General features: G+C 45.3%; 2 protein-coding genes across 3 annotated transcripts; both read left to right on the top strand.

Moving 5' to 3' along the window:
* The first annotated feature begins 23,329 nt into the window (after positions 1-23,329).
* Positions 23,330-94,729, top strand: LOC144823157 (uncharacterized). Of its 2 annotated transcripts, none has more exons than XM_078681427.1 (2): positions 23,330-23,542; positions 91,290-94,729. In XM_078681427.1, the coding sequence occupies exon 2, from the start codon at positions 91,419-91,421 to the stop codon at positions 93,138-93,140; it is 1,722 nt and encodes a 573-aa protein (XP_078537553.1). In that variant the 5' UTR covers positions 23,330-23,542; positions 91,290-91,418; the 3' UTR covers positions 93,141-94,729. The 2 variants fall into 2 exon arrangements, with proteins under 2 accessions (XP_078537553.1, XP_078537552.1); XM_078681426.1 differs by lacking the exon at positions 23,330-23,542 and adding an exon at positions 23,906-24,719.
* On the top strand, positions 72,000-75,416 carry LOC144825312 (t-SNARE domain-containing protein 1-like). Its single transcript, XM_078684128.1, has 3 exons — positions 72,000-72,601; positions 72,893-72,997; positions 75,397-75,416. The coding sequence occupies exons 1-3, from the start codon at positions 72,178-72,180 to the stop codon at positions 75,414-75,416; spliced, it is 549 nt and encodes a 182-aa protein (XP_078540254.1). The 5' UTR covers positions 72,000-72,177.
* Positions 94,730-144,179: the final 49,450 nt, after the last annotated feature.

The following is a 144,179-nucleotide window of genomic DNA, read 5'->3' as shown; positions in this document are numbered from 1 at the left end:
CCTACTCTCTAGGGTTACCTTCTCCCTGAACAAGGCCCTTTCAGCCTCTAGCTTGGCGTGCTCCAACCTGAGCTGTTCCATCGCTAGCTGATGCTCCCGCTCTTCCCTCCTATCCAACCACTCCTCTGGGGACAGGACAAGGGATGGGGCGCTGGTACTGACACTGGACCCAGCAAGGGACTCCCTATCTATGGGGCCCTCACCATCTGCTGGTGCCCATTCACTGTCATCCTCATTCACTTCACATTCATCAGGGCTCCCCACAGACTCACCACCCTCATGGTGTGCGGCCCGGGCCCTATCTCTCTCACTGTGCTCAAGATCCCACTGACCCTTTTGCCATTGGATCAGGCTGTCCCTAAGCTGGGACTGAGTATCCGACTCACTCACCTCCATGCCTCCCTCTTCACAGAATCTGACCAGCTCTGACCTACTGTACCTAAAAAGACAACAGAGATCAAAAACAGGCTCCATTTTGGCGGACGTTCTCAAGAAGAGTTTGACACAGGGAACCTGGGGGTCTGAGCTTACACAGGAGTACACAATTACAAAATTCAGCAAGATTCCTATCTCAGAGAACTTGCACTCCTCTGTCCAGTGTAACACACCACTCATTCACACACACCCTCCCCTCGGACCGGTAAGGCAGTTTCTACCACCCCTGATTTCTCAACCTGACCATAAGTGACACAGGTACCAAACTCTGGAAGCAGGGCGGGGAACAAATGTACTGGACAGAATACAAAATGACACCTTTCAGGAGAAGCAATACTGATCTTCCCTAAAAAACAATAATCCCCAAAATGTGGTTATCTAAAATTGCAGAGTTTTGTAGTGTGGCCTGTCGCCACTGTGGTACAGCGCAAACACAAATCCTTATCCTCACCGCTTGCCGCCAATGTTAGAAACGGGATCTCTGGCTGGCCAAGGCTTGCGCCAACTTCAGTCAGAGACCACCACTTCCAAGTCAGGGCAAGGGAGTCACACACCAAGGCAACCCCTGCTCACCCTCTAGGTAACGTGGCGCGAGCAGCAAGGCTAAACTTGGAGGCGGTATGAGTTAAGTATTCGCGCACGCACCCCAGCGACAACACCCTAGGCCCACCACAAAGGAAACTCCACACAAGGTTATATAAAAATAGCCTTTGTATTATAGTAAAAACACATTAGATAACACACAACTTTACAATGTGCCAACAGGCACGGGCAAGATTTACAAGGGATTATGTACAGGACAGGGCCACCTGGACCACTGTCAGGGGTATGCACTTTTTAGAAATAATACTTGTAGGTATAACACTTAGCACATAAACATATAATGACTGTAACACAGAAATAGTAAATGTAGCATACAACCAGTAACTACTGGTAAAGGGAAAATACCTCCTACGCCACCCTAAACACTGTAGGGAAATCACGCAGGGAACTAGGACCTTATCATCAGGACCTATGGAAGGAAAACCATCACCTAAGCAAGTCACATTTAGCAAAGGGAAGGAAACCTAAACTAATCACCTAAGCAGGTCACTTTTAGCAAAGGCAATAACACATCAACATTCCTCTAAGCAGGTCACTTTTAGCAAAGGGGAATAAAATATAAAGAATCACCTAAGCAGGTCACTTTTAGCAAAGGTGATAAAACAAACAATTGCACATGAAACATTAAAACACATTCAGAGGTGCAGGTAGAACATTTGCGCAGAAATCACATAAGCAGTAAATCATAAATTGCGCAGGGTGCATGTAGCACAACACTAGAAATGTCCCTCAGGCCAACTGGCCTCGCAAGGGCTGGGATGCCCTGAGTCCAAATGTCAGGGAAGGCTGCGCAGGCAGCCAAGAACACAAAGCCTAAACGTAGCAACTGTCCACTAAGTGCTGGACAGTTGTAAATAACAGCTTTGTGGGCTCAAGAACAATGGTGAGGGGGCCAAACACAGTGTGGGAGCCTCGGGGCTCTAACCAACGAACTGTGCCCCCCAAGAGCCTCTCAGGGCTCTGTGAAGTAAGGGCACCTCGAGCCTCTCAGGGCTCGCAAATCAAATGTGGCACCGTAGAGCTCAGCGCTCTAAAACAATGAAAATGCCCCCTCGAGCCTCGGGGCTCGTAAATACAATTAGGGCGGTGAGCCTCGCAGGGGCTCGGAAACGGGAATGCCCTGAGCCTCTCAGGCTCGAAGAACAACTGCGGGGCCCTGGAACCTCGTGGCTCCTGATTATCAATGCGGGTGTCGTTGGAGCGGCCCTCTGCCAACTGGGGCCGCTCGGGAACAAAGAGGAAAGCCCCCGCACTCACCGGGTCTCCTGGGGCGGATGCGTCTCCTCGGCTGGTTGGCGCGGGGCTCTCCTTCACTCGGGGAGCCTCGAGGACGGGGCCGGCTGCTCCTCTCGCGCTCCCGCCTGGACCCGTCTCCGCTGCACGCCGCCTGACTTCCGCTGGGGCCGCCAATGGCAGCGCGGCCCTGGGGGTCAGGAGGCGGGACTTCCGGGTCGCGATAGGCAGCGGCCCGGCAACGGTTTCCAACGCTCCGGGGCTGCGGCGGTGATCACGGGGCAATGCCGGGTGGGCTCCAGCTTTAATTAATAAAATAACAGCGGGGCAATGCCGGGTGGGCACCGGCGTCCAAAATTAAATATAAAGCGAGGTAGGCACTCGCTATGCCAAAAAGCGGCAAAATAAAACGGGCAGATGCCGGGTGGGCACCGGCTGCACACAAAGCGCTCTCCAGCGCTTCAGGGACAAAATAAAGCGCTCAAAGCGCTAGGGACCAAATAAAGCGCTCTCAAGCGCTAGGCAAGGGATTCCAGCGCTCCCCAGCGCTGAAGGACAGAGAGCAGCGCTCTCTAAGCACAAAGTCTCTTAGGCAGGCAGGGGGGCAAGGCAGGGCCAGAGCCAGCTCACTGGGTCTCCAGGCAGGGAGACAAGCCAAGTGGCGGTCCTCTTGGCCCCAGCAGCAGCAACAGCCCCCTCTGGCAAGGATCCAAAAGTAGAACAAATTGTAAGGGGACACAGCCTCTCTTATACTGTGAAATCCTTTGTTTCAGGGTGCAGGGTGGGGGGAAACCAGTTGCAGCTGGCTTGGGAGTACCCTTGATGGCCCAACCACCCCTTTCATTCACTGGGGAGGCTAGGGTCATTAGACACACCACAGGGGGGCGGAGCCAGCATTGTGTGGGGGAAAAACCCAGCCCATCCAGGACCCAGGTGCACTCCTCCCACACATCACTCATGCTGATCTCACACTCACCACCGGGCAGACCCATCCAGACTTCCTGGAGCCTGGCATGCCAGCCAGCTCCAGCCAATCACGCTCCAGCACCCTCACTGCACACATACATCAATGTCCAGAAGTAGCACTTCCCTTCTAGACACATACAAGCCGCACATACCATCGCGCAGCATTCATCCTCACGAGTTCACACATACCAAACTCGAGCCTGCACTCCCCATACATCAGGAACTAACATGGACACACACATTCCCCATGCATTCCTATGGGAGGGCAGGCCAGCCATACTACACGCACGCACTTTCACTCTGGAACACAGGGAAAAAGTGCGCAGAGACCCAAAAATCACTAACTCTGGGTCACAAACAAAAGCAAAAAGATTAGGGGTGAACCTGCCCTAAGGCCCAAGTCCAACACAACCCCCTTCCAGCCAAAACGCAGGGCAGACCAATCACCACCGTGATTGACTTCCCTGCTTGGGGCGATAAAACACGGACGCGGGCCCACAACTGCAGGGACACCCTCCTGTTTTACGCCACGGTGAACCCCTAGGGTTCCTTCTAAAACTACTGTAGGGACTAACTGGGGTACCCCACTGATACTCTCCAGCTGCCTTCGGCCAGGACCAGGCCCTAGGCCACCCAGGTGCCACTGGACCCTGCCTACTCACAAAGTGGGGGGTAGTAACCCCTGGCACATAATAGCCATGCTCCACTCTTCCTGTCTGCAAGACAGGGCTAGACTGCCACTGGTTCTCCAGCCTAGGGTCTACAACCTCAGGTGGACCAGGAGTCTCAGGGAAGGCTCTCCTCCCCCTACCTCTTCTCCTAGGGTTCCTCCTCCTCCTGCGAGGGGTCCCCTCTAAACAACATTCTCCCAACCTAGGGTTTAACCCCTCAGGTTGCACCGGGGTCAGAGGTGGGCTCTCCCACCCTCTGCACCCCCTTCCAGAGTCCTGCTCCCTCACAACCGGGGCGGTACTTCTGGAAAAAGAACTGGTCAGGACACTGATTACAGTAGTCCCACCCTTCAGGTCAGGCTGATCCTGAACCTGGCCTTCCAACCTCCGGTCTAGAACCTTTGGTGGAACCAATGCCTGGCACTCCAGGACTTCTGGGGACTCACATACTATTCCCCAATCACTCCTTTCGCTGGACTCCTGTACCCTCCCCACTGGAGCGGTACTGCCAGACTCTAGAACCATAGAAGCTCCGCTTACAGATGCTCCAGGTCCTCTACACACTAGGAGATCTCCCTCAAGTGAACTAACAGGCAAGCTTAGGTTCCCATCCTGGTGTTCCCTAAAGAAACCATCCAGGCTCTGTGACAGGGCTTCGGGCATCTGGGGACTCTCGGTCACACACTCACTCCCGCTCCACTGAGACAGGCAGTCAGCCCCTACACCCTCCTCACTAACCTGGGACCTAGCTGGGCTACTCTCACCCTCCTCCACCACGCTGGGCTGGAGGACACCTGACCCACTATTGTTGGAATCACTCACTAGTGACTCTAAAGAACCTCTCGCACTGTCCCAGCGCTCTGCTTCCTCTGCGAGGGTGTCTGGATCAGTCAACCCATATTCCAACAGGTGTTGGCGCAACCCTGGCAAACAACTATTGAGCACCTGCTCTCTTAGAACCAGATCAAATAGCTTGGTAAACTCAGTTCCCATGTGAACCTCTAGCCAATCAGACAGTGCATCTTGACATTCATCCACAAACTCTTCCCAAGACTGGTGAGACAGTTTCCTAAGGTTCCTGAATCTCAACCTTAACTCCTCTTCTGGGGAAACAGGACCACACTCGGGAAACTGGGAGTGGGACTGTCTACACTAACACTTAAATAGCTGCCACCACTGGATTCAACCCTCCCTGGGGAATCCAGAAAATCAAAATTGCACTCAGGGGATAACCTACTCTCTAGGGTTACCTTCTCCCTGAACAAGGCCCTTTCAGCCTCTAGCTTGGCGTGCTCCAACCTGAGCTGTTCCATCGCTAGCTGATGCTCCCGCTCTTCCCTCCTATCCAACCACTTCTCTGGGGACAGGACAAGGGATGGGGCGCTGGTACTGACACTGGACCCAGCAAGGGACTCCCTATCTATGGGGTCCTCACCATCTGCTGGTGCCCATTCACTGTCATCCTCATTCACTTCACATTCTTCAGGGCTCCCCACAGACTCACCACCCTCATGGTGTGCGGCCCGGGCCCTATCTCTCTCACTGTGCTCAAGATCCCACTGACTCTTTTGCCATTGGATCAGGCTGTCCCTAAGCTGGGACTGAGTATCCGACTCACTCACCTCCATGCCTCCCTCTTCACAGAATCTGACCAGCTCTGACCTACTGTACCTAAAAAGACAACAGAGATCAAAAACAGGCTCCATTTTGGCGGACGTTCTCAAGAAGAGTTTGACACAGGGAACCTGGGGGTCTGAGCTTACACAGGAGTACACAATTACAAAATTCAGCAAGATTCCTATCTCAGAGAACTTGCACTCCTCTGTCCAGTGTAACACACCACTCATTCACACACACCCTCCCCTCGGACCGGTAAGGCAGTTTCTACCACCCCTGATTTCTCAACCTGACCATAAGTGACACAGGTACCAAACTCTGGAAGCAGGGCGGGGAACAAATGTACTGGACAGAATACAAAATGACACCTTTCAGGAGAAGCAATACTGATCTTCCCTAAAAAACAATAATCCCCAAAATGTGGTTATCTAAAATTGCAGAGTTTTGTAGTGTGGCCTGTCGCCACTGTGGTACAGCGCAAACACAAATCCTTATCCTCACCGCTTGCCGCCAATGTTAGAAAAGGGATCTCTGGCTGGCCAAGGCTTGCGCCAACGTCAGTCAGAGACCACCACTTCCAAGTCAGGGCAAGGGAGTCACACACCAAGGCAACCCCTGCTCACCCTCTAGGTAACGTGGCGCGAGCAGCAAGGCTAAACTTGGAGGCGGTATGAGTTAAGTATTCGCGCACGCACCCCAGCGACAACACCCTAGGCCCACCACAAAGGAAACTCCACACAAGGTTATATAAAAATAGCCTTTGTATTATAGTAAAAACACATTGGATAACACACAACTTTACAATGTGCCAACAGGCACGGGCAAGATTTACAAGGGATTATGTACAGGACAGGGCCACCTGGACCACTGTCAGGGGTATGCACTTTTTAGAAATAATACTTGTAGGTATAACACTTAGCACATAAACATATAATGACTGTAACACAGAAATAGTAAATGTAGCATACAACCAGTAACTACTGGTAAAGGGAAAATACCTCCTACGCCACCCTAAACACTGTAGGGAAATCACGCAGGGAACTAGGACCTTATCATCAGGACCTATGGAAGGAAAACCATCACCTAAGCAAGTCACATTTAGCAAAGGGAAGGAAACCTAAACTAATCACCTAAGCAGGTCACTTTTAGCAAAGGCAATAACACATCAACATTCCTCTAAGCAGGTCACTTTTAGCAAAGGGGAATAAAACATAAAGAATCACCTAAGCAGGTCACTTTTAGCAAAGGTGATAAAACAAACAATTGCACATGAAACATTAAAACACATTCAGAGGTGCAGGTAGAACATTTGCGCAGAAATCACATAAGCAGTAAATCATAAATTGCGCAGGGTGCATGTAGCACAACACTAGAAATGTCCCTCAGGCCAACTGGCCTCGCAAGGGCTGGGATGCCCTGAGTCCAAATATCAGGGAAGGCTGCGCAGGCAGCCAAGAACACAAAGCCTAAACGTAGCAACTGTCCACTAAGTGCTGGACAGTTGCAAATAACAGCTGAGCAACGTTGGAGCCTTGTGGGCTCAAGAACAATGGTGAGGGGGCCAAACACAGTGTGGGAGCCTCGGGGCTCTAACCAACGAACTGTGCCCCCCAAGAGCCTCTCAGGGCTCTGTGAAGTAAGGGCACCTCGAGCCTCTCAGGGCTCGCAAATCAAATGTGGCACCGTAGAGCTCAGCGCTCTAAAACAATGAAAATGCCCCCTCGAGCCTCGGGGCTCGTAAATACAATTAGGGCGGTGAGCCTCGCAGGGGCTCGGAAACGGGAATGCCCTGAGCCTCTCAGGCTCGAAGAACAACTGCGGGGCCCTGGAACCTCGTGGCTCCTGATTATCAATGCGGGTGTCGTTGGAGCGGCCCTCTGCCAACTGGGGCCGCTCGGGAACAAAGAGGAAAGCCCCCGCACTCACCGGGTCTCCTGGGGCAGATGCGTCTCCTCGGCTGGTCGGCGCGGGGCTCTCCTTCACTCGGGGAGCCTCGAGGACGGGTCCGGCTGCTCCTCTCGCGCTCCCGCCTGGACCCGTCTCCGCTGCACGCCGCCTGACTTCCGCTGGGGCCGCCAATGGCAGCGCGGCCCAGGGGGTCAGGAGGCGGGACTTCCGGGTCGCGATAGGCAGCGGCCCGGCAACGGTTTCCAACGCTCCGGGGCTGCGGCGGTGATCACGGGGCAATGCCGGGTGGGCTCCGGCTTTAATTAATAAAATAACAGCGGGGCAATGCCGGGTGGGCACCGGCGTCCAAAATTAAATATAAAGCGAGGTAGGCACTCGCTATGCCAAAAAGCGGCAAAATAAAACGGGCAGATGCCGGGTGGGCACCGGCTGCACACAAAGCGCTCCCCAGCGCTTCAGGGACAAAATAAAGCGCTCACAGCGCTAGGGACCAAATAAAGCGCTCTCAAGCGCTAGGCAAGGGATTCCAGCGCTCCCCAGCGCTGAAGGACAGAGAGCAGCGCTCTCTAAGCACAAAGTCTCTTAGGCAGGCAGGGGGGCAAGGCAGGGCCAGAGCCAGCTCACTGGGTCTCCAGGCAGGGAGACAAGCCAAGTGGCGGTCCTCTTGGCCCCAGCAGCAGCAACAGCCCCCTCTGGCAAGGATCCAAAAGTAGAACAAATTGTAAGGGGACACAGCCCCTTCTTATACTGTGAAATCCTTTGTTTCAGGGTGCAGGGTGGGGGGAAACCAGTTGCAGCTGGCTTGGGAGTACCCTTGAAGGCCCAACCACCCCTTTCATTCACTGGGGAGGCTAGGGTCATTAGACACACCACAGGGGGGCGGAGCCAGCATTGTGTGGGGAAAAAACCAGCCCATCCAGGACCCAGGTGCACTCCTCCCACACATCAATCATGCTGATCTCACACTCACCACCGGGCAGACCCATCCAGACTTCCTGGAGCCTGGCATGCCAGCCAGCTCCAGCCAATCACGCTCCAGCACCCTCACTGCACACATACATCAATGTCCAGAAGTAGCACTTCCCTTCTAGACACATACAAGCCGCACATACCATCGTGCAGCATTCATCCTCACGAGTTCACACATACCAAACTCGAGCCTGCACTCCCCATACATCAGGAACTAACATGGACACACACATTCCCCATGCATTCCTATGGGAGGGCAGGCCAGCCATACTACACGCACGCACTTTCACTCTGGGACACAGGGAAAAAGTGCGCAGAGACCCAAAAATCACTAACTCTGGGTCACAAACAAAAGCAAAAAGATTAGGGGTGAACCTGCCCTAAGGCCCAAGTCCAACAAGCCCCTATTACATAAACTCCGGAATGCGGTGGGTCACAAGAGAATTGTAATGGGGCATGGCACACATATCATCTCTGCATATGCGAATGAACTAATATATTTCAAAAACTTGGATGAGGATTCGGAACCCATCCCCTCTATCTTTGAAACGTTCCAGAGATTCTGAGGCCTCTCGATCAATGAAAACAAATCCTATGCCTATTTTTTCATGGATAACACACGTTGCGGTTCCCTATGCTTTGGAAAGTGGAAATTTCAGATAGCACTTGATACTTTCAGGGATCTAGGAATCCAAATATATAGGGACACAATAGACCTGCTTAATGGTAAGTTAAACCGTGCTATAACCGCGCTCAAACCCCAAATAAGATTCTGGACTTCCCTGCTCATATAGGTGGCTGGCAAGGTGACTATTGCCAAAATTAGTAATGCTCCCTAGGATGTTATATTATTTTGCTAACTTGCCCATAATTGTCCCAGCACAGCTATTTAAATTGTTGACCTTCTTATTAATTGAATTGATCTGGGGAACTGGCCGTAGGCGTATTGGAATTACGAAAATGCAATTGGGCACACAACAAGAGGGGATGGGAGCCCCGGATCTGAAGGCGTATTCTTATGCAAGCCAACTGCAGTGGCTGGCACACTGGGTGGCAGGCCGTAATCTTCAGGAGATAGATATGACTAGCCAGGCATGGGAAAGAGGAGACTTACATACACTCTATTTGCCCAATAGCAAGATCCCTCTGACGGTGCATCTTCAGGAGATAGATATGACTAGCCAGGCATGGGAAAGAGGAGACTTACATACACTCTTACTGCCCAATAGCAAGATCCCTCTGACGGCGCCCCACTTATTGCAAATTGCGTTGTTGTACTGGAGAAGTGCTTTGAGATTCACCAAAACGATGGCCCCATATGCCCCTACAATTCCCTTTATGGGAATTCCCTCCCAGTCGGGTACTGTTACTAGTCGACGATTGTTGGCTTGGGTAGACGCGGGAGTGAAAACGATTGGCATTTTCTTTTTAGATGGTACCCTAATGTCCCATGACGTCTTTGTTCAAGAACATGGAGTGCCGCCTACATTCTTCCTTTTACATGCTATTATTTCTCAATACATACGCACCACTTGGGCCCCGGGGGGACTAGAACCAGAAATGCACGCCCTGATCACTATGCAATATTTAATGGGGAATGGGAGTCGCCTGATGAAGTGGCTTTATAGAGGGATTCGTACGATAGCAGCATTGCCGCTTCAACATCTCCGCAGCAAATGGGGCAGGGATGTGGGGCGCGCGCTTACTGATAAAGAGTGGGACGCCATGTTGGGATACCCGAAAAAGTTATCTAGAAATCCTAAATTCAAATTTATACAGCTTATGCTCTTACACAGGCCTTATTTGACTCCACGCAGACTGAGTTCCATGTTTCCAGAAGTAGCGGATAGTTGCCCCCGCCGTCATTCACCGGATGCGGGTCTGATACATATGCTATGGAGCTGCCCAATACTACGACACTATTAGGCGTCTGTAAGTATGATACAGAAGGATATTGCCCCAATACGGAACAATGACTTGATGGAGTACTGTCTATTAGGGTTGGGTACCAAAGGGAGGAAAGGAAACCACCTGATTAACAAATTTTCTAATCTTGCCCTTTTACTAGCTAAGCGCAACATTACCATGCGTTGAAAGATCTCTAAAACACCATTGTTACAGGAATGGCACAATGAAATGGTTAGATGGGGCAGGGCGGAGGGTGCTGAGCTGCAGAAAGAACATCACAGGGGATTGCGTAAAAAGCCAATTTCTATGGACTGGAATATGTGGTTAGAAGAATTTGTTGCTCTTGATATGCAGAGGTACACTTATACGTACAAGGGTTGAGGCAAAAAGACCTGCACCTGTTGTAATCTGTGACTTTGAAGTATAGCGATGGTGCTCAAGAAACCAAGGAACACAACCCTGTCTGTTCCTTTAAGGGCAAGGCCCAAAATACAAAACATGAAGTGTGGAATCAGCACCCATCAAAAAGTCTCTTCCATAGTCTTTAGTGTCCTTCAGTTAATTAGTCAAATTCATTCCAAATGAACAGGTCCGAACTTGAATATAGTTCGCTTTCACTTCTTTATTGTAGTATTCAACAGTAGAAAAAACGATCCAATATCACAGCAGATTTTTTCTTTTTTTAGCCTCTTTTTTAGCCAACGCGTTTCGTCTCATGAATGAGACTTCTTCAGGGCTTATAAAGCTGTCTTTGTGAGACTAATACAAACAGGAAAGTTCCATAGTTCAAGCAAAATTTAAATGATCAGAAAAATGGCATGGCAGCCTGAGAAACTCGATCAGCAAACGTAGTGGTTGCTACAAAGGGTCTCTGGAGCCATATTAAAGAATCAGCGCCTCTCTATCAGTAGACCAGTAGCCCCTGCCTTGGCAGTTTACGAGGGGAAAGCTTTAGCCTCGGCAGTTTATGGCTCCGAACTGTGGGGTGCCGAGAATACAAAGGCATTAGTAATTGCAGAGAACAAATTTATGAGAGACATAGTTTCACTTTCTCCCTCGACCCCTTTGAAACCACTATTCCTTGATATGGGTAAAAGATCAATTTCAGAAATAGTTCAACTCCGTCCCTTGCTATTCAGGGTGCGCCTAAGAAGGACCCTTGAACTAGCAAAATATGCTCTAGTGTTAGACGAGTTAATTATTATGAATGTATCCAACAAAATAAAGTGGCTTAACAATCTAAAGAAGATGGTGGAGTCTATAGGTTTGGCTGAGTCTTGGGCCTCACAGTCCCCTCCCACCAAACAAATTGTTAAAAAATTATACTGGGATTGGGTAGAGGCTAAGGACCTCAATAATACAAGCTGGGGACCTTTGACGAATAACTTTCTTGAACATAAACCTTCCTGAAAGTTAGAACCCTTCCTGGACTTAATCCAGACTCCTCGAGATAGAACTTTGTTCCTGAAACTAAGATATGGTACCCTCCCCATCAAAAAATTTACGGAAGGGTGGAAGGTTAGGAGGGTGCAAGACTTAAATTGCCCAGGTTGTCCATGTCCGGAAGAATCCCTTGGCCACTTTTTGTTTGCATGTAATGCCTATAAGCAGGTTAGAGCAAAATGGTTGAAACCAGTGTGTAGGGAGTTGGGAGTTAGGGATCATAGATCAGCTCTGCGCATTATTTTAACCAACACTACCTCTATGTACATTGTTTGTGGGGTCTCTAAATATTTGGCTAGTGCTTGGCTTATCCGGTCAAGGCTGCTACCCAATGTCTGATCAGATCCACTCCAAGAATGTTTTTTAACTCTATGAAGACCCCCCTTTTATTTTATCTCAAATTGTTTGTAGTGATGATTTTTTTAATGAAATTGTAGTAATACTTGGTAAATTGTCTTATGTATTTTTATGTCTGTACTTTTATGATATATATTTATCGAATGATTGCACTTCTAACAGGGCACAGTTCCTTTGTGTTCCACTTTGCCACTGAGATCATTTTTCTTTTCTCCTAGTAGCTCATTAATGTTCTTGCTTCGTTCATAGGCAAGCATAGGAAACTAATCAAAAATCCATTAAAATCAGGCTCCGTTTGTATCATTGGCCAATGTTTGTGGATGATTTTCTTGAATCCTGAGCTTCTGGTGGAAACTTTCGATACTAGGACTACTTTGTTGGATTTGACTGGCTTTTTGTTAAGAGTTAATATTTGGTTTCGAGGTTTGTTGGATTATCTTGACACAGCTCTGTTTAGTACTTCAGAAGGGTAACCTCTGTTTTCAAATCATTTGGTTATGTTAAGCATGTTCACTCCCAGTTTGTCCAGATTGGAAACCATTATTTTCACTCTTAACAGTTGGGAGTATGGTAGATGTACTTTGAGTGAATTCTGATGGAAGCTGTTGAAATGTAACACATTGTTTTGATCCGTTTATTTCCTGTGCATGTTGGTCTCCAATTTATGATTTACTGTGGATACCTATACATCCAGGATACTGACACTCACTACTGATATCGTAGGTGAACCCAATACAATCATTGATGTTGTTCAAAGTTTCTATGGCTGAATTTAGTTCATTACTGGTGCCTTTCCACAGTATGAAAATGTTGTTGCTATATCTTTAGGAAGTGATGAGTTTACTTTTCCATGAGTAGTTGGACAGGATAGGATCAATTTCAAATGTATGCAACAGGAGGTTTGCATAGCTTAGGACTGCACGGATAGACGGAGACCAAATAGGTGAACTGAGGGTTAGGACCTTTGACTCACATTTGACTACAAGGCTGCCTACACTGCTATCCTTGAGATACCAGTTACTCCCCCGAATTGGGCGGAATTTTTATTGTATTCTGAAGGGAGATAAGTATTCCCCCTTTTTACTGCGCACGAAAGTTACAGCTATCTGTTCCGTCAACCACAATATATAGAGTGAATCACTGTCAACGCCAGGGAGGGAACCATTTGAGCCCTGATGGAAGCCCTGCACCCTTCAGGACAATTTTTTGGGCAGAAACATGTTTACAGTTTATTAGGGTCATAGGACCATTATTTCAAAAAAGACCAGTTTTTACTATTTTTTATTTCTACTACGTCCCCGCTAATAAAAGGGAACCAGGGGAACGTAGTAGGATTTTTATCTTTTAGTCCCCCTGGCCTACATCTCCTAAGAGCTACCTGAAATATGGTTGAGCCCACCCAGACCTTTAGGAGTCAGGGTAAACCCGATGATGAAGCATGACGCCAATAGGGTGTGTAATGGTTAAATAACAAAAGGATCTGTTGCCCAATCTGCGCTGCTCGCCAAGTAAGGATTTTTTTATTTCTAGAGCGCAGTTCTGGATGGATACTTGTAAGATAGTAGATTTCTAGTTGGGAAGAGGTATCCAGTCCTTGACCTTCTTGCCCCTTAAGTATCGGTGGGCCACCTTCCATGGACACTTCTTTGGTTACAATCACATAAAACACCCACTGAAAGGCACTAAGATCAAAATACATGCAACAGCCAGCTGTGATTCGAAGAACATACTCTACCTGTTGAAATGCCTGCGTGGCTTGGTTTATGTGGGGGAAAAAGCATAATCACAGCATTTAAAAACTACTCTATATGATACTGGAAACCATCGATCTTAACGATGGGAGAGACAACCGGAAGTACCTTCTGCAACATGATCAAAAGACAGCATGCACTGGGGCCACATGGTTTAACTGACCGTATCGAATATAGTTGTTTTAATACATGGAAGCGCCAGGTACCCCATGTCATTAGACTTCCATTACTTTGTACTTAAGGAACTTGTGTTTTGGTTTTTTAAACTGAAGCTGTTGCTTTTAGTTTTTTCCCCACTTTTTCTTTACTTACCATATTATTTATGGACAATTGTTATCTATTTGATTAACAGTTTGACATTCGTCATACACTTCCAATATGGCGGTTGTACATCGTAAACACATGCATGTCCATTTCTGTCTATGCATGCTTTTACCCTTCGAGGAAACATGCCTGCCAATAATGGCAACGAAGCAGAGCACGAGTTTTGAATGCACGTCCTCCCGTAAGTCTGATTAATTCTACATTTCTAATTAAGACCATTGCATGCTTACAGATATTTCATAGGCATGGTTTCACCCATGAGTTCATGCTGCGGTCACTGTCAAAATATGCTTGCGTAATGTTTTCGTATGACATGAAAGGGCACAACTAAGTGCCAGTCTTTGGACTACTAGGGTTTACAATGAACCGGAGAGCATAACTCACTCAAGCATGTCACCCGTTTCACCCACCGATGAGATTCAGAGTTGCACTATTTTTGGTTTACACTCGGTGGAGCCTACTTTTCAGCGTCAGTATAATTGATTCACAAAGCATTTTACCCATGTCACCTGTCTTATTCACCGGTGATATTTACAGCTTCACATGCACCCATTTTACAAACACTTGTCGGCATCAAAATGTTTTAGTATCAGCGTTAGATTCTATTGTAAGGTAGAAGATAACCAGGAAGTTTTTCCTCATTTTGCACCAGGATATTGCCAGTTCTCTTGCTTTTTTCCCCCTTTTGCCGTATCTCTAAGTTTCAGATAGAAGTAATCATGTTAAAACAACCAATATGTCATTTTGATAGCACTGATAAAGCTTTTTGTATATTTTAGGACATCGCCCCTGAAGAAGGGTACCTTCTGGTCCCGAAATGCATTGGGCATCGCATCTTCATACAATCAACTTATATTGATATATGAACATTTTTGTATTATTCTTTCTTAAAGGTTTAGGAATATGTAAATATTGTATTTGTTATGTATTCTCTCACAATTTATTGTCAGACATACTGATCTACATCTAATATATGCGTATATCAGGACACACGAATATTCTGTATCTATGTTTATATCTTGGAAGTATGTGCTCTGATTGAAAAATTAAAAAAGAGTAAATGAAATCCTCACATTGTTTATTGTTTGTATAAAGTGATTAGTAGTTTTTATGAAACATTGTTGGAAAACTTTATGTTTTCAAGTAGGAACAGTGCTCACTACAAGTAGATCCTCTCTACTTAGTCACCCTATTCACTTTTTGTGCTAGCCAACACAAGCATGTAGTGAAGTACCCTTGGATTAGATAGGAATAAGTTCTGTTTAAATTTGATAACTGAGTGCTCCTCTCATCGTTTCGAGTTATTTTCACTTTGGCCTTTCGGAGGTAGCACCACAACACTTGAATATTAGTACTTATTAGGTATCACTGTAGAAGACATGGCATCCTTTGATAGCATCACGCACATCACTGAAAATAGAGCCAACACTCTAGCATAGACAGCAGAAGAAGCCACAGATATATATGCCCTGATTAATGAAATCAAATTAGTAGACACTAAAGGGGGTTCCACAATACAACGTCTTAAACAATTGGAATACCTCACGAGGAGGCAGCTTAACCAACGTCTCCACGCATCGACGCTAGTCCAATACCACCGAGCAAAAAGAATACCGAGGGGATTAAGGATTGCTCTGAGGCCCATGTTATTTAGATTTCATCTGAACCCACAATTTATGGACAAATGGTTTTCCATATTGAACAAATGCTTTCTAGATCTCATCCTGTTAATAATAGAAGAACTATCACGTACTATTAAGGATCTGGATGAGGAAATTTTCAATCTGAAAAGAGATTTAGAACCTGCATTTGATCCAACAATTTGGCAAACCACATTGGAAGATTTAAATGTAAAACTTGATCGTTACAACCGTGAACTTCAGGAAGGGAAGATAAGAAAGTATCGTCGAGATAACATAGATTATAAATTAAACGAAGTCTATACGTGAGCAGAGATCTATGCCAAGAGACGATTCATTCCACACAAAACAATGACTTCCAGTGAAGAAAGTATCACCACTGAACAAGACATTTCGGCGTCCCGACAACCTTTATCAAAATCCGCAATATCATCAACATCCTTAACAACCATAGCCCCTAATGTGCAAGCAGCTGCCAACACCACAACGGGTTCTTTTTTATTACAGGCCCCGACGGGAGGGCAACCACCACCACTTCAGACAGTAGAAATATCACAAAGACAGTTAAGCGTCCCACCAGGAGAGGACAAGGGAAGGTCACTACGCAGTGGGAAAAATCTACCCTTATCATAAACATTTCTTCGTCCGAGTTATCTAAGAAGCAGATTATGACTCTTAACAAAGGTATGTCCTTTGTACCCACGAATGACACCACAGCATTGGAAACCAATGTGGCATTTTTCAAATTTATGCGGAAACTTAGACTTCGACACTATTTCAGGAATGTTATGGAATGTGAATTGGACCAAGATTTATCCCTGGAGGAGGTCAAGTTCAAACCTAAAAGTAAATACATGGCTCCGACATCCCATAAAATTCTTGACTTTTTTGAGGACACTGTCAAAAGAGATTTATCTAAGATAAGATATACATCAATGAAAAATAAGAACTTCACAGTCCATGACTACCATACTGTGCAATCGATCACTCAGAATTCAAAACTAACTTTAAAACCAGCAGACAAGGGCGGTGCCCTGGTTATCATGGATACAGAATACTATGATAAGAAAGTAAATGAACATGTGCAAGATCAACACACTTATCTACGACTTGAGAATGACCCCACTAATGTTTTACAGAAGGGTCTATCAGAACTGCTACAAGAAGCTTGTACGCTGGGATTATCTCTGAGAGTCAAAAAATTTTTCTCACAACACAAAATCCAAGAAGACCATCTCTCTACATGACACCCAAGATTCATAAACATCCTATAGACCCTCCTTTTCGACCGATTGTATCAGGGTGCAGTTCTATTTTTGACCCCATCGGGAAGTATCTAGATCATTTTCTACAAGAATTTGTACAAGCATGGTGTACTTATATTAAGGACACCACCCACTTCTTGACCAAGTTGGAATCGATTCAAGAATATTTCAGGGATGATTGGATACTTTGTACTATTGACGTCACTGCACTATATACATCCATTAATCACCAAGAAGGATTGGAAGCAGTAGAATGGGCACTGTTACAGATGAAGTTATGCCAAGACAAGAGTCTTTTTATTTTAAAATTGCTACATTTTTGTCTACATAACAGCTATTTCCAGTGGCAAGATCAATTTTTTGGGCAAATGACCGGCACCAGCATGGGATTCTCTGGGGCTCCAGCCTATGCTAACATCTTTATGTCACTTTTTGAGCATGAACACATCTTAATGAACCAACAGTGGAACCAAGGGCTAGTAATGTATGGTTGTTACATTGACGACATTTTTCTAATATGGTCCAAAACACAGACAGAACTTGAAGGGCTGATTGTTGATCTTAATAACAAGAATCCTAGGATTCAGTTCACTCATAATATAAGTTTGAGTGCAGTTCACTACTTAGATGTGCTTGTCACCAAGGATCAGGTTAACAAAAAACTCATAACAGACATCTATACAAAGCCCACAGACAGAAATAATACGTTGATGTATACCAGTTTCCATCCACAAAGTCTAATCACTAACTTACCATACTCTCATTTTTTGAGAATAAAAAGAATCTGTGCGACGAAAGCAATATTTGACAATCAGATTCAAGCCCATTGAAGCAGATTTGAGGAACGTGGGTATCCTCCTGTAATACTTGATCAATGCATTGACAGACTAGCTATCCATGATCGTCAATCACTACTGAGTCCGGCTATCAAAGCACGTAGACACGAATTTACATTTGTGTCTAAATTCTCTACATCAGCTAATAAAATCAAACGCATTATTCTCAAAAGATGGGAATTACTCCAAAATGATAGTGAGTTCAAAGGTATTTTTCTTGAAAAACCCATATTCGCTTACACGAGAGGCCGAAATTTGATGGATATTATTCGGACACCTAGGAACCCACAAACTCAAACTGACTTTAAGGGAACGATGAAATGTCAGAATTGCGTACATTGCAACAACATCATCACTGGCAACATCTTAACCCATCCAATGACAGGTAAAAAAATCAAGTTAAAGCACACATCTGATTGTAACAGTACCAACTTAGTCTATTGCCTCAAATGCCCGTGTGGCAAATTTTAAGTGGGCAACACTGAACGGAAACTAAAAATTAGGCTTACAGAGCACAAGAGCAACATTAGAACTAAAAACAAAAGTACCCCTATAGCTACCCACTGGGATGAAAGTCACCATAACATAGCTCAACTACGTGCGCAGATAATAGAGATAGTACAGAAAAAGGAGGGCCAAGATAACTATGCTCGCCTATTACAGCGTAAAAACTATTGGATAGATTTTCTATGTACAACTATCCCTAATGGCCTTAATGATCGTGTAGACCTTGGTTGTTTTTTATGATCTAGTTAGGTTTACAGATCCTCATGCAACCTCTGAATTTTACCATCTCCTCAGAATGTATATTTCCTTTTCACTAGCAACATATATGTCTCCACAACATGTTTGTAGGAAGGTTCCTTCGAGTTTTTGATTGCTGTTTATCATTTGATGTTTCTGTAATGTTGTTGATTACATATTATTTATTTATTTACAAAAGTGATGTAGTTAGACCTTATGTCACTATTTACCAGTATGTTTATTTGCATTATTAGACTCTCATAATTTGTTTTCAGTAAGGTTTGTTACAGGATTAGCTCTTGATAATTGTTTATCATCTAACGTTTCTGTACTGTTGGTGATTACATATACAAGTGACGTTGATGTATTCTATGTTATTATCTATTTTTATGTATAGTTGTATAATTAGGATTGTACTAGGTCATCAAATTGGTCAGTATATATACATATGAATTTGTACTCAATACGTAGTATCACTTACTAGCATGTAACATCATTTCTCCATTATAATTCTGCATTCTTGGTAATTTCATCCATTCATGATACACGTTATTGCTGCGGAGATGTTTTATAAGCTATAACATCCTTACATGTCTAGGTCGAGAACAATTCTGCCCACTATACATCCAAGGGCGTAGGATTATGTTAAGTAGTGTCTTAACATAGTGGTCGACATACGTTATTTTCTCTTTTGGATCCCCACCATTTGCTTTAAACATCGTAGGACCCGTTAATTCGTAGGGTTACACATATCTGTGTATTATCTACACATTTATGCAAGACAAGCTCCGTCCATTTATCTATACACAGTTCCGAGTGAAACAATAAAGTTTCGAGCCATATAATAATAATTTTTAAAAAATTTTATGGGGACTACATTTCCTTCCATTCCCGGGATATCGGGAACTCTTTATATAGCTGTGTGGTATCCTACCGCGTTCAACTGAGATTTTGCAGCAGGAACACATTATATCGGATGAGCGCTACATCGCGCTACGGAGGTAAATGAGCCAGACCCCAGTTCCCTTTCTTTAGTTTTATCTGAAAGCAGTAGCCCACTTGTAATGATAGATATTTTTGCATATATTTTTAGCGGCCAGATCCTCGTGTTCATCCAGCAGACTCTCCTTACGAGTGGATTTTTACCACGCCACTACTACATTTCTTCACATAGCAGCGGAGGGAAAGGAGATCTACCACATTATCGTACTTATATATTTTTTCGAGTGTAAGTGTACCGCAGTTTTTTCTTTGTAAATTATCTCAGAACAGGAGTGTACTGAAAATGATAGATACTTTTATGTGTTTTTTAGTGGTCAGACTCTTCCCAACACCCACAGTCTTCGTTCACGAAAAATGTTGGGTTACATTATCACGTCCTTCATCGTGACGGACGTAAACCAGTCAGAGTTTATTACCTATCTAGTAGCAACTCTGTGATAGCGTTTACGCAACCATAGGCTATTCTTATGTTTTCTAGTGGTTTGCTCCTTATCATTATCCCGATATTGCCTCAACGAGCATTCTGAAATTCCTATTACGCTGCAAATACGACCACAACCTCTAGGTAAGAAGTGGCAGAGGTTTACCAGCAAGCTTTCGGAATAATCGTATGGATTCTCATGCATGATATAATGACCATGAGTTCATATCTTGTTATATCCATAGTTGTGAATTATTTCTCGGCGGAGCCATAGGGTCCTGTGAGCCTAGTAACTACGAGCACACATCTCCTGTAGCCTAAACGACCCACTTTTAGTGGGACCACCTGGTCATTAGGTACTATTTATATATCTGTCTCAGCGTATATGTATACCTCCTATGATCATCGTATTGTTTATTCCTCGTTTCCATTTCAACCCATTTAGCGGTCCTGTTTTCTGGGACGTACCTCGTAGTACATTTTGCTGGAGCTTCGTCCAAAGAGTCTTACTAGGATTCTTACCTTAGCCAACGTGTATCATTATTTGTTTAAGGTACGTGAGTTATGTTATTCTGTCACTAATGCTGGAACACTGATCACTAGTAGTATGAGTATTATGTACTTAACGGTTCACTATATTTATGACACAGCATCTATGTGGTCAATTTGTATTATTATTCATTCCTGCATTATTCATCCCCGTATTTGTTTGATTATCACATGTCTAACTGTAATTTTTTACAATGTCTGTTACAGCATTTTTTTTGAAGTATGTGGTTATACAGCCATTTTTTATGTCACAGAATTATTTCAGCATAATGCTTTCAGGTTACTATCTAGTCTGGAGGATATTATTTTAGGTTTTGTGGAAATTTTGCTGTTTCTTTATATTTACGTTTGAGATAGAGGACATAGTCATTTATTTAGGAGGTTGCAATTAGGTCTACCTGATGAAACCTGTATCATGCATTTCTGTTTCTATTGTAAGGTAGAAGATAACCAGGAAGTTTTTCCTCATTTTGCACCAGGATATTGCCAATTCTCTTGCTTTTTTCCCCCCTTTTGCCGTGTCTCTAAGTTTCAGATAGAAGTAATCATGTTAAAACAACCAATATGTCATTTTGATAGCACTGATAAAGCTTTTTGTATATTTTAGGACATCGCCCCTGAAGAAGGGTACCTTCTGGTCCCGAAATGCATTGGGCATTGCATCTTCATACAATCAACTTATATTGATATATGAACATTTTTGTATTATTCTTTCTTAAAGGTTTAGGAATATATAAATATTGTATTTGTTATGTATTCTCTCACAATTTATTGTCAAGACATACTGATCTACATCTAATATATGCGTATATCAGGACACACGAATATTCTGTATCTATGTTTATATCTTGGAAGTATGTGCTCTGATTGAAAAATTAAAAAAGAGTACATGAAATCCTCACATTGTTTGTTTGTATAAAGTGATTAGTAGTTTTTATGAAACATTGTTGGAAAACTTTATGTTTTCAAGTAGGAACAGTGCTCACTACAAGTAGATCCTCTCTACTTAGTCACCTTAGTATCAGCGTTAGACACACAGAGTATCTATTTTATTTACTTTACTAACATACCGACAGGGTACGTTTGTCCCAAATATTTGTTTAACTGTCTCTGTAACAACTTTACTAACACACCAAGCAAACACACCATCAATAGCATTTGTGCACCAACTAAATCACACAATGTTGATTTGCATGATTGAGCACTTAACACACTTCGATGGACACTCCATTGCCTCAGCAGTCGATTTCGTTATTCTTTGTACTTCTCCTTTCAGGAATACATCCCCTGATGAAGGGCTAAACCAGCCCAAAATGCATTGAGATTAACTATGTTATTGATACATATCATGAATGTATTTTATGGAAAAGTAATTCACATTGGAAACCCAAGCACGTGAATGAATAAATGTATACTCTAATGAAGAAATTCAAGATGGAAAAAACTGATAAACCATAAAAAAATGGTGTACTGAGTGCTAGTACAAATTAAGAATAAAGTGATTACCGTCCTCCATTTGGAACTCAGCAGTGCACCAAAGGGACGCTACCTCCGTCGGGAGGGTTAATGTTCACTCATTTAGACACCCTTCTGACCGGAAAGCACAACCTTGTTGCAAACCACTAACTGACAGCAACACAACAAGTGCAATATAACTTGGTTACAGAGTTTGTATAAACATGAAGTGAGTGAGCCAACCTCTATCAATGTAGTATGGTAATCATGAGTTTCAATCACGGCAAGGCAAACTCAACCTTACATCCTTCTAAGGTTGGTTAATTGAGTACCATAAATAAAGTGATAGAAACATCTATTGTTTATAAATTGGAATCACTGTTTTCCATTTTTACAGATAAATACAGACAGAAAACAGTGTGTTTTCTATCTGTATTCATTTTTAACTGCTTAACCGCAGAGCGAATTACGGTGCGGCGGTTTAAACGAGTGGGCGGGGCCGCGTCGGCCAATGGACGTGCGCAGCACTACCGAGGTAGTGCTCGCGACAGCTGTTGGCCGACACGCGCAGCAAAGGGGTTAAAAAGCAGAAAAATACAGATCATTTGGCTTATTTTGAGTGACTCTCTATGCTGAGATGAATTACTTTCAGGCCAATAGCTGTACATCTCGGCAGCACGAGAAGCTACAAAGCGTAACGATATTTGCTTAAATTACTGCATATCTCAATATTTATTTGTGCTATTATGCACATTGTTTATGTTGATTTATTAATTGTTGGCAGTGTAATGTGCTAAAACCTGACAGACATCAAAATATGAGTGTATGTTTATCTGTTAAATAAAGGTGGAAATATACAAGTTATCACATCTTCTGTTTACAAAACAAAAATGGATTAATACCAATAAGATGGCCAAAAAACAAGTATGGGTAAATACAGACGTAAATAATCAAAAAATAAATACCATAAAACCGTGAGCCCTATTCTTAATGCTTAGACACGACAGGAGAGCATGAAGAGCCATATAAATATTTTTAATCATAAATATTGTTATTTAGCATTTTTCCTCAGACAAAAACTAGAGGCATACATTAAACCTATTTCATGAAGGCTAAGTGGATGCAGATTATTAATTTTGATACTGCACCCCGCCCCCCTCCCCCCATTTCTCCCCCCCCCCCCCCCCCCCCCCACTTCCCATCCCCCTCCCCCCGCCCGCCCCTCTTCTTTTAAGAAAACTTCGCAGAAGCAGTTTTGCGGTAAGGCAATATGCAAACGACGGCCACTTTTTTGCGTGCCCGGTCCGATTTTTAATCCCAATCCAACCCTGGGTGTAGAAATCGAAAATAAAAGTTGCGAAAAGAACCTTTGAAGCAAAAAAAAAAAAGTTTGAGATGCCTTGAAAGTACGCAAGAGGGAGAGCAACAGAAGGTGCAGACTAAAGGTGAGTGAACACGCCTGGCAGTTGTAACTCCAAAGATAAAAGAAGTAGGGGGGGGGGGGTAGTATAGGCAGAAACATCTCATAGTAAAATGGTGGATAAAGGAGAATATTTAAAGGGACAGTGGTGGTCGGGGTCTTGCCGCTGGCAGATTACGATGTTTGACAGAGGCTGAATGAGAACGGAATTGCAGGGGCAGGTGACAGGGTACGGGATGGATGGTTATTATCCGGAACGTGAAAACAGACAGGCCCTTTCCTTGGCCGAGCTGGGATTAATCCTCTCCCCGGCCTTGGGGCGGAGGACGAGGGATGAGCAGAAGGAGGTGGAGGGGGCCCTGTTAATCTGTAACGGCCTCCGAGGAGGAGGGGTGGAGGAGGAATTAGTAACGTGTAATCCTGGGAGGAACTGATGGAGAGCGCGCGGCCTGTGAGGCCCGGCGATACATCCAGAGCCTTGTCCGGAGAGAATGGGAAGAAACCGGTAAATGAATCGGAACAAAACTCGATCGGCGACTAGAGCGGCCAGGTGACAGCGAGCCCGGCCCGAAGACCGGAGAGTGCTCCGTTCCGCGTGAGGTCGGGACGAGCCCGGTGAGAGCCCGGAGTCGGAGCCCTGCCCGGAAAAGCACGGCGACGAGCTGGGGATCCCAAAGAAAGACCGGCGCTGGGGGTGGTTTCGGGGCCCTTTTCAGAGACGGTAGTTACGAAACCACGGCTTTTCCTGCCGAGCGTGGCGGCTGAACGACCGAGAATCCGGCAGAAAAGACCCAGAGATCGACGCCCTGCCTAGAACGGAAGTAAGACTGCGAAAGGCCGGGCGCTGAAAGCGGTGGGGAACGGGGGAGTAGGTAGACACCATCGCCGGATTGGGACCGAGTGACGCGTCGATGATGGAGGCCGGGGGGAGCCCGAGCCCGCAGTCTACCAGCCCCGCAACTCAGCCGCCTACCACGGAGGCGCCCTCCGGGCCCCCTTCCTCCACTCCTTCCCCCGGAGTCCCCAGCACCAGCTCTCCCGGTTCTGGTTCCGCCTTCCAACGCTGGAAGTACCGCGGCGCCTTCTCCTTCTGGGAGGAGAAAGGCAAAAACATTACGGTGCAGTGCGGACTGTGCCAACCCAAGGTCAAGCTTCTGTCCACGGCTCGCACCTCCACCAGCAACCTCAAGAAGCACCTGCAGGTGAGTTAGTGAAGGGGTGAGGGAACAAGAGGCATTCCACTACTAACCTCAAGAGGGAGCTGCTATTCAGCTGGGCTGACCCACTACGCGAGGACGGGGATTGGGCCTACCTCGGGCGAGCGAGACGGTGTAGCGATACTTAACCGCAAGAAGCTTTTGGGGTAAAATAGTGCGCAAAAACGTGGAAAGGGGGTGGGAGTTAAAGAATAAAATGCTCTGCTTTCAGTAGAAGAGGGTGTCGGGATCCGATAAAGGATCAAGACAGGTAGTTACAAACGACGAGGAAAGGGGAGGACCGCTGAAGGAACGGAAAAAAAAGACTAGGGATCTACCGACGGAACGGAGATTGCTTTTGGCAAAAAAGAGAGCAGGAACTGGAGAAAAAAATGAACTCTTTCTTTTTTTTGTCGCTCCGTGCGTGCGTAGGGTTTTCAGACCTGGTATTTGCTTCGTGTTCTGGGACTTGTAGTGCTCACAATGATGGGTAAACCCCTTCCTGTAGAAAATAAGGTTTATTCCAGTTTAAACACAGGACGCACTAGCTCCGTGCGATCGTGGCAACCGGTCTACATTCTGTTGTCGTTACAATCTCTTCTGGAACGTTCGCTTGTCCCAATTATGGAATGAAAACACATTTGAAAGTTAACACTTCCCAAATCTTCTTCTATTGAGAAATGAGACCAAAATATTATACTAGGTGTTACAAATAATACCAAAAATATTCAATACAATAATTTAATTTTCACGGGGCTGGGAATTCAAAGTTATGCACTCCCAGTAATTACCAAATTCCATAAAGTCCGCGCCGTTCATTAAAATTCGGCTGGTCAAACCTGCAAGAATTTAGCAGGGAAAACGAGTGGTATTTAATTTGACCTGCATATTTTTGGTGCATTAGAACATACATATGCTTGCTATTGCTCAAAAACGCTGTTTAGGTGTAAATTATCGGGCCGAATACATTTCGGACCCAGGTGAGTTAGATTTATTTGAAAGGTTTTGTATAGCGTAAATATGACTCGACAGGATATCAAAGCGCTGTACATAAAAGCATGCAAGATAAACAGGAAAAGGTATAAATACTAAACATGTAGGTACTTAGACAAAATGCGAAAAAAGAACAACCCACATCATAGAAGGTATAAAGCAGCACAAATTGCTTAATTGAATATTAAAATCAGTGCTGTAATCAAGAAGTAAAAGTTAAGCTGGGAGTCTTCAGGTCTATTGTTGCAGGTAGCGATTCAGGAGCAACCCACTGACTTACCTTTTGAATTTGGCAATCAAAGGGTTAGTTCTGATTTCAGCAGGAAGAGCGTCCCATATTCAAGACTGGACAAGGCGCAGTTATAATTTCTCTTTTGAGGTTTATACAATAGAGTATTAGAGCTTCTCGGGGCTTGATTCAAGCCGAAGAGGTTTTTTTTTTGTAAACATATTTTATTGATAATTTGTTACACCTTCACAACAAATCGTCAATGAATATGTATTTCTAGTCAAGGCTCTACAGATACACCTATTACTGGTGTTCCCATGTCTGTCTAAAGCACTCCTAACAAGAAAGCACAACTTTAGTGTTCCTCCCCCTCTGCGAGTTCTCTGTGTGACATTAGAAGCTAATGTGCACATCATGGAGTTTTATATACATCTGCTATTGGAGGATTGGTGTGGAGGTCGTGCGAGGGTAGGTGAGAATTTATGTGTGCAAGGGAAGAATCCAACTCTTAGTATAGTGTTGGCTCGTCTATGGGTGTTGACTTTGTTCATCAGGGTCTTACTCTCTTAGGTCTCGTTATCTTCCCCCAGTTCTTCTGAATCTGGTTGTAGTAGGTCATGCATTATGGCTTCCCACGCCCTTGCAAGTTGTATGTGTCTCAGTCCTCTCTTGGCCTCCGTCATCAGGACCCCCCCCTTCACATCCTTCCCATTTTAGAAGTTCTGGTTTACAGGTGGCTATCTTGGGACCTCTCGGCGACTTCCAATGTTTAGTTATTTCCCTATTCGCTAATATGAACCCTACGTCTTGAAATCTGCTTGTGACTTTGTTTTTGGGTGTGTGGAGGAACTATCCTAGGAGACAACGGGCTGGGGAACAGGGAATCTCTTTTCCTATTGCTTCTCCTATTATGTGTGTGATCTCCCTTTGATATTCAAGTAGGGTAGAGCAGGTCAAGAACATGTGCAAGATATGCGCTTGCTCTTCAATGCAACGTAGGCAGGCTTCCCTTTTTGTCTGGAAATATCTGTTTATGCGCTCTGGAGTCAAATAGGCTTTATGGATTATGTAGCAATTTATCAATTTATAACACGCGCTTCTTGACACTTTAGGTGTTCCCCTTAGTATGTAGTCCCAGTACTTTGTCTGGATTGGAGAACCCAAATCCTCCTCCCATTGTGGGCACAATGCCTCCAGCGGGCGTAACTCATCTGTTTGAAGTATCGTCAGGAGATCGCTTTGAAAGTGCCTGCTGGTAGGGCTATGTAGTAGGTGCTCTGCTGGGAAGGGTGCTCCGTAGTGCCCGTCTTCCAGTGTTTGCGTATTGCAGTCGCAAGTGCCCTATGAAATAAAAAAATGCCCCTGGGGTAGTCCAAATTCGGCGCAGAGCTCCCTAAATGGTAGTAGCTTGGTGTTTCTATACAGGTCGCCCATTTTTGTCACTCCAGCGTCCAACCCGGCCTCTAGGGCCCTCCAGTTCTCCTCATGTAGGAGCACCTTTAACATGTCTAATGGGATGTCTGGTGAGTATGGGATTTCACTCCCATTCTTTGAAAGCTCCGGTGCCAACACCTGGTCTGCACTCTGAGTGCTTGGGAGACGTTCCTAGCTGATCTGTTGAGTCTTAGAAATATCTGCAGTAGCCCGCGTAACATTGGGTCAGCTGCCTCTGGGGGGCCGTTTGCTGTTGCTTCTGTGCTATATTCTGCACCAACCACTGCACCTGCACCGCTATATAGAAATTCTTGAAATCTGGGATCGCCATGCCACCTGCCCTCGTCGGTTTTTGCAATGTGCACAAGGCAACCCTTCGGCGTCCTCATCACCAAATAAAGGTTCGCATCTGGGTATTGAGCTCCCTAAAGAAGCTCCCCGGGGATCCACAGTGGGAGTGTATTGAAAAAGTACAGTAAGCGGGGAGGCGCTATCATTTTGAGTAGTGCGATCCTGCCAGCTACTGAGAGTGGCAAATTTCCCCGGAATTCTAGGGCTGTTTTTAGCCCTCGCATAGCTCGTCCTATGTTTCCCTCATAAAGATCTGTCCAGTCATGATAGATATGAACCCCCAGATACGGCAAACAGGTTCCCAGCGTACATTTCCGAGGTTGGCGGGGGGTCGCCCGTTCACTTCACTCGGAACAGTTGTGAATTAAATAGCATTAAATATTTCCAACAAATCCAGAGCCTTCGTTAAGTCTTCGTCTCCCCTATCTAAGAACAGTAGTAAGTCATCCTCATAAAGTGCAATATAGTAGCAAGCTTGGTCTATTTTTAGTCCTCGGTAGTGACGTCCTGTTCTGGCCATGAGTGCAAGAGGTTCCATGGCCAGGGCAAACAGAAGAAGGGAGAGGGGACATCCCTGCCTTGTGCCTTGCTCTACTGGCAATCCTCTTGATTCAAGCCAGATAGTTCACGTTTATTTTGCCAGGTAAACGGGAGTGTTATAATTAAGGGTTCCGGTTTTCCATTCTTACAGATAAATACAGACCGAAAACAATGTGTTTCCTGTCTGTATTTATTTTTAGACACAGAAAAATTCAGAAAATGGTGCTTGTTGTGAGAGACTCTCCATGCTCTCTTGGATGAATTCCAGGCAACAGCTGGGCAGATAGACAGCATGGAGAGTTAAAAAACAGGTTCAGATTTCCTTAAATACATGCATATGTTAACATATATTGGGAGTACAACGCTAATGTGTACCTGTGAGTGTAGTGTTTTGATATACATGGCTGCTTAATTTGCTAAATCATGACAAGCCTCAATGTATGAGTGCACGTTCAACAGTTAAATAAATGTGGAACTATACCATTTTACGGTTCTATTTATTCTCAAAACACAAAATAAATATGGATAAATACCAATAAGATGGCCAAAATATAAATATGGATAAATACAGACGAAATTGTTAAAAATATAAATACCATAAAACCGGGAGCCCTAGTTATAATGAAAGGCTTTGAGCGTCAAGCAGGCTTTCTGGAACCAAATCCTTGCTTCAAGAGAGAGACACTTTAGTTGAATTAGGTCTGGAGCGATGTGATCATGTATTTTTGAACCCGTGATGCGTCTGGCAGCAGAGATCAGAGTAGCCCTTGAAGGGGCCAGTCTAGCTTTGGGAAGCCCCGCCAGGGTCACAATTCCATCATCTAAGATTGGACTGCTAGCTGCATGTCATCAGGAGGTAGGAACGGTTTGATTTTTCATAAAGTGTTGAGTTGTGATTGGCTCCTCTAGTAGATTTTATCAGGTGTGATACATTGTACATATCCATAGGACCTCTGTCTATCAGTTCCACTAGAATCAAGTCTCTCAACCGGTTCCACTGAAGTGCCTTTAACATCAGCCCTACCCCCCATGTTATCTTCAACATTTACACTTCCATTCTTGAGTCAAGCACTGCCGCATAATGCCAACTTACTTAAATGCAAAATCCTATAATTCTTCAATTTACAAATCTGCATCTTTCAAAGGTCCTCTGTAGCTTGAGTCTCCCATGGCACCTCTCACCCTCCATTTTTCACACACACCTATGGTCCAAAATTAGCTTCCACTTCTTTTGCATCAGTTCTGTGTGAATAGGTGTTATACATATTTTGAGCCTGTTGCATCTGACTGTTCTCCTCATGAGCTGTCCACTCCACAATGTTAAACATATGCACCCACCTAGGTGCATCCCTAGCGTTCAGATGAATAAACCCTTTTGTTTAGTTAACATTGTCTCTCTAAGCTCCGTTCTTAACTTTGTTTTCTCAGTTAAATCATTCTCCTATACAAATAGGTTCCAACATCTTTATCACCCCTTCGAATCTACCTTTGTTGCCACTTTCAATTCACTCCACTTTGACAATAGATGTGTATGCACTTATACTGGCCTTTTACTGTATTGACCTACAATAGCAAATGTTATTTCCTCCCTAGCATACTTGGACAGCTACTTGGGCACAAAGGTGGCCTGGGCTATTTCTATGTTTTGGTAGCACACTTACAATATGTGCAGTCCCTGAAAACTCTCTCGAAGGCATTATCCATGCCACGCCCCAGGTACACTTCTGTTACCATAGTCATAGTTTATTTGATACCCATTGTTCCTCAAGGCCAACATTTATTATCTTAGAATACAACATTGATGGAGTAATTATCTTTTCCTTCCTCATCACAAATATGTCCTCCTTTTCTGACAACCCTCACATTAACTTCCTTACATTTCTCTCAAACCACAAAAATTCAATTTAAAAAACCTACAATCAAGCCTTCTCGGGTATCGCCCGAGGATATGGAACTCCTTACTCCCTGAAGTCAGGTTGAATCCCTCCATTGCCCTTTCCAAAAAGGAAGTTAAAGTGATACTGATGAAGAAATTTTTGCTGTAGAAATTGAGCTTCCAAGGTGCTAGATGACTCCCTAGTTGGTTTGAGACTGTGAAGAAATGTTTGTGGGTCTGTTGGTCCTCTGTTACCTCCATTTATTCCGTTTGCAACTGTTATACTGTAAAGTGCTATGACACCCTCTGTGGCTTTGTTTGCTACATAGACTGAATCCGTCTACTGCCTGTTTCAAGGAAGCAAAAGTGATATGGATGAAGAAACTTTTGCCTTTGATTCCAATCTTCCAATGCTCCCTAGGGTGCCCAGCTCTACGAGACTGTTAACACTGTATTTCTTTTGGTTGTTCCGTTTTTACCCCTCATATCCTTTCTTGATTTATAAACTGTAAAGCGCTCTGCTACCCTGGGTGGTCATGTTTGCGCTATAGAAAACTTTTTAAATAAATAAATTCCATTTTTCTTCATAATCCTTGTTCCATCCTTGCTTTGTCATGGCGTCATCCTGATTTTATATAGATAGGCAGCACAATAATTATCTATACAAATTTTCTTCAACTGGGGCAGGGAGTCTTTTTGGGAAATTTGTATTACTATAGAGTGTCCTGTTTTACTGATTACTTTTTTCTTTGGTCTCAATACCAGATTTTATACAATAATAGAAAAGTTCATTTACTATAATTGTTGTTGTTTGCATCCCTTTATTTTGTGCTTGTCATTAGCAGGTTATCCTGCATTCCTTCGTGCTCAATACATGTTGCCAGCCAACACGTGTTTCACCCCATACATTGCCTGTGCGGCCAGGGCTTTCTCAAGGCTGTAAATCCAATGTTAAAATATAATTTTAATAAAATAGTAATCAATTCTTTATACCATACCTCTAGTGACCCGTGATTTTCACACATGCATATTTTTCTGGTTCACAAAACGGTGGGTTCCCTTATTACCATAAGTTTATGAAAAGAGTATACTCAAGAAGTTGTAGAAGACTCAAGGGGGCATATGTATGAACTTTATGTCAAATAGAAATTCCCTTTGGGCACATTAATGTAGAGACACCAACTAATGCAAACAGAATAGACATCAATTATTCAGACATAAAGACTAGGAGCAATGCATTAAGTAACAAAATTATGTAAAAACAGATCAGTTCAGTATGCACAGTTTATTTATACATTTAAAAACAATTAAAAAGAAACAAATTTAAAAGTATATAAAACTTGGGAACACAGAAAATATATCAAAAGGAACAAATCAAATACATGAATTCATCCAATCCATTTCCTAAGGCTATAAAGGTAGGTACGAGAAAGGTATATTCAACAGCAATCAGAATACTCCTAAATCAATACGTGTTGTACTATTCCCTTAGTTTCGACGCGTTTCGACGGACAATTAGTATATAGCCGCCTTCATCAGGAAAATATTGACTGTCTTCCCAAGATATTTAAAAGCCGTTATTTTTGATCCAGAATACACGCGGTACAGAGCCAAGATCGCAAGTATGTGTTAAAAGTCCATACACATTTCAATACTTGTAGAGCAAGATTTATCTTCAACAAGAAAGACGACCGGAACGACACGCGGGACGCTAGACGCATTAGAACTCAAGAGGCCGTATAGAAAAAGAGACTGAAGAGACTGGATATAGCTCTCAGGCCCTGAGTACGCCAGTATAGATAAATCTTGCTCTACAAGTATTGAAATGTGTAGGGACTATCCCTTTGGTATTGGGTCCCTCTCTCTTTTATTAGAGAGGCATATGTATGAAGCCTTTTTTTCCAGTCGCAAAAGGGCCGATTCTCAGAAACCCCGTTTGCGAACGGGAAAAAGCATTTTGGGATGTATCATCCCAAAAGGCTCTTGCAAAATAGGGAATCGCAAAATTTGTGATTCCCTATTTTGCACACGCATTTAAGGAATCACAAATTGCGATTCCTTAAATGCACTTCTGGAAGCAGCCAAGTTGTGCAATTTTGCCTTAAGAAATCGCAGATTACCTTTAAGTGGGTGGTAATTTGCGATTTCTTTGAAAAATGCAGTGTCTGGTATTTTTCAAAGTACCATGTGGCGCACATGTGCACACATGCTTATTTCTGGGGTGCAACAGGGTCTCCTTTTGACACCCTTGCACCCTTGAAATTGCATTTGCAATTTGTGAGTACCTAATGGGTACTCGCAAATTGCGAATGGCTTCCTATTCGTTCAATGGGAAGGTATTCCTTAATTGCGAATTGCAATTTGCGATTCGCAATTAAGGAATATGTAGGAATTGCAATTATTATTGAGCAACCTAAATACATTCTATTTTGCAAGTCCTGAATAGCGAATCGCTAAAATTCGCTATTAAGGACTAGCAAAACGTTTTCTTCATAAATATGCCCCGAGGAGTTTATATCATGACCTTGTGTAGTTAAAACTGTACTTAAAGAATGGAAGTGGAGCGAAAAGGACATGCTATAAAAAGAAAATTCAGAAATAAGTATAGAGAAGACAATATAAGTAGTTCACTATTCACCATGTGAACATGCATGCATTTGTCATGGAAAGAGGATTGTTTTGCCTCTTTGTGAAATCCTGTTGCTTCTAGTTTGTCCTTGGTCGTCTAATCAAAGAATAGCATCTTCTATAATTTGTTCCCACTGCAAAACTGTCAAGAGTAACAAATTAGGAGGGATGCATCTCTGAAATATAGATGAAAAGTATGCACATTCATAAAGAGTATTTAAAGGTTCTGTAGTACTCGTTATAATCATACTGGTACAGTACCACCCTTCAGTTTTGCAATACCCTTTTACGTGCTGATCCAGGCACTTGGGGGCATGGATAGGGTACTGTTTCCCATTATATTTAAATGGAATTACTGCTGCAAATTCTGACTGTTTAATCTAAGTGAGGTATCCCGTCTTACCGGATTCCCCGTTGAACAGTGTTTTGGTCTATGTTCCTGGAGACCAGCCCTACCATGCTTTTGTGCCAGGATGTCATCCATTGAGATCACTTCGGTCCTGAGTTCCTCGCGCCCTGTTCCAATTTCAGTGTCTGTATTGGCATTCTGCAAGAACACAAATTTAAAGAGCAAATGTGTTGGAGGAGTCCTTTCTCCATATGCATGCGTCTCTAGTCTCTGGCACCAGTTTTTTGACATATAAAACCCATGCCATCTTGGAGTGGCTATTAGACATAAGTTAATCACCGACATTGGACATTTTCATGTTTTGATCCTATATTCAGGATCTTATAGACACGACTTCCAAGACATGTTGTGTTAGGAAATTAAAAACCACAGTCCTTACTCCACTCATATCTTTCAGGTATAATCTTGCAACCCCATCAAGGCAAACTGTTTGCCCCACACATAAGTGTATAAAATATTTACACCTCCAAAACACAAGCAAGAGCTTTTCTTTCAGACACTGAATATTTCTCTTCTGTCGTAGTCAATGAACGGGAAGCAATGTCTATTATTTTCTCTTTCTTCTGATCATCTATTTGTAGCTACAGTTTCTTTCCTTTTGCATTTGTTTTAACAACACTCAGTTTGTGGATCAAACCCTTGCAAATGAGTTCCAGAAGATATTGCCTTCTTTACACAAGTCAAATGCTTTCTGACAGTTCCAACCTCATACATGCTTGACTTTCATTTTTATCAGCTGTCTTAATATGTTTTGGTGGCATAACTACTAACATGCTTCGAATAACCCCTAAGAATGAGCTCTTTTGGTCTTTTTTTCTGTGGGATTGGCACTATTACAGTTTTTATCAACTTATTCTTAAATTTAATTCCTTCTGTGCAGATTTTATGACCCAAGTTTGTTACACTTCGTGGTGTAAACTTTCATTCTGAGTACTCCACTGCGAGTCTTTACATTTACAACATTCCTAAAACGTCCACTAGCTTCTATCATGCTCCCCCTAGTCTTACCTATAGTTAAAATGTAGTTTTGAATGTGTAAGACTCACACTGTGCCCTTAAGCAATTCACTCGGGAGCCCGAGTCAAAGCTGAAGGGCATACTCATAAACTGTAAATACCCTATGAATTTTACTGAGTGCACTCCTTGCTTTCAGGATGCAAAGGCACTCAATAATATGCTGTAGACCAGATGTAATGAACCAAAACATCTCTTATTAGGGCCAACTTTTAATTAATTCTAGACAAGGGAAATCTGTTGAGGGTTATGTTTTGCTAGTGTACACATAATGTAATGTAAATATGTAAATATGCACTTGTATAGCGCGGCTGTCACTCCAAGGAGCATCTTGGCGCTTGTAGCCCGTAGCCTAGATGGAAGGCCGGAAAAATCAGCTTGCAACATCCATCTTGTCAGTACTGAAACACGCTCTATTTAAATGTAATAATAATGTAACTTTACTGTTGGAATTTCTTGTTACTACCAATAGGGTTAACTCTTTTTTACAACTTTCACATTGCTCTTCTATCCTTAAATTTAAATACCAAAGAGGGATAACCAAACATGTAAATTATCCTTAACATTCCGAAGGTGACTTTCCTTGATATTCAGTATAGAACTATCACTGTTGCTTATGTTACTGGTTTCTTTTTTTTCATTTTACACACTTCACTCCCTCTTTCTATTTTGTTTTTCTGTACACTTTGGGAAAATGCTCACTTACCCTGGACGCTATAAATTTTGCTTGCCGAGTGACCACTTTTGTGACAAGCCAAGTGATAACCACTGTCACATCTATAAAATCTAAAACCTTCTTTTACTTCAGCCTTACTCATATTCTGACTGTTGCTTTACCATGACTAATTTGTCCAACCTGTAACCGTTTCCCTTTACAACTCTCTACTTTCACCGCTTCTGCACGTCTTTATAATATATCTGCCCTTTGTACAACCATTACTGTGCTTTCCAGTGGGGATCCATTAACTCATAACCTTTCTTATATGGTGCTATTATTGAGATGAACACCAGTCTTATTTCTCATAAATCATCAAGTGCACTGAATACACAGTAATCCATTAATAACCCTTTTCACCCCCCCCCCCATTTATATCTTGCACTAAAAGATGCATGTTAATTTAGAAATAATGGGAGGCATCATTACCAATTTTTTTGGGTGGGAGGTGGAGAGGGTGCAGGTTTGGGAGTCAAGTTGTATGGTGGTGAGTATGATTGTGAGGGAAGATTGGTGTTGGGGGTTGTTGTTTGAAGGGGGTGTCGAAGTGATAGTGTTGGGGCGTGAAGAGCTGGTATTAGCGTTTGGTTACAGGTAATAGTGTGGTGGAATGTTTATGGATGTAATAGTGCGGTAGTATAGTAGTAGTAGTAGTAGTGCCATGGTGGCGTGTGGTAGTTAGTGCTGTGAGGTGGTAGGTCAGTATTTGGATGCAATAATGATTAGAGTTGGTGGATCATAGTGCAGTTAATGGTCATGTTGTGCAGTGTTATAGGTTGTAGTGCTGTTCTAAGGTAGTAGCGCAGTCTAAAAGGGTAGTAAAATCTTATTGCAGTGGAGAGCATGTAGTGGGTTGCTGGGGATAGTAAGATCAGTTTTGCAAGTGGTAGGGTGGGTCTATGACGTGGTAGTTCTGTTATACTTGTGATTGGTACTGTGGTGCTATTGGATAGTAGTGCATTCTTGAGGCATGTGCGTGAAGAGCTGCGAAAGAAAAGAGTAATGCTGAGAGGGAAGTCCAGTAGAGCGGGAGTTTGAATTATATTTCTGTCAAGTATGGTAGGTGTGCACAGGTATTCAATGGCAATCCCAAATGTCTCCTAATATATATATATATATATCGCTTGGAAACGTCTATGAGAAACCGTTACCAAGGTTATACACAAAAAATTAAGAAAGGGGGTCAGCTTGTACCAGAGAGTGGACATCACAGTTACGGAGGTCTGATAAATGGTCAGGGTACAGTCTCACAAATTGGGAGGGAATCACACTGCGGGCTGTGTAGTCTTAAAACAAATCAGACCATATCATTAATTCTACATAACCACTCAACTCACATTGGTTTTGGTTTTACATGCTTCTTCAAGGAATAGGCGACAACTAGCCCAATTGAGACTGTGATACAAGCCTCAAAAACAGGAGAAAAGGGAGAGCTCTGCCATACAAAAATGGGAATAGGGAAGAAGCAGCACAAATAAACACCCGGGGAGCAGAGGCGAACAAAAGCAATATGAAAAAGCAAAGCCAGGTTCTAACTAGTAAGACACGTAGTAACTTTAAAACACACAAGTCGCTAGGCAAGTTGTTCCTGGCTTGTAAGAATCCAATTAACACTTTGAAGGTTAAATATAAAGTAGGTTTATTCCAGAAATGAGGATCCCATCCATCAGCCTGTCTTCAGCTTCAGATCAAGGCTCCAACTGCTCACATCCAAGTCAGACAATAACATTCTCTAGCACCTGACAACAGGTGTAGAACACTAAGCTGATCAGGAGACATGGCCAGGATGCCACACATCTCCCTCTTTTACAATTTTACAACATCAGAATAAAAAGAAATAAAACTTAAAATAAACTAAGAGCAAGATTAAATAAACAGACAAAATTATGTAACAAAGTCTCAAGTACCTTGGAGAAGAATAAAGACTTTCTTATAACAAGTGGAGTATCTAGTTTTATGGCAGGTGGAGCATCCAGTGTCTTAGCAGGTGGGGTATCAGGTTTTTCCACATTATTTGGACAACCCAGAACTCCAGAGGAACCTTTAGATTCATATACAAAATCCTCTCTAACCACCACCACCCTATTCAAATTCCAAATGCGATGATCAGCAGTTTTGATAGCATTGTTAAAAATCTTGGTGACCCGAATAGGTTTCAAAACTGCTTCAGTAAATTTACTTTAGGAGGGATTTTTCATTAAAACCCAATCTCTCACTTTTACAACAGTTTTCTTTACACATTTCTTTGCATGGTGTAGTTTTTTTCCTTGCTTCAATTTTTTTTGACTCTGCTAACCTCCAATCACACTTCTCATTTTCAACAAAGCGTTCAGGTTGCAAGTCATTCACTCAACTAGGGAATTAGCACACCTACCCCTAAACAATTCAAATGGGGTTCTCTTTGTGACAGCATGGGGGATAATCTATAAACTTTTACTTTTTTAAACACTTCAGATCGCCAATCTAAACCTGCTGACTTGGCCATTTCAATAGTCTCTTTGAGCACACGGTTAAAACGCTCTACTAAACCATTGCTTTCCAGATAACATAAGGAAGATCTCTTATGCCTAACTCCATGTGCACATAAGAAATCCTCCATCTCCCTGGAAACCAACTGCACACTGTTATCTGTAAGAATCCTATTCAGTATGCCTTCTCTGGCAAAAAGTTTTTCCCAAAGAACTTTCACATGCTTGGTTTCAATACCATGTGTTATAGCTATTTCAGGCCACCTTGAGAAAAAATCTACAAGGACAAGTATGTACCATTCAGTGCCAGAAGAGCGAATTGGTCCAACAATATCCAAACCAACTTCTTTCCATGGACCCTCAGGACGATCTCTTATAATCATTGGCTGAACCTTGGGTTTGGCCGCTTTTTCACTCAATGCACACTGCATACAATCTCTTATTTTACGTTCCACTTGTAAATCCATTCCCGGCCACCAATATGATGACCGTAAATCCTCTTTAGTCTTTGAAATTCCCCGATGACCATTGTGTGCTAAGGAAATGAGTTCTTCTCTAAGAACAGCAGGGGGAATGAGTGTCATGCCCCTGAACACTAAACCATCTCAATCCGATAATTGATCCCTTACATGCCAACATTTTTTAAGATCATCATCACTTTTAACATTCCAACCCTTTTTATGCACTCTAAAACTCTTAATAATACTTTATCGTCAACAGCAGCCTTTAACCATCTTCCTTTATCAATTATGCTCCCCTCAACGATGCAAACCATTTCTCCATCCTGTTCACATTCATCATCTGTACTGGTATCATCGCCAACAACTAATCGAGATGAGGCATCAGCTACCTTGTTCTGAACGCCCGGTATGTACTTTACCTCAAAGTCGTAATCCTGCAGTGCTACCACCCATTTTGTGATTCTGCTTGAGACGGCATCAATTCCCTTTTTGCTGAAAATTTCACATAATGGTTTGTGGTCTGTTCTGACTTCAAATGCACCACCCCACAGTAGAGTCTTCAACTTCCTTATTGACCAATAGACCGCAAGGGCTTCTCTTTCTAACACTGAGTAGTGCATTTCAGCACCTCTCAAACTCCTTGACAAAAAAAAAATCACCTCATCATGTCCCTTGTTCCTCTGTAGAAGAACTGCCCCTAGTCCTTTCATACTGGCATCAGTCAATAGGAAAGATTTATTTTCTGGATCAAAGCTGCTTAGGTTTGGTGCTGAGTTCAACTTTTCGTTAAGAAAACAAAATTCTTTTTCACATTTTTCTTCCCACACAATCTCGCACCCCTTTTGTAGCAACACTCTCATGCAAACACATAGGGACGCAAAATTCTGAACAAATTTACTATAAAATTCAGCCATCCCTAAAAAAACTCATCAATTCCTCTTTTTTATTTGGGGAAGGCATCTTAAGAATAGGTGTGACAAAATTTCTTTTGGTGAAACTCCACCTTCACCTTCACCTATTGTATGACCCTGATAATCAATTGAGCTTTTTTAAAATGTGCATTTCTCCATTTTTACAGTGAGACCAAATTCATCAAGTCTACTTAAGACATCCAATACTCTTACCTCATGCTCTTTATCATCCCGACCAAAACTCAAGATATCATACTGGTACACTCTCACCCCAGAAAGCCCTTTTAATACTGTCTCTAACGCCCTCTGAAAAACGAAGGCCGCCGAGACCAGACTAAAGGGTAACCTCCGAAAACGAAATGTGCCAAAAGGGGTAACAAAAGCTGTTAAATCCTTGGAACTCTCATCCAATCTGATCTGATGATAAGCTGACTTTAGATCTATAGTGCTAAAGACTTTAGCTCCCTTCAACAACATTAACATGTCTGCAATTTTAGGCAGTGGATATTTATTAATTACAACATCTAGTTTAGTTCCCTTAGGTCCACATAAAGCCGAAGAGACCCGTAAGCCTTTTTTGCGGCCACAACTGGAGCAAGCCATTGGGTTGGCTCAACTTTTTCAATGATTCCATCCTTTTTTAGGCGATCAAGTTCGCTTGTACTTGATCTCTGACAGCAACAGGAATCCCTCGTACTTTACAACAAATAGGCTTGGTGCCATCAACCAACCGAATATGGTGAACATAATCCTTTAAACAACCCAATCTTTCCCCAAACACATTAGGAAACCGTTCTTTTAACATGTGTGTAGTGGTCATCAGTATTAGTATCTACAGCAGCAACAGATTTAGGAATTACATTTTCTTTGAGAATGATAGGTGGAGAGGCATTTGGATCTAAAATCACACCAAGATCTCTCTGGTGGAATCAACTTAATATTCTATCTCCTTTTCAATGAGATATATATTTTAGCACTGGTTAACCTAATTTTGTAATCCAGCAAACCCCTAAAATAACCAAACAATTGAATAGGTTCACCTCCATAGGCAAAGGATTTTATATCAGGGGAATAAACCTTGATTTTCTCTTTGACCTCGTTCAAATAAAAATCTTTCGATACTATGGTGATCTTAGCGCCAGAATCAAAGAGAACCGTCGTAGGTTTTCCCTCAACATAAATTTCATCAGTGGGACAATTCTTCTTCTCTTCGTTTTGTACTACTTGGACTTGAATCTGGCCACAATTCACTAAATCAGGAGTGTCAAAAGTATCATCAATATTATAGTATATTTCACTGACTTTCTCTCTGTAATTCCTGTCTTTACAAGCAACAGTGAAATTACCCTTTCTATTACACTTACTGCAAGTTGACTTCCACCCTGAACATTGTCTATCATTAGCAGAATTACCTGTTTTATTACAGCGAAAACATTTTGTTTGAGATAGACTAACCTTTGTATTGTTTCCATTTGATGGACTTTTCTTTTTATATTCTTTAGGTCCAATAGCTTCCTTAGAACCTTGTTTAATAACATGTATCGAAATTTTATCTTTCTCCTCACAATCCTTCTTAATGACCTCAACACACTTTAAAGAGTGTTCTATTCTTTTCGCTATAACTACAACTTCATCTAATGTAGGTTCATCCTTCTGCCAAAGCTCTTCCCTGACACGATCAATAGTACAACCGAGCATAAACTTGTCTCTAAATCTTTCGTCAAGAGTTGAGCCAAATTTACACGAGGATGCTAACTTCCTAAGAGAGGTTATATAATTCTTAACAGTTTCATCCTCTACTTGTGACCTGCGACCAAAATGGTATCTCTCAAGAATTGTACTCACTTTTGGTAAGTAGTGCTTATCAAGTTTGTCTATACATATCTCATACTCATTGAGGCTGTGATCATCAAACTCCGGAAGATGGTCAAATACTTCCTGCCCTTCTGACCCCAGACAATGTAGTAATAATGCGGTCTTCCTCTCCGCACTTAGGGACGATCCACAAACCCTGGCATATTTCTCAAAAACGTTGCTGTTACATTTTGTATCGTGTCTATGTGTTAGGAGATGCACTTTAAAAGAAATAGAAGCAAATTATATTCCCTCTCAACTCTTTGTATATGAACAAAATAGTGTAGCCAAAAAGAGATGAGAAAATATATATATGTGTTACACAAAAAAACTTGTAAAAATTGTGATGCTGTGTACCATTAAAGCAGAATCAACTAGTGTGGGTCATATAAGTAACACCCTGTGATATAAAACGTCATTGTACACCTTTGTTTTTTTTTTTACTTTGATAAACTTTTGTTAAAAAATTAAATAAATGTGTCATCTATTCGTGTACCACTGTGCACGCTACGCTTTCTTCTTTTTTTTTTTAAGCAGTGTGCGTGTCACTGAAGTAACACGCTGTAACCTCTGAATGGAATGAAGTAAAGTGTGCGTGTCACTGTGCACGCTTGATGATGTAAATCCAAGTGTGCGTGACACTGATGTAACACACACTGAGTTTCGTGCACGCTTGATAATGTAAATCCAAGTGTGATTGTCACTGATGTAACACACACTGATTATCTACACTCCTCTTTTTTGAAAAAATAGTGTACGTGTCACTGTTCACGCTCCGCTTTAAACGCTGAATGAAATGATGTAAAGTGTGCGTGTCACTGTGAACGTTGTATGAGGAAAGGATTAGTGCGTGTCACTGAAGTAACACATGTTAAATGTTAAATAACTAGCGGCTGACACGGAGAACTTAGTTTCCACACTTCCCGATCCAAAATGGCCCCCACGTTGAGCGTCAAACGTTGTGACGCGGAACGTCTATGACACTTTGCTCAGTGCGAGGCTCCTTTCATTGTTTGAGGCTGATGATGTCGGGAGAAAGAACAGTACTGCAACGTTCTACACAGCGCGCACAACTCAAAGGTACAACGCGCGTGTGAGTCTGTTTTCGAAAGATGCACTTGATTCCCTCCTTTCAGCGAACACGATGTTGATGAAAAACAAAACAGTTCTTCAAGTGTTCCTCACAGCGCACTTCAAGCGTTCCTCGCAGCACACATAGCTCCAGGCAAGACACGCGTGTGTGGCTGGTGTTTGAAAGATGCGCTTCCACACAACCACCGCACAAACTGTTCAATCCCCGAATTTCAGAGTTTCACAAGTTCAAAAACATCATGCTCTTTAGTCCAGAGAACAAAGAAAAACGAAATCTTGCCAAACTTGTTCACCGAAATCGATAAAAACCGAAGAAGTTTAACACCAAATCAATGAATATCAAATAAAGTCTTGCCGAGCCAGGGTGTACAATTATGAATTAAAAGTCCAGTACACCTAATGACAGTCTCCTCAATTAGCCATACAAGTTAGCTTCCAATAAATAACAATGGAGAGCAGGCAAAAACATTTTTTACTAAGGTAAATCATTATTTGAAGATCCAGGCTTCATAAAGCGGCTTGATAATATCCATCAAATTCCAATCAAAGTTAAAGATTGAATTGTTTCCTCTTTCTCAATGTAAGTCTACTATTAAAATTACTTTTTATAAGTTCTAAGTCAAATTTACGCAGACTATAAAATTGAAGCAAGAATACCTTTGATGAAAATACTGTTGGGATCCCTCTTGATGTTGCTGGAATTAGAGAGCCATCCTCTGTCGCTAAATGTAAGAATCCAATTAACACTTTGAAGGTTAAATATAAAGTAGGTTTATTCCAGAAATGAGGATATCATCCATCAGCCTGTCTTCAGCTTCAGATCAAGGCTCCAACTGCTCACATCCAAGTCAGACAATAACATTCTCTAGCATCTGACAACAGGTGTAGAACACTAAAATGCTCAGGAGACATGGTCAGAATGCCACATGGCTGACTGCCTAAATAGCTCACTCTACCTCTTCCCTGACCTGTGACTGAGCTCCAGCCTTACCACATCCTACACAGACCTGTTCTCGTGCTCTTCCATTGCTCTGATGCTGTTCTTGTCTACTGTTCACGCCTTACAGGCAATGATCTTCCTATGCCTTTGGTTGTTAATCTTGGGTTCTGGCATGGAAATGAATTATAATTTTACTTAGGACTAAAACATAATAAGCTGCTACACAGCTCCGTCTTAGCCAGAGGGGCAGCTGGGTGCTCTGTGCATCTACACCCAAAAAAGCAGATTAAGAGATGGCCCAATAATTCAAATGGCAAAATACGACAGACTTGGATACAGTTAAATGAGTAAAGTAATTCCAGACAGGCAACAATATGAGTTGGTGACATGAGCAGTAGTTATGCACCCCTGTAAAGGCAAGAAACCTGCTTTCTTCTGAAAAAAATAAATCCCATGAATAAGGAAAGAAGTGGAAGAGTAATCAAGGTGGGCCCTAGTCAAGTCATTATTCATACTCTAGCAAAACTAGCACCATGCATATGTGAGGATGAAGGAAGACGCGGTTGGTAGGTTGTTGCCCTGACAGCACAAAAATCAGCCATGTTACCCTTTTGTCCTCATCCCCGTGTTGTGAGCCCAGTACCTTTCCTAGATCACAGAGACCGTTGCTGTTTCTAGTTTATATGAGGAGACATCTCCTGTCTATAGTATTTCCTCACAACTTTACCTCTTTTCATTATCAGTTGTGAATTACATTTTCGGATAAAAAAGAGACAGTGTGGTGAAAGGAGACTCACCTTGCCACCGTTGTTTTGGCTAGTAAAGTAGCATAGTACAGGTTTGGATTTGTTCAGCGTGAGCCCCACACTTCTTTTATCTGTGAGCCTTGTGAATACAGCTTCTATGTACAAGCTGAGCTTTATTCCCATATTCTCTGCCTGATCCCTTGCCACTAACTCTGCTCTTGCCTCTAGCTAGAGACCTTTGAACCAAAACAATAGTAACAAACAGGCATTGTTACCTATTTTAGAAACTCCTAATTCATTCTCTCCGAATGCTAGCTCCAGCCAGCAAAGTTTGTTGATTGAGTGTGCTGGATATTCCAGCTCACATAAGATACTCTGGAGATTAATTTGGGTGAATCATCATCTTTCCATTGTCAACGATATTTAGGTTAGTATATAAGGTGTGAGTGACGAAGGGAGAACACAATCTTCCTGCACCCAGGTATCACTCTTCTGTATTGAGAAAATATTGGGTGAAGCTGCAGTTTTCTGTGTCAAGAACAAAACATCAGAGGCCATATTGCCTTTCACTGGGTTACAGTAGGAGTTGGCAATTAAAGTTGTAGGAACCTATATGAGATCTGAATAATTTTTGCTTTGATTGTAAGTAATCGTGGACGGGTAGTATTTCTTCAAGCTAGATGGGCCCTGCCACCAAAATATAGATCCCGTAAGGATGGTTGGGGCCATTTTATGGGGCTGTGTGTTACTGTGACTATTTCATCTGGGATTGGAGCGAAGAGGCTGAGTGGACCAGAATTCCCAGAGTTAGAATCAAATCATATTAACCTTCTAGTTTCAATTAGAACAGCAGATTAGTGGAGTAGCAATTACGCCCTCTGGATGTGAATTCACTCATCTAGGCTGATGGTGCCCCTTGCGAAGGGCGACATGCAAGACTAAGGCTAAATTAGCACATCTTCATGTGAGATAGTAGTTGTCATACATTTTCAATAGTCTTGCCTAGGGTTCTGTCAGGAGAAACAGCTGTAAATGCCTGCTGATAATATTTGGTTCAGTCCATTGTGATTAAGTACTGGTGGATGGACCTTGACCCTCACATAAACTCTTGTGTCAATGTTGACTTATTTTCTTATTGCTGATATAGCACAAAGCCCCCTTAAAGCTAGAATTCGTAATTTAACTTTATAGACAGGTAATGTAGGTAGTTAATAACCTCAATTCCTTCTCCTTTTGGTTGTAGGCACAGGTAGATGCCAGTGTAGTTAATGAGGTCAAATTAATGATTAAGAGTGATGTATATGTTTGTATACTCTCTTCTTTCATAATGACGCTGTATTTACATACAGCGATCCCACGGTTTGCACAATAGTTTATGTTTACTATCAGAAGGTATCTGTAGGCTTTCCTTTATCTCTGTTTTTGTCCATGTTCTACCATAATGCAGCAATGGTCCTTCTTTGTGTTTATGGGATTGTGGATGGGGCTGTCCCTTGCCTGTACAATGCCATGGCCTGATATGAAATGTAAATAAAAATGATTGCTCTGGCATTCAACAGTCAAACTTAAGGGACAGTTGGGTGCTAGAGGGAAAGCAAAGTAATAGTCGAGGATAGTACAAGGGGGCTGAGGTCCCCAGCGCACCAGGAATTCTATCCCACAGGAGTGGGTACGGACCATGGAATCTGTAGTTTCTTCAATGCATTGCTCCAATGGGAGCCATGTCACCAGCCTGGTAGCCGCTTTCTAAATGTTCCTAAGGATACCATCTCTCCGTGAAGAAGGATTCAGCCAAAACAAGTCTGGTGGACTCAATAATATAAAAAAACAAGGATAGCTCAACATTGTGCAGTGGGATTATTTAATAAAAGCGGGTCCTACAAGATTATCTACAACCGCCTAAAGCCCCAATGAAATGGAGGAGCACACGACCTTTCTACAAAAAAGAACTTTACTCTGACTTGTGCCCTCATAGAGTGGCATTACAGTATCACCACCTCCCCCCATGGCTTCCTTTAGAAGTATTCTCAATTAGCATGGTCCTGAAGAAGGTGTCTGTCTGAATATAGCAATTCCCACACCAAAACGTGCGTTGACCGTTTGTAGAAGTGGTCCCAGCCCACAACATCACAACGGTTGAAAGAGAAACATGTTCCCCATTGTTTTATTTGTTCTGTGTATGTGTGTTGGTGCTAGGATGTGGTATGTAAGGATAGTATGAGAGGAACGATTTTAGTATGTATGAGTGAGTGCAGGACGGGGAAAGTATTTTTTTGTGTATTATGTTCAGTTTTTGTTAAGCAAGTTCTATACTTCATATGTTTATAATATAGCAAGTGTTGTTAAATTAATAGGTATTTGAGATTAATATATATTGATGGTACCAAGTAGACAAAAAAGTGTTAAATAAAACATCTTTTCTACAAAGCATGTATATTGTGTAGTGTCTTTCAGGGTCAGAACACAAAGAACTGTTTAGACACAAAAGAACAATTACACATCAAGCGGGATTTTATTTCTTGCTTTACTTGGAATCTGTAGTGGCGTCACCATAGAATTTGGCGGCTGACTGAGAGCTCAGGCGCCAGTTCCTGCAGGCAAAGGGATTAGCTGGAGGGAGAGTGGCAGACTGGTGGCGACCTCCGGTCCTCCTAGCGACCTGTAAGCACCAGTGGTGTCAACCGGTGCCAAAACAGTAGACGGGCAAGTGGGAACAGTCCAAAGGATGGGGCTTGTGCCATGAGTGGAAGGCAGTGACTTGTAATTGTGCATTAGCCTGGCACCGGCTGATTGTGTCCACAACACCAACACAAGATATTGGGTGCGCAGAAGCAATCCTCGGTGTTCAACAAGATCCACGGACAGAGTAGCCGAAAAGGCTAAAAGGTAGGGAAGCATGGCAGAAAGAGACAACAATGGCAGGCGCCCCAACTGTAGGATGTTGATTATAAAATGCTGATATAAGGAGCGGTATTCAGAGCTCCGCAGGACTACTCCTGCCACTATGCCATCTTGTATTCTGTGTGATATTGAGCTCTGTGGCTTTAGGTTTAACATTTCGAATACAATGAATCCTTAGATTTAAAAAAATGTACTTGTTCTTATTAATGTCTTGAGATACATGAAAATTAGATCCAGTAGCAGAAATGAGAATTTTCAAGAAACTAGTTGTAGTAATGAGATTTTGCCAGAAACCACTCAACAGGTGTTTCATTCCTCCTGGAAAATTTTCAAGGCGTAAAGAACGGTAAGAAGGTAACAGTATGGGATATACTGTACACTACCCTCAACATCCCCTCCCCTGCCAGAAAGAAGAATTGCGCACTAAATGGACCGAGATGCTACAACAACCTCTTCCTGATACGTCCTGGGCCTGTGCTCTCCAGCTGGTGGGTGTATCCTACAACCTGAGGTTCCTTTTTAAGCAGTTCAAATACATTTATCATACCTATTTATCCCCACAACACATCCAGCGCGTGTTCCCAGCACTTTTCCCAGAATGCCCCTGATGCAAACAACATTCCGCTGACCTTTTTTATACGGTGTGGGCACGCACGTTACTGCAGACGACATGGACGGCAGTCACTGCAATGATGGCTGACCTGACAGCACATACCCTCACTCCCGAATCTTGCTTGCTAGGACTTTTTCCTTGTGCCAAAGGAGATAAACACTTGCACTGTTTCATTGACCATGCGTTTGTCGTGTTTAAACGTAACATAGCCATGGTCTGAAAATCCCTCGCCTTTCCAGACCTCCAACATTGGCTCAGAGTTTTACTGACGTGCACCAGGGCCGAACCCATATTCTTAGGCTGCTGCGCTAGTGGAGCTACTCCAGTACTGGAGGTGAATTTTGGGAGACTTTTTTTTTACTCACGGTGGAAGCGAAATCTGACGAACGCCTGCCATATGTTACTTTTGTGTCACTCGCATGCGACTCTTGCACATCACCAAGCAACACTGCGATGGCAATATTGCCGCCCTCTACCATACATTGATCCCTCCCCACGCAACACCTCCGCACCTAGCCCCTGATGCATTGCTCATACTGACACCAATCCAGCCCTGGCCACATATTGGCCTCTAAATCAACACATATAGACTCATTTCCTTCCCTTCTCCTTCCCAATGGGTTGCAAAATAGGCACCAACCGCATAAGATGACTAATGCCTGTTTTTTTAGGTCTCGGCTAGGCAGCGCACATGCGCTGTCTCTCCGAGACATCTAGTAATCTATATGCTTGGTGAAACTCCGCCTATTGCTGGGCACTTAGTTGCTGCTTGCCATTAGTTAACTTTTTGCCTTTTTTTTGTTAGCCAGCTTATTATTGGCTCTTCCTCCGATATGGAACTTCCGTTCATTCCGGAAGCAGCACTGCCTAACTTCAGTCTCCTTGCTTACACAGCGTAATTGTTTTTTTTATAAATAGTGCGCATTAACATGTTTGCGCAACTTTAAATTCGGGAGGCAGCTCTGTTGCGGCAGGAGGAGTGAATGTGTCTGAGGGTCTGCGGGGGGAGGCCGGCTTTATGGGGGTGCAGAGGCTGTTCACACATTGTCCTGCCTGCCCTTTGTCTCCCTGCCTTTAGCGATGCCGCAGTGAGCGTGCCGGTAATCACCCCCTGTAAACCTGGACACCAAAGGGCAGCTGCCCCCCACCCTCTCTTATCCCATGCAAATCCGACCGAAGGTAGAGATTCACTTTTATTTTATTCAGTAACGGTTTAGGGTTTAAGGGGGGACGATGGCAACACTAGCCCCAGTGAAAACAACATTATTTTTAAACAAAGGATCAATAACCAGATGTCCCTGGAGATGCGAAGAAAGAGACAGGATTTATTGAAGAATCTTTGATCTGGTGCAAATAGTAAAACAGGACAAGTCTGTTTTTCGATATTTTTAATGATAGCGCACTCGAAAATTATTACTAGAAAGGTAACGCCCGACGATTTGAAAGACACATTCTTACACGCATGAACGAAATGGAGCGGGAGCCATTGCTTACACTTATCATTGTGTAACGTAATTGGTGCTCATAGAAAGTGCTCCAATACCTTCAGGTTGAGTTTGCGCTATATAAATCTGCAACAAAAAAAATTGATTATAAATCAATGTGCAATTTCAATTCAAAAGTTACAAAACCATTTGTAGTTCATAAAGGGTCATTTTAATTTTTATCATCGTTGATACTTGGAAAGGGACAAAATATGTTGCCTCGAGCTTAGTCTCGGCTTTCACGTTTGAAAAGCTGTATAAACCTGGTCAGTTTATTATTTAAACCAAGCGAAATAGCTTCAATAGTGATTTTTTTTCTTATTTCTCCTATTTATTTATTTTGGCATGGTTGAGCAAATACCATTTCTGCGTTTCCTATCTTACAAGGCAAAAGAATGGAGCAAATAAATGTGCACGCTTCTGCCCCAGTGCAAAGTTATCCATAAACGACACTGTAAGAAAGCAGCGTAGTTTGCACTATTTTTGCTACTTATGTAATAAAAATAAAGTGCATAAATATTTTGTCTGAAACGAAGTATCGCATTTCCCATTCGAAAAGTGGAATACGTTTTCTACGTCCTTATTTACATCTTCCCCCAAAATTGTGTGAAATCCGTTCCTCTGCTTTTGACCAGGCTGAGTAAATACCACGTTCTATATTAACTATTCCACACGCAGTTTGAATGAATGACGTCAATTAAATGCTCCTATGTTTTGGTGTCAGTTGAAAGTTTCGGATGAAAGCCTCTTGCTTTCATCGGACTCCAAGACACCATTTCTCTGTGAGTGGGGGTAAATGTGAATTTAGGGTAGCCTGCATTGTTTAGTTATTTCTTATTTGCACACAACAAATATGTGAAATTTGTTTGATATCTGTGTTGCCCTTCTTTGTACGAAATTCTGTCTTCTCTGTTCCGTGATACTCACACACCAAACGGGCAATGAAATTAATTTGCTCCGTTTTAAGTTCAAACAAATTCGGGGCTTATTCACAAGCCCCTTGTGCCGTCAGTGCGCCACTTTTAATATGGGGAAAAAGTGACGTAGCGGCAGCGAAATGGGCTTGTAAATAAGCCCGAATTGTTTCGGTTTGTTAGCTCCTGTGGGAGTGAGGTACACATATACACCCTGTTCCCATCCAATCAGATTGCCCATATGCGGTAACGTATAGATTTTGGGATGTGCTACTCAACATACATTATGCATGAAAGTGGAATTTGTGCATTTAACCGAAGCAAAATGATGCACAAGCCCACACATTTTCAAAAGCTCAGCGAAGCATCCTAAAAAGTGCTGACACTTATTTATTGGGGAAAGAGTCCTAGGACAAAATTCACCACTCGATTGTCACCTTGAAGTAGACTGCTGGTTTAAGTTCCAGTAGTATATTTTTTTAAGGTCTATTAAATAGCCAAATGCCCCACTAACTGACTCTGCTAAAAAATTACACATACAGTGACAGGAGCCGAGCACCGGCACAAATGAAACACTTCACAACGCATTTTTAAATAACAGCAAACATAATACTCCACCACATTGCTAAAATATGTAGTGTGGGGTTACAGAATAAGAGTACTTTGTACTAGCATGCCCCCCACCCCACAAGGCATTTTGGTTGCTGTGGAAGTGTAGCACAATTAAGTCACACTGGGCCAGGTCTCAGTTGCCATGGCACAAACTTTAAAACTCCTGATTTAGCATGATGGTGCATTGCATTCTGGGAGCATGTGGTGGACCTCTGTGAAATATGGTCTAGGTCTTGAACCCAATGGCGGGATAATATCCCTGAGGTTGGGATTCAGACATAGCTACACGTGAGATGCCTGCCTGCCTGTCTTAAGATGGCTCCACTTCATAAGTTTAAGCTATTGACATTGTAAATGACAAAGCCTTTTACTTATGCTTTAAAACAAACATTTAAATAAAAGGCATTATCATTTACAATGCCAATAGCTGAAACTCTCGCAAATACGAGACCTATTGCATTGCAAACGCTTGTCTTCAATGCAATTACTTACACAAAGATGGGCTCCTCCCACAGAATGTAAAGGACTCGGGGATGTTGAATTCCTGTAGCACGACACCCAGGGCTTATTGTTTGGGATCAAGGGCAACAAGTTTTCATGTGTGTTTTGTCCATGGGACAAGTAAGCCCAACCCCCTACAGCACAAACCCCTTTGCTGCTGGTTCAGAGTACCACATTATGGATCAGGGATGGGCATTGTCTGCAGTTAAGGTAATATTTGGGTCCATGTGTTAACACTGTTCAAACTTGTATTTATGGTTAATTAATGCAAAGCCTTTATTGTTAGAGTGAGCGCTCTAAGTAAATGTAAGCTTGGACTGCACTGCTGACAGTGGTTCCAGTATAAACATGTGTACACACTCTGTATCCTCAGCCCAAATCCAGTGGGGCGCGTTTGGGGCAGTCATCAAGGGTAGAGCTCTAAAGAGAATGGATTTCGGACCCAATTTCATAAAGTGGATCAAATTACTCAACTCTAGCCCAATTGGTCAAGTGGTAGTCAATAAACACACATCCAGACAGTTTCAGTTGGGAAGGGGAACATGGCAGGGGTGCTCCCTGTCGCCCTTAATATTGGCCCTAGTGCTGGAACCCATGGCGGTATTGGTGAGGGGAGATCCCCTTATATGGGGATTCAAATGGACCGAGGGGGATTCAAATGGACCGAGGACCATGAAGACAGAATTTTGCTATATGCTGATGACATGTATACTGGTATATATGGCCCCTCCAACAATCACTCTCCTTCGTGTCCTTCATATTTTTCGTATATTTGGCGATCATTCAGGGTATACAATAAATTGGTCTAAGTTGCAATTATACGTACTGCTGGGCCTGCAACCTTGTATACCTAGGGTCTATGACGTCCCAGTGGCCTCCGAGGGCTTCCGTTATTTAGGCATCCATATTACGCTGGACCCCAATCGTTTTCACGAGGCAAACTTACTAGGACCCTTGAGGCGCTTTAGAGCGGATGTAACACGTTGGCGTTCCCTCCCTTTGACACTCCTGGGAAGGGCGGCCCTTTTCACGATGTTGGCTTTACCTCGTTTCCTCTATGCGCCACAAAATACTCCATACAGAATGCCCAATGCCTACTTCTCAAATATTGACAGCGCAGTGCGTACCCTGTTGTGGGATGGAAGGGCACTGTGTATAGCCCTGAAAAAAACAACGGCGGGTTAGTATGACGGAGGAATTGCATTGCCAGACATTAGGTCCTATTATTAGGCGTCCCAACTTGTGGCGATCAATCGCTGGGTGAATGGAGACCGGGGAGACCCACATTTCTGCACGGATTGGTGGCTTATGGGATCAGAGGGGGTTATACATGAACCCCAAAAAACTGGGCCTTACTGGCCCAAACAATCAAATCCTGGCACGTGGTTAGTAATAAATTGGGCTGCATAACAAAATCACACGGGCAACTCCTCTCTGGGAACCCGAGCAGTTGGGGTGACTGAGAAAGAGTCCCGGGTTTGATAAATGGGACTTGATTGGGATTTCAACAGTGGGGGACATGTGGAACTCTAGGGGTTTGGTCACATTCGCGGATTTACAGAAAGAGTATGACCTTGCATCAACCGAAACATTCAGATATTTGCAAATTAGCCATACACTCAAATCAGCAATACCTGGGGGTGGTCCACTTCCTGAGGCTTCCCCCTGGAAGATAGACTGATACTTGACCCCATGGTCAAGAAGGCCATATTCCTAACGTATAAAAAATAGATTAACAACTGCCCTGATCTTCTGATGCGCATGCGGCAGCACTGGTAGGTTGACCTGGGCGAGTTAGAGGAGGAGGAATGGCGAGACGCCCTAGGTTCCCCAAGGGAGGTTGCGATTGCTATGAGACTGCGGCTAGTCCAACTAAAAATCCTCCATCGCGTTTACTTGGCTGAGGAAGTCCTGGTCAAGATGGGTAAGAGACCGACACCTATTGCCTTAGACACTGCGGTCAGGAAGGAATCTTTTTTCACACCATCTGGTAGTGCCGAGCTGCCCAAGCATACAGGAATAAAATTACAGACCAATTGGGGAACGTTGGGGGAAATAACTGACGATCACCCCAAATCTATGTTTACTAAACATTTGGGATGCCACAGACCTCACCCAGACTGAGAAAGCATGGGTTTCACTGGATGGGCCTTAGCAAAACTAAACATTGCACAAAAATGGGGTGTGGATGAAACACCAACTGTCAGAGACTGGGTTGCCGAGGATGGGTCCAAACACAGAGGGTGCCCGAAGAAAGGGATCGTAAATGGACTGCCAGGAATACGTAAAGAGGTGAAATATGCTTGTCCCCTACTGTGGAACTACAATGCAGCAAAGAAAGACTAATTGGCCCATTACACAGTGAGGGAGAGATGCTTGAGTGATGAATCTATGTTGTAACAATATTCTGAGAATAATCTACCTCCCTATAACATTCAATAATATGTTATTGCTGATTTGCATAGCTGTGCTATTTGTTTTCCAAGTTAAGCCATATGAGGCAATGTAAAATGTTCGCAGAATGCTCTTTGATTTGATGCAAATATTTGCAGAAGCTTGAAAGCAAGATCAATGATTCTTTGCTTTCAAAATAAAATGTTCCCAAAAAAATGCAAATGGAAAAAAAATAATTTGCTAAACTACTGTAAAATGTTAGGTACCATTTCTTTGAAGCATCATTTAGTAAAATATGTTGATGTATGCTAGCATTTCTCAAAAATATTCATAATGGAATTTCAGTGTAACCAGTTGCAATAACATTATCGAAAACATAAAAATAAACAAGCATTGGCAAAGCCAGTAGGTCTGAAATTGGTGTTCAGCCTTTTGGTTTGGTCAAAGTGTGTCTTGTTTTGGCATGGTTTTTGTAAAACCTTATTGCTGTGAGAGCTGCTGGGTCCTAACCATTATAACAAACATTGGCAAAAGAAAAACTGGTTTTTGTTCTCAAAAAGCACATATTACCACAGCAGTTCCTGGCACTGAACACAACTACTTAGTGTGCCAATATGTTCCTTGTGAAAGAGGAGAATACTGTCACTCACAGTGAAGCCCGCCAATAGACAGAGCGAGATAGAGAGAGAGAGCGAGAGAGAGAGAGAGAGAATATTTCAATAAACACAAAAGGTCATTGTTAACAGACCGAATTAAGGGCTCAATTATTAATGGAAGTCTCAAGAGTTGCACCCATTGTATATGTCCTTGCATTAAGTGCAGATTCATGAATTCACAAGAATTTACAGTAGGCTAAGAAATAGTACTTCTAGATAATTGTCACCTGCATTTAAGCATGACCAGATATGCATGTGTAGCTTTGCTCATGCAAAAATCTGTTGAGTGTTTGCAAGTTCACTTTCCCTCCAACCACTGTTTTCCAGCCTAGAAGAAGTTTTACGTCTGCCATTGTCAGGAGTAAATTTTGAAATTTTCGCAGTATGGGAAAAGATTAGTGAAGAGGTGGTGAAAACCATTAAAACAGGCAATTTAGTAGGTTTGATAGACTCAAAAGGGCATTCTAACCATGGAACTATTGCTTGCTCACCTTCAGCCCAAGCATGTAAATCTGCGGAAACGTGGCAAAATAAGGGAATTGCTAGTATTCAAACCCTACAATGGTATGAGCACTGGCATAATCAAAGAGGCTAAATCAGAGCTCTTATATTTATTTATTCATTTATATAGCGCCTGACTCACCCCCGCAGGGGTATCTCTGCACTGGCCGACATGTGAGAAATTGCTGATACTAAGTGAGGCGTCTAGAACTGAAATGTTTTCAGGGACTTTCTGAAGAGAAGGTGGTCTGTACACTGCCTCAGTGTGATAGGGAGAGAATTCCAGTTCCATGGGGCAAGGTCGGAAAAGACCTCCCCCTCCCCCCCCAGTCCTAGCCTTGTTAATACGAGGAACTTTAAGAAGGGATTTGGAGCTGAATCTAAGGCCTCTAAGAGGAATGTATTGGCTAAGCTTCTCCACAAGATATGCTAGCCCATTTTATGAACGATGCAGCAGATCTTGAATTTTATTTGTTTGCGCACCGGAAGCCAGTGCAGCTGCCGCAGCTGCGGACTCGAAGAGGATCTATAGGGAGCATTCAGTACCAGTCGCGCTGCTGTGTTTTGAACTACTTGCAAGTGATCTAACAAGGCCTCTTTGGCCGAAATCAATAGAGCATTGCAGTAGTCAAAACGACTCAGGACTAACGTCTGAATGAGAGTCTTCCGTGTATGGTCTGGGAGAAACAGAAATACTCGTCTCAGCAGACTCAATACATGAAAGCATGAGCTTACTGTATGAGTCACCTGCTCCTTCATGCTTAGACTCTGCTCAATACACACCCCTAGATTCTTTACTGATGCCTTCGAGGCGGGGGACACCCAGCTCACCTGGCCACCACTCTGGTGTCCACAACAGTGCGGCCTCTCCAAAGAGCATAATCTCTTTTTTCCCGGCATTTCATTGGAGAAAGTTGTTACACATCCACTGAGATATTGCTAGCATGCCGGCCGAGAAGTTGGTCAGGGCTGTTGTGGAAGATTTATCAAAAGAGAAGGTAAGCTGGGTGTCATCCACGTAGGATATTGATACAAATCCATATGTCCTTATAAGATTGGCCAAGGGAGCGACATAGATATTAAATAAGGTAGGGCTTAGGCAGGATCCCTGCGGAACTCCCTTGGTCAGCTTCTTAGACTTAGACCTATAAGGTCCCAGGTTGACTGTCTAGGAACGGTCAGAAAGGAAGCTAGTCATCCACCGCAAGGCCTCTCCTTTTATCCCCGATTTCTCTAATCTCCTGAGCAGAATTTGGTGGTCCACTGTTTTGAATGCCGCCAAAAGATCTAATAGCACCAGTAGAGTAAATTGTCCTCTATCTAGTGCTAGACTGATGTTGTCTGTGACTGCCACTAGGGCTGTCTCCGTGCTATGTTTCGGCCTGAAACCTGATGGTGACACATCTTTGACATAAGCTGATAAATGCTTGTTGGTGTGCTTTTCCAAAATTTTGCTCAGGAGCAGAAGGAGGGATATTGGTTGTAGGTTTGACAGATCTTTCATTGAAGTCTTGGTATTTTTACGTAGTGGGATGACCTGTGCTACCTTCCATTCAGATGGTAAATGACCTTCCTTTAGTGACTCATTCAAAAGGGCGCAGATAGGGGCAGACAGTCGTTTTGCAAGGCTCGCCGATACTTTTGGCTGGTACAACATCTAGAGGGAAACCTGATTTAACAGTGTGTAATAAGGTTTCTACCTCTTCACAAGTCACATGGGGAAAACTCATCAGAGGTATCCCCCTTATGCCAGGACGGTGGTTGTGTGTTGTGGCTGATCTCCTGTAACCAGCTGTAGCAATCTTGTTGTAGATAACATCAATTTTCTGATCAAAGTGTTCCGCGATAGTGTCACATAAGGCTTGAGAGGGGGGTTCCTCCAGATCACACGCTTTGGGGTTCGTGAAGGCTTTAAGACTCTGGTATAGTGCTTTTGAGGTATGCCTGCCTCGGTTAACTGCTGAGCAATGAAAGTCTTCCGGGCTATTTTGATGTTTTTATGGTATTGGGCAAGGAGAGTCCTATATATTTTTTTTTTATCTCTTGTATTGTGGGTCCGTCTCCATCGCCTTTCAAGATTTTTACAATGTCCATTCACAATTCATAATTCAGCAGTAAACCAAGCTGCTTGAACCTGTCTTGACTTACCCATGGAGGTTTTCAGAGGTGCAAGTTGGTCAATTGCAGCTTTTGCCAGAGCATTAAAGCGAACTAACCCCTGCTCTACCTTTTCATGCTCCCCCTCCCATGATGCTGAGAAAGCTTCGGGATGATTTTATGCCACTGTCTGAATGAGTATTTAAAGTCAGAGCCAGCCTTTTCCTGGCCTCTGGGTCCCAAAATCCTAAAACCAATGAATGCATGGTCTGACCAGCTAACTGGTCGTGGAGGTTCACATGTAATGTGGGATGAATTGGTAAGAAATATTTCCAGAGTGTGGCCAGCTATATGGGTAGGACCATCATTGATCTTGGTAATATCTAATGCTGCGAGGTCGGCAAGGAAGGCCACTGCCTCCGCGTTCTCTGTGCACTCACTGTGCACATTGAAGTCACCGAGTAGGAGAAAAGTTTTGGTAGATATGACATGCAGCTATAAGCTCCACCAACTGAATTGAAAAATCTGCAAAGGGGCCCTGGGGACGATAAACTAAAGCTCCCTTCCAACTTATCTGTGGGGTAAGATCCAACCGGAAGACTAAAATTTCAATTTTTTCATTGCTCCAAAATGGTAACTGTGGCCCGTCTCTATAGACAATAGCTATCCCTCCTCCCATTTTGTGTTGCCTATAAAGCCTTTGAATGTTATAGCCTACAGGGAGTGCCATGGTAGTTGCTGGAACGGAACTTGGTTTTAACCATGCCTTAGTCAGGAAACCTAAGTCCGGTTTCTCTGAATCAAGCAGATCCCATATTTCTATTGCATGTTTCGGCAGTGATCTAATATTGCTGAGAAAGCCTTTCCACTCTTGTCTGGAAGATGCGCTGGTTTTTTTTTAACTTCCGTCCAGTCTCCTTAGGTGTGAAGGTAATCTTAATAGATATATCAACATGACCCAACTTGGAAAGCTCAAGGTCCATGTCCATGCTTTGAAATCTGCATGCTCTGCATGTGAAAGGGCCCTCTATGTAGCTAGGATTCTCCACTTGTTTATGTAGGTTACACCCTTGTTGTAAATGCCCTCTTAATTTTAGTATATATATATATATATAACTTCTTTATTCGTTTTTTTTCACAAGTGAAAACCATGAAAGAAACAAGATAAAAAATACAATGTACATTTTATACACATAACTAAGAATTCATACGAATGTTTAAAAAATTACAGTTTTCAGTCCACTTCGTTTCCTCACGGCATGATTATGCATTGCACTGTAAACAATGGTTGCTATAGATTTTTCCTATGCCTTTTGATGCATTTGAGGAAATTAAGTACAAAATAGCAGACGGTCTCAGATTCGAGCATTTGGAGTCTGAGTAATGCCGGCCTGCATTGTCTTAGATGCCAGCTCCTCAGTATCGGCAGAATCCAGATTTTCCTGTGTGCTTGGTGGAATTTGCAAAACAAAATAACATGTAAGTCAGATTGAATAGATTTCTCATCACAGGGGCAAGAAGGGAAACTTGTAGCCCATCCATTGTTCGTAGGAAATGCGACCAGTCTAAAAAAAGAGTCTAATCTGAATCTGGTCAGCAGCATCCTGTCGTATATCGTTAGCGGGAGCGTTAAGTACAACTGGATGCTGTGTGATGTTTGGACCATATTCGCGTGGATGGTCGCGCGTTTCAGTGGATCCGAAGCCAATCTCAACGTCTCCAGGTGTCGGAGAGCTTGTTGTTTTAATGTTTTCTTTGAGAGATTGACGATGGATTCTGGATGGGCATAATATTTCTCTAAGCCAAGGTCTTTAAAGAAGTTCCTGATGTATGAAAGCCATCTTATCCTAGAAGATTTGTCAAGGGCCATAGTATCTGTGATGATGGACTGAGATAAAGTGTTATTCACAGATGTCCAGATACGCCGCCACAACATTAGCGGTTGGATCTTGATCACGTTCTCCAGGTAGGGAATTCCTAATTCTAGATGAGTGGCGTAGATCGAAGTGCCTCTGGGGGTGGCTAAGAGAAATCTCAAAAAAGTGTTTTCTGCTACTTGGATGGAGCTGGTGTCCGTATGTCCCCAAACACCTGCACCATAGAGGGCAATCGCCTGGCATTTGGCGCTATATATCTTCAAAAGCTCCACTGGAGCCCTTCTCCCCAGTCTCCGAGAGAAGCTCATCAGGGCCGCTATTGATCTTTTAAATAGGAGGCATCTTGACTCTACTGCCGGCTTCCATGTCAGACGACCGTCTATCATGATACCCAGGTAGGGATACTGGGGAGTAACCTCCAGCTTTTGTTTATCGAGGAAGATCTCTTTTACTCCTTTTTTCTTTGTACCTGATATCATGACAAACGTTTTCTTAACGTTGACTTGTAAGTCTAGGCCCCCCATGAAGGTCGTGTATCTCTTCAGTGAATGCTGGAGCTCGCGGGGAGTGCGTGCGAGGATGACAGCGTCGTCCGCATAGAGCAGGGCGGGGATCAGGCGTTGTTTTATTCGAGGAAGGTCCTGGGCCCCTCTCAGCATCTCCTCTTCCAAACCATTTGTGTAGAGAGAGAAGAGGAAGGGGGCCAGGACACAACCCTGCCTGACTCCACGCTCCACTCCAAACGAGGCCGTCAACTCGCCGTTCCTCCCAAAACGAACTCTGGACGAGGCTCCTGAATAGAGTTCCCTTACAAAGTCTACTAGGGAAGGTTCCACACCCATTCGGGTTAGGACCATCCACAGCTTTGAGTGCGAAACGCAGTCAAAAGCTGCGGAAAGGTCTACATAGACCATATAGATCATATTCTCCTTAGCCTGCGTGTATTTACCCACTATCAGACTAAGGTTTAGGGCCTGCTCGACGGTTCCGAGCCCCTCGCGGAAGCCGAATTGAAGGTCAGAAATGATGCCTCTCTCCCCAGCCCATTGCTGAAGACGCTCCAGAACTACTCTTCCCACGACCTTGCTGAGCGAGTCCAGCAATGAGATGGGGCGATAGCACTTCACATCTTTACGGTCCCCCTTTTTAAATATTGGGACCATAATGGAACTGGTCCAGGAATTCAGTACCCCCTCATTTGCCGCTGCTGTACATACTCTCGTAAGGATGGGAGCCCAGAGGTCAAGAGAATATTTAAAAAAGTCTACTGGGACCCCATCGGTCCAGGTGCTTTCCCCGTTTTACTTGCCTCCAGCGCTAGAAGCAAGTCTGGTATGTCGAAGAGGATCGGGATTGGATAATGTGGCTTTGGAGGGATCTTCTCAGAGCTATCAGTAGGAGAGCTATTTTTAAAAATCTTTGAGAAATGAGCCACCCAGGTTTCTTCATCGATGGCTACTTCAATCTTAGGGGTATTTTTGTCTGTGAAGAAAGGTGCTCTGACTGTGCGCCAGAAAGCCTCACTATTTTTTTGTACAGCACTTTTGTGCAGGTCTTCCCACAGTTTCTGCTTCAGATCTTTAATTCTTTGCTTTCGTTCCCTGTTATAGTTACGCCTATGAGATCGGATTTGTGCCTTATCTCTGGGTTTATTGTGTAGGGCAAGTTTTAGGTTGGTAAGAGCCGATGTGCAATTATGGTTAAACCACCCTTTGTTAATAGAATGCTTGGACATGATGTTTGACGAGAGTAGTCCCTTAATAATAACCAAAATTTGGTTAAAATTTTCCAGGACTTCCTTGTGATCCACCGAGAGGTCCAGGCATTTAATGATATTGGGATACGCCCGCTTGACCAACTTTTTAGTGATTTCACTCAGGTTAATTTTTTCCCATTTTATTGTAAATCCATTCAATTTGCCTACTTGTAAATTATTCTGGGCGAGGTTGGTTACTATTTCTATGTTTTGATGTTTATAACTAGATAGGTGAAGATACAGGCTCAGTGCAGAGTGGTCGCTCAGAGAGTTGTCAATGACCTGAAAGTTGTTAGCCATTTTTACCAGTCCAGGTGACAAAAAGATATAATCCACAGTGGATTGGTGGCCTCTGCCCACGTATGTCGGAGCTAGGCAGCCTGGATCGGAGGTTTGGCAGTTGGCAAATTGCAGGTCTAGTTCACATAGAACGCTATTTAGGGCGTTCCCCGCCTTACTGTGAGCGAAATGTACTGACGGGAGGTCGAATTCGTCCACGATTCCACAAGAATATGGATTCGCCCGTGAACACGGGTGAAGGTTGAAATCCCCTCCCCATAGTACATGATTTACCCCATGAGTACCTTCCCTCAAAGAGAGTTGAGCTATTCTCTCATAGATGTCATTGAGAAGAATCACGAATTGGTCTTCCTCTAAATTGTTATAGAAATTGATAAGAAGAATAGTCTCCTTTTTCGCTAAGGTGAGTGAGAGAATTTGACAGTTAGGATCATTATGGATAGTGGTCACTTTTAATTGGTGCAGGGTATTTGCAATATACGTTGTTAGGCCCCCTTTTGGTCTGCCTAATGTACCTCGGATCGCAGGGACGAAAAATGTTTTAAAGCCTTTAAGGTGAAGCTCAGTAGTGGACCATGTCTCCTGCAAACAAATTATATTATATTTATCCAAGAAATTTTGGGCCGACCCATCCTCTATCTTGTTACGTAAGCCTGCTATGTTCCAGGAAAGGATGGATATAGACAAGGTATCAACTTTTAAGTTTATTTGGTCTATAAATAGCGGGGAGGAATTAGGTGCGGAAATTTGTTTGGGGGGACTAGCGGCTTCAATGTCAGTTGGTGGTCAATCAACCATCTCATGCCCACTAAATCTGTTGGTCGTCGGGATGTTAAACCATGGTTCCCAGTGGGGCAATTCTCTATGTGTCATCCTTTGTACAGGGGGCCTCCAATCACCCCATCCGCTGCTTTGCTGGTGAGGTCCCACTAGTTGCCATGAATAATCTTGATCATATTGTCTAGGGGGCCCTTGATGTCCTGTGTTTTGGAAATCGATGTATCGGGGAACAGGAGCAGACCATATTGAATCATGATCCTGAAAAAAGCCCTTTGGTTGTCTTAAGGGATAGAAAAAGGACAGACGTTTAAGGCTAATACCTCCGTTTACGCCCGCATCTTCCCCAGAGCAAATATACTCTGCGATGCGGATGTCCTCGAAGGTAACCAGGATACAGTCCCCGGGGATCGATTTTTTTGTTTTGCCCACCCATGGAACCCTCCGAACTGACAGGATCCTTCCATTCCAATTTGAAGGAAGGGGACGATTGTTTTGTAGCCAGTGTTGTACCTTGTTTTTAAGGGACCAGGCTGGTTCCGCGTTGCGGTCTATGGTTGATGGAACTCCGATCATGACCACAACGTAGGGCGAAGCTTCGGGAGGTAAATCCACTCGGGGTCTACCCTCCCCAGCTCCTCTAGAGATGTTTCTATGGGGTTTGGGGGGTGGAGGATCGGGAACGGGTGCTAAGGAGGCCTGTGGTTTTAATGTTGTCTTAGGAATGGCCTTGTTTATCTCCACTGTGATTGGTGCCGGTGAGATTAATGACTGAGAGTTATCTTGTATCAGGGAGTGAGCCGCATTCGTCACTATATTTGAAATGCTCTTAGGGATCGAGCGAGATAGTGTTGCAGGTTGGGGTGCCTTATTCTGTGCTAAAGCGGGTTTCTGGGGAGGGTTTGATGGCTGTGTAGGAGGGTGATTTATCTGGGTTCTTCCCCGTGTATTTTGTACCCCTGCTGGTTGGGTTTGTTGGTGAAATTTCACAAGTTTACCTATCTGAGTCTCCAGCTGGGTTAATCTGTTTACTATTGGTTGAAGAGATGTTTTAAATAGGTCTGCAATCTTTTTTAAAAGTTGGGTTTCTTCTGCATTTCCTAGGCCCATATTAATAGCTGGAGGAGTTGGGGAATCTAGGTCGATAAGAGTAGGGGTGTCGTGCTTGTTATGATGTATTAAAGCAGTGACAACTAGATGGTCTACTCTAGGTGGTAAATTCTGCGGGGGGGTTGGTGTATGGTGTACTATGTTCATGCTAGAATTAACTGGATCGTCATTTCTCTTGCTTACCTCGCCCTCCCTCCTTCCTCTTTCGATAGATTTTTCTAGTGGTGACATTTGCGTGGGGGTTTGTGGGGGAAGGTCAGGGGATCTCTCCAAATCGGTGCTTAGTTGCGAGTCGGCAAGTTGGGACACAGATAAGTCCACATTATTTGGGAGACTTTGCCTCCCACAACGCTCCCTCTCTCCCTCCTTATTTCTCCCTACCGCAACTGGTGTTCTTGCGTCAGCCAGGTTACCCAGGGAGGATCTCTTTGCAAATGCGAGATCTAATGACACTCTCTCTTCTATCAATGAAATGCTTTGGTCTATGAACGTGTTAGCTTTAGTTATAAACTCGTCCATAGGATCAAGCAACGTACTGACACTACCTGGAGCCTTGGATTTAGATTTGTTCCCTCTGGTGACTACCATAATTTCGGAAGAATAGTTAAAAAATACATACAATAATTTATGAGTGTAAAATTAAGGGAAAAGGCCCAGCCCAGACCTCTCTGACCTCGAACGGCCTCAAACGGCCCGCTCTTAGCCCGGTCTTCGCCCCGGGCTGCGTCCCGCGCTGCGGGAGTACTGTTCCTAGATATAGAGACCGTAATGGGCGGTGGGCGGGCCAACGGGGAGAGCGGACCGGAAGGTCTCACAGGGTCACGCAGGGACTCCTGGGCAATGGAGTCCCTGCTCACGCTCGCAGCCCCGCTGTGCCTCTCACCCAAGCCCGAGTCCTCAGCAGCGTCAGGTGCAGCAACCAGAGTCCAGCCCCCAACAAAGGACGGCGAGCTTTGGCTGGCAGGCAGTAACGGAATCCCAAGACAAGCGCCAGGTACAAGCGCTAATCCAAGTTTTTATGGCGTCCAGTAGGTCGCAGCTAGTGTAGACTATCTTAGTACCTGCTACAGAATCTGGGATTAAAAGGGCAGGGTTCCTGGCTCCTGGCGACGGAAGGGCGCAGACGGGCATGCCTTTGGGGCGCCCACTTCGCGCATCCGCTGCACGTCTGACTGAGCATCCGGTTTTATATGGGGTGCCGGGGCCGCTAGAACGCCGACCTCCCACGTAGAAACCAGAAGTTACCTGATCTCCCTCCACATCAATCGAGTAGAACTTGTGGTGGACTGGGGAGCAGTAATTTAGGTGAGCAGTATTTAGGTGCCCAGAAAGGAATATGTGCACCAAAAGGAATGAGGTTTATTAAAAAGTTAAAAAGGTTGGTGCACAATTAGCAATAACGTCACACACCTCCCGGTTCAATAAAGTGTCAGCATTAACTGCGTGCGTCTGCTGCGCGTCTGACTGAGCATCCGGTTTTAAAGGTGGAGCCGGGGCCGCTATAACGCCGACCTCCCCCGTAGAAACCGGAAGTTACCTGATCTCCCGCCACATCAATAGAGTAGAACTCGCGGTGGACCTGGGAGCGGTAATTAAGGTGAAGAGCAGTATTTAGGTGCCCAGAAAGGAATATATGCGCCAAAAGGAATGAGGTTTATTAAAAAGTTATTACGGTCTGTGCAAAATTAGCAATAACGTCACACACCTCCAGGTTCAATGAAGTGTCAGCATTAACTGCGCGCGTCCACAATATGATTGCAGCCATAATTTATCTTCGCATTACATGGCAAAAAAGGGACAAGTGGTTTTGTTACAGGACAAGTAGATTTAAGAAACAATTTGCCCCATGGACAGTTAGATATTTTATTAAATTCCACACTGCTGAATGGACCATGTTGTACTCTCATGTATCCTTGTCTGATCACTATGGACTTTAGAGCTCTTATACTGTTGACTTGTTTACTGTTTTTCTTTCTCAGTTTCTTTTCACACTATATTGTTATTGATCACACAGTATCCGTCGACACAGCAGCCACATACGTCTATGTGCTACAGGTATATTCCACTACCCACTAATTCTGTGTAACCTCATAATTGATGTACCATATTATCTGTGATGTCAAATAAACACAATTATCTAACAAGCATTTACAATGCAATAGGTCTCGCAGCATTAAAGTTTGAGTTACTGGCATTGTAAATGACAATGCTTTGCATGAATAATTTTTTTTTAATTTGCAATTGGTATATAAACATTGTTTGTGAATGGTTAGCTGTTGCTTATGCGAAGCAAAGTTGGTTTTACGGACGGGAGCCTGGAGCTGCCAGCACAAGGAGCGATGCTGGGGCGACCATACTGTTGAGGCCTGTTGGGGTCTGTCACTGCGAGTTGAGCGAGTGGCTGTGTGTTGGCCCAGTGAAAGAGGCCTGCTGTGCCTTGGGAAAAGTGGACTGGGCTGCATCACAACCGGAGCGGCAGAGGCCTACTAGCGGGGTGAGCTGGGGCCCGTCTGGGGACTTCTTTTACAGGGTCTACTGGTGGAGTTTTTGGTGCGCCGCTTGGAGTGCCAAGGTGGAAAAAAAAACTCATCCAGCTGTTGGCTGAGCAGAGTACACCATCCATGGCGCACTCAATCGAATCGATAAGTGCATGCAGTGCTCACTCTATCCATTCCTTAGGACAATCATAGCGCTGGCTCAGGGGTGTGCTCTTAGTGGTCCTACCCAGATCCAGCCTACTCAGGACAGGCCCAGCTCACTTCATCTCATGTGACTCAATCAGGTGACAGTCACGAGTGGACTGGAGGCCAATCAGCAAAGCTGGATTGTGCAACTGGCTAGAGCTGGGCGGCTGGCTGAGCACTGAGAGTTTAATCCGAGTTTGGAGAGAGTGGTCCTAGTGGAGAGGAAGTATAACACGAGCAGGGCATGGTGTCGATTGATGTGGCCTTAGGTTATCCACCTCCCCGTGGCGGCATTATCTTTGGCAGAGAGGCACCCTTGTCTCAAGTATTCGGCAAATGCGTGGAATCCTGCACATAACTCCCTGCAGGAACATTCATTTATTTACCACCAGACTCAAGCACCCCCCAAGAGGAGAATGGCAAGAATGAACCTCTTTTTTCGCTAGAACACCCACAAATCTGCAAAATCCAGTTGCACCCCCTTCTGTCCCATTTCCCTAGCAGGCCTGACCTCTTCTTTTTCCGCTCTGTCCTGGAGACCACCATGTTTTCCTCTTTCACTTCCCAATAGTTTTACACTTCTCCGCCCTGCCCCACATGCCTTGCAGTCCATACTCCCACATACTCTAGGTGAGAAAGTTTACAGTAATCTCAGCGTTCTTGCAAGATACTCCCCTTTCCTTGCTGCACTCCTCATCTTTCCCCCTCTCCATCCTGTCTGTAACGGGACATCCTGACCATCATTCTGCTGCTGTCTCCGAGCCAGAGACCCACTGTCTCCAGCTTAGGCCAGCAGCCAACACTTGCATTCCTCTTCACCGGACCGATAAGCGGTCACCTCGCACCAGCCGCGCCATCTTGTAGAAGGCAGTGTCCTACCTGAGTCAGTTTCTGCTCCGGCACCTGCCCCAGGTTCACAACACCCCACGGAAAGCTCAATGCCACGCGTGAATTTGAAGAGAATGGGGAAAAAAATGTGGATAAAGAAGTCTCTTCTATCTAAACTTGACGGAGTCTGTGAAATATATAGAACACCTGTACTGAAATGTCATGAATGAAGTCTGTTATATACTGACTGAGTTGTGGTACTGGGCCCTCTAAATTTGTCCATGCATGAATGTGGACCAATCAGAATCACTCCTAGATTTAAATGATTTCTTGCATACGTCCTGTTTTTTATAGCCTTTAAACAGCCTGTCCCTTTAGTCGCTCTTTCTCCTAAACATTCCGTCATTTCAATTTCCTTCTATTAAGTGCACAAAAATAAACAAGTGTCCTACTTCAGCCGATGCCAGCAGCAGAAAACAAACAAGTCGGGTATTGAGAAACTCCCCACCGCAGCCCGGCTTGGACAGGAAGCCAGGCAACCTGTGTTGGGACAGGGGCGGGGCCGCAAAAATACAGGAAGTAGACGGGAGCCTACCCCGCGCTCCTGTGCCCGTGAAGCTAGCCGGAAAATTTGCGTGTGAGCTAGCGGGGCTCCCGTGCTCATGGAGAGCCCCGCCTGTTGCCGAGACTGACCCGCTGGCTGCCGAGGGAGAGAGGGACACGCGGAAAGAGCCCGGTGAGTGTAGGGGGGGATGTGTGCACCTGTGTGTGCACGCACGTGTGTGGGTCTGTGTGTGTGTGTGTGTGTGTGTGCGCGTGCTTGCGTCCTGATTCATGGTGACTGAAGAGCATGCCGGAATCGGAGCTCGTGTTCACATGCGCGACCTGATCCGATTTCGGCATGCTGTGCGTGCCCATCTCTTGTCTCCTTGTAAGCACAGCCGCCGACTATAGGTGCGAGACCTAAAAAACGAAGGTAACTGTGTGGATATTGTGGAGCAAGAGATCTTGAACGTTGCGGCTTGAGCTAAGCGATCTTGGGTAGCAAAAAATATTCTACAGTAAGTCATAAAGTGGAATAATTTAATAATTTTCTTCACACAAACGTCTACAAATAAGAAGTACAGAGGAAAGTGTAATGCTCTCTCAAGCTAATTCTGTCAGAGCAATTTCATCATATGGATTTTTGATTTTTATATATACATAGTCAATACCTTGAATCAAGACAGATTTACAGAGTTATATCACTTTGTGATTTGTACTTTCATTAGTGGTAGGCTTATCTTTTTGCCTTCAAGAATATATTTGAGGATGGACTGCCAACAAAGGACTAGTAAGAGAAAATGAAGAAACAATATGTAGTCCTCTTTAGATACAGCTTGCTAATTCTAGGTATCGATGGGTAGTAAATAAGAACGACATCTAGTTCATCTTTTGATTTGTTGAGACTATATATGAGGAAATGGTAATGAATTTGGGTTGCGGCTTTATGTATATCTTTATTTAATGCTTGGTGGATAATGTGGGTGTTCCTTGTTGTGGTGGAGTGATGAATGCCCCTTTGAAACAAGCTGGGAAGAAGAAAGCATCAAAAGGCTTGGCAGTTCTGACATTCTCTAATTACAGTGCAGCTCTTAAAAAAAGGAGGAACTGCATTTTTGTGAATTTTATCCATTTTTTTTATTTAGTGTTGGAAAGTGACATATCTTGATTTGAAAGAAAGTATAGCATGCTGTTCAGGGCAGGCATGTTGTTCCAGCAACTGCAAGGGAAATGTTCACACATTGGAGGTGTTTATGCAGATGGTGGCAGAGTACTCCTTTTGGATTTTATGAATTTTAGTTGGATAGTTTTTATGCAGAGTGTTTATTGGGGCAGAGTAAAACGTTTAATGTGATGCATTTTTCTTATAGAGGGATTGTGACCGTTCAAGCATTTGAGTTTCTGTAATTCTCTTCTATGTGGTAGGATGAAAAAGGAAGGAAAGTATACTCTTGCAGGTTTTGTTAGGCGAACACTGTGCATGTTTAATTTTACTATTCATTAAATGAGTCTGGTTGGCAACTTGGGGAAGTGAGTACTTGTCTGTATGGTTTTGGTACTATGTAGGAAATGTTTCAATTCATTTGCAGGTTTCGGTGTTGCAAATGTGAAGAGTGTACCATGCTATGTTTTTTGTGTGTGTGTGTGCACGCTTAGAATCGCAAATGTGGGGTAGGTGTGTGAGTATCTTCTTGCATTTAGAAGATTAGTGGAATTTAGTACGCTCTAATTGTTGTGACTGGTATAGCGTATTCCATCATCATGTGCTCTGTGACCAGTTGTTAATGTGTACGATTGGGATGACACGACAAGTGCACAGTACATGAAACAGACTACCTTGGTGGGTGATGTTTTGTGTATGTTTCACCTCATGTGCGTTGGGGCCATTGAATAACTGGTTACACATTGAGGCTTCAACAAATGCCGACAACTAGAGGTAAAAACATTATTGTTTGCAAGTGGCTTATTTGTGTTTTACCTATGGGTGCTCTGGGACCAGTCATCATTGCATACCAATGGAAAGATTTAGCAGCTGTGTGTGGTACTAGAGGATAAGTACCTTGGTATTTGTTTTATGTTTATCAGGTTGCATGTTTTGGAGTCAGTATTCTATACGGATGGGTGGATTAGATGGGCATGTGTTTGGGTTCCGATGGCATAAGTGTAGGGTCTAGCAGGCAGCTGCATCTTCGTTCTGGCACCCTATGGTGGTAATGCTCACATGGACTGGTGCTGGGTGTGAGGGTGCTGGACAGCACTGATGTTTCAATGTTTTGTTTTTGTGTTCATAGTGCAGGTTTGGGTACTTTTGTCTGTCTGGCCCTTGGTCACGTTCGTTAGGCATGTGGTCTGGCTTGGCTGGGTGTTGTGAAGCAATGGCCTGCACTAACGTGTGCATGAGAGTATATCTGAGTGTCGTGTCCTTGTGTGGATTTGTTGTCTTCCTGTGAAAGAAAGAGAAGAGGCCAAAGTTTGTCTTGTTAATAATAATAATTTCTGGCTTATTGGCTCAATTTCTGGACTTCATCTTTCTCATATATGTTTAGGTCCGGAGGTGAGGTGAATGGATGAATGGGCCAATGAGTGAGTGCATGGATGGATTAGGTTTAAATGTGGATAGGTGAGTGACTGCTGAGGTATATTCATGGGAACATACGAAGAATGTGTGAGTGAGTGGAGGTTCTCGGTATTATGCCATTACTCTCTCAATCCACATTTTTCCCTTCACCTGTTTTGATCATGATTATAATGAGGGAGCATCCATGAGCAGGACCTCTACTTTGAACTCAGCCCCTCTGCATCAGTGGGCGCAGTCTCCTCTGCGAGACAGGGCAAGGGGAATGTCAGTGAATAATGTCCTATTTAAGCACCAATGACAGTTCATTTTGGGATACAGGGCTCTCCCTGGCATAGAGCCAGCCTCTTCACACTTTGTTCATGGAAAGATGGGTAAAAAACTGTTCCAGTAACTCCACCAACATATGTGAGACCCCGTAAAGGCCCAGGCTACAACGTCTGCCACCCACTACACAAACCGCAAGCCCTTCAGTCATATGCTTCCCCTATTTGAAAGATGAGTAAATACACATGAATGTAATTGGCTCTGGGGGATGGAGAGTGGCAAGAATAGCTGTTAGAAACCTTAATGGGTCACTGAAATAGAAAGGGAACTACAATAGAATAATTTCTTCAAACTGATTGTGCGTGGATATATACATCTCAAAACCTTACACTTTCAGGCATAGAGTGCCGCATAAATTATGCGAAAAAGGAGCAGAGAACTCTGGGTAGTTCCCAAGTTTAGGTGGAGAACATTTCCCATGTAGGGCACTCTACAACACAGTAACGCCCTGAATTTGCTCACCTCAAATGTCTGCCTTTCTATCAAAGTTTTAAAACATAGGATTAGCACAGTGCCATCCGTGCCTCGATTAAAAGGGACAAAGGCTTTTTGCCATTTCTACAGCACAGTCTTTAAGCATAGGATTAGTATAGTGCCATCTACACCGAGCTGTAAAATGGCAAAAGCCTTTTACCACTAAGGCACAGTATTACAGGTTTGGATTGGTAATATACCATCCAAACAAACCTGATATGAATAAAAGCAACCCTGTCGCATGTTTTACTATCATTATAGTTCTTCAGAGAGGTTTAGCTTTGTCCAGAGACAAGGGGGCACCCAGTACCCGGGACATAGCAGGAACCAGCCCGGGGCAGGGGGTGTGGGGGGCAGGAAGGTGGTGGGCCTTACCGTGGGGGTCCGTGAGGCCCTTCATGTCAGAATTCAGAACCCCCGGGGAGATGTTTGTCCTCGGAGCTGCAGGGGAGACCATACTTGCCTCCCCCGCACTCAGTTGAATCAATAGCCCTGGGGAGGTTGCGGTTCCCTGGGCTGTGGCGAACCATGCAGCCCCTCCTCATCACTTTACTTATGTTTGCCCTGGGGAGGTGGTGGTCCCCAGGTGGGTGCTGCATGGGCACCCCCTCACATTATTATAAAACACTGCCCCCGGGGATTGGCCCACCCGGGGGCTTCTTATAAAAGATGCCACCTTTTAAAAAAATTATTTTGCTGCGGGTTCAGCTGCGAATTTGTGGCATCAAACTAAAAAATGCTTTCAACCCCGGCAGGGTCCTTGTGAGATCCTTCACCATATCTGGGTGCTCATGATATTCCTACCCTCCCCTGTTTATTTTTTACTGTATTTGTGGGTCTCAGCTTTAAGCTGAATCCCAAGATGGCTGCCGACACTTTGATGTTGAAGTGTTGGCATCCAATCAAATTTCAGTAGGATCCGCGCAACCAATGCAAGGACTTGCATCCCACATATCTATATTTTTTCAACTTAAATACCTCTGAAACTACTGAAAGGATTTACCCCAAATCACAAAAAGCACGGTTCTGGACCAACATCTAGCTTTCAGCCAAATTACGAACAGCGGTTCGGCCTGCAGTTGTGTTAAAAAACTGAAAAATCCCATAGACATAACATGGGGAAAACGTGTTTTGTGACCCCTCTTTTTATCTCGGCCCCCCCACTTGACGGATCAGGTCTCGAATAATCTACTCGCTATGGCAAGTCAGATTTTATCAGGTTGAGCTGTATTTAGGACCTAAACAACAATATGTACCAAAGCACGCGTTAGTAGTCCATACAGTAATGCTAAATCATGGCAAGTAAAAGTAGAAAGACAAGTATCGTCCCAGGGCTTTAACTTTAATGGAGAGGGGGAACTGCACACACCCCCTCCCGCAGCCCTGGGGATGACCATCTCCCTGGAGCAAATTCTAAAAAAGAAAAGACGGGAGTTGCGCAGCCCCCTTCCTGGAGCCAAAGATGGCCTTGGGGACCCCCCGCCACCTCCCTCAGGCCAGCTCCTGCTATGTCCATGGAGGCCCACCCCCGGGACATATCTCTTTGCTATGGCTTGGCGGGAGCTTTACCACTCCCGCCAAGCTATAGCAAACTGTTCTTCGCATTGAGCAAGTGAGAGCATTCTGCTCTCGCTTGCTCAAAGTGGAGCACAGTTGCTTTGTCACAGAGGGAGCTGCATGTTAGCAGGCCCCTCTTTGTCAAAGCAGTGCCGGCTCCCGCAGAGGCAGGTAGCCAGCAGGGACCGCGGGGGCCTTGAGGCTCCTTCCACGGTCCTTAACACTTGTAAGCGAGTGCCCTGGGTGGGACCAGGGCACCCACTCTAGAGGCCGGTCCCCAGAGGATAGGGTCGGGGGCTGAAATCTGCCTTGGGGGAGGGGGGGAAGGGCATCGACCCCCTCCCTTTAAGTTAGTAAAAAATGTTTTTAAAAGGATGGGCCCCAGGGGATGAGGTCCCGTGTCAAAATTGCCCCAGTGAAGGGGGGCTATGCTGCCCTCCTCCCCAAATACATAACATAAAAAATTCACGTTGCCAGAGGCACTGCCCCCTTTCTTCAGCACTCTGCAAACGCTCCTCCTGGCGCACTGTTGGTTGGGAGATGAAGTCCCCTTGGATGCTGAGGATCCTTGGGGACCAACAAGCCCTTCTGTTACCTCCAGTAAGTCCCGAACAGCCTGATTGCTTAGAGGCCTTCGGAGGCCACACGCCCTTTCTCCGCCACTCTGCAAATGTGCCTCCTGGTGCATTGCTGTTTGGTGAATAAAGTCCCCTTGACTCCAGAGGGTCCTTAGGAGCCAACAAGACCTCCTGTTAGCTCTAGTAAGTGGGACTGCTGAGAGGTCTTTGGAGGCCACGCCCCCTTTCTCTACCACTCTGCAAACTCTCCTCCTAGCACACTACTTGTTAGGGGAAGTCCCTTAGTCTCCTAAGGGTCCTTGGGCTAGATGTAGGTAATTCATTTTTACTGATTCTAAAATACCGAATTTTACCGATTCGGTATTTTAGAAGCGGTAAATGCAATGTAGGTAAAAAATCGGTATTTTTTACCGATTCGGTAAAATTCGGAATCTGTCCTTCGGAATTTACCGAATCTGTATTTACCGAATCGGTATTTCCCATTCATTTCTATGGGCCTTTTGGCCCATAGGAATGAATGGGAAATACCGATTCGGTAAATACCGATTCGGTAAATACCGAATCGGAAAGCAAAAAAAAGTGAAACTGAATCAGGCAGCCAATCAGGTGCTACCACCCTCCCCCTCCCTACCAGGAAGTGGCTACTCAGGCAGCTGCAAGTAATTAGAAGCTTCTGGAGAGGCAGTTGGAGCAGAGCGGAGTCCCTGAGCCACAGAAAAAGTTTTGCACTTTTAAACTGGGAAAATGGCAAGCAGCAGTGAAAAGGAACAGCCAGAGAGGAAGAGGAAAATAAAATTTAGCACCATGGAGCTGCAGGTCCTTGTGGAGGAGGTGGTGAAGGAACACCAGAAATTGTTTGGCAAGCTGTCCCTGACTGTGGCTGAATCTGCCAAAAGGAAGATTTGGCTGGACATCCAAGCAAAGGTGAATGCTGTTGGAGTGACTCCAAGGGACATAGACGACCTGAAAAAGAGGTGGTATGACCTCAGGAGCCTGACCAAGAAACAAATTGCTGAGCAACACAAACAGGCAAACAAAACTGGAGGAGGGAAGAACCGTGCACCCCCCTTGACTGACCAGGAGGAGCTGGTGGGGTCCACTATTGAACCAGAGAGCGTCAGTGGACTGGGAGATGCAGACAGCTCAGCCAGAGCTGCCACCAAACAAGGTAAGACGCATGCACAGCAATCCCTCCCACCCCATCAGCCTTCCCTTTTCCCTATGTGGCAATTGTAACCCCAGTGCAGTATAGGTAGCACTATACAGGAGCAATGCATCATGGAACATGTAGTTTGTAAATGAAAGACCATGTCATACTGAACATTAACCAACAAGTCAGGCAAATTATTTCAGACACAATCAAGCGCAGGCAACATGTACAGTGTTTAAGTGAGAAATATTTAATTGTAATGGCTGTGAGGCAGTAGCACCGAGCTAATGTACGCTTATATGTCCACAGGCGAGACATCTCGCAGGCGTACCAGGGAGACGGAAGGCCCGGCACCAGAGAGGGATGACAGCCAGGAGCCAGGCCCAAGTGCAGAGATTGACACAGAGGACACAGGTGCACCAACTACACAGCCACCATCCCAAGACCCAGAAATGTCTCCACATCTGCAGGCGGCCCCAGAACGTTCAGGATCCCCTCTGCTGTTGTTCTCACCTGAACTGCCTGCATCTCTGCCTGTAACAACACCTGCAACACAAAAGAGCAGGAGGCATGTAGTTGCCCCTCTAGTGCAAATGGAGACCTCAGCAGGTGACATGGAGGGGGATGACACACAAACCTTGGCTGGGGAAGGTACCCCTGCCACAGCAGTCCAGTGCAGAGGTTGGCCGTACAGGTCTCAGACGCCCCAGGCACAGAGAAAGCATTGTATCAGCACATGTGGAGGGTCCCAGTGTCTTCCGTGGGCTTGAGGGTAGCATGGTGAAAATCCAAAGGATACAGGGGAAGGCCATGCAGTCTGTGCAACGCCAGATGAGTAACCTAAACACAAATATTGGAGATATAGGGAAGGGCATCAGAGAACTGGTAGATGGGAACAAGGAGATGGCTGCAGGGATGCGGGACATGACACAATCGGTGCAGCTTCTGTGCAGCAAACTGAACCAGGACATGTTAGCAAGGCGCAAGGAGAGACAGTGTGCGCAGCAGCAAAGTAAAGCACTAAACCGCCTGGGCACAGCCACTTCCCTGCTATGCAGGTGATGCATTAACTTGCAAGAGGTACTCACACACAACAGCAATGAGGTGTCTAGGGGCATTGCTAGGATGACCAGTGCTGTAGAGGTGCTGATAAATTCACAAACAGCTGCTCTGGATGTACCAGAAAGTGAGGAAAGCACCAGTAGGAGCAGCATGATAAGCCCCCTTGTCGTGGAAACACGTAGGAGCAGCAGGCGCCATGGTGAGCCAACAGCCCAAACGCACAGTGAAGAGAGCCAGCCACTTACATCTGGCACTGGTAGGCGTGGGCGGAAATGACTTGTTCAGTAAATGGGGAAGTGACCCAGGACTACCATTTTTAAATGGATGACATTTGTGTTGCACATTTGTGCTTTTGAATACCTGCTTAGTGCCAAATATTAAACTACGTTGGGTGCAAACTCCACCTGTCTGTCTCCCTTTACTTACTTAAAAAAAGTTGCGTGTGATCTCTGCCCGTCTGTGTCTGCCATCTGTTGGTGTCGCAACTCCTGCTGTGTTGGGTTCAGGCAGTGCATGTTCATCATCATAGTCCTCATAGTCGCTCAAATCCACCTCAGTGCCCCTCTTAGTGGCAAGGTTGTGTAACATTGCACAAGTTGCAATCACAGCAGGTGATTGGTGTATACTGGCGTGCCCCTCCGCTTTTGTGTAGGCAGCGGAACCTGCTTTTTAACAGCCCAAAGGTGCGCTCCACAATGTTCCTAGTAGATTTGTGTGCCCTGTTGTATCTCCTCTGGCTGGGGGTTGAAGGGTTGAGGAAGTGTGTCAGGATGAAAGAGCGGACGGCATATGCACTATCCCCTATTTGAAAATGATAATGACATTAGTCACATGCACACATACACATACATCTGCAATATGTATCAAGGGAGTGTCACACAGTGTTTTACCTAGCAGGTATCCTTCTCCAAATTCCCCCGCTGTCAGGCGTGTGTAGATACCACTGCTCTGAAAGATGTAGGAGTCGTGGGTACTTCCTGGGAAGTTGGCCACTATGTCTGTGATTATGTACTTTGCATCACAGATTACCTGTACATTGATTGTGTGGGTTGACTTCCTGTTCCTGTAAATGTACTCTGTGGCAGCAGGTGGGCATATTGGGATTTGGGTGCCATCAATACAGCCGATGACATGTGGAAAATGTGCAATTTGATAAAAGTCAGTCTTGGTCTTCAGCAGTTCTGCGTGAGTTTCAGGGAAGCTGATGTAATGATGCATTCTCAGCATCATGGCCTCTAGGAACCTCCTAAAGAAACGGGACAGGCAGCTCTGTGACACCCCACCTATTGCAGCAATCACACTCTGGTAGCTCCCAGAAGCAAGCAGGTGTAGGCTACACAGCACCTGCACATGAGGTGGGATGGCGTGCGCCCTTGGGGTTGGGTGCTCCAAAAGTGGGTGGAGGTCCCTGATCAAGTCCAGGATGGTTTGGGGGTGTAGCCTGTACCTTTGGAGGATCTCTGGCTCAGTTAGTTGAAATAGCGTGATCCTCTGCCTGTACACTTGCTCCTCCCTTCTCCAGACCCTCTCTCCTGCTGCCTGTAGCCATAGCCGCCTTGCTATCACGTAGAATGCCGCCTTTCTGGTCACACTGTTGCATTTTGGGCCCTTTTTTATGGCCTGCACCTGGTTACCATCTGATTTCAATCCGTGGTAAATACCGACTCTTAAATACCGAATTTCATGCAAATTCGGTATTTTTGAGGTCACCTACATCTCACAATTCATTTTTTTCCATTTCTTATTTACAGATTTGGAACGATTAGGTTAATTTACCGACTCGGAAAATTTACCGATTCGGTAAATTTACCGAATCGGTAGATTTACCAATTCGGTAAAATTACCGAATCTGTAGTTTTTTGGGCTCCTACATCTCAAAATCCAAATACTGGTTGGTAACGGCCGAAATTCGGTATTTTCGGCCGTTATCGACCGGTATTTGGCTACCTACATCTGGCCCTATGTTACCTCCAGCAAGTCCCATACGGCGGGAATACCCCAATATCAAATACAAAAAGACCCTTCCTTAGGAGATAGACTGACGAGAAGTTACATGCAACCAGAAGAGAACATGGGGGGAATAGCAATTGCAAATTGGCTTACTAAAAATAGGCCCTCGTTACTTAACCAGAATACAAATTGGGTGCTAGAAAAAAAAATATTTTGTTGATTTTTTTTATTAGAGTTTTGGTACTTAACCAGAATAGGAACCAAGCACTGCCATTAAATTGACTATTTGCACATATAAAACATGCCAATTTGCACAGTGACATCGAGCTTTATTTATGTAAATGTGATTGGTGCAATACTGCACTGATGGTACCTTAGTAGGAAAGCAGTGAGGTAGTAACATTCCAAAGCTCAACATGTATACATATCTAAAACTCAACATTAGGTTAAGACTTGAAATGTAACTTGCTTTGCTTGAACAACTGCTTTAGGATTTGCGCCAGTAATGACATTCTAATGGAATTCATGTTCACTCAGGATAATCTTTAAATAAGAATGTCAGACTCCACAGGATCTGTGAATATATAACTACTATAGACTTAATTTAAATGTGATTGTCCATTATCAAGAATGTTTCTAAGATCAAAGAAGGTGGTTTGTGATGTAACCCTATACACCTGAGTGCACGGTAACAATGCGGAATGAAGCATTGAGACTTTGCAAATGTTTACCCTTTCCATCCATATGCATGAAGTGGTAAAGTGTCTTTAGCGATCTCTGTAAAGTTTTAGATTTGAGAAAACTTTTTCAAACAGTTGAAAACAGTTATAGAAAGAAAAGTTAAAAAGGCGACCATGGAATATTGTTTAACTAATGGTAAAGGTAGGGGCCCAGTTGCCAATTGTTTTTAAATTGCACTGTGTGAAAATGATGGTGGTCCCTTTAAAAAGGACGTTCTGTACACACACACTCTATGACCCTGTGGAAAGCTACAGCCGAAACACATTGGTCAATCACTATCCTGTAGGTTGACTAACCTGCAATGAAGAAAACACTACCTTACCGAAGCTATGACGCTTTTTTATTCTGGTCATGGTCTCTCATGAGAGGAGAGATGGGGATTTGGAAGAACATTTCGTATATATATATATATATAATGTAAAACTTGGATCTTGTAAATTATGACTGCCACAAGCCAATTTGGCATCTTAGTAAAACGATGTTAATCTTTCTTAAGCAAGAGTGATTTTCTGTTGTGCTTTATACTCCAAACCTCAGTCCTTTCAGTTGCCCTCTTGAACCACACATTCAGACCCTAGGATCAATGATACCAGATAAAAAGTGTCATACATCAAAATGCAGATGATGCAAAGCTGTACCTTTAAAATCTCATGCTTTTGTCGATCTTAAATTTAAACATTTTCCTGAAACAACCTTTACATTGTATGTTCTAATTTTTCGTGAACCTAAACCTGGCAAACACTGAATTGCTCTGCTTTCATTGTAAAGACTTTCTTCCAAAAGAGTAGAAATTGTTGGACACGATCTTGACATTATAATCTCTCCAGTGTTCTGAATTAATGGATTGTATCATTGTCCAAAAACTGACTTTGAATGAGCACATCTCCAAGATCCACAAGTCCGCCCCCTTTTAAAGCATAGTAGTAAAGAAGCTGAAACCATCCATTCTAACTTTGATATCTAAACTACTGCAATCACTAGTAGTTTCCTATTTATACAGTGGTTAACTGCTCTAACCAAATCGTGGGTAGCCCCTGTCAAGTCATTTTCTATGCATCTGCGCACCTTGTAAAGGGGGCAAAGAAATCTGATCACATTATATGTCCATTCTCAGGGACTTATGCTGGTTACTTTGGAGTCAGAATCCAGTGTAAAAATGTATGAACTATTAACAGACAAAAACGCCTATGTATTGTAAGATCAGTGCTTAATTTGTAAAAAGAAAAAAATGGCAGTGACCCCTTGTCACGAGGCCACTGCAGCTTGCACCACGCACAGCCCCTTAAAGCGCTGCCAATGACAGTACCAACACAGCTTCTAAACATCACACTCCTCCTACAAGTGTGAGGATTCAGACTGTTCTAGGCTCCCAAAGCTAGAAGAATTGTTGGGCGGCAGATATTCGTAATTTTAAATGTATATTGAATGAATAAACAACTATTGATGCGCCCATCGCTAAATTAGACTAACACTGCCACCAGGTGGCAGACTTTCATATGTGCCGATGTTGACAATTAAGTGGCGAGCCCCGAAAATCACTGGCTCAAATTAAGCACTAAGACCAAAATTAATTTTACTGGTGGACAGATACTGAAAGAAAATTCTGCTTTGAAATAATCCTCCGTCTTCCAGGAACCAAGACTCTTAAAAGGCTTGCTTGGTGAGATAAGACTCTACCACATCTTGCAGTACTTCTGTATTGCCAATATGCATCCTTTGAAAATGTACATCAGTGTCAAACGTATTCCTCCTCACCTATTTGTTGCTTGCTTAAATCTGGTTACATTTTGTTATGACTTTGACCTGATCTGTGTGAAGTGTCCCGTTATGGCTAGTTCAGCTCTACAAATACCATTAATGAAATATAAACTTCGTTTAAGATCCTTTGCTGGTTTGTAATTGCCAGTAGGTCCAAAGTCCATGATACTTGAAGCAGACCTCAGGCTTTACGTTTATTGTCATGGATTTAGTTCAGCATATGAACTCTGGCTGCTGGTATCTAGTGACCTTTTCAAGTACAGAAGAGATCACGGTTTCTCTTTGCTGATCTGTAACTTTTGGAATTCACTAGCTGTGGAAATTGCTGGCTGCCCACCACTGTAATCTTGTGGGTGTAAACCTTAATTTTCAATTAAGAACCACACATTGCCGTAGTCTGTTTTTCGTCTCGGCCCTATCGTAGCAAACTATGATTTGTTCCAAATCACAAAGTTAGTACTTACACTGATGGGGTGGTATAAAACATTTGAAGAAAAAGGGGGTTTGGAACTGCACAGTGAAAGGGGAGCCTGGAACTGTTGTTGTTAAACGTTAGGAGGATCTTCTGTAGAATTCAGAGAGAACACCCTTAATGGAAAAGTAGCTTTTCTTTGGTCCGCTACACCTATCAACTTTGACTTCAGTCTCCCATCTGATTGCTTCTTCTGAAATGGCTGATCTTTGCCACCTACTAGTACTCTGAGTTGTCTTCATAAATCTGGATGGATGGATCAGAGTGGAAGAATAGGATGGATGAAAGTGATTGGAATGGATGCCTGGGTTGCGATTTGGATTGGATGTTGGATTAGGATTTACGAACAAGTTACTTACCTTCAGTTATGCATTATCTGGTAGAGACTCTATCTAGCTGCAGATTCCTTACCTTTGAAATTCCCAGGCGTCAGGCTGGATCCGATACCGCTTGCGTGTGGCGTCGGGTGGCTCGATTCGGTTCCGCGTGTCGTCAATGACGTCCGTAGCGTCGGTTATGACGTTGTGTGCCTACATATGCGCCACCTAGGCGCGCGGACGTCAGTACTTTTAGTTTTTCCACGCCAGAAGCACAGAGCCATGAATTGACTGACAAAAACATGTGCAAAACTAGGGCCCTGATAGAGGAGTAATCCTAGATCTACTACATCAGTCCGCAAAGCGGAGAGGAATGGGTGAGGCTGTAAGGAATATCCAGCTAGATAGAGTCTCTACCAGATAATGTGTTACCGAAGGTAAGAACCATGTTCATCTGATAGAGACTTCTAGCTGCAGATTCCTTACCTTTGAATCAGATACCCAAGCCATACCATCCCCGCGGTGGGTTGGGGACTCATGGACAAGACTAAGAAGTCTTACAGGACTGAGCTGGCACAATGTCCGTCCCTGCGCACTTCACCGTCAAGGCAATAATGTTTTGCAAACATGTGCAATAATGCCCACATCGCTGCCAGACAGCTGTCTTGGACTGGGACACCCCGTGCCAAAGCCGTAGTCGCAGCCTTTCACCTGGTGGAATGGGCTCATAATCCCTCAGGGGGCTGCTTCTTCGCCAAGGCGTAAGATTTTAATGCTGAGAACAACCCAGCGAGAGATGGTTCTTTTCTGCACTGCCTTTCCCTTCTTTCTCCCACATACCCCACAAAGAGTTGGTCATCTACCCGGAACTCTCTAATGCGGTCATGGTAGAACGACAACGCTCTTTATGGGCCCAGTCGGTGGAGACGCTCCTTTTCCTTAGAAGGATGTGGGGGAGCAAAGAAGGTGGGCAAAATGATGGACGGATCCAGATGGAATGGTAAAAAAGATGCCCTGGTGCGAAGCACCACCTTGTCCTGAAAGGACATAAAATAAGTAGGCGAGCTGGATAATGCCTGTAACTCACTCACCCTCCGGGCCGATGTAATCACCACTAAGAAGGCTGTTTTGATGGTCAACAGCCAGAAGGGACAATTGGGAAACGGCTCAAAAGGAGGGCACATCAAATATGTGAGGACCAAATTAAGGTCCCATTGTGGCATAATGAAGGGCATGGGAGCAAACAAGTGAACCAGCCCTTTTAGAAATCTATTTACAATAGGATATCTAAAGAGAGAAGGTTGGTCTGGCAGCTGCAAAAAATCAGACGGAGCAGAAAGATAACCCTTGAGAGTTCCTAAAGCAGAGCCCTGCTGGGCAAGGGTCAGAATTAATACAAGTACAGTAGAAAGAGAAGCAGAAAGAGGGCCAATAGACCTTTCTGTATGGTATAATACAAGTTTCTGCCAACGGCAGGCGTATACCGACTTAGTGGAGGGCGGCCTGGCCACCAGAATAACATCACAGACATCGGGAGGAAGGTCAAAAGCCATCAACTGTCGCCACTCAATCTCCACGCATGGAGGCGCAGAGTTGACAGATTCGGGTGGAGAACCCTCCCCTGGGCAGGAGTGGTATGGGCGTAAAGGTGTACAACAGGCCTGAGCTACACTCACGTTGAAACCTGTCGCCGAGTGATAGCCGCCTTGGAAACTCCAGCGCACAGTACTGCTGATATTGCACGTTCTCTTCAGAGGCGAACAAATCTAACGAAGGTTTTCCCCACTGCTGAAAGAGACCTTGCGCCACCTCCGACTGGAGACGCCATTAGTGATCCACTAGTCATCGACGGCTGAGGTAGTCTGTTCTGGCATTCAGAGAACCTGCCAGGTGTAGAACCACCAGGGCTAGGCTCTGATGTTCTAGTCAGTCTTGGTCTTCAGCAGTTCTGCGTGAGTTTCAGGGAAGCTGATGTAATGATGCATTCTCAGCATCATGGCCTCTAGGAACCTCCTAAAGAAACGGGACAGGCAGCTCTGTGACACCCCACCTATTGCAGCAATCACACTCTGGTAGCTCCCAGAAGCAAGCAGGTGTAGGCTACACAGCACCTGCACATGAGGTGGGATGGCGTGCGCCCTTGGGGTTGGGTGCTCCAAAAGTGGGTGGAGGTCCCTGATCAAGTCCAGGATGGTTTGGGGGTGTAGCCTGTACCTTTGGAGGATCTCTGGCTCAGTTAGTTGAAATAGCGTGATCCTCTGCCTGTACACTTGCTCCTCCCTTCTCCAGACCCTCTCTCCTGCTGCCTGTAGCCATAGCCGCCTTGCTATCACGTAGAATGCCGCCTTTCTGGTCACACTGTTGCATTTTGGGCCCTTTTTTATGGCCTGCACCTGGTTACCATCTGATTTCAATCCGTGGTAAATACCGACTCTTAAATACCGAATTTCATGCAAATTCGGTATTTTTGAGGTCACCTACATCTCACAATTCATTTTTTTCCATTTCTTATTTACAGATTTGGAACGATTAGGTTAATTTACCGACTCGGAAAATTTACCGATTCGGTAAATTTACCGAATCGGTAGATTTACCAATTCGGTAAAATTACCGAATCTGTAGTTTTTTGGGCTCCTACATCTCAAAATCCAAATACTGGTTGGTAACGGCCGAAATTCGGTATTTTCGGCCGTTATCGACCGGTATTTGGCTACCTACATCTGGCCCTATGTTACCTCCAGCAAATCCCATACGGCGGGAATACCCCAATATCAAATACAAAAAGACCCTTCCTTAGGAGATAGACTGACGAGAAGTTACATGCAACCAGAAGAGAACATGGGGGGAATAGCAATTGCAAATTGGCTTACTAAAAATAGGCCCTCGGTACTTAACCAGAATACAAATTGGGTGCTAGAAAAAAAAATATTTTGTTGATTTTTTTTATTAGAGTTTTGGTACTTAACCAGAATAGGAACCAAGCACTGCCATTAAATTGACTATTTGCACATATAAAACATGCCAATTTGCACAGTGACATCGAGCTTTATTTATGTAAATGTGATTGGTGCAATACTGCACTGATGGTACCTTAGTAGGAAAGCAGTGAGGTAGTAACATTCCAAAGCTCAACATGTATACATATCTAAAACTCAACATTAGGTTAAGACTTGAAATGTAACTTGCTTTGCTTGAACAACTGCTTTAGGATTTGCGCCAGTAATGACATTCTAATGGAATTCATGTTCACTCAGGATAATCTTTAAATAAGAATGTCAGACTCCACAGGATCTGTGAATATATAACTACTATAGACTTAATTTAAATGTGATTGTCCATTATCAAGAATGTTTCTAAGATCAAAGAAGGTGGTTTGTGATGTAACCCTATACACCTGAGTGCACGGTAACAATGCGGAATGAAGCATTGAGACTTTGCAAATGTTTACCCTTTCCATCCATATGCATGAAGTGGTAAAGTGTCTTTAGCGATCTCTATAAAGTTTTAGATTTGAGAAAGCTTTTTCAAACAGTTGAAAACAGTTATAGAAAGAAAAGTTAAAAAGGCGACCATGGAATATTGTTTAACTAATGGTAAAGGTAGGGGCCCAGTTGCCAATTGTTTTTAAATTGCACTGTGTGAAAATGATGGTGGTCCCTTTAAAAAGGACGTTCTGTACACACACACTCTATGACCCTGTGGAAAGCTACAGCCGAAACACATTGGTCAATCACTATCCTGTAGGTTGACTAACCTGCAATGAAGAAAACACTACCTTACCGAAGCTATGACGCTTTTTTATTCTGGTCATGGTCTCTCATGAGAGGAGAGATGGGGATTTGGAAGAACATTTCGTATATATATATGTATATAATGTAAAACTTGGATCTTGTAAATTATGACTGCCACAAGCCAATTTGGCATCTTAGTAAAACGATGTTAATCTTTCTTAAGCAAGAGTGATTTTCTGTTGTGCTTTATACTCCAAACCTCAGTCCTTTCAGTTGCCCTCTTGAACCACACATTCAGACCCTAGGATCAATGATACCAGATAAAAAGTGTCATACATCAAAATGCAGATGATGCAAAGCTGTACCTTTAAAATCTCATGCTTTTGTCGATCTTAAATTTAAACATTTTCCTGAAACAACCTTTACATTGTATGTTCTAATTTTTCGTGAACCTAAACCTGGCAAACACTGAATTGCTCTGCTTTCATTGTAAAGACTTTCTTCCAAAAGAGTAGAAATTGTTGGACACGATCTTGACATAATCTCTCCAGTGTTCTGAATTAATGGATTGTATCATTGTTCAAAAACTGACTTTGAATGAGCACATCTCCAAGATCCACAAGTCCGCCCCCTTTTAAAGCATAGTAGTAAAGAAGCTGAAACCATCCATTCTAACTTTGATATCTAAACTACTGCAATCACTAGTAGTTTCCTATTTATACAGTGGTTAACTGCTCTAACCAAATCGTGGGTAGCCCCTGTCAAGTCATTTTCTATACATCTGCGCACCTTGTAAAGGGGGCAAAGAAATCTGATCACATTATATGTCCATTCTCAGGGACTTATGCTGGTTACTTTGGAGTCAGAATCCAGTGTAAAAATGTATGAACTATTAACAGACAAAAACGCCTATGTATTGTAAGATCAGTGCTTAATTTGTAAAAAGAAAAAAATGGCAGTGACCCCTTGTCACGAGGCCACTGCAGCTTGCACCACGCACAGCCCCTTAAAGCGCTGCCAATGACAGTACCAACACAGCTTCTAAACATCACACTCCTCCTACAAGTGTGAGGATTCAGACTGTTCTAGGCTCCCAAAGCTAGAAGAATTGTTGGGCGGCAGATATTCGTAATTTTAAATGTATATTAAATGAATAAACAACTATTGATGCGCCCATCGCTAAATTAGACTAACACTGCCACCAGGTGGCAGACTTTCATATGTGCCGATGTTGACAATTAAGTGGCGAGCCCCGAAAATCACTGGCTCAAATTAAGCACTAAGACCAAAATTAATTTTACTGGTGGACAGATACTGAAAGAAAATTCTGCTTTGAAATAATCCTCCGTCTTCCAGGAACCAAGACTCTTAAAAGGCTTGCTTGGTGAGATAAGACTCTACCACATCTTGCGGTACTTCTGTATTGCCAATATGCATCCTTTGAAAATGTACATCAGTGTCAAACGTATTCCTCCTCACCTATTTGTTGCTTGCTTAAATCTGGTTACATTTTGTTATGACTTTGACCTGATCTGTGTGAAGTGTCCTGTTATGGCTAGTTCAGCTCTACAAATACCATTAATGAAATATAAACTTCGTTTAAGATCCTTTGCTGGTTTGTAATTGCCAGTAGGTCCAAAGTCCATGATACTTGAAGCAGACCTCAGGCTTTACGTTTATTGTCATGGATTTAGTTCAGCATATGAACTCTGGCTGCTGGTATCTAGTGACCTTTTCAAGTACAGAGGAGATCACGGTTTCTCTTTGCTGATCTGTAACTTTTGGAATTCACCTGCTGTGGAAATTGCTGGCTGCCCACCACTGTAATCTTGTGGGTGTAAACCTTAATTTTCAATTAAGAACCACACATTGCCTTAGTCTGTTTTTCGTCTCGGCCCTATCGTAGCAAACTATGATTTGTTCCAAATCACAAAGTTAGTACTTACACTGATGGGGTGGTATAAAACATTTGAAGAAAAAGGGGGTTTGGAACTGCACAGTGAAAGGGGAGCCTGGAACTGTTGTTGTTAAACGTTAGGAGGATCTTCTGTAGAATTCAGAGAGAACACCCTTAATGGAAAAGTAGCTTTTCTTTGGTCCGCTACACCTATCAACTTTGACTTCAGTCTCCCATCTGATTGCTTCTTCTGAAATGGCTGATCTTTGCCACCTACTAGTACTCTGAGTTGTCTTTATAAATCTGGATGGATGGATCAGAGTGGAAGAATAGGATGGATGAAAGTGATTGGAATGGATGCCTGGGTTGCGATTTGGATTGGATGTTGGATTAGGATTTACGAACAAGTTACTTACCTTCAGTTATGCATTATCTGGTAGAGACTCTATCTAGCTGCAGATTCCTTACCTTTGAAATTCCCAGGCGTCAGGCTGGATCCGGAAACTTATGCTGAGCAATACCGCTTGCGTGTGGCGTCGGGTGGCTCGATTCGGTTCCGCGTGTCGTCAATGACGTCCGTAGCGTCGGTTATGACGTTGTGTGCCTACATATGCTCCACCTAGGCGCGCGGACGTCAGTACTTTTAGTTTTTCCACGCCAGAAGCACAGAGCCATGAATTGACTGACAAAAACATGTGCAAAACTAGGGCCCTGATAGAGGAGTAATCCTAGATCTACTACATCAGTCCGCAAAGCGGAGAGGAATGGGTGAGGCTGTAAGGAATATCCAGCTAGATAGAGTCTCTACCAGATAATGTGTTACCGAAGGTAAGAACCATGTTCATCTGATAGAGACTTCTAGCTGCAGATTCCTTACCTTTGAATCAGATACCCAAGCCATACCATCCCCGCGGTGGGTTGGGGACTCATGGACAAGACTAAGAAGTCTTACAGGACTGAGCTGGCACAATGTCCGTCCCTGCGCACTTCACCGTCAAGGCAATAATGTTTTGCAAACATGTGCAATAATGCCCACGTCGCTGCCAGACAGCTGTCTTGGACTGGGACACCCCGTGCCAAAGTCGTAGTCGCAGCCTTTCACCTGGTGGAATGGGCTCATAATCCCTCAGGGGGCTGCTTCTTCGCCAAGGCGTAAGATTTTAATGCTGAGAACAACCCAGCGAGAGATGGTTCTTTTCTGCACTGCCTTTCCCTTCTTTCTCCCACATACCCCACAAAGAGTTGGTCATCTACCCGGAACTCTCTAATGCGGTCATGGTAGAACGACAACGCTCTTTATGGGCCCAGTCGGTGGAGACGCTCCTTTTCCTTAGAAGGATGTGGGGGAGCAAAGAAGGTGGGCAAAATGATGGACGGATCCAGATGGAATGGTAAAAAAGATGCCCTGGTGCGAAGCACCACCTTGTCCTGAAAGGACATAAAATAAGTAGGCGAGCTGGATAATGCCTGTAACTCACTCACCCTCCGGGCCGATGTAATCACCACTAAGAAGGCTGTTTTGATGGTCAACAGCCAGAAGGGACAATTGGGAAACGGCTCAAAAGGAGGGCACATCAAATATGTGAGGACCAAATTAAGGTCCCATTGTGGCATAATGAAGGGCATGGGAGCAAACAAGTGAACCAGCCCTTTTAGAAATCTATTTACAATAGGATATCTAAAGAGAGAAGGTTGGTCTGGCAGCTGCAAAAAATCAGACGGAGCAGAAAGATAACCCTTGAGAGTTCCTAAAGCAGAGCCCTGCTGGGCAAGGGTCAGAATTAATACAAGTACAGTAGAAAGAGAAGCAGAAAGAGGGCCAATAGACCTTTCTGTATGGTATAATACAAGTTTCTGCCAACGGCAGGCGTATACCGACTTAGTGGAGGGCGGCCTGGCCACCAGAATAACATCACAGACATCGGGAGGAAGGTCAAAAGCCATCAACTGTCGCCACTCAATCTCCACGCATGGAGGCGCAGAGTTGACAGATTCGGGTGGAGAACCCTCCCCTGGGCAGGAGTGGTATGGGCGTAAAGGTGTACAACAGGCCTGAGCTACACTCACGTTGAAACCTGTCGCCGAGTGATAGCCGCCTTGGAAACTCCAGCGCACAGTACTGCTGATATTGCACGTTCTCTTCAGAGGCGAACAAATCTAACGAAGGTTTTCCCCACTGCTGAAAGAGACCTTGCGCCACCTCCGACTGGAGACGCCATTAGTGATCCACTAGTCATCGACGGCTGAGGTAGTCTGTTCTGGCATTCAGAGAACCTGCCAGGTGTAGAACCACCAGGGCTAGGCTCTGATGTTCTAGCCACGTCCAGAGGCACAGAGCCTCTCGGCAAAGGGTCCATGACCCCACCCCGCGTTGCTTGTTGCTATACCACATGGCAGTGGTGTTGTCCGTTAACACCAGCACCAACTTCCCCTTGACAGAGGAAAGAAATGCTTTCAATGCCAAGCGAATCGCTCGGAGCTCCAACACGTTATATGGAGCCCCGTCTCTGCTGGAGACCAGTGACCCCTGATCTCCATTTCTCCCAAGTGGTCGCCCCATCCCAGAAGTGACGCATCCATCACAATTGTGAAATCCGATTGAGGAAGGGAGAGAGGTCTGCCTTTGACCCAATCTCAGTTTGTTAACCACCACTGCAGATCCTTTGCAGTTCCTGCCGAGATCTGAACCAAGTTGGTGAGATATCCCTGAGGCTGTGCCCATTGGAACTTCAAGTCCCACTGCAGAGCCCGCATACGCCATCTCGCGTGTCTTACCAACAGGATGCAGGAGGCCATGAGGCCCAACAGCCTCAGAGTCAACTTCACCGAAATCCAGGATAGAGGCTGAAATATCGGAATCATAACCTAAATAACCTGGACTCGCTGCTCGGGAGGATAAGCCCGAAACTGCACTGTGTCAAGAACAGCTCAGATGAAAGGGAGCATCTGAGAAGGAGTCAGGTGTGACTTCGGCACGTTTATAGCAAACCCCAGCGAATGCAGGAGGTACGCCGTAGTCTGAAGGTGGGAGACGTCTGCCTGGGGCGAGGACGACTTCAATAGCCAGTCGTCGAGGTGGGGGGAAGACCGAAACCCCTAACCTGCACAGCTGAGCCGCAACCACCGTCATCACCTTGGTTAACACCCAAGGGAACTGTTAAGGCCAAAGGGGAGCACAGTAAACTGAAAGTGCTCATGGCCTAACTTGAACCGTAGGTAGCGACTGTGGCCCGGCAGGATGGGAATGTGCAAATGGGCATCCTGCAGGTCCAACACAACCATCCAGTCTCCTTGGTCTAAGGCAGACAAGACTTGAGCCAACGTGAGCATTTTGAATTTCTCCTTTTTGAGAAAGAGATTGACGGTCCAAAGATCCAAAATGGGCCAGAGACCCTTGTTCTTCTTCGGAATCAGAAAGTAGCGGGAATAACAGCCACTGTCTACTTCTGAAACTGGAACCCTTCCTATAGCTCCTTTGGCCCAAAGAGCCATAACTTCCTCTTGGAGCAGTTTTAAGTGATCCTCCGCCAGCCGATTCTGACTTGGCAGAATAGTAGGAGGAAAAGAAAGGCAAGGAAGAGTATAGCCCTCCTGGACGATCTGCAAGACCCACTTGTCTTTTGTTATGGATCTCAAGCGGGGGAGAAGATGACAAATTCTCCCACACACTGGAGTAGTGGGGTCCTGCAGAATCAGCCTAGGGGTGCTTGGAGGCTGCGGCTGCTGGGGGCAGTGTGGCGGACGACTTCTGACCTCCATTCCGAGGAGAGAATGTACCGCGTCCACGTCCACGCGTAGCTTGGGAAGAATGTGCGGGACTGTGGCGTGGATAGGGCTGACGTGACTGGAAACCCCTTCCGTTGCCATGAAAGGGGCGAAAGGAAGACTGGCCATGAGGAGTAGAGGAGAGTCCCAATGATCTGGCGTAAGCTCGAGAGTCCTTGAACATGACCAAGACAGAGTCAGCCTTTTCCCCACAAAGGCAGGTTCCGTTGAAGGGCATGTCCATCAAATTGGCTTGGACATCCCCCGAGAAGTCAGTTGTATGAAGCCAGGCGTGGTGCCTCAAGACCACTGTCGATGAAATAGACCTGCCCAGCGAATCGGTCGTATCCAAACCACACCGAATGGTGAATTTTGCCCCATCTCTCCCGTCCTTGACAGTCTGGGAGAGCACAGCCTGGGCCTCCTCTGGGACCTGTGGCAGCACATGCGCAACCGTCTCCCAAAATGGAATGGGAGAAACGGCTCAATAAGCATGCGGTGTTCACTGACCGTAATGCCAGACTGGAGGAAGAAAACAACTTCTTCCCTAAAGAGTCCAGTCTCTTGGAGTCCCTATCCCGAGGGGTGGAATAGAATGCGACCTGGGAAGTTGAGCTTGCACCACCAAACTTTCTGGGGTGGTGTGTTGGCTGAGGAACTTTGTGTCGCCCGGTGCTGGGCGATGGCGGCATGCAATTGTGCTGTTCACAGGAGCCCCTGTGCTACGTTTGGACCAAGTTCCTAGTAGGATGTCCATAAGTGCCTCATTAAAGGGCAAAAGGGGTTCACAGGTGGAAGCCGGAGGTTGAAGCACTTCGGTCAGGAGATTAGTCCTGACTTGTACTGAGGCTAACTCCTGGTCAAGGACCTCAGCTGCCCTCTTAACCACCATAGCATGGGATGCCCTCTCCTCCGTAGCCACTGTAGGTGGAGAGAGCATGCAAGTGTCTGGGGAAGTATCCCAAGTTCCCCATACCAGTCCATAGTTTCCTCCGAGACATTCTGGTTCTCGAAAGGGTCTCCAAACTCCACCCATTCCTCTCCTGAGCCTAGCACATCCACAAAGTGCTCAGGTGACAACATAGAACCCATGGGTCTTGTCGGAATCGGCGTCGAACGGCGACGTTCCGGCTCCATGTCATCAGGAATGAGGATGGGGTTTGCGACGCCGCTGGCACCGACTTCGGGTTCAACGTCGGCAAAGGTCACGTTGGTACGACTGGCGTCAAACTGGATCCGAGATCAGACCCCTGAGGCCCCACCAGTGCCGTGGCCGGAGCAGTTGAACCCGATGGGGCCCCGCGGGGCTCGAGGGCTCACCAACGGGGTCATTCCACTCAAATACTCGGCGCGTGGCCTCGTAAAATTCCTTCATTTGAGCGGGAGTCGCTGCGGTTCCCGGAAATGGAGGGTGACGCGAAGTCGACTCTGGCTCCGGCTCCGCAGAACCATGCCTAGAGCTTTGGTCATCCTTACCTCTCTCGACCACAGACGCCAGTTGAGGTAAAGTCGAAGTCCGCTTGGACTTCTTCTCCTTGTGCCTCTTCCCCGAGTGTCCAGATGACCTCGAATGGGGGAAGAGGACTTAGGGCTCAGAGAGCGATCCTGCGACCTCCTCTTCTTCAAATGGGATTGTGACCTCCTTGGAGTCTCGCTCGACGGTGTCGACTGCCAGGCCACGAGAAACTTCAATGCCCGCTCCCTCAAGGTCTTTGGAGCCATCGCCCGGCAATCTGAACACAACTTCAAATTGCGGTCGCGTTCAAGACACCATAGACAAACGCGGTGGGGATCAGTACCCGACATCGTGCAGGAACAAGTCCTGCACCGTTTAAAACCTGTCTTCCTACCCGACATCCCTCGCACACAAAGTCTTCAAAAATATTGACAAAAGTCGAGAAAAAGCCTGCCAAAAAGTGGCAGAGGGGTAGCTCTTCCCGGATCGGCACTTAACTGGCACGGAAAGAAAAGAACTGACGTCCGCGCGCCTGGGTGGCGCCTATGAAGGAACCGCGACATCATAACTGACATCGACGACACGCGGAGCCGAATGGAGCATCGTGACGTCGCTCACAAGGGGCATTGCTCAGCAAACGTTTCCGGATCCAGCCTGGTGCCTGGAAAATTCAAAGGTAAGGAATCTTTGTGGAGGATATTACACACGGCACCGTTACCAACACTCCTAGTTCGTTGGCAAAAATGCATAACTTCCCATCTTACAATGACATTTAAGCCAGCAGGTTATAGTAGCACAGATATCCTGTTTAAGCATCCAAGGACAGGCAGTACATATTATCGAAAGCAGCATTAGCCAGGGCACCTATCAATGAACCTGTATCGTCTTCTCTAGATCCAAAAATATTAATTGATCATTTATAGTTATGAATAAAATCAGTGACCTAGCTTTGCGATCTTCTGCAGCACGAAAGACACAAGTTCAGCTGAATGGGTTAATGTCCTTTCGAATTTGGCATTGTTTCATTGAGATATATATATATATATATATATATATATATATATATATATATATATATATATACGTGTAACGCTCCCTGGAGCACCGAACAAACAGCACAGCCAGACAGAGAAACGGACACCACTCCGGTAGTTTCAGCAGCAAAGTTCTTTTTTTATTTTATCATTTTCAAATGCAGTGTCATATATATATATAACCTCAAGTCTGAGAGCAACCGCTATGTAGAAAAAAACGATTAGTGGTGCCAATACTACTAAGTGTTAAAATGTTTAAAATCGTAAAGCCACAAAGAGAAATGCAAGTGAAGAAACGGATAAAGAATTTGCAGAAAGGGTTTATTAAAATAGAGAATTGGACATTTTGAGTTATTCATAAAATTAGAGAATTGGACATTTTGAGTTATTCATAAAATTTCCTCTCACTGAAAAGCATCTGAATTCCCTCTGCTTCTCTGGTCAATCTTATATTTCATGTATGGTTTGCATGTTAGATCGTGTATGTTTTTAAATTAAACAAGTTTGTTTTTTCTTTTTGCAGAGGACGCATACAGAGTTTTTCCAAGACGCACCTAGTCCTGTACATGTTTCGCTCAAACACAATGCTATTTGGGATCACCGTGCTGATGGGGAAGTGTACGAAAGCTCAGTAGCCCCATTTAAGAAAATTATGCTGTACCCTCCTGTTCAGTCAAAACCGATACTTGTAAAGACTATGGAGCCAAAACTTTGCCAAGTAAGCTCGTCGTCACCTGATCAAGAGCTGGTAAACCGGCTGGTGGTGGATTTTGTGGTGCAGGATGTCCAGAGGATTAGTTTGGTGGAGCAGCCCTCTTTCATTGCCCTAGTCAAGGGCCTGGCACCATCCTGTGAGGTCATGTGTCGCCAAGTTCTTGAAGAGCATGTGGAATGCACTTATGAGCAGATGACCGCAGATGTGAGAACCAGACTAAGGGACATCCCAACAGTGTGCACGACTGCTGACATCTGGAGCTGGCATGGATGCAGTTTCCTTGGCATTACTGTTCACTGGATTGACCTCTCCTCTCTTAAACGTCAATCAGCAGCTCTTGCGTGCTGTCGCTTGGCAAACAAGCTCGCATACAGCCAGATTGCATCTAAGATTATTGAGATTCATGAAGCATTTGGGATACAGGGTAAGGTGCGCTGTATTGTGACAGACAATGGGTACAACTTCATGAAGACTTATCAGGGTTTCCCGTATCTGGCTGAGGGTTTTGGGAAAGTTCCTACTAATGTAAAGGAAGAGGAAAATGAATCATTCCATGTGTTTACTGAAGTAAAGCAAGAAGAGGAAGAGGATGCACCTGTATTCCTTGACGTTCACAGACTTCTCATGGAAGGTCAATTGGACTCTAATGCCCCACGCATCCTACTTCCTCCTCATCACCAGTGTGCAGCCCATGCCTTAAGCCTTGTGGCCTCTCAAGATGCACATGCTATCCTAAGCCATGGGCCTTATGCTTTGAAGATGTTGTACCATTCCATGATAGTTAAATGTGTTGCTCTCTGGAACAAGAGCAACCAGTCAGTCCAACTTCCGGAGATGACAGTTGAAGATCATTGTGTCAGGGGGTGGAATTCCTTATACCAGGTATGCAACCGGATGAGGAGTGTTCCTGTGGAAATCCTGCATGATATTTGTGATCATCTTAAGCTGGAGCGCATCCGTCCACCCGAACTCATCTTCTTGGATGAATACTGCCGCATTATGGAACCCTTGGCCTGTGCCCTCGATATATTGCAGGCCGAGTCCAAGTGCCTGATCGGTTTTCTTCTTCCTACCATTGCAGCCTTGCGCAAAAAACTTGAGACACTGCGGCTTACCCTGACCCTCACCACCCATCTGGCAGATGGCTTACTTGACGCTCTCCATCGCAGGTTCAGCAACTGTTTTAAGAACCGTCACTTGGTCATTGCAAGTGCAAGCATCCCTCAGTTCCGGCTGCGATGGATGGAAGACAAGACAGCAGAGCAAGCAGTTGGCTTCCTTCGTGAAGAGGTGGCTTTTATTAAGCCATCTGAGGTACGGCAGCCCTCCCCAGAGCCTGCAGATGTGGACGATGACGAGGACTTCTTCCAATTTAGTGCCAGCAGACCCGCAGTAGGAGAAGAGGAAGTTCTCAAATTTCTGACTGATGGTGACAAAAGTCTCTCTTGTCTGCTGAAGTACCCCTTGGTCAAACAGGTGTTTGTCATCCATAATACCCCTTTGCCTTCCAGCGCACCTGTGGAACGCCTCTTTAGCCTTGGGGGTAGAGTTTTAATCCCCTCAAAACAAGGACTCAGCGACTCCAACTTTGAAAAACTGGTGCTACTTCGTTTTAATAGTAGTATGAAGTTGTCGTCATCACTGATGCTAAGGAGATAGCCGAATGTCTGGCTTTAGTACCCTTTTAAATAACAGACGAATGCAGACAATGTCTTGGTTGTTGACTCATGCAGTTGTTGTCACTAGCTTCTATATTGAGCACAGACATGCTGGTTTCTCCAAAAACTGTTAGACAACAAATGCACATCGCCTCTCTCTTAAAATCTGCAAAGCCTCTTGTTCCCTCATGATCATATCGTCCATAAACCTGTGACCTTCTTTGGTATAGGAGCCCACGTTCACATTGTTACTCATGGTACATATTGTATGCCTTAGTTCCTTCCACCAGGCTTCTGAAGGGTGTCAAAAGCTTGGGTGGTATACTTAGAAAACCACCTGCCAGTCCCCTTGTTAGAACTTTCATTACTGAATAAGCTCCCATTTACGCACAAGCAAACATCCTGTTGCTCCCTGTTCACCACTCCCAATTCCAGTCTGCCTGTCCTGCCACTGTGAGGCATATGGGGAGTAGAGAGGTACAATTTGGGCAATGTAAAGTGCTCCATTTGTGAGTGCAACAAGAATTCAAACTTCTGACCTGAAAAATCGAGACCGATTGTAGGATTCCTTTAGGAAAAAAAGATGGCAGTCCTTCAGATTTCCATAAACTGAAGTATGCTTTGTTATAAATGTTGCAACACGTTTCCACTTTGAAGTTGTTGTCCCTAACCCTCTTTAGCCATCTTCCAACATCGCACATCCTCATAGCATCCAAACTTGCATAGTTATAGATTCTGGGCGCCAGCTGTATTTGTCAATAAAATACTAAATTGGTATGTTTCAGGAGGCGCAAAGATCGAGGATTCTTAACGACACGGTGCCCACAACTGGATTAATAAGTATTGCTTGTAAAATGTAATTGTGAGAATTCGAAACAGCCCCCCATTGTAATAGGAACGTGTACGTTTCAGGCTACTGTGAGCAACTTCCGGCCGCAAAAAGGTGGATAATTAAGGGAATGTGAACGTGACATAGGATCGCTGTCTACTGTTTTATTCCTGCAGAAATTATAACAAATAAACACACGGATCAGGCAAAAATGAGATGATTAATTTTCTTTTGACTTCTACAAAAGTAAAGTTTCATGATGTTATGGGAGCTGATGCTATTGAAATCGTAGTGTGTCACAGTTCAAAAGGTTTTTAATAAAAGTAATTTTCCTCTGTTTGAATTTAGTGCTTGCCATAAGGTTGATGGTCATTCTCAGTGGCATTATTTTGGTATTTCCAACTTGAGTTTCTGCCGCTTGTTGCAATGAGCATTACCAAAAAAGGGTAACATGAAATGAGGTGATCCTCTAAATAAGTCATTTTATGCTTAATGCGCGTGCTGTGGACAGTGGCTCCTTTTTTCCAATCTTGCTGACCGTAAAGCTGGATTGTTCAAATTTTTACAGAGGTATTCACCACGCAGTTGCTAAGTTGCCGGTAACTCAGGTTAACTGATCATTCAATATATAGAACGTAGGAGATGAACTCTTTCACTGAAATTCCTTTTTAAATTTTGTATCATTTGCCCTGACTTCGGGGCCTTCAACTACAGTTTAATATGCATAGATCGCTTATAAATAAAACACTTTGAAACTGAAATTTCAACGACTATCAAAATCAGTGTCTAAGCATTTCCCCTACCCCCAAATCTGTTTTTATTTATTTTTGTTATGATTATGGGTTACACATTAACAGGGTTAACACGCATGAAATGCATTACAGTCAATAATTCTCAGTAGTTATATCATGATGGAAAGAATATGATATTGCGATTACAATCCAGGTAAGTTTTCATACATCATTGCTGTTCGTGCAAGTAGTTATCAGTGGGTTACTTATTGCAAATAGTGTATCTTAAAGTCTAGAAATATTGAGTAGTCTGAGTGCGTATGGCCTACTGTGGTGGCATTAATCTGTTTCATACCGTCGCCTTGAAGTTAGGGAGGCGGGTGTAAATGCAACAGGGGCAACTAAAGAGCAAAACTGGGGTTGATGTAGTAATGTATCGTGGCACTCCTTGGACGACTCCTAGAACTGTTTCAGGTGTCTCATCACATGTGTTTTCATTATTAGCTTGTGTTTGTGGAGCAATGTAGAAGGCACACAATCCTATTTGTCATCCACTGTCTGGAAGTAACCCCACAATGGCGGATTGCCTTGCCCTATGGCGCCTCTGCCTGAGTTATGGAGCCCCTAGCGGTTTAGCCCTCTTTGTTATTGCTGTTTATGTTTTGTAACTCCTTGAGTAAAGCATCCCATCTTGGGGCTAACGGGTCTTTGCGGATGCCCGTGATGTCCTCACAACTCAAGGCTATGCTTTCTGCTTTTACCCATGTCAACATGGATCGTCTCCAGGTGAGTATGTGTGGGGGGTCTGGGGCTTTCCCCCTCCCGGTGATTAGTCTTTTTGCTACCGCCCGACCGAGATCTATGAACCGTGAGGTTACTTTGTGTGTCCAAGCATCTTTTATAATAATATATTCATGGATGAGGACTGGTGTGCAACAATGCGCCTTTTAAAAACAATTTTCCACTGGCTCAAAATATAGTCAAGTTATACCTACTTTGGCTTTAGACATTAATTTGCGTAACTCTAGTCTCACTTCTGCCTTTCTTCTACTTGAAAAACAATATTCTGGAATTAATATGTTGAATATGATGAACGCAATATGTATATGATGCTTATTACTGATCAAATTATAACGTTGTATTATAACAGGTTACGATTGGAGTTAAACAGTACACTCAAAAAAGAAACCTGAAACCCAGGTTCAAAACTCAATATAAAAACACAAAATATCACCACATGAAGGTAAGTAGTTAAATTGACCTTGGAACGTAGCCTTTTTTGTGGTCACATATAGCAGATAACCTCTAGTGGCTAAGTGGTGCTTACAAAATGGTAGTGCATTACCGACCCATTGATGTATTGGGAACTGACGATCAGCTCCATCGTGCGCCTGTTAAGCGTGTCCTCTTGGAAATGATGCAGCAGCCTTCTATTGAGCAACTTTACATATATTAAACGAATTTCACTGTAATTCTAGCGTTCACTTGACTAGACGCTGGAAGAGTGAAGGGCTGTTCCTTTGGTGAATTCTGCAAGGAAAGTGTTGATTGTTTGACAGAGTTCTAATAGCGTAGAGGGAACCCTTGTGTAGGAAAGTGCCCCTGTTTTGCATGGTTACCCCCAAACTTTTTGCCAGAGACCTGATGCCAACTTGACTAAGTGTGTGCTGGGATCCTGCTAACTGGGCCCTAGCACCTGTGTTTTTTCCCAAAACGGTACCTTTACACCCACAATTGGCACACTACTGAGCCACGTGCAAGTCCCTTATAAAAGGTACCCCTGGTACCAAGGACTTTGTGAGAGGGCCTTTGAGGGCTTCAACATGTATTATGCCACCCACAGAGGCCCCTAACCTTAGCACCCTCAACCTGCCATTGCAGACTGGGTGTTTTGGTAGAGGGTGTTTTGGCAACCACCCCTACGTGCCATGCCCACCTACACTGCCTGTGGCATGGATAGGTCACCTCCCTAGCAGGCCTTTCAGCTCTAAAGGCAGGGTGCCCCATACCACAGGTGAGGGCATAGCTGCATGAGCACTATGCCCCTACAGTCTATATGCCATTCACAGACCTTGTAGGTGCAGTGAAGCAATTTTGAGATTATGTGCTGGGAGTTTGATAGCACAAACTCCAGAGCTCCATGATGGCTTTACTGAAGTCTGAGTTGTTTGGTATCAAACTTCCCAGCAACTGAAACCCACAAAGATGCCAGTGTTGGATTTAGTAAAAAAATGCACACACAGAGCATCTTAGAGATGCCCCCTGAAAAACGTCCAACTCTGGCGTAGTTCCTGACTGGCTCCCAGTCATCTGCCACCACCAGACTGGTTTCTGGACCCCTGGGTAGAGAGCCCTCCGCACTCTGGGTCTGGGAACAAAGCACAGCCTGGGCAGAGGTGTTATGCCTCCTCCGCCAGGATGGACAGGGTCCTCGAAGAGGGAGCTTCAAAGGCCTGCCGCCTTAGCTACTGCCAGCATTTTGCTGATACCAGCAACTGGCTCCCACCAGTTCTGACCCCCATTTGAGGCGCGAGAAGCAGCAGGAAAACAGAGCCAGGAAGGGAGCTGTGCCAACCTCAGGTGTGGGAGGCAAGGTGAAGCAGATATCTCAGTCCCTGCTCTCTTGAAGATGGGAGGACCCCTCCAATCAGGAAGAGGCTTTTGCCTCCCTCCCACCCACTAGAGGGTGGCATACTAGGGGATGTAGACACCCCAGGAAAGGGACCCATTGGACCCAACCTGCACACCCCTGTAATGCCCCTAAATCTTGTCTTTAGGGGCATCCCTGAACCTTGTCTCTTCAGATTCGACGTGACAAGAAAAAGGACTGACGAGCCGTGCTGCAGAAGAAGAGGAGGAGGAGGAGGACAACTGCTTTGGGACCAGCCCTACCGGCCTGTCTCCTGCTCTAAACTCGGTGTGTCCTGCAGCCTCCAAGAACCCCAGAGACCTACCTTGCATTCACAAAAAACTCCTATCTCCTGTGAACACCGGGTTTGTCCAACACCAACCCAAGCTAGGACTCCAAATCCGCAAGTCCTCCCCTCTCTGCACCGGACGCCCAACACCCCAGCGAGGTCATCCTGGCAATCCTGACCTGAGTCATTAGAAAAAGGGGAGAAATTGTAGCAAACACTTTATAGTTTTAGTGCCATTTCCTATAGGGTAAATCTTTATAATGAAGCAGTAAATGTGGCACAATGATAAAAAATCGATAGATAACCAATTTTTATAAAAATGATATTCATTTATTTATATTTTTTCTTTGATTTCTTTTTTCATATATATTTTTTCATAGTTTTTTTTATATATAAACACTCAATTCATAAAAAACATTTATATCATTTTAAATCAATTTGACATGTATTGGACAACATTGAAAAACAACAAAACTATAAACAAAAACACTTCAAATGACTAGATGTATGTTCAAAAGATTATTGAAGTTGGCAATGCGGTGGGTTGGAACACTACGCGCGTTTCGGCCATTGTCTTCATCAGGAGACCGTCATTTGCAACAAAATAATATAAACACTGAAAAAAGTAAAAAAATTGGGTATCAGAAACACATATAAATTATACTGCTATACAAAATTATTTTATACCCTTAGGCACGGTCACTTCTATAAATAAAAAACAGGTTTTTCTTCATTGTCATTATTATTTACAACAAGGGGTGGTGATGGCCAGAGTCTCTGAATTAAGCAGAGTACTCTCACCCAGTCAAGAGATCAGGGCTAGATCCAACACCGTTTTTTAGCTCATTGCACCATCCCAGTTTCAGAACCTGGCTGTATGCAAATTAGTCTGTCCCTGGCCCAGTGCATCATGGGAACAGGGCAGACCTGACTACAAAAGCCAATTCTTACACTGGGAAGGAAACAAGCTTCCGGGGACCGGTTTCTGCCATTTCAGGCGTCTTCGGCCCGGCTTGCTTGAATCCTGATGGTGCAATGAGCAAGGGACTCACATCTGAGTATACCCTTCCACGCTTAGGGTGGACAAAATTATTTACAACAAGGGGTGGTGATGGACAGAGTCTCTGAATTAAGCAGAGTACTCTCACCCAGTCAAGAGATCAGGGCTAGATCCAACACCGTTTTTTAGCTCATTGCACCATCCCAGTTTCAGAACCTGGCTGTATGCAAATTAGTCTGTCCCTGGCCCAGTGCATCATGGGAACAGGGCAGACCAGACTACAAAAGCCAATTCTTACACTGGGAAGGAAACAAGCTTCCGGGGACCGGTTTCTGCCATTTCAGGCGTCTTCGGCCCGGCTTGCTTGAATCCTGATGGTGCAATGAGCAAGGGACTCACATCTGAGTATACCCTTCCAGGCTTAGGGTGGACAAAATTATTTACAACAAGGGGTGGTGATGGACAGAGTCTCTGAATTAAGCAGAGTACTCTCACCCAGTCAAGAGATCAGGGCTAGATCCAACACCGTTTTTTAGCTCATTGCACCATCCCAGTTTCAGAACCTGGCTGTATGCAAATTAGTCTGTCCCTGGCCCAGTGCATCATGGGAACAGGGCAGACCAGACTACAAAAGCCAATTCTTACACTGGGAAGGAAACAAGCTTCCGGGGACCGGTTTCTGCCATTTCAGGCGTCTTCGGCCCGGCTTGCTTGAATCCTGATGGTGCAATGAGCAAGGGACTCACATCTGAGTATACCCTTCCACGCTTAGGGTGGACAAAATTATTTACAACAAGGGGTGGTGATGGACAGAGTCTCTGAATTAAGCAGAGTACTCTCACCCAGTCAAGAGATCAGGGCTAGATCCAACACCGTTTTATAGCTCATTGCACCATCCCAGTTTCAGAACCTGGCCAGTGAAGAATTGGCTTGGTAGTTTGGTCTGCCCTGTTCCCATGATGCACTGGGCCAGGGTCAGACTAATTTGCATATAGCCAGGTTCTGAACTGGGATGGTGCAGTGAGCTAAAAAACGGTGATGGATCAAGCCCTGATCTGTTGACTGGGTAGGAGTGTTCTGATTAACTCAGATACTCTGTCCATCACCACCCCCTTTTTGAAATTATTTTGGCCACCATGAGTGTGGAAGGGTATGCTCAGACATGAGTCCCTTGCTCATTGCACCATCAGGATTCAAGCAAGCCGGGCCGAAGACGGCTGTAATGCCAGTAACCGGTCCCCGGAAGCTTGTTTCCTTTCCAGTGAAGAATTGGCTTGGTAGTTTGGTCTGCCCTGTTCCCATGATGCACTGGGCCAGGGTCAGACTAATTTGCATATAGCCAGTTTCTGAACTGGGATGGTGCAGTGAGCTAAAAAACGGTGATGGATCAAGCCCTGATCTGTTGACTGGGTAGGAGTGTTCTGATTAACTCAGATACTCTGTCCATCACCACCCCCTTTTTGAAATTATTTTGGCCACCATGAGTGTGGAAGGGTATGCTCAGACATGAGTCCCTTGCTCATTGCACCATCAGGATTCAAGCAAGCCGGGCCGAAGACGGCTGTAATGCCAGAAACCGGTCCCCGGAAGCTTGTTTCCTTTCCAGTGAAGAATTGGCTTGGTAGTTTGGTCTGCCCTGTTCCCATGATGCACTGGGCCAGGGTCAGACTAATTTGCATATAGCCAGGTTCTGAACTGGGATGGTGCAGTGAGCTAAAAAACGGTGATGGATCAAGCCCTGATCTGTTGACTGGGTAGGAGTGTTCTGATTAACTCAGATACTCTGTCCATCACCACCCCCTTTTTGAAATTATTTTGGCCACCATGAGTGTGGAAGGGTATGCTCAGACATGAGTCCCTTGCTCATTGCACCATCAGGATTCAAGCAAGCCGGGCCGAAGACGGCTGTAATGCCAGAAACCGGTCCCCGGAAGCTTGTTTCCTTTCCAGTAAAGAATTGGCTTGGTAGTTTGGTCTGCCCTGTTCCCATGATGCACTGGGCCAGGGTCAGACTAATTTGCATATAGCCAGGTTCTGAACTGGGATGGTGCAGTGAGCTAAAAAACGGTGATGGATCAAGCCCTGATCTGTTGACTGGGTAGGAGTGTTCTGATTAACTCAGATACTCTGTCCATCACCACCCCCTTTTTGAAATTTCTTCATTGTCAGGCAGCTAAATATTTATCTAAACTATAGTTAATGGGTGATAGTTATCAAAAACCTATACTTTAAAGGGACATAGTTTCATATACATTGTGTACCTTTTAATCTAAAAAACAGAGAATCATCTATATAGATTGCACATAGCTATATATCTGAAAATACATGGACATCTACCGAAACGGATACATGTCATTATCAAACTTAACTAGATATCGAGGACACTGATTATTTCCTACATTAGTTGTTTTTGGTCAAAGAGTGACAAGAAAAGAGTCAAGGAAGAAGAACCAGGTAAAAATTAGGGGAGAGAAACAGTTAAACTCAGGAGTGACACAGATGTATTTTATAAAGTATAATTAGAAAGAATTTTTAAAGAGAAAAAAATAAATTTTGGGTCGATAACCTACCAAAAGAACCAGAATGAAGAAAAAAGGTCAACTGGTTATGTTTAACCTAGATATATATTTTTACTTACTACAAAATCTGTATCGGACAGAGCGTCTGTGTTGAAGATGAGATATTTATATAGAAAAACGCTTGATTAACAGGTTCTTATTATTTTAGCACAGGTTCCTTTGTTTATGGCCACAACCTGTGTAGTATCTAAATGTTAAAAAAAGACAACAAAATTATGTCTAATGACAAAGGTTGATTAGTTGGCAATTAGATTAGTTAGAAAACAGAATTGCAATACAAGAGTTGAATATTAAAGGATAGGGGAGGATCTGGAGGTATCAAAGTGGGGGGTGTGAGAAGTTGGCCTGATATGTGATGTCCACTATTCTAGTGGGCACCCTGTATCAGTTCAGACAACCCTTATGGTGATGGTTGTAAAGTCAACCTTATAGACCAGCTATCCTAGTGGTAGCATGGACAAAGCAGTCTTAGGCTAAACTCAATAGGGCATGCGAAGCCAGCTGTTTTACCATATGTAACGCCTTTAATACCAAATGAAAGGACACCACACAGGTTATATATATAAAATATATAGGTATTTATTACTAAATTAATCCTCTGAACTCTTTATGAGATCAGAGGCACAAGCACATAACAAGTTACTTAATCAACATACAATAAGTTGCACAAAATACATTAATGCCCATGGGGCACTTCGAACCATATATTAAAATAGTGGTATAAGAACCACGTCACGAACAAAGGATAGGCCTAGGGCCTGGAGAATCGCTGGGGCTACGCTGCACTGCCAAAGGTTAGGGAGCAGGAGGCCCACGGGATGCGCGTGCAGTGTCTTTACACACACGCAAGTTACCATAGATTTATAATGGGAACGAAAGAAATGGAAACTAGTTCTTTTAGGTCACTTCCGGATGGACAAGGAGAAAGCTACTTGAAAGTTAGACACTAGGATAGTAAATACCCACAGGAGCACCGAATTAGTCGCGTTACCTCACCCACAGGAAGCGGGTGCATAGGTGTCAAAGTGTCGGGTTTTGTAGCTGAATCCTATGGAGCCTTAAAGAAAGATGCTGCAGGCGACCAGGAGGGGAGTGTCCGGTTGGATCCAAGGGCGGATCGAGGATGAAGAGTACCTGAAAGCAGAGAGGACAGAGTCTGGGTCACTAACCAGTGACCAGGAAGGAACCAGGAAGGAACCAGGCGATGTCGTGAAGCAATCAGTTGATGTCGTGAAGCTTGTCTCTGCTGCCACGTGGACCAGGAGGTGTCGACGACAACCAGGAGCTGGATAGGGACTGTCCCACGAAGGCTCTCGCTGTCGGCGGTGTCGGCTTCCGGATTGGAGTCAACAAGCCTTGGCAAAGGCAACCCACGCATGAATCGAAGATGGTTTACGGATCAGACCAGCAAGGTCTGATGGGCTTCTCCTTTTCAGGGCAGCAGGGGACAGTCTGGAGCAACCAGACCAGCATTGTAAATTCAAAGGTTTATCGTCACAGACGCCACTAGCCAACGGGCAAGTGACCGGACAGACGCGTCGAGCAGGAAAATGCAGAAGGGCCCCACGCAGAACTCGCGGAGTGTGGAGGGCTGATCTTCGGTGCAGATGGTGCTCGGGGCTGGGGCTTCTCAATCCCCAATGCACAGCTTCGAGGGTGCCTCAGAAGTTGCACGGAAAGCAATTCGCTGGCTTTCCAAGATGGCCGGTCCCAGGTCTCTCATCGCCTCCATGGGTCTCCGCTCTGCTGTGACTGTGGATCGGGCTGTTGGAAGTCTGGAAGTCCAGGTCTTGTCAGGCTCTGTGCTCAGACTCCGGCGGGAGCGTCGACAAAGCAAACCGTTGATCGCTTGATGGTGCCTGCTTGCACAGGGTGGTCACTCCTTGACCACAAGGGAGATTCTTCAGTCTTCTATCTTCAGGTCGAACGTCAAAGGTCCAGAGTTTCGTTTCAAGTTTCAGTCAGGATAAATCTAAAGTCTTGGGACTCAGCTCCTACCTATATACCAAATTTAGGGGCTGGATTACCTGCTAGGTCCCTCCTATGGGTGGGACCAGGGAAGGGGGTGGTTACACTCCTTTCCCTTTGTCCAGTTTCGCGCCAGAGCTGGGGCTGGAGTGCCCCACCACCGGTTTGAACTGGACTATGCATGGGACACCTTGTGTTCCCCAGGCAGTGTCTCATTTCATTCAGCCCTCCCTGCTCCAATACACTATGGCCTGTCTGGGGTGGTGCTAGCACCTCCCAAGACAGGAAACCTATTGTCCAAGCCTCCCTCACTGGAAGGACTCCCAGCAGCAGGAGGTCAGACTTGTGTCTGTGGCAGCAGCATCCATTTTGTGATGCTGAGGCTCTGGTTAACATTAACCGGGATTAGTAGGAACAACATGTCTTCTCCCTCTAGAAGGGTGGAATGCTACCCCCGTCGCCAGAACTGGCGAGGGGGTAGTATTCCAAAGCGTATGACACCTTACACGACATGTTTTGATAAAGGCAAACCAAAGTTAGCATTCAACCGCGAGGATTATAATGCACTTAAGAGTATATGGTATGGCAATATCCTAGAACAGCTATAAGGACATGGTTCCGAAAGCTGCAGACAGGCTCAGCTCATGCTAGAGCCTCATCTCACATAAAACTAAGCACTCTGCCTTCAGGATTGTTAAGGCCTGCCATAGGAGTGACTTGTAGGTGTATATGGGTCTAGATATAAGGTTAGATATAGGAATACTATACCTAAGCAAGGGGAGATTACACGACCTTGCCCCAGCTGAGTGATCAGCCAGTTGTGTCAGTTTGGATGGCCAGCCAGGGGTGGCAAAAGATATGCTGCAGCCCCTGTTAGGCCTTGGGTGAACCTATGCCCTGGGTACCTATGGTACACTGTACAGGAACTCATAAGAGTGACCCAATTCCCAATTGGTGATGTACCTAAAGTACATGGTGTGAATTTAGAGAGAGAACAGCAGGGCTGTGGGTCTGATTAGCAGGCCCACAGCCACATTAAGTCGAAAACCAGTGAAGCAAAAAGTGGGGTGACCATAGGAAAGCAGACCCTACTCTCCTACATAACCCCCTCCCCCCAAATGCAGGGACATTAGACTAACCTTGACCAGTTGTGTCTTCATGTTCTAAGTGGAAGTACCTGGAGAGACCATCTGCATTGCCATGGTCAGTCCCTGGTCTGTGCTCCACTGTAAAGTCCATCCCCTGTAGGAAAATTGACCACCTGAGCCGTTTGGGATTCTCACCCATCATCTGATTTAGCCACAAGAGGGGCTTATGGTCTGTCTGAATTTTGAAGTGAGTGCCAAACAAGTATGGCCTCAACGTCTTCAGGGCCCAAACCACAGCAAAGGCCTCCCTCTCAATGGCTGGTCAGCCTTCTACTAATAAAAGCAATGGGCTGGTCTTGACATCTACATTAAGTTGTGAAAGCACAGCTCCCACCCCCAACTCAGAAGCATCTGTTTGGACAATGAACTCTTTGGAGTAGTCAGGACTCTTCAAGATAGGTGCAGAGCACATGCCCTTCTTCAGGTCATCAAATGCCTTTTGACAGCTTACTGTCCACTGAACCTTTTTGGGCATCTTCTTTGAAGTCAAGTCATTAAGTGGTGTCACAATGGACCCATAATTCTTAACAAACTTTCTGTAGTAACCAGACAGGCCCAAGAAAGCTCTGACCTGTGTCTGGGTGGTTGGAGGAGCCCAGTCCTTGATGGTCTGGATCTTACTCTCCAATGGTTGAACCTGACCCCCACCTACAAGGTGGCCCAGTTACACAACCTTACTCTGCCCTATCTGGCACTTTGTGGCCTTGATAGTTAGGCCTGCCTTCTACAGGGCCTCTAAAACCTTTTTCAGGTGGATCAGGTGATCCTCCCAGGTGGAGCTGAAGACAGCAATATAATCAAGATAAGCTGCACAAAAGTCATCCAACCCAGTGAGGACTTGGTTCACCAACCTTTGGAAAGTGGCAGGTGCATTTGTCAAGCCAAAGGGCATCACCACAAATTGATAATGACCTCCTGGGGTTGAGAAAGCAGTTTTGGCCTTGGCATCCTCAGCTAACCTGATTTGCCAATAGCCAGCTGTCAAATCAAATGTGTTCAGAAACTTGGCAGAAGCCAATCTATCAATGAGCTCATCTGCTCTTGGAATTGGGTGAGCATCTGTCCTAGTGACAACATTGAGACCTATATAGTCCACACAGAACCTCATCTCTCTCTTACCATCTTGGGTGTGAGGTTTTGGTACAGGGACTACTGGGCTGGCCCAGGGGCTCTCTGATGGCTCAATTACTCCCAGCTCCAACATTTTCTGTACCTCAGTCTTTATACAGTCCCTGACATTGTCAGGTTGCCTGTAGATCTTACTCTTCACAGGCAGACTGTCACCAGTGTCCACCTCATGGGTGCACCAGTTAGTCTGACTAGGTGTCAAGGAAAACATATGTCTGAAGGACTGTAGAACTTGTCTGCAGTCCTGTTGCTGCTGGCCAGTGAGGCTGCCAGCTAAGGCCACACCATCAACTGAACCATCATCAGGGTTCTGAGTCAACAGGTCTGGGAGAGGGCCACTCTCTTCTTCCTGTCCCTCATCTGTAGCCATGAGCAAGCCGATGTCTGCCCTGTCAACATATGCTTTGAGTCTGTTGACATGGAGCACCCTGTGGGGGCTCCTGGGGGTTCCAAGGTCCACCAAGTAGGTGACCTCTCCCTTTTTTTCAACAATTGTGTGAGGTCCAGACCATTTGTCCTGGAGTGCTGCTGGGGCCACTTGCTCCAACACCCACACCTTCTGTCCTGGCTGGTACTCAGTCAGCACAGCCTTTTGGTCATGCCAAGCTTTTTGAAGCTCTTGGCTAGCCTCAAGGTTTTTAGAAGCCTTCTTCATATACTCAGCCATCCTGGAGCGGAGACCAAGTACATAGTCCACTATGTCTGGTAACTCCCAACCTTCCTTCACCAGACATAGGGGTCCCCTTACAGGATGCCCAAACAAAAGTTCAAAAGGGCTGTAGCCAACCCCTTTTGTGGGACCTCTCTGTAAGCAAACAGAAGGCAGGGTAGAAGGATGTCCCATCTTCGCCTAAGTTTTTCAGGTAAACCCTTGATCATACCCTTTAGGGTCTTGTTAAATCTTTCAACAAGCCCATTGCACTGTGGATGGTAGGGTGTAGTGAATTTGTAATTAACACCACACTCCTTCCACATTGCAGTCAAGTATCCAGACATGAAGTTTGCACCTCTATCTGAGACAACCTCCTTTGGAAAGCCCACTCTTGAGAAAACTCCCAGGAGGGCTCTTGCCACAACAGGTGCTGTTGTGGTCCTTAGGGGAATAGCTTCTGGATACCTGGTGGCATGATCCACTACCACCAGTATAAATCTGTGCCCGGAGGCTGTTTGGGGATCCATTGGTCCAACAATGTCAATCCCTACTCTTTCAAAGGGTACCCCCACCACAGGTAGTGGTATAAGGGGGGCCTTTGTTGTGCCACCTGATTTGCCACTGGCTTGGCAGGTCACACAGGAGCGACAAAACTCCTTGGCATCTTCTGACATATGGGGCCAGTGAAAGTGAGGGACAAGCCTGTCCCAAGTCTTATTCTGGCCTAAATGTCCTGCTAAGGGAATATCATGGGCTAAGGTAAGAAGGAACCCCCTAAAGGCCTGAGGTATGGCCAACCTCCTGGAAGCACCAGGCTTGGGGTCTCTACCCTCAGAATAAAAGAGTCCTTCATCCCAGTAAACTTTATGGGCACCTGTAGCATTCCCAGCAGCCTCAGAAGCAGCTTGCTGCCTGAGGGGTTCAAGAGAGGGGCAGTCTACCTGTGCCTGCCTCAAGCTGCCCTTGAAGGTCCCCCTGTCCCACGAAACTCAACCTAGTCAGGTTCAAGTTCTTCTAGGACAGTTCCTTCAGGGTTCTCACAATCAGCTTCCTGAGAAGGCTGATCTTCACCTGAGGGCAGGGGGGAAGGCACTGCTTTAACCCTACTGCTCTTTCTCTTGGGTGGTACTTGGTCCATAGTTACAGGATCCAAGACCTGTTCAGTTTGGCACTTTTGGCCTGTGACCTGGTCACAGCAAGGACATGTGCTGATATGCCTAACATCTCTGCATGAGTCCTATACTCCACTTCTGACCATACTGAGGATTCAAGATCATTGCCCAACAGACATTCAACTGGGAGGTCTGCACTTACCACAACTCTTTTGAGGCCAGTTACCCCTCCCCAGGAGAAGTTAACAACTGCCACACTATGTGTAGTAGTGACATTGCTTGTATTGGTCACCAGGTAATTATCACCCAGTACAATCTGTCCAGGGTCCACACAGTTAGGTGTCACCATAGTGACACTGGCACATGTGTCACTGTAGGCCTGAGCCACTTTGTCATTGATTAAAGGTGTTTGCCTGTACTTGCCCAGAGTACTGGGCCTCACAGTTGAGGACATAGCCATGTCCACATTACAGACAAGAACAGCCTGGGTTGGTATCCTGACTAAGCCAGAATCCACCTCAGTACCCATGGTTAACCCCACTATAGCCTTTGGTTGGGAACTACCACTGTTAACTGTACTAGGGGGTGCAGATGCCTTAGGGGCTACAGTGGTAGGGGCTGTACCTTTCTTGGTGCACTCACTGAACCAGTGAGAGGCAGATTTACAATAATTACACCAGGTTTCTTTGTACCTTCTTTCTTCTTCTTCTTAGAAGTGTGGGACCCCCCTTCATTAGAATTTTGGGGGCCTGATGAAGACTTCTGGTCTTTTTGTTTCTGATCCCCACCTTTTTGGTCTGCCTTTTTCTGATCACCACCTTGGACCTGGTTTTTCTGCTTAACCCTGGTTCTGACCCATTTGTCTGCCTTCTTTCCCAATTCTTGGGGAGAGGTCAGATCAGAGTCAATCAGGTGTTGGTGCAACAACTGGTTTTGACAATTGTTAAGTATTTGCTCTCTCATGATCAAATTATACAATCCTGTATAGTCCTTAACTTTGCTTCCCAGCAACCAGCCTTCCAGAGCCTTAGTAGCACAATCAACAACATCAGTCCAGTCCTTAGTCTGTGTCTTCTGGGTATCTCTGAACATCAACCTGTACTGTTCAGTGGTTAGGCCAAACCCATCAATTAGAGCACTCTTCAGGACAGTGTAATTGTTAGCATCATCATCACTAACTGTGAGGAGCTTATCTCTTCCTTTTTCTGAAAAGGAGAGCCACAAGATTGCTGCCCGGCTAAGTCTTCTGACTGGGACCTGGCTGTCTACCTCTTCTTCAGAATCTTCTTCCCCCCTCCTCCTCATCATCACCTATGACAGTAGGGTCAGGAGCTTCATCTTCTGTGGAGGGCATGCCTTCTGCATTCCCTCTAGGACCAGTGCTAGAGGCCTTGAGAACCTCAGATTCTTCTAAGAGTTCTATCAGGTGCTGAAGGTTAGGGTTAGAACCCTGTTTCAACTTCCTTGTGGTACACAAGTGTCTCAGTTCTCTGAAGCTGAGTATGTTAAACTTGGAGGGTGCCCTTGGAGGGTCACCTCCAACAGGTAGAGATACACTAGGTTCACCTGTGGCTGACATTGTCTAGTGAGGTGTGGTGTGATCACCTACCTACACTAAGTGTTATCTACTAAACCTCTCTAGGAGTTGTAGTCAGGGTGTGCTAGGCCCTTTGGTCTACAACAACTAAGTTCAGTAGAACTTAAGTATTCTAAGTCTTGTTATATGTACCTATGGTACCTAATGTGATCTTTCATATGATATCTCAAAGATTACAATTGGTAAAACAACAGCAAGCTCAAATCCCAACCGCTGCACACCAATGTGAGAAGTTGGCCTGATATGTGATGTCCATTATTCTAGTGGGCACCCTGTATCAGTCCAAACAACCCTTATGGTGATGGTTATAAAGTCAACCTTATAGACCAGCTATCCTAGTGGTAGCATGGACAAAGGCTAAACTCAAGAGGGCATGTGAAGCCAGCTGTTTTACCATATGTAACCTCTTTAATACCAAATGAAAGGACACCACACAGGTTATATATATAAAATATATATGTATTTATTACTAAATTAATCCTCTGAACTTTTTATGAGATCAGAGGCACAAGCACATAACAAGATACTTAATCAACATACAATAAGTTGCACAAAATACAGTAATGCCCTAGGGGCACTTAGAACCTTATACTAAAATAGTGGTATAAGAACCACGTCACGAACAAAGGATAGGCCTAGGGCCTGGAGAATCGCTGGGGCTACGCTGTACTACCAAAGGTTAGGGAGCAGGAGGCCTACGGGATGCGCGTGCAGTGTCTTTACACACACGCGAGTTACCATAGAGTTATAATGGGAACAAAAGAAATGGAAACTAGTTCTTTTAGGTCGCTTCCGGATGGACAAGGAGAAAGCTACTTGAAAGTTAGACACTAGGATAGTAAATACCGGAGGAGGAGCCTAGCTCGCGGCCGTAATGGTCGCCCTTTAGCTCGGCTCCTGCAGCCCTCCGTCCTGATTGCTTATCCTGTCTTTCATCCTGTGCGAGGACGACACATTTTTGGGGCATTGGTAACATAACGGCTTGTTTGTACTTACCATCCGACCCCGGGGTCTCGGTGTGCAGTGGCTCCGGAGTTGTGGCCTCTGAGAGATCGGGGCCTCTGCGAGACTTGGACCGGGACCTGGCCGGTGGGATCCGACGGCTCTCGGCCCCGGCCGAGAGCGAGAACCAGTGTTGGGAACCGATGTGCGAAGATCCCGGCGATCCTGACCCGGGCCTGCCCTGGTGGCCGCGCGGCCGACGTGGATGAGAGGCCTGGGGACCTGATTCTGTGAAGGGGTCTCTCCCCGCCGCTGCTTTGTCCGTCGGCCCTGGTCCTCGGGGCCCGGACTCCGCTTGTTTGGGGCACCGGTGCTGGTGCTGGCGGAGACCCGTTTGGGGCGGATATCCTTTTGGCATTGAGGCCGCCCTTGCGGGGACCCCCGGAGCTTGTAAAGTCCTACATTTGCGAACTGTTATTTCCGGGGGTCTTGGTGAGTGGCGATTGGGCTGATTCACGAAATGGCGGCCGACCCTCTGCAACGAGAATCACCCTGTGGCGGCGGGCCCGTGTTGCCTATTGGTGTGGGGAGCGGATCTGATGGACGTGAGCCGACGGTCAGAGATATCCTGGAAGCCCTGAGATCCCTACACGCTTCCCTGGCCCTGGGCGTCTCGGTGGGTCCGCCACGATCTGCCGCCATTTTGGGCGGCCGTTTCTTCTCGTCGCCCTCTTGTTTCGAAGACTTCATTGCCTCGCCCCCCTCGATTGACTTGAGTGTCTCCGCCACTGATCGAAGATCGTGTAGTGTGTCGGTGACTTTGGGGCGCCCTGCTTCTCAAGGTTCGGACCCCGGGGACCTGGATGCTGTACTGCGACCCTGTTTGACATTGTTGCCTGAAACTATTGGTGGACTGCTTCCTGTGCCTGCTTCGATGACTTTGCCTGTGTCTATAATTGGGGCCACATCGCCCGCTCCAGTGGCGCAACTGAACTCCTGTTTTTCATTGTTCGTGCTGCGATCTTTGATGCATCTATACTTTCTGTTTGGACTATTGCTCCCTTGTGGATTTATCTACCCCCCACGTAACTATGCTAGTCACCATTCCACTCGATTATATGCTGATTTCGTATTTAGTATGTGGTTTTACATTGCCATGTGGTGGGTGGGGTTTATCGTTCGAAAAGGTTGGGGGTGAAGGGTACGACTTCTGTTTGATTCCTGGTATACGACTTAGTAGCATAAATGTTTCTACTCGTAGAAAGGTGGGAGGTCCCCTTTTCCTCATGTTTTGTGGCACGTGATGGGGTGTCGTCCTGATCTGTTTTTTACTGTGCTTCTCTGGTTGGGCGGAGGGCTGCGGCCGCCCATTCGGATTATAGTTCTTCTGCTCCTCCCTCCTGTCTTCTTTTTTCCGCTTTTGTTGCCTTTTTGTCTCTTTCTTCTTTCTTACTTCTCGCTATATTTCGGGTTCTGGTTTAGGGCGACAGGCACGCTGTTTGAAGGGTGGGCCATAGCCTTCTACAGGGGTGCAGGGTGGGATGGGTGGGTTGGGCTCTATTTTTGTTTGTCTTCTGGTTCTATGGCCCTTTTGTATCTCTTTTTCGTGAGGCCGCGTCTGTCCCGACCTCCTATGGTGTGTTTCGGGTGGGGGGTGTGGCGTCGTTATTCCTCCTGTTATGTTTCGGCTGTCTTTCTCCCCGATCGCCATACCCCCACTTGGGCCGCTACTCCTTTTGTCTCCTGTCTTCCCGCCACTGGGGGCCTGTGTTGGCGTGTCCTCTTCCTTTCGTTTTTCGTATTTTTTATTCTTTTTTCTTGTTTTATTTAGTCTTTTCTCCGTTTTCCTTTCCCTTCCTCTTCCCCTTCCCCACTTCGTCCCTCCCCCCCCCCCCTTTTTCCCTTCCTGTGTCCCAGAGGTTACTATGACGGGCTGGTTTTGATGCATTGTTTTTCCGCTCCCTCTGTTCTGGCTTGGTAGTGTCTTGGGTGGCGGGCATGTTACGAGGATAATGCTCAGGGGCTGATTGTGTCTCGCACATCCTGATTTCTTGAATGCATTGTATCGTTTCCCCGGTAACTTGCCCCCATGCCCCCTTATTAATGTTGAGGTTGGTTTGGGATACCGGATACCTCCGTATTGCAAGTGAGCCTGTCATATGCCTTCTCCCCATATTATAAAATTAAGCCTTATTTACTCCTGTGTTTTAGCCCTTTGGTTTCTTATCTCCTCTCCCCTTCTACGATTGTACGGCCTCTGCTTTGTACTGATTGATTATGTGATATTTGCCTGGTGACTCCTGATTATTTTGCACATAGCGGCCGGCCGGCTTGGTTGTAGGCCTCGACTTGTCTTTCCTTTTGATGTCAATAAAGGTTTTAAAAAAAAAAAAAATACCCACAGGAGCACCGAAGTACTCGCGTTACCTCACCCACAGGAAGCGGGTGCATAGGTGTCAAAGTGTATCGGGTTTCGTCGCTGAATCCTATGGAGCCTTGAAGAAAGATGCTGCAGGCGACCAGGAGGGAAGTGTCCGGTTGGATCCAAGGGCGGATCTAGGATGAAGAGTACCTGACAGCAGAAGGGACAGAGTCTGGGTCACTAGCCAGTGACCAGGAAGGAACCAGGCGATGTCGCGAAGAAATCAGGTGATGTCATGAAGCTAGTCTCTGCAGCCACGTGGACCAGGAGGTGTCGACGACGACCAGGAGCTGTATACGGACTGTCCCACGAAGGCTCTCGCTGTCGGCGGTGTCAGCTTCCGGATTGGAGTCAACAAGCCTTGGCAAAGGCAACCCACACAGGAATCGAAGATGGCTTACGGATCAGACCAGCAAGGTCTGATGGGCTTCTCCTTTTCAGGGAAGCAGGGGCCAGTCTGGAGCAACCAGACCGCGTTGTAAATTGAAAGGTTCGTCGTCACAGAGGCCACTAGCCAACGGGCAAGTGACCGGACAGACGCGTCGAGCAGGAAAATGCAGAAGTTCCCCACGCAGAACTCGTGGAATGTGGAGGGCTGATTTTCGGTGCAGATGGTGCTCGGGGCTGGGGCTTCTCAATCCCCAATGCACAACTTCGAGGGTGCCTCAGAAGTTGCACGGAAAGCAATTCGCTGGCTTTCCAAAATGGCCGGTCCAACGTCTCTCGTCGCCTCCACGGGTCTAAGCTCTGCTGTGACTGTGGATCGGGCTGTTGGAAGTCTGGAAGTCCTGGTCTTGTCAGGCTCTGTGCTCGGGCTCCGGCGGGAGCGTCGACAAAGCAAACCGTTGATCGCTTGATGGTGCCTGCTTGCACAGCGTGGTCACTCCTTGACCACAAGGGAGATTCTTCAGTCTTCTATCTTCAGGTAGACCGTCGAAGGCCCAGAGTTTCGTTTCAAGTTTCAGTCAGGATAAATCTAAAGTCTTGGGACTCAGCTCCTACCTATATGCCATATTTAGGGGCTGGATTGCCTGCTAGGTCCCTCCTATGGGTGGGACCAGGGAAGGGGGTGGTTACACCCCTTTTCCTTTGTGCAGTTTCGCGCCAGAGCTGGGGCTGGAATGCCCCAGCACCGGTTTGAACCGGACTATGCATGGGACACCTTGTGTGCCCCAGGCAGTGTCTCATTTCATTCAGCCCTCCCTGCTCCAATACACTATGGCCTGTCTGGGGTGGTGCTAGCACCTCCCAAGACAGGAAACCTATTGTCCAAGCCTCCCTCGCTGGAAGGACTCCCAGCAGCAGGAGGTCAGACTTGTGCCTGTGGCAACAGCATCCATTTTGTGATGCTGAGGCTCTGGTTAACTTTAACCGGAATTAGTAGGAACAACATGTCTTCTCCCTCTAGAAGGGTGGAATGCTACCCCCGTCACCAGAACTGGCGAGGGGGTAGTATTTCAAAGCTAATGACACCTTACACGACATGTTTTGATAAAGCCAAACCAAAGTTAGCATTCATCCGCGAGGATTATAATGCACTTAAGAGTATATGGTATGGCAATATCCTAGAACAGCTATAAGGACATGGTTCCGAAAGCTGCAGACAGGCTCAGCTCATGCTAGAGTCTCATCTCACATAAAACCAAGCACTCTGCCTTCAGGAGTGTTAAGGCCTGCCATAGGAGTGACTTATAGGTGTATAATATCCTATGGTACACTGTACAGGGACTCATAAGAGTGACCCCATTCCCAATTGGTGATGTACCTAAAGTACATGGTGTGAATTTAGAGAGAGAACAGCAGGGCTGTGGGTCTGATTAGCAGGCCCACAGCCACATTAAGTCGAAAACCAGTGAAGCAAAAAGTGGGGTGACCATAGGAAAGCAGACCCTACTCTCCTACAGGGGGCAAGCCCAGGAAGCAATCGACTAGAGTGCAATTGGCATTTAGGGGGAGGGGGCTTCTGTCTGATACGTGCGTTGTAGAGTCCATTCGAGCTTTGCCTCGAGTGTATGGCAAAAGAGAGTCCGCAAAAAGTTGTAGGGCCTGCAGTCGAGGGGGGGAGGGGTGTAGCAAGAGTTTTCTAGTTGAGAGAGGTGGTGAATAAGCGGTTGCCAGGTGTGAGTGAGGCAGGCAGTCAGTAACATATTGAAAAAACACATGAAGTACGGGTTGCACACCGTCTCTTAAGCTTGTATTTTCTTAATTGTAAACATCCGAGTTCTGCTTTGCGTGCTTTATCAGTGGTAACGTGCCTAGCCCAAACCGCACGGATTAAACTTAACAACATTATAATGGGGCGACATTTCACTCCAAACCACTGGCACAGCCAATTCCGCCTCTGCATCAATTAATTTAACCATTTTCATTTTTCTCCAAGAAATCATCCATACATTGTTCAGTTCGAAGCTGTTTAAATCCACATGCAAGGAGTTGCATTTTTCCAAGATTCTAATGTTTAGGTTGGGCCATCAGAACCTCTAAGCAAGAACACGTACAAGCGCAAAGTTCATATTAGCAGTTTATTAAAAAACTCAATGCATTTCAAGCCACTCGGACCCTTCGTCAGGGGTCACTGAAAATAACGATAAAACAGGTATTATTATTCCATTCCTCCGTGTTTATACAAAAATATGTTTGATGTTAATTTTGTTTCTCTTTCCAGTCACTAGCTTTTATTTAGATTAAGTACTCTAAACTGCAACATTACCATTAACAACCCTTTTACTACTTCTAGTAGAACTCGATCACTGCCCTTTGTTTGACTTCACGTGACTCAGTGTACGTGTTCTTGCTTAGAGGTTCGGATGGCCCAACTTAAACATTAGAATCTTGGAAAAATGCAACTCCTTGCATGTGGATTTAAACAGCTTCGAACTGAACAATTTATGGATGATTTCTTGGAGAAAAATGAAAATGGTTAAATGAATTGATGCAGAGGCGGAATTGGCTGTGCCAGTGGTTTGGAGTGAAATGTCGCCCCATTATAATGTTGTTAAGTCAGTAACATATTGCCATGTATGCCAAAGACGTAGGGACCATGCTGAGATCGGTGAAGGGGAGGGTTTCTTCCACTAAAGAGCAATGGTTTGTCTTGCTGCTCCCAGCATCTGTGCAATAAGGCGCCAGTCCGAGTGTGTCATGGCTACGAGCTGAGTTGGTCTGATGCCCAGTAAGGTCACTTTGGGAGAGTTTGGTATAGGGAAACCCACTGTGTCCTTAATATGACTTAGGACCTCTTTCCAGAACATTGTCAGGAGTGGACAAGTCCACCAGATATGGATTAAGTTGCCTATCGTAGTCTGGCAACTCCAGCAGAGAGGGGAAAGGGTAGGGAGCATTTTCTGCAAACGTGTAAGGGTATATTATGAGCATGTTATTGGCTTGTATTCTGATTCGTGTTGGGGAATACTCGTAGATTTTGGGAATGTCACGCCATAATTGTTCCCAGTTTTCTGGGGTCACTTCTTCCCCTGTGTCTGCCGTCAACTGCTTCTGGTAGGTGTGGAGTTGGTTGTGCTGTGAGTGTACCTTGTATGTGCAGGAGATCTGAAAGAAACAGGTTAGTATTAGATTCCTTACCTTAGAATATCCCCAGGCGTCAGACTGGATCCGGAAACTTTTGCGTAGCAGTACCCTTGCGCGTCGGTAGGCGTCGTCTGTGGCTCCGCGTCCGTCCTCGGCGTCGTTGGCACCGGAATGACGTCACCGGAGTACTTAGACGCCGCCCTCATGCGCTGACGTCAGTTCTTCTTCTTTCCGTGCCAGCAAGCGCTGATCCGGAAAAAGTTGTACCCTAGTCAATTGTTGTCTAACTTTTCTCATCGACTCCGACGGTGCCGGTAGGGATGCCCGGGTTCAAACCCTGCGTCGACTTCAGCCGACTGATGTCGGTTACCGACCCCCATCGCTGGTGCCTTCACTGTCTGACCACGACGACAAGTCCTGCTTTGACTGCCGGGCCCTGACGTCGAAAGCTAGACGGGAGCGGTCCCGCAAGCGACTCGAGCTCCGGCAGTCAGCACTGCTCGAGGTCCCGGTCCGTGAGGAGGTCGAGGGACCGGTCGCAGGGCCGGAGTCACCACAGTTCCGGGAGTCGTCATCGGTCTTCGGGCTCGAAGTCCTCAGGTAAGAGGCACAAGAAGTCGAAGAGGCGACATCGCTCTTCTGACTCCCCCCGACGCTCCCACGACGCGGCCGGGGGTTCGGGCGACACTGCCCTCGCAGCTCCGCCAGAGCCGCAGGCGTTGCGGCCTGCTCCACACCCGCCGGTCCCTGGGCAGAACGCAACGCCGGAGGAGATCAAGGCCTTCCTCGTGGCCATGAGGTCGCTCACTCCTCCGTCGGGTTCCACAGCACCTTCGGGCCCAGCGGTCCCGACTGGGTCCCCACGCGGGCCAGGTGCTTCGACCCCGGCACCGTCGGGTGCTTTGGCCCCGGCGCCGTCGGCGACTTCGGTCCCGATGCCGCAGGGTCCCGCCGGGTCTGGTTCCGGACCGGGGTCGTCGCCGGTCGACCTTACGACCCGGCCCCATCCTTTGCACCTGAGTACCAGGCGATGGGTGACGAGGGGGATTGGGAGGGGTCCGAGGACCCTCTGCACGTGAGTGCCAGTTTTATCAGGACTGGACAGGTGAGCTTGGGGAGGCCAGTGGTCTGGACACTTCGCCCGACACTGGTTTTGTCTCCCCTCCTACCGTGGCTACGGAGGAGGGGGCTGCCTATAGTGTGGTGCTGACACGGGCCTTGGGCCTTGAGTTCCCCGTCGCGGCAGTGAGGACTAACGTCCTTAAGCCGAAAGGCAAGCTTGGCTGAGCCTCTGCTGCCGGTTAATGAGGCCTTGTCAGACGTTCTTCTGGGCACTTGGTCCAAGCCCACTACAGGTCTGCCTGTAGACAGGAACGTGGCCAGGCGCCACCACCGGGCTCCGGGCGACCCTTGCTTCCTGTCCACCCACCCACTCCCGAGAGTCTGGTCATCCAGGCCTCTAACTCCCAGACCGCAATCCCGGAGGCTCCCCACGATGGGGAATCCAAGAGGTATGAGCAATACGGAAAGAAGGTATTCTCCTCCCTGAGTGTGGGATTGCGGTCAGTTAACACTGCATGCCTCTTGGGCCATTACACCCACTCTCTGTGGGACACGGTCGCGGACGTGCTGCCACAATGTCCCTGGGGAGGTCCGGACTAAACTCACCCATCCGGTGTGGGCTGGATACCACGGACTCACTGGGCAGAGCGATGGCAACTGTCATGGGTGCACATGCTGCCTTAAGTTAAGATACTCCTTCATGTGGGCTTGTACAAACATTGTTAGTGTACTTGGTTTTGAATATAACTATGGACTGTGTTTTTTGGCAGCTGACAATGTTTGTTTGGACATGATGTTGCTGGATAAATTCCTATGTTCTTGTGATTAACAATGCTTGTTTGGTTATGATGTTGCTGGATAAGCTCTTACAGCTGACAGTGCTTGTTTGGTCACAAGCGTAGCCTTACGCACGTTTTAACCTACCAACAACTGCTTTTGAGTCACACGTGAGAAAAAGCCTACGCCTTGAGCCGATGCCCTAAACAGAGACTATTTAAGCAGTGCCCTCACTCACGGTGACGCTTCGCTTCGTGTTTGAGCGTCACCGCGAGCTTCCTGACACGTCGCATTGGTCCGCCTGGATTTCCCGTCTTGGTCCCGTGTTGTCCTGTCTCTAACCAGCTATTCCTCTCCCGCTAGCCCGCTCCTCTCCTCGTCTGGATTCTCCGCCGTACTCCGTCATCTGCTCTCTCAAGTCTTCCCTTCTCCTCCCTTCCTTTCTGTTCCATCCTACCTGTTTCTGCCATCTCTGCGGGTCTTCGGAACTCATCCTGGACACCAGTTTCTCTGTCTTCGATTTCCGGTTGGTTCTTTCTTCATGGACTTCCGTTTCCTGAAAAGAAAAAAGACAGTAAGAGTCAAGTTGCTATGCAACAAATCAACAAACCTTGTTAAAGACAATTTCTGACCCGTGCAAAAACAATCCTTGGTAAAGACAATTCTAATTCGTATAGTTAATTACAAGACTTTCAAGTTTACTAAAAAGGCGTTTAGTGAATGTGATTTTGCCACTGTTATTATGTGTATAAGGTCAAAAGTTACTTGCATAATTAATGTGATACCTTGAGCAACCAATGTTCTAAGTTTGTGCAGCAGTGACTAAAACTGCTGATGGACAACATTTAGTACTGGTTAGCGTTTACAATCAAAAGACGCTATTAGAGTAGTATTTGTTTTGTTTGCTTTTCTTTTCTCTCTTCCTTTGACTCTACAGAACCCATTTTACGGATTACAAGTTCTTATTGCAAGGTAGGATTTGACGTGTGATTAGTTATTATAGCCTTACTAATAACTAACCAGTTGACTCATTTCAATATTTAATGACCTAGGCTGACTTTATTTGTATTGTTTCTTAAAAGGGGCAAAGTCAGAACACAGCGTCTTGCAATAATAGGAGTGTTAGAATGGGCTTTAGCTGAAATGGTATGTACAGATTATGTTCTAGTGTAATGAGTAGTAATATGTTACAAGGTATATTCCTATTTATGTGAGTGTGTCCTATTTGCACAGTTACTAGTGGTTGAACATTACCGATCACTCTGAAGCCCAGAACACTTCAAGAGAAAACTGGCTGACATCTCAGAAGAGATCCAGTGTTTGTTTGTTTTCTCTGTCCACTTCCCTTTTCCCTTGGGGAATAACCAGTTCAGTCAAGTGTACTCCTCCTTGCTATCTGGTTAGCTCTCAAGGGAGTTCAGAGTTTGCAGCGCCAAGAAGGAAACAACAGGAACCTCGTGGATGAACGCTTAACAGAAAGCGAAGCCACACCCTTGTTTCCTCTTGGTGGTGCAACTAGATGGATCAACCCACTATGGATATTCCCGAGTTAACACAATTGGTACAACAATTAAATGAAGAAATGCAGACGTTACGTCTAGAAAATCAAACCCTTAGACATGAACTGGATAAAACCAGATCAGGGTTTACTACATGGCGGGAAAAATCAGATGACAGGCGATCCATCCTGACGCCTGCTAAATTTGGTGTTTCCGACCCTCCTCCTCAGGCCTCATCAGGACATTCCACTGATCAACCAGTACAAGTTACAGTCCCATCCCTTTAGCAAACCCCGAAAGGTTTACAGGAGATAGTAATCGTTACAGTACATTCGTAAGTCAATGTCAGTTACACTTTATGTGTAAACCTCAAGTGTTTACCTCAGATACTGCCAAGGTGGCTTTTATTATCTCCTATTTAGGTGGGGTGGCATCTAATTGGGCTATGCCCCTAGTTGAAAGGAACGATCCTTTGTTACACAATCTAACAGATTTCAAAGCAGCAATGTCAGGTCTGTTTGCGAAACACGTTTTTCTGCAAGCATCAGATAATGAACTCCTGAACCTTCGCCAAGGGTCAAAGGACTTAATAACATACGTCACCACCTTCAATAGATTACTAGCTGAAACTCAGTGGCCAGAGGGAAAAAGAACCTCTCTATTCTATCGAGGGCTCAGGGATGACCTAAAAGATTCTCTAGCTCACATAGTTAATTTGCCAGATGATTTTACAGAATTTCAGGATTAAGTGGTAAAACTAGATCATAGGCTAGGAGAACGGAAAGGCGAGAGAACTAAAGGCGACATTAGAAGTTTACATTTCAAGGTTGAGCGCAAGGATAGTGGAGACAAAAACGCCCAGGTAGAACCTATGCAAATCGGAGGGGTAAAAGGACCTCTATCATTGGAAGAAAAAGATCGAAGACAGAAAGGAAACTTATGCTTGTATTGTGGCAAATCTGGCCACTTTGCTAGAGATTGTCCTATTAAACCAGTAAAAAAGAAGGCTTTAGTAATAGTGACTGAGTCTTCTCAAATTTCGGAAAACTGATTGTCCCGGGGAATAAGGAGATCGGTTTCTCAGGAAACAGTTGCCAAGAGGTCTCACAGTATGCAACTAGTGTAACCAACCATATACCTAGACATTTTACTATACGCATAATTCTGATTTTAACAAATCAGCAGAGACATAGTATCCCAGTACTCATAGATTCTGGGGCTACAGGTAATTTTTTTGATTTGGAACTAGCCAGAAAATTTAATGTAACTCAAGTACTTAAAAAGGAACCTGAGCCTGTACGAGCTGTCGATGGTTCTGCCCTCTCTGCAGGTTTAATTTGTTACCACACGACACCCTTGATTCTTGTCACTGATAATGGTCATACTGAACTTACCACTTTTGATCTCATTGACACTCCCACTTTTGTGGTCATATTAGGGATCCCATGGCTTGAGCTACACAATCCAAAGATTGACTGGATAAAACGTACGGTGACTCTAGACTCCTCTTTTGTAAACTTCATTGTTTCCAAGAAACAAAAGATCCTGTCATGCCTCTTTTTTTGTGCTGCCTCACATGTAGAGCACAATATCATTCCTAGAGACTACCAAGATTACTCAGATGTGTTTGACCCAGTCAAGGCGACTAAATTACCTCCTCACAGGGTTTATGACTGTCGGACCGATCTTATCCCAGGTGCTGTTCTGCCCTGTAGTCGGATATATGCTCTAACAGAATCTGAAAATCAATATTTACGTTCCTACTTGGACGAGTTATTAGAGTTAGGTTTTATCCGTCACTCAACCTCTCCAGTTTCATCTCCTCTTTTTTTTGTAGCGAAGAAGACGGGAGATTTAAGAGCATGCATCGACTACTGAGCGGTCAACAAGGCAACGATTAAAAATCGGTACCCCTTACCTTTGATCCCTGTACTTTTGAATCAAGTAAAAGGCTCAACTATGTACACAAAATTAGATCTACGCGGAGCCTATCACCTCATCCGCGTCAAAGAAGGGGATGAATGGAAGACCGCCTTCCCCACTAAATTTGGCTTATTTGAATATACAGTAATGCCATTCGGTCTGTGTAATGCTCCAGCAGCATTTCAGTACTTCATTAATGAAGTGTTGCATGACCTGTTGGACATCTGCGTCATTGTATATATTGATGGTATCCTTATTTATTCAAAGAATCCTGAAGAACATGCAGAACACATTCGAGCAGTCCTTCAAAGGCTCAGAGATAACTCCTTGTTTGTAAAATTAGAAAAATGTGTCTTTAACACCTCAAAAGTAGAGTTCCTGGGGTACTGGTTATCTCCGGAGGGAATTACTATGGACCCAAAAAAGGTGGAAGCAACCTCAGTGAAAGAAATACAAAGAGTTCTTGGGTTCGCAAATTTTTATAGACGCTTTATTTCAAAATTTTCGGAAATAGTTGCCCCAATTACGCAACTACTGCAAAAAGGGAAAAAGTTCCATTGGAGTACGGAAGCTGAGACTGCTTTCCAAACCCTAAAAAAGGCCTTCACTTTAGCCCCTATTTTGGTACACCCGGACCCAGACAGACCTTATTTTGTAGAAGCGGACGCTTCACAATCAGCTATTGGTGGAGTTCTGCTGTAAAAAGATGTTCACACTGGTCATTTGCATCCACTGGCCTTTTTTCACGCAAATTGTTACCTGCAGAACAAAATTACACAATAGCCGAGCGAGAGCTACTTGCTATTAAGGCAGTTCTCTTCCAGGGGATCCTCATCAATAGTCATAAGCATTAGAATATTCCCGCCCATGTGCGGGACCCCGGAAACACTATATTATATGCGCCCCACATATATATACTCATATATATATAAATACATATTACCTACTGGCGATAGCCAGTAGGTATATATAGTTAGGATTTTTTTCCTATGGGATTTTTGAAAATTCTATGTCGAATAACTTTGGCGTTTGAGGACAGAATTGGCTGAAATTTTCAGGAAAATGGAACATTTCGTTTCTGAGCAGCCCCTGAAAATTTGGGGGGGTTTCGTCAAGGGGGGGCCGAGAAAAAAGGGGGGTCCCAAAACATGTTTTTCCCATGCAATTTTCCATAGGGCGGTTGGCCTCACTTTTAGCCTGAACGGCTGAATGGATTTACACCAAACTTGGCAAAATTGTAGGGACTGGTAGCCCGATGTGCCTTTGCTATGTCTCAAGATATAGGCTCCAGTGGTTTTTACGAAAATTAACTTTGAAAAATATATATTGGGCTACATTGGGCTATATATATGTTGGAGCTCAAATGTAGCCCAATGTAGCCCAATGTAGCCCAAAGATGGCCACCAGAGACAAAAAAAACAAATGTAGCCCAAATATCAGCCAGATGTAGCCCAACTATAGCCCAATGACAGAATGTCCCAGAGTGTTCTAAAGAACAACTAGAGTGCTAACAGTCCTACTTATTACAAAGGTATGGCACACCTGAAGCCATCTTGATTGGAATAAAGTAGTAACTCTTAAAACATTTCATTTAAAAAGGAACAAAATGAGGGGGTTCATTTTGCCATAGAAAGTATGATTAGCGAATATATGACGAAATCCCGCATGTACTATTAGGCCGCAAATTAAAATAACGAAAACATTTAGAACGAATATGCCTTTAGCATACACTAAACAACTAAACTACCCTAAACCCTAAAACACTACCGCCAGCATGACCCTACACTACACAAACAGTACAACACTACCCTAAACCCTAAAACACTACCCCCAGCATGACCCTACACTACACAAACACTACAACTCTACCCTAAACCCTAAAACACTACCCCCAGCATGACCCTACACTACGCAAACACTACAACACTACCCAAAACCCTAAAACACTACACCCCAGCATGACCCTACACTACGCAAACACTACAACACTACCCTAAACCCTAAAACACTACCCCCAGCATGACCCTACACTACACAAACACTACAACACAACCCTAAACCACTACCCCCAGCATGACCCTACACTACGCAAACACTACAACACAACCCTAAACCCTAAAACACTACCCCCAGCATGACCCTACACTACGCAAACACTACAACACTACCGTAAACCCTAAAACACTACCCCCAGCATGACCCTACACTACGCAAACACTACAACACTACCCAAAACCCTAAAACACTACCCCCAGCATGACCCTACACTACGCAAACACTACAACACTACCCAAAACCCTAAAACACTACACCCCAGCATGACCCTACACTACGCAAACACTACAACACTACCCTAAACCCTAAAACACTACCCCCAGCATGACCCTACACTACGCAAACACTACCCAAAACCCTAAAACACTACACCCTAGCATGACCCTACACTACGCAAACACTACAACACTACCCTAAATCCTAAAACACTACCCCCAGTATGACCCTACACTACGCAAACACTACAACACTACCCTAAACCCTAAAATACTACCCCCAGCATGACCCTACACTACGCAAACACTACAACACTACCCTAAACCCTAAAACACTACCCCCAGCATGACCCTACATTACGCAAACACTACAACACTACCCTAAACCCTAAAACACTACCCCCAGCATGACCCTACACTACGCAAACACTACAACACTACCCAAAACCCTAAAACACTACCCCCAGCATGACCCTACACTACGCAAACACTACAACACTACCCAAAACCCTAAAACACTACCCCCCAGCATGACCCTACACTACGCAAACACTACAACACTACCCAAAACCCTAAAACACTACCCCCAGCATGACCCTACACTACGCAAACACTACAACACTACCCAAAACCCTAAAACACTACACCCCAGCATGACCCTACACTACGCAAACACTACAACACTACCCAAAACCCTAAAACACTACACCCCAGCATGACCCTACACTACGCAAACACTACAACACTACCCAAAACCCTAATACACTACCCCCAGCATGACCCTACACTACGCAAACACTACAACACTACCCAAAACCCTAAAACACTAACCCCAGCATGACCCTACACTACGCAAACACTACAACACTACCCTAAACCCTAAAATACTACACCCCAGCATGACCCTACACTACGCAAACACTACAACACTACCCAAAACCCTAAAACACTACCCCCAGCATGACCCTACACTACGCAAACACAACAACACTATCCTAAACCCTAAAACACTACGCCCAGCATGACCCTACACTACGCAAACACTACAACACTACCCTAAACCCTAAAACACTAGCCCCAGCATGACCCTACACTACGCAAACACTACAACACAACCCTAAACCCTAAAACACTACCCCCAGCATGACCCTACACTACGCAAACACTACAACACTACCCTAAACCCTAAAACACTACCAGCATGACCCTACACTACGCAAACACTACAACACAACCCTAAACCCTAAAACACTACCCCCAGCATGACCCTACACTAAACAACCACCACAACTCTACACTACACTAACACAACACTACACTACACAACACTACACTACACTACACAATCACTAACCCACGAAAAAATTAACACAAACCCACTTACCTCTCTCGTCATCGTGGTTTTCACAACGCAAATGCATTTACCATACATGCCTTTAAAACGTAATTCTTTGTAAAGGCATGCGCGATAAATGCACATGCGTTTTGAAACAATGCGGGATAATGGTATGCAAGGTCAATGACCTTGCGGGATAATGGTATGCGGACTGAAAGTCTGCGGGATAAAAAATGCGGGAAAATGGCTGCAAACCATGATTAGCAGCAGACTTCCCTGGTGAGCACTAGCTTTACTACAGTGATCTAATGAGCAACTAGAGTGCTACCATTCAGAATTTATGGCAAATGTGTGACACATCTGAATGCCTTCTTGGTAGAACCAAAGTAAACAAGCATTGAAAATGCAATAGATCTCGCCCTCGTTTAAGTTAAAGCCATTCTGTTTGTAATGAGGTGGCTTTTTAGCTTTGCTTTTATTAGTGTTTTTAAAACTTTCATGTAAATAACATGCATATGTATGCATATATGTATATGTATGCATGCATTTATATTTATATAGATATGCAGATTATATATGTTTATATATGTATATTACCTACTGGCGATAGCCAGTGGGTATATATAGTTAGGATTTTTTCTCTATGGGATTTCTGAAAATTCTATGTCTAATAACTTTGGCGTTTGTGGACGGAATTGGCTGAAATTTTCAGGAAAATGGCACATTTTGTTTCTGAGCAGCCCCTGAAAATTTGGGGGGGGGGGTTCGTCAAGGGGGGCCGAGAAAAAAGGGGGGTCTCAAAACGCGTTTTTCCCATTCATTTTTCCATAGGGCGGTTGGACTCACTTTTAGCTCGAACGGCTGAATAGATTTACATGAAACTTGGCAAAATTGTAGATATGGTTTGCCCGATGTGCCTTTGCTATGTCTCAATATATGTGCTCCAGTGGATTTTGAAAAATTAACGTTTAAAAAAAAATATATATCTGTGACAGCGCTCCGGTTAGCGCCCCGGTTCGCGTACCTGACGCGTAACGGAACTTCGCGAAGCGAAGCTGATTGGCTCTCCGGTGTCTGTCAACATTCTAAACAGTCCGGAGCGGCCGCCATCTTGTCTCTCGGTACGATCGAGAGACAAGATGTGGTGAAAAACGAAGGGGGAAATGAAGGAAAGGGGGCAAGGTAGACCACTCCTGACCCCCTAGGATTGATGAGGGGGATATTAAAGTGCCCCGCGATTTTTCGCGGTAGAGGCGCTTCCCGGTACGCGAACCGGGCAGCTAACCGGCAGCGTAACGGGAGTCCGCCATCTTGTGTTTTTGGAGCGTCCGGTTCGCGTACCGGGTAGCGTCCCGGTAAGCGTAACAAGGGGAAAACCAAGAGAAACAGTAAAAAAAAAATTAAGGGAATAGATTTCCAGCAAACTTGGCAAAATTGTAGGGACTGTTTGTTTGATGTGCCTTTGCAAGGCCTCAAGATATGTGCACGTGTGGATTTTGTCTAATTAAGGTTAAAAAATATATATATATATCTGTAAGCGTGCTCCGGCACGCTTACGTTACGGGTTTTGTTTGCGCTGCAGAGCAGATACGTCACGGTTATGCGACGCGCCATGAGGCGTCTCACGTGGCTACGTGATACGTCACGTAATAAAGAATATATTTTACAGCTATAGATATTAGCTTTTAAAAAACCAATGAAATTCACTGAAAAAACCATAGGTTATAGACCATATATAGTTAGGAATTTGCATTTACAAAACCTTGAAAATTCACTGAAAAAAACATAGGTTAGAGACCATATATAGTTAGCTGGACATTTTATTGACATAAAACCAATGAAATTCCATATATAGTTAGTTGCACTAACTATATATCGCGCACCCGCAATCCACTGCTGATGATGTCACATATTACATCATTCATGACATGGTCAGTGACATCACTGATGACATCACTGATGACATCTCAAATGACATCACTGATGACATCACTGATGACATCTCAAATGACATCACTGATGACATCATGACACACCAATACCAGTTACTACATACGCACTCACTGATTCCTACATCTACACACACATTCACTCATTCACCCATACAATCACTCATACATACAGTCACTCATTATTACAACACTATCATATGCACTCATACACCTATGCAGACACTCACACACTGCCACTCATCCATGGAGTTACTCACACACCTAGTCAGTCCTGTAAAGAATCAATCACACTTCCATTTCCTCATCTATACAGTTAAACACAGAACACCATACTTCAGTGACATCACTGATGACATCACTGATGACATCTCAAATGACATCACTGATGACATCTCAAATGACATCACTGATGACATCATGACACACCAATACCAGTTACTACATACGCACTCACTGATTCCTACGTCTACACACACATTCACTCATTCACCCATACAATCACTCATACATACAGTCACTCATTATTACAACACTATCATATGCACTCATACACCTAGTCAGTCCTGTGAAGAATCAATCACACTTCGATTTCCTCATCTATACAGTTAAACACAGAACACCATACTTTTCACACATATACTAACACATACTTACTCTCTTATACAATCACTGATACAAGTACACATTGATATGCACAGTCACACACCTCCCAGCCAGCCACACACACACTCAGTCTTCCATACATCCACTCATTCTTCAATATGTAAAACATATTTAAACTTTACAAAAACACACAGACACTAGATGATGTCATCAGTGATGTCATTTGAGATGTCATCAGTGATGTCATCAGTGATGTCATTTGAGATGTCATCAGTGATGTCACTGACCATGTCATGAATGATGTAATATGTGACATCATCAGCAGTGGATTGCGGGTGCGCGATATATAGTTAGTGCAACTAACTATATATGGAATTTCATTGGTTTTATGTCAATAAAATGTCCAGCTAACTATATATGGTCTCTAACCTATGTTTTTTTCAGTGAATTTTCAAGGTTTTGTAAATGCAAATTCCTAACTATATATGGTCTATAACCTATGGTTTTTTCAGTGAATATATATATATATAAAAACATGCAATAGCAGCCAAATAGAATCAGAGCTGAAATATGCTGTGTAGAATTTCCACCATACATGAATAATAAGCATTAGAAACATGAGAAACAACAACAAAGTTTGTTTAGAAACTGTTTTAATGCTCAGAAAGCAGTAGAAATTCTCATAACTCACTGGAAGCATAGAAAGCTCCCAGGCTGCATTGCAAACACACAGTCTAAAAAGACTGAAGAGCTAACCTGTAGCTGCATTGCAATAAACTGACACCGTGCCTTTAAGGCACCCATGACCCCCAGTATCCCATCATGCCTCAGGGGTGACAGTTAGGTCAGTTGTTCTTTCCGGCTCCTTCAGGAAGGATCCTGGTTACACAGCTCCACTAGTTTTCTGTTTTCTGACAGAACAATACTTCACTTGTGTCTATTTTTACACTTACTTTGACATTTAACAACTAGTCAAGTAAGATACTGTCTTTTTTAGTCAGTTTAGTGAACATTTTCTTCTGAGAATGCCTTCACTTTTTGACAAATGTCCATCTTGTGGCAACAAGAAGGCAAAATCAGACAATCACGACGTCTGTATCTTGTGTCTGCCTGAAGATCATGATCCAGACACCTGTCCTCACTGTGAACACCAGTCAGGAAGAACTCTTAAAGACAGGGAGAGGATTCGCATTTATGGCCTGGCTCACAGGTCATCCAGAGGAAGATCTCCGGTGAAGAAGGGTTCCAAGAAGACTCAAACACCTTCAAAAAAGAAGTCTTCACATCCTTCAACATCAGCGTCGGGCTCGGCGCTGAGAAAAGAACCACCGGTGGATCAGCTCTCGTCTAAATTACCGTAGGCGACGGGCTCGCCGTCGAAGAGAAGACAAGGTATGTCGACGACGTCGAAGGATCCAGTCCCGTCTTCAAAATCCCCTCCGCCGTCGTCAACCGGGCGTCGAGGAATGTGACTCCGCCGCCGTCAACCGGGCGACGGTCGGCGTCGAGATCAAAGGCCCCTCCGCCGTCGTCAACCAGGCGACGATCGGCGTCGAGGGAGGTCACTCCTCCGCCGTCGCCATCCAAGCGACGTCCGGCGTCGAGAAGTGTGACCCCTCCGCCGTTGTCTAAGAAACGACGTTCGGCGTCGAGGACCAAGACCCCTCCGCCGTCTACAGGGAAACGTCGATCGGCGTCGAGGATGCAGTCTCCGTCGTCGTCTCGTCGACTCTCGGCGTCGAGGGTGTCCAATACCCCTCCGCCGTCGTCGCATAGACATTCGACGTCGAGACAGAGGGCTCCGTCGACGGCTGGTCATCGCTGTTCGACGTCGAGACAGAGGACTCTGTCGACGGCTGGTCATCACCGGTCGACGTCCAGACAGAAGACTCCGTCGACGGCTGGTCATCGCCGTTCGACGTCGAGACAGAGGACTCCATCGACGGCTGGTCATCACCGGTCGACGTCGAGACAGAAGACTCCGTCGGCGGCTGGTCATCACCGTTCGACGTCGAGGCAGAGGGCTCCGTCGACGGCTGGTCATCGCCGGTCGACGTCGAGAGACCATAGATCCTCGCATCGGTCGCCGTCGAGGCATTCGAAGTTGAGATCGTTCGACCCGCCGACCCCCCAGAGGCGTTCGGCGTCGAGAAAAGAACGCTCGACGTCGAGACATTCAGAAAGAAACTCTGTTATCATGGTTACGGAGTCAGCTTCTCGTCATTCCACTTCACAGTCTTCTGGTTCCTCAACAGCCCTGTCCGCAGATCTCCTTTGCGTCAGCCAGACCCTTCGGCTGCGGAGATCAGACTGTCACCTAGATGGTACAGATCATTGGACCATTGGCGAAATTCAGGAGCTGCCAAGCGTATGTATGAGTATGCCAGCTCTCAACACGGGTCTCCTCTTCAGAATCTGGTAGAGGAGATGGACAAGCGTAGTCCTCCCAGGCGCAAATCACCTGTGAGAACACCAACCAAATCTCCCAGAAGGGAACTTCCGGTTAGACCCTGATCTCCCAGAAAAGACAGTCCGGTCAGGCCTCGCTCACCCAGAGGGGAAGATCGGGTCAGATCTCGCTCTCCTAGAAGGGAAGAGCATTCAAGAAGATCGCATGAGAGGAGGCACAGTGCTCACTGTAAACGTCGAAGGACTCCGTCTACTTCATCTACCTCTTCGACCAGGTCTTCCAAAAGAGATTACTCTCCTACGCTGACGGATAGTCCTACCTCTAGATCCTCTCCAGTGGATGACATCCTACAAAGAGGAGCTCAGAAGCTGAGCATTGAAATGTCTGTCCCTCAAGTTACTACGACAGTAATTTTTGAAACTTTACACAAAAAATCTATCTCTCGTCCACTGCTGCCTTTAGTCCCGGGGATTATGGATCCTGTCAAGGACGTTTTCCTAACCCCAGCGGCTATCAGAGCGGTTCCAGCCCGCATACAGAAAAAATACAAACCGGCTTCTTCTGACCCAGTTTTTGTAAAATCTGACCCTCCAGCAGACTCTGTGATAGTGGCAGCGGCGAGAAAGACACATGCAGTGGCCGTTACCTCTTCAGTCCCACCAGACAAGGACAGCAAATCTCAAGACTCCTGGGGTCGCAAGGTTTGCAATTCAGCTGCCTCCAGTGCGGCTGCGCTGCTGGGCAGATACGACAGAGCCTTATGGGACTCCATGGAAAGGTTCAAGTCCAAACTGCCAAAGGAAGACCAGAAGGACTATGAAGAGACTATGACAGAAGGATGTCTGGTAGCCAACCAGTTATTAAGCACAGCTGCGGATGGTGCAGTGCTAGCGGCACATTCCTACTCACATGGGGTTTGTGCCAGGAGATCGGCTTGGTTGCGCCTTACAGGGCTGAAGCCGGATGCGCAGCATCGCATCCTCAATCTTCCCTTTTCGGGTTCTTCTCTCTTCGGGGAACATGCTGACGAAGAGATGACCCGTATGAAGACAGAACTGGACACAGTAAAAGCGGTGGGTTTGGAAAAGAAAAAATAATTCAAACGCCGCTTTAAGACCAACAGGGGGAGAGGGGCTCAACAGAGGGTTCAAACCCCTCTGGTCCCAAAATAAGAACCAGGGAAAGACCCAGTTTCGAGGCAAAGCCAACAGAGGTAGAGGAGGTCACCAACAATCCTCTAACACCACGAGAGGAGGAAAGGCCTGAGCAGTGGATTCCTCTGGTGCCGCTGCCCACTCCAGTGGGAGGAAGTGCTTCACAACACCTGGCAGAGTGGGTCAGCATCACAAAAGATCAGTGGAAGCTATGTATACCGCGCAATGGATACAAGCTTCGTTTCCGTGCGCTTCCAAAGAGCATTCCTCCAAAGAACTCTTGCCCTCACCAGCTAAGCTCGCTCCGAAGAGAGGTGAAAGTTCTGCTACAAAAAAGAGCTATAGAGGAGGTTCCCCCCTCTCAAAAAGGAAAGGGAGTCTACTCCAGGTACTTTCTTGTCCCCAAAAAAGATCAGGGGGACAAGTTCAGACCAATACTCGATCTGCGTCTCTTGAACAAAGTCATCGTCAGAGAAAAGTTCTGCATGTTAGCTCTTCACCAAATATGCCCACATCTTCAAACCGGAGATTGGATGTGTTCGGTGGATCTGCAGGATGCATACTTTCACATTCCGATTGCTCTACAGCATCGCAAGTACTTGAGGTTTGTAGTGGGAAGCAAACACTACCAGTGCAAGGTGCTACCCTTCGGTCTCAAGTCCGCACCACAAGTCTTCACCAAATGCATGGCAGTGATGGCGGCTTTTCTTCACAAAAAGGGTCTCTTCATCTACCCATACCTGGACGACTGGCTCCAAAAGGGCTCGTCTCCGGTTCAGGTAACGCACGATCTGCAACTCTGCCTACACCTGTTGCACAGACTCGGTCTCCATGTCAACCTGGAGAAGTCAGTCCAGCGGCCGACACAGTCCATCCACTACCTAGGCTCCGTTCTGGACACAAGATTGGGAAAAGCGTTTCCTTCAGAGGAGAGACTTTTTTCCATGAGTCAGAAATGCGAGATTCTGCTAGAGTCTCGGTTTCCAACAGCCCGACAAGTAGCATCCCTGCTGGGTACCATAGCGTCCTGCATTTGCCAGGCTGAGAATGCGTCCTCTGCAACAAGCTCTAGAGGACCAGTGGGACCAATCGACAGGGCATTGGGAAGATTGTATTACTCTTTCCCAAGCGACGAAGGATGCCATCAAATGGTGGACTCGGAGAAAGAATGTGCGGATCGGAGTGCTTTTTCACTAACCTCTTCCATCCCAGTCTATAGTGACGGATGCCTCTCTGCAAGGCTGGGGAGCGCACATGGGTCCTCTTCAGATACAAGGTCAGTGGTCTGCGCAGGAGCAGACATACCACATCAACATGCTGGAGCGCAGAGCGGTTTTTCTAGCTCTCAAAGCTTTCTTTCCAGCGATCGAGCCCAAATCAGTCCTAGTTCAGACGGACAATACAACCACCATGTTCTATCTGAACAAACAAAGAGGCACACGATCTCGCCCGCTCTCCCGAGAGGCTCAAACAATCTGGCACTGGCTTCTCTCTCGAGGCCTCACAGTAGTGGCGGTGCACCTTCCAGGCGAGTTGAACGTAAAAGCAGACGCACTCAGCAGGCACTTCGAAGATCAGCCAGACTGGGTGCTAAACGACGAGGTGGTAGAAGAGCTTTTTCGTTGGTGGGGTCGTCCAGCCATAGACTTGTTTGCAGACGACGAAAACGCCAAATGCCACGCCTTCGCGTCCAGATTCCACCGACCGGGGACGCAGGGGAATGCTCTTCTGATGGATTGGTCAGGAACATTCGCTTATGCGTTTCCTCCCCTGGCTCTGATTCCGAAGGTAGTGTCCAAGCTCCTCAGGTCGGACATGGAGATGATCTTAATAGCTCCGGATTGGCCACGGCAGTGGTGGTACCCGGACCTTCTACATTTCTCTGTGTGTCCACACAGACGACTTCCTTGCAGGCCGGACCTGTTGAGCAAGATGGACGGGAGGATACTGCATCCCAACCTCCCATCGCTGAACCTAACAGCATGGCACATGAGGTCCTGCAATATGGACATCTGAACTTGCCTCCCGAATGCATGAACATTTTAAAGGAGGCTAAGAGGCCTTCCACGAGAGCGTCTTATGCGTTCAAGTGGAAGAGGTTTTACTTATGGTGGTGGGATCATCATCTGGATCCTACTAAAGGGCAGGAGGAGGTAATCCTGCCATACCTCCTTTCCTTGGCAACTTCTGGATTGAAATATGTTTCCATTAGAGTGCATCTGTCAGCCATAGTGGCGTACAGGAAATCGCCTCATCAGATTTCTTTCTTTCAGGTTCCGGTGGTTAAGGACTTCCTCCAGGGGTTGAAGAAAGTCTATCCCCCTGTGCGAAATCCTTCTCCTCCTTGGGAATTGAACCTGGTTCTGTCCAGGTTAATGTCACCTCCTTTCGAACCTATCCACTAGGCTTCTTTGCAACATCTACCTTGGAAAGCAGCCTTTTTAGTGGCAATCACATCAGCGCGCAGAGTAAGCGAGATACAAGCTCTCTGTGCGAAGGAACCATATACTGTTTTCCATCACAATAGGGTTGTCCTGAGGGCTCACCCATCCTTCTTACCTAAGGTGGTTTCTGATTTTCATATAAATCAGTCCATTTCCCTCCCTTCTTTTTTCCCAAATCCAGCGACCCCAGCAGAGCGGTCGTTGCACTCATTAGATTTAAAGAGAGTGCTCAAGTTCTATGTGGAAAAAACCAAGGGAATCAGGAAGTCGGATCAGCTGTTCGTGAACTATGGTTCGATGAGAACAGGGTTTCTGGCGGCCAAGAGGTCCATCTCTAGATGGATTGTCTCTTGCATTAAATTGGCCTACCAGCTTGCAGGCAAGCCGTTGTTGGTGTCACCCAAAGCGCATTCTACTAGAGGGAAAGCGGCCACAGTAGCTTTCTTGCACGACATTCCAATGTCAGACATATGCAAGGCTGCGACATGGAAATCAGTTCATACCTTTACGAGGCATTACTGCCTAGAATCTGATTCCAGGGCCGATACTCAAGTAGGACAAGCCTCTTTGAGGAACCTATTTGGGTAGCCTGTGGCCTGTACGAGCTTAGTTGTTACTAGGCTTAGTATGGGTATTACTGTATTGTTACTCCTTTGCCCGCAGGGAGATGAGGTGAGGCTCGCTATTCTATTCTAATGCTTATGACTATTGATGAGGATCCCCTGGAAGAGAAGGATTAGTTACTTACCTGTAATCCTAGTTCTCTTCAAGGGGTATCCTCATCAAAGTCATAAGCAACCCTCCCGCCTCCCCGGGCAAAGAACATTCTTTAATAAGGAGATATTGATAACCTATTTGTTACTGGGTTTGTTTTTAGTCTCCGAAAAGAACAACTGACCTAACTGTCACCCCTGAGGCATGATGGGATACTGGGGGTCATGGGTGCCTTAAAGGCACGGTGTCAGTTTATTGCTATGCAGCTACAGGTTAGCTCTTCAGTCTTTTTAGACTGTGTGTTTGCAATGCAGCCTGGGAGCTTTCTATGCTTCCAGTGAGTTATGAGAATTTCTACTGCTTTCTGAGCATTAAAACAGTTTCTAAACAAACTTTGTTGTTGTTTCTCATGTTTCTAATGCTTATTATTCATGTATGGTGGAAATTCTACACAGCATATTTCAGCTCTGATTTTATTTTGCTGCTATTGCATGTTTTTATATATATATATGTATGTATATATATATATGAGTATATATATGTGGGGCACATATAATATAGTGTTTCCGGGGTCCCGCACATGGGCGGGAATATTCTAATGCTTATGACTTTGATGAGGATACCCCTGGAAGAGAACTAGGATTACAGGTAAGTAACTAATCCTTCTTCAAGAATGGAGACACCATCTTTTGGGGGCTAAGCACACTGTCACTATTTTTTCAGATCACAAGAACCTACAGTTTTATTGGACTGTAAAGGCATTTACACCTAGGCAAATGCGTTGGCTGCAATTTTTTAGTGAGTTTGATTTCATAATCACTTACCGTCCTGGCCCTAAACAATTACTATCTGATACGCTCTCGCGTTTGATTTGTGATAAAGATAAAGATCTGCCAAAAGATTTTACAAAGTATAATACCTGCTGAAAAGGTGTGTGCTGAGACTCTCTCGGATGATTTTTTGACATTACTAAAGAAAGAAACACAGAAATTAGATCAACAACAGTGGCTCTTGCTTAAACACACCTCCATACGAGACAATCTTTTCCTTTACAAGGATAAATTGTTTGTTCCAGAAAAAATATTGAGGGAACAAGTAATACAATGGAACCATGATTTAGCTACTGCAGCTCATCCAGGAATTCACAAACGCTTGAACTATGCCAAAGACATTTTTGGTGGAAAAAAATGAGCATTGATATACACCAATATGTACATTCCTGCCCTGTGTGTGCGCGGAAGAAATCATTATATACTCCTCCAATGGGTTTGTTACAACCAATGGCCGTACCACCACACCCCTGGCATACAATTAGCTTGGACTTCGTCACTGACCTACCCAAGTCCCATGGTTTAACCACGATCTTAGTAGTGGTGGATCTTTTATCAAAAATGGGGCATTTCATCCCTCTAAGCAAATTACCATCCGCAACTGAGCTGAGTCACATCTTCTTGGCTAATATAGTCAAGCTTCATGGACTGCCACAAAAACTCATTTCGGACAGAGGCCCTCAATTCCTTTCTAGGTTTTGGAAACAACTTAACAGTCAGTTAGGCATTGAAGTATCCTTATACTCTGCCTTTCATCCCCAAACTGACGGCCAAACAGAAAAAGTTAACCAGTATCTTGAGCAAAGTTTGCGCTGTCTGACTACCACGATGACTTCCAACTGGGATGAGGCATTACCTTTAGCAGAGTTCGCTTATAATAACTCGGTACACTCAGCCTTAGGATGTTCACCCTTCTACTTCCTTACAGGTCATCATCCCTGAACGCTACCAATAGTATTTCCTGACAAAACACACGACATGCCTGCAGTCACAGACCGATTAGCTAACTTACAAACATTTCAGGAACACGTAAGAAAGGCATTAAGTAAGAACAAAGAAAAAATTAAAGAATCAGCTGATCTTCATCGAATACCAGCTCCACAGTACAAACCTGGAGACTTGGTTTGGTTAGCAACAAAAAACATCCAAATAGAAGGACCAAAGAAATTAAAACCCCGTTTTATTGGGCCCTTTCTCATTGAGAAAATCATAAATCCAGTATCGATTAAGCTGATTCTTCCTCACGACTACGCTATTCACCCAGTTTTCCATGTGTCCCTTCTAAAACCGTATAATCCAACCACTCGTCCTGGTAACCCCCCTCCCCCAATAGTTGTAGGAGACCATGTTGAGTACGAGGTTAAAAAGATTTTGGATGCTAAACGCATTCGAGGCCGCCTATTTTACCTGATTGATTGGAAGGGTTTTGACTCTTCAGAAAGGTCATGGGAACCAGAAGCTAATGTACATGCTCCTCGACTGGTTTGTTCTTTTCATGCTCTCCACCCACAAAAACCACAACCTATTAGATGACCTTTGGGGGGGAGAACTGTCATGGGTGCACATGCTGCCTTAAGTTAAGATACTCCTTCATTGTCAGGTGGGCTTGTACAAACATTGTTAGTGTACTTGGTTTTGAATATAACTATGGACTGTGTTTTTTGGCAGCTGACAATGTTTGTTTGGACATGATGTTGCTGGATACATTCCTATGTTCATGTGATTAACAATGCTTGTTTGGATATGATGTTGCTGGATAAGCTCTTACAGCTGACAGTACTTGTTTGGTCACGGGTGTAGTCTCACGCACGTTCAAACCTACCAACAACTGCTTTTGAGTCACACGTGAGAAGGAGCCTACGCTCTGAGCCGACGCCTTAAACAGAGACTATTTAAGCAGTGCCCTCACTCACGGTGACGCTTCGCTTCGTGTTTGAGCGTCACCGCGAGCTTCCTGACACGTCGCATTGGTCCGCCTGGATTTCCCTTCTTGGTCCCGTGTTGTCCTGTCTCTAACCAGCTATTCCTCTCCCGCTAGCCCGCTCCTCTCCTCGTCTGGATTCTCCGCCGTACTCCGTCATCTGCTCTCTCAAGTCTTCCCTTCTCCTCCCTTCCTTTCTGTTCCATCCTACCTATTTCTGCCATCTCTGCGGGTCTTCGGAACTCATCCTGGACACCAGTTTCTCCGTCTTCGGTTTCCGGTTGGTTCTTTCTTCATGGACTTCCGTTTCCTGAAAAGAAAAAAGACAGTAAGAGTCAAGTTGCTATGCAACAAATCAACAAACCTTGTTAAAGACAATTTCTGACCCGTGCAAAAACAATCCTTGGTAAAGACAATTCTAATTCGTATAGTTAATTACAAGACTTTCAAGTTTACTAAAAAGGCTTTTAGTTAATGTGATTTTGCCACTGTTATTATGTGTATAAGGTCAAAAGTTACTTGCATAATTAATGTGATACCTTGAGCAACCAATGTTCTAAGTTTGTGCAACAGTGACTAAAACTGCTGATGGACAACATTTAGTACTAGTTAGCGTTTACAATCAAAAGACGCTATTAGAGTAGTATTTGTTTTGTTTGCTTTTCTTTTCTCTCTTTCTTTTGACTCTACAGAACCCATTTTACAGATTACAAGTTCTTATTGCAAGGTAGGATTTGACGTGTGATTAGTTATTATAACCTTACTAATAACTAACCAGTTGACTCATTTCAATATTTAATGACCTAGGCTGACTTTATTTGTATTGTTTCTTAAAAGGGGCAAAGTCAGAACACAGCGTCTTGCAATAATAGGAGTGTTAGAATGGGCTTTAGCTGAAATGGTATGTACAGATTTATGTTCTAGTGTAATGAGTAGTAATATGTTACAAGGTATATTCCTATTTATGTGAGTGTGTCCTATTTGCACAGTTACTAGTGGTTGAACATTACCGATCACTCTGAAGCCCAGAACACTTCAAGAGAAAACTGGCTGACATCTCAGAAGAGATCCAGTGTTTGTTTGTTTTCTCTGTCCACTTCCATTTTCCCTTGGGGAATAACCAGTTCAGTCAAGTGTACTCCTCCTTGCTATCTGGTTAGCTCTCAAGGGAGTCGGGAGTTTGCAGCGCCGAGAAGGAAACAACAGGAACCTCGTGGATGAACGCTTAACAGCAACGACGGGGGCAATTCGTCGCCACGCCTGGTTGAGGTCCTCCAACTTTTCGGCTGATGTCCTAAACACCCTTATGGACATGCCGTTTTCGATGGCCGTCGCCTCTTTGGCGACAAGGCAGACCATGCGCTTGAGCGCTTTAAGGACTCCAGGGCTACGGCCAAGTCCTTGGGCCTCTCGGCCCCGTGCCAGCAATCGGCTGCCTTTCGCCCCTTTCGTGGCCGAGGAAGGGGCGCCCCCACACGTCCTGCCAGTCACGGGCCGCAGACTACCATCCAGTGCGGTGGCGGGAGTGGAGGCCATCGAGCTCGTTCCTGGGCCAGAAGTAGGGTGTGGTTGTTACTCCCACAACTTTCTGGTACCCAAGAAGGGCAAAGGGGGCCTACGCCCTATCTTGGACCTACGGAACGTCAACGGCTTCACCAAAAGGAGAAGTTCAAGATGCTGACTTTGGCTCAGGTCTGAGCTGCCCTAGACCCAGGAGACTGGATGGTAGCGTTGGACTTGCAGGACGCCTATTTCCACATCCCCGTCCTGCTGGCCCACCGGCGTTACCTGCGGTTCACGGTAGGCCACGAGCACTTTCAGTTTACCGTGCTCCCCTTCGGCCTTACCAGTGCCCCACCGGTGTTCACGAAAGTGATGGCGATGGTCGCAGCTCATCTGCGCAGGTTAGGGGTTTGTCTTCCCCTACCTCGACGACTGGTTGTTGAAGGTGGGCTCGCCCCAGACAGTTGTCAGCCACCTCCAGACTACGGCCGACCTTGTGCACCTGCTGGGGTTTTCCATCAATGTGCCGAAGTCACACCTGTGTCCCTCTCAGAAGCTCCTCTTCATCGAAGCGGTTCTAGACTCAGCGCAGTTTTGGGTTTATCCTCCCGAACAGCGGGTTCGGGATATTCAGGCTCTGATTCCGATCTTTCAGCCTTTATCCTGAGTCTCGGTCAGGTTGACGCTGCGGCTTCTGGGGCTGATGGCCTCCTGCCTCCTTCTGGTGCATCACGCCCGGTGGCGGATGCAGGCTCTGCAGTGGGACCTGAAGTTTCAGTGGGCCCAGCATCAGGGCAACTTGTCCGACCATGTATTGATCTCGGAGGGCAGTGCAAGACAGTTACAGTGGTGGCTCACGGACCGCAATTGGGTCAGCGGCAGATCCCTCTCCCTACCCCAACCGGAACACGTAGTTGTGACCGACGCGTCCCTCCAGGGCTGGGGGGGCCACATGGGAGAGGCTGCGATCAGAGGTCTCTGGTCTCCGGCGGAGTCCTGGCTCCACATCAACCTTCTGGAGCTGCGGGCGATCCGGCTTGCACTGAAGGCATTCCTCCCCTCTGTCCGGGGGAGTGTAGTGCAGGTGTTCACGGACAACACCACCGCTATGTGGTACTGCAACAAACAGGGTGGGGTGGGGTCGTGGACCCTATGCCAGGAGGCTCTGCGCCTCTGGCAGTGGCTGGAACATCAGGGCGTGACCCTGGGGGTTCAACAACTGGCAGGTTCCCTGAACGCCAGGGCGGACGAACTCAGCCGTCGGTGCATGATGGATCACGAATGGCGTCTGAACTCAGACGTGGCGCAAGGCCTCTTTCAGCAATGGGGAGAGCCTTGGTTAGATCTATTCGCCACAGAAGAGAATGCGCAATCTCATCAGTTCTGCGCGTTGGAATTTCCAAGGTGGCACTCGCTCGGAGACGCTTTTCATCGCGAGTGGAGCTGCGGTCTGTTGTACGCATTTCCGCCTATACCACTTCTGCCCAGAGTGCTGAAGAAGATCAGGCGCGACCGGGCCCAAGTTATCCTGTGGCTCCGGACTGGGCACGAAGATATTGGTATCCAGAGCTACTCAGCATGTCTGTCGATCCCCCGATTAGTCTGCCTCTTCAGGAGGACCTTCTGTCGCAGCAGCAGGGGACGGTCCTCCACCCGAACCTGTCCAGTCTCCACCTCCATGCTTGGAGATTGAGCGGCGGCAGTTGAGGCCATTTGACTTGCCTCCTGAAGTTTGTAATGTAATTCTGGCAGCCAGGCGTCCCTCCACAAAGTCGGTATATGCCTGCAGGTGGAACAGATTTGTGGCATGGTGCACAGCAAAGGCTGTGGATCCACTCTCTGCCCCCCTTTCTAAGGTTCTCCTCTTCTTTCTTTCTCTTGCCCAGCAGGGCTCTGCTCTGGGCACTATCAAGGGCTACCTTTCTGCCCTTTCCGCCTTCTTGAGGCCACCTGATCAGCCTTCTTTGTTCAAGTCCCCGATTGTTACCAGATTCTTGAAGGGCATCACTCATCTGTTCCCCCCCTGTTCCTTTTGTGATGCCCCAGTGGGACTTGAACCTGGTTCTAACTTACCTGATGTGCGCTCCTTTTGAGCCGCTTCATAACTGTCCTCTCCGCCTTCATACGCTTAAGACTGCTTTCCTGGTTGCCATCACCTCTGCCAGGAGAGTGAGTGAGCCCCAGGCTCTTTCCTCTAAACCTCCTTTCCTTTCTGTCCATCTGGACAAGGTTGTGTTGTGGACAAGACCCTCTTTCCTGACCAAGGTAGTCACCGCCTTCCACATCGGGCAGTCCATCACCTTGCCCACCTTTTTTCCGCCTCCGCATCCTTCGAAAGAGGAAGAGAGGCTCCACCGTCTGGACCCAAAACGTGCGCTCTCATACTATCTGGATCGCACACGCCAGTTCCGTGTGGATGACCAACTCTTTGTTGTTTACGTTGGCGCTAAGAAGGGACGGGCGGTGCACAAACGGACCATCTCTCGGTGGGTCGTGTTGTGCATCAAGGCGTGCTACTCTTTGGCTAAGAAGGAAGCTCCTGTTGGGCTGAGGTCCCATTCCACTCGGGCCACGGCGGCTACTACTGCCCTGGGCCTGGGAGTCCCCTTGAAGGACATATGTCAGGCAGCTACGTGGGCCTCGCTGCACACGTTCGCAAGACACTACTGCCTGGACAGCCAAGCCCGGAGGGATGGCTTCTTTGGCCGTTCCGTCCTCCAGGACTTTCTGGTGTGATTATTGGTTCGCAGACCCACCACCGGGGTTGGTATTGCTGGGGTATCTATTCTAAGGTAAGGAATCTAATACTAACCTGTTTCTTTCAGATGAACAAGTTTCTTACCTTCGGTGACGATATATCTGTAAGAAACAGTAGTTAGTATTAGATTCCTTACCGCCCCACCCATCCTCCCCGTTCTGCGAACTGATATTTAGGGTTAAGGTCGTCCCCTTTCAGGGCCCTAGTTTCATGGCACCAGTGTTGGTTTTTATCATGGCGCTGCGTTTCTGGCGCGGAAAAACTATGTATAAGAACTGACGTCAGCGCGCGAGGGCGGCGTCTAAGTACTCCGGCGACGTCATTCCGGTGCAGCCGACGCCGGACGCGGAGCCGCAGACGACGCCTACCGACGCGCAAGGGTACTGCTATGCAAAAGTTTCCCGATCCAGTCTGATGCCTGGGGGTATTCTAAGGTAAGGAATCTAATACTAACTACTGTTTCTTACAGATATATCGTTACCGAAGGTAAGTAATTTGTGCATTAAGCCGCGGGTGCCCTCAAAGGTTCGGACTAGAGCTTCGAAAGAGGTAAGTGGTCTGGTAGCTCGCTGAGTATATCTGGGGGCGAGCAACCAGTGGCGAAGCTGCCAGTACTCTAGTCTGTTAGATTCTGTGACACAGAAGGATTTCTTGCATTCTTCAAAAGTTTTAAAAGTGTCCCTCTCAAAGAGGTCTTGGATTATGCAAGAATGTCTCCCACTCCAAGATCTGAATGCGTGTGGCTGTAGGGCAATGAGAACATGGGGTTGCGGGCTAAAAGAGTGTTGGGGACAGGAAAAGATGTGAGATCGCGATTTTGTCCCAGATGTCGAGTAATGTTTTTTGTGGGGGTTGCTATGTATGCACTGCGGGCCACGCCTATCTGGAGAGCCAGGGCAGAGGTGCCTGCAGTTGACTGCCCGGTTCATATGGAACCAGTGTTTCTCGCGAACTACCCATTCTGATATATTTCAGAGGTGAGATGCCCAATAGTATTCCAAAAGGTTAGAGCAGGCAAGAACCCTACAGTCCCAGGGCAACATAAGCAGTTTGTTTGAAAAGCGGGGGCAAACATTGCCCCATATGAAGGAGTTTAGATCGTGTTGAAGGCTCTGAATGTTTGGCGTGGTTAGAGTCTAAAATAGGTAGAGTATTTTTGGTTAAGGTGACCCATCCAAGAGATTGGGAGTTTGTTTTCAGTGACATTTGTCTTTCCAGACTTCTCGCCTGCAGTTCGACCAGTTGGCCTGAGTCCATGAAGAAAGTGACAGGGTCAGATGAATGAATGAGGTAGCACTTGTAAAGCACCTGGTTACACGAAGGCATCCCAGCGCTAATAGTTACGCAGATACCCGATTCAATACATATCAAGGGAAAGGGAGAGTTTTTAGCTGCTTACGAAAGTTCATGTAGTTTAATTGTAAACAAGTGTGGAGGGGTGGGGATTCCAAGTTTTGGCAACATTGTATGAAAAAAGATGACCTCCACTTCTCATTCGTTTAATTTTTGGAACTGTCATCAGATGTTTACTTTCTGATCTTAAAGCTCTTTTGGGCTGGTAGGGATGGATCATCGCACGAATAATCAGACATCCTTTCCCGGAAAGTGCTTTATGTGTAATGCACATAGCCTTAAACTGAATCCTCTCATGAATTGGGAGCCAATGCAGGGAGGCAAGAGCAGGTTTGGCTGAGAGACGTTTCGGGACATTTAGGAGCAACTAGGCTGCGCATTTTTTAACTGTCTGTAATATTTTAGTGATAGAAAGTGGAGCTCCTAAGTAGAGATAGCATAGTCAAGCCTTGACAGAATCAGCGCTGAACTAGCAGCCTTCTAGCCATGAAAGGTAATACGAGAAGGATTTTCTTGATCATCCTCATAAGGCCATAACGGGTAGCTGCTACTTTCTGGGCTTCTTCCTTAAAATCCAGGTTAGAGTCAAGCATGACCCCCTAGCTTTTTATGTGCTTTTTCGTGGCAGGAGTAGGGCCCTAGACAGTTAGGCCAAAAGGAGTCTATATTGAGGGGGGCAGAGCTGCCAAGGAGCATAATCTCAGTTTTTGTCCTATTAAGCTTCAGATATGAGGTGTCCATCCATCTGGCCACTTTTTCTAGACAGGAGGTAAAGCCCGGTCCAGAATTGTCATTTTTACTCGGGGAGACGACCAACTGAGTGTCGTCCACATAAGTGACAATCTGCACCCCAAACAGAAAGACTATTTTTGCCAGGGAGCTCATGTAAATATTGAATAAGGTGGGACTCAATGCTGATCCCTGAGGAACTCCACATGTAAGGGTCACTTGTTTAGACGAGATTTCATCCTCAAAGACTGAAAAGACTCGATTTTCTAAAAAAGACTGTAACCATTTAAGTGCTGTTCCTGTAACTCCTACATCTTTGAGTCTACTAATCAACAGAGGGCGGTTGACTGTGTTGAAGGCTGCACTCAGATCTAATAAAATAATTGCTGTGCAGCCTCCGCCGTCAAGGATTTTTCGGGTTTCCTCCACTTCCGACAGGAGTGCAGTCTCTGTACCCTGCTGTGTTCTGAAACCGGTCTGTGAGGGATGAAGCTGGTTGTTTTTTCCAGGAATCCAGAGAGGGATGAGTTCACATGCTTCTCAGCAATTTTACTTATACCTGGCAACAAAGATATGGGTCGGTAATTTGCCCATTCTTCTGGGTCCAGATTAGGTTTTTTTAACAGAGCCTTGACCATCGCCTGTTTCCACAGCAGAGGCACAATTCCAGTCAGAAGAGAGGCATTGATCAAGTCTAACATGATTGGAGAAATAGTCTTACTAATCTTATTTAAAATGGTAGGAGGAGCTGGATCAATTGGTGAGCCAGATTTAAGATGATTCAAGATCTTCTTTTTTAAGGAGGTTTGGTCCAATGGGTGGAATTCCTCCAGCAGGTCCTGTTCCTTTATTGAATCAATTGAGGGTACCGTCTGTTGGTCTCTTTCCAAGGGGAAGGACGTATAGATGGTTTGTATTTTAGCTGAGAAAAATTCTGCTAACTGATTACATTGGAGTTGAGGATTATCTGCAGTCTGTGGGAGTCCGGGGGGTCAAGAGTGATTTTGCAATATGGAAAATTTTGCGCGGGGAGTTTACAGCAGATGTAATTCTGTCTTGATAGTAGCAGCTTTGCGCAGATTTTATTTCTGACTTAAAGGTATTTTATGGCTTCTCTATATTTGACTTTGTTATTGAGTAAAAAGTCCTTTCTCCACTTCAGATTATGGCCTAGGTATCAGATTGAGTGTTTGGTCGAGTGCAGGCGGACAAGGGATTGGAGCCGAAGCACCTCAGGGGTTGGGAGGG

The sequence above is a fragment of the Lissotriton helveticus genome, chromosome 3_1, assembly GCF_964261635.1.
Source record: "Lissotriton helveticus chromosome 3_1, aLisHel1.1, whole genome shotgun sequence".
Lineage (NCBI taxonomy): Eukaryota > Metazoa > Chordata > Amphibia > Caudata > Salamandridae > Lissotriton > Lissotriton helveticus.
This window is presented reverse-complemented; position numbering and strand designations above follow the sequence as displayed.

Bases quoted from the DNA above. Each gene is read 5' to 3' on its own strand.
- LOC144823157 (XM_078681426.1), top strand. From the start codon at position 24,429: ATGATGGAGGCCGGGGGGAGCCCGAGCCCGCAGTCTACCAGCCCCGCA. The intron at 24,720-91,289 runs GTGAGTTAGTGA...TTCTTTTTGCAG, and splicing joins ACCTCAAGAAGCACCTGCAG to AGGACGCATACAGAGTTTTT.
- LOC144825312 (XM_078684128.1), top strand. From the start codon at position 72,178: ATGGCAAGCAGCAGTGAAAAGGAACAGCCAGAGAGGAAGAGGAAAATA. The intron at 72,602-72,892 runs GTAAGACGCATG...ATATGTCCACAG, and splicing joins CAGAGCTGCCACCAAACAAG to GCGAGACATCTCGCAGGCGT. The intron at 72,998-75,396 runs GTGCACCAACTA...TCTTATTTACAG, and splicing joins GATTGACACAGAGGACACAG to ATTTGGAACGATTAGGTTAA.